The 119840-nt window shown below is 37.8% G+C and overlaps 20 protein-coding genes, 1 non-coding gene and 1 pseudogene across 33 annotated transcripts; 8 read left to right on the plus strand and 14 right to left on the minus strand.

Moving 5' to 3' along the window:
- Positions 1–10312: 10312 nt before the first annotated feature.
- On the minus strand, positions 10313–13624 carry LOC18021868 (protein CHROMATIN REMODELING 35). Its single transcript, XM_006404530.2, has 5 exons — positions 13576–13624; positions 12881–13128; positions 12591–12752; positions 12305–12460; positions 10313–12224 (listed from the first exon to the last, which is right to left on the minus strand). Exons 1-5 carry the CDS (start codon positions 13619–13621, stop codon positions 10443–10445), a joined length of 2394 nt encoding a protein of 797 aa, XP_006404593.2. The 5' UTR covers positions 13622–13624; the 3' UTR covers positions 10313–10442.
- Positions 13625–14367: 743 nt separating this feature from the next.
- Positions 14368–14921, minus strand: LOC18021869 (defensin-like protein 290). The gene is made up of 2 exons (XM_006404531.2): positions 14802–14921; positions 14368–14702 (listed from the first exon to the last, which is right to left on the minus strand). Exons 1-2 carry the CDS (start codon positions 14851–14853, stop codon positions 14428–14430), a joined length of 327 nt encoding a protein of 108 aa, XP_006404594.1. The 5' UTR covers positions 14854–14921; the 3' UTR covers positions 14368–14427.
- A 5858-nt stretch (positions 14922–20779) lies between these two features.
- Positions 20780–22016, minus strand: LOC112088172. Its single transcript, XM_024158451.1, has 2 exons — positions 21641–22016; positions 20780–21228 (listed from the first exon to the last, which is right to left on the minus strand). Exons 1-2 carry the CDS (start codon positions 22014–22016, stop codon positions 20780–20782), a joined length of 825 nt encoding a protein of 274 aa, XP_024014219.1.
- Positions 22017–28968: 6952 nt separating this feature from the next.
- Positions 28969–32758, plus strand: LOC18021870 (SUMO-activating enzyme subunit 2). The gene is made up of 11 exons (XM_006404532.2): positions 28969–29219; positions 29308–29397; positions 29906–29989; positions 30061–30279; positions 30422–30523; positions 30653–31111; positions 31197–31426; positions 31513–31606; positions 31694–31876; positions 31964–32061; positions 32196–32758. Exons 1-11 carry the CDS (start codon positions 29187–29189, stop codon positions 32482–32484), a joined length of 1881 nt encoding a protein of 626 aa, XP_006404595.1. The 5' UTR covers positions 28969–29186; the 3' UTR covers positions 32485–32758.
- Positions 32759–32863: 105 nt separating this feature from the next.
- Positions 32864–36863, minus strand: LOC18021871 (probable receptor-like protein kinase At2g21480). 4 transcript variants are annotated; one of them, XM_006404533.2, is made up of 5 exons: positions 36763–36863; positions 36361–36466; positions 36211–36278; positions 35892–35979; positions 32864–35756 (listed from the first exon to the last, which is right to left on the minus strand). In XM_006404533.2, the coding sequence occupies exons 4-5, from the start codon at positions 35927–35929 to the stop codon at positions 33188–33190; spliced, it is 2607 nt and encodes an 868-aa protein (XP_006404596.2). In that variant the 5' UTR covers positions 35930–35979; positions 36211–36278; positions 36361–36466; positions 36763–36863; the 3' UTR covers positions 32864–33187. The 4 variants fall into 4 exon arrangements, with proteins under 4 accessions (XP_006404596.2, XP_024014060.1, XP_024014062.1 ...); XM_024158292.1 differs by having other exon boundaries at positions 32864–35979; XM_024158294.1 differs by having other exon boundaries at positions 32864–35979; positions 36211–36281.
- Positions 36864–37329: 466 nt separating this feature from the next.
- On the minus strand, positions 37330–38439 carry LOC18021872 (late embryogenesis abundant protein). The gene is made up of 2 exons (XM_006404534.2): positions 38018–38439; positions 37330–37740 (listed from the first exon to the last, which is right to left on the minus strand). Exons 1-2 carry the CDS (start codon positions 38342–38344, stop codon positions 37522–37524), a joined length of 546 nt encoding a protein of 181 aa, XP_006404597.1. The 5' UTR covers positions 38345–38439; the 3' UTR covers positions 37330–37521.
- Positions 38440–39441: 1002 nt separating this feature from the next.
- Positions 39442–42224, minus strand: LOC18021873. The gene is made up of 5 exons (XM_006404536.2): positions 42093–42224; positions 41177–41542; positions 40819–40865; positions 39798–40740; positions 39442–39714 (listed from the first exon to the last, which is right to left on the minus strand). The coding sequence occupies exons 2-4, from the start codon at positions 41460–41462 to the stop codon at positions 39802–39804; spliced, it is 1272 nt and encodes a 423-aa protein (XP_006404599.1). The 5' UTR covers positions 41463–41542; positions 42093–42224; the 3' UTR covers positions 39442–39714; positions 39798–39801.
- A 7573-nt stretch (positions 42225–49797) lies between these two features.
- LOC18021874 (chaperone protein dnaJ 10) lies at positions 49798–52466 on the minus strand. Of its 2 annotated transcripts, none has more exons than XM_024158560.1 (10): positions 52179–52466; positions 51816–51904; positions 51675–51734; positions 51500–51582; positions 51244–51409; positions 51001–51130; positions 50708–50866; positions 50436–50614; positions 50230–50328; positions 49798–50090 (listed from the first exon to the last, which is right to left on the minus strand). In XM_024158560.1, exons 2-10 carry the CDS (start codon positions 51900–51902, stop codon positions 49995–49997), a joined length of 1059 nt encoding a protein of 352 aa, XP_024014328.1. In that variant the 5' UTR covers positions 51903–51904; positions 52179–52466; the 3' UTR covers positions 49798–49994. The 2 variants fall into 2 exon arrangements, with proteins under 2 accessions (XP_024014328.1, XP_006404601.1); XM_006404538.2 differs by having other exon boundaries at positions 50248–50328; positions 52179–52465.
- A 107-nt stretch (positions 52467–52573) lies between these two features.
- On the plus strand, positions 52574–54976 carry LOC112088133. 3 transcript variants are annotated; one of them, XM_024158307.1, is made up of 9 exons: positions 52574–52806; positions 53223–53321; positions 53393–53547; positions 53638–53701; positions 53779–54023; positions 54098–54371; positions 54480–54566; positions 54736–54779; positions 54874–54976. In XM_024158307.1, coding segments are annotated over exons 2-7 (789 nt in total). In that variant the 5' UTR covers positions 52574–52806; positions 53223–53272; the 3' UTR covers positions 54482–54566; positions 54736–54779; positions 54874–54976. The 3 variants fall into 3 exon arrangements, with proteins under 3 accessions (XP_024014075.1, XP_024014073.1, XP_024014074.1); XM_024158305.1 differs by having other exon boundaries at positions 54886–54976; XM_024158306.1 differs by having other exon boundaries at positions 53269–53321; positions 54886–54976.
- A 5655-nt stretch (positions 54977–60631) lies between these two features.
- Positions 60632–63379, minus strand: LOC112088173. Its single transcript, XM_024158452.1, has one exon. The coding sequence runs from the start codon at positions 63377–63379 to the stop codon at positions 60632–60634; it is 2748 nt and encodes a 915-aa protein (XP_024014220.1).
- Positions 63380–66556: 3177 nt separating this feature from the next.
- LOC18021876 (phosphatidylinositol/phosphatidylcholine transfer protein SFH8) lies at positions 66557–70248 on the plus strand. Its single transcript, XM_006404540.2, has 11 exons — positions 66557–66871; positions 67198–67613; positions 67703–67969; positions 68078–68155; positions 68264–68365; positions 68459–68508; positions 68625–68724; positions 68823–68921; positions 69001–69114; positions 69257–69386; positions 69591–70248. The coding sequence occupies exons 1-11, from the start codon at positions 66838–66840 to the stop codon at positions 70118–70120; spliced, it is 1920 nt and encodes a 639-aa protein (XP_006404603.1). The 5' UTR covers positions 66557–66837; the 3' UTR covers positions 70121–70248.
- A 163-nt stretch (positions 70249–70411) lies between these two features.
- Positions 70412–71941, plus strand: LOC18021877. Its single transcript, XM_006404541.2, has 5 exons — positions 70412–70848; positions 70941–71005; positions 71085–71145; positions 71472–71618; positions 71705–71941. Exons 1-5 carry the CDS (start codon positions 70566–70568, stop codon positions 71782–71784), a joined length of 636 nt encoding a protein of 211 aa, XP_006404604.1. The 5' UTR covers positions 70412–70565; the 3' UTR covers positions 71785–71941.
- A 35-nt stretch (positions 71942–71976) lies between these two features.
- On the minus strand, positions 71977–75627 carry LOC18021878 (phosphatidylinositol/phosphatidylcholine transfer protein SFH3). Of its 5 annotated transcripts, none has more exons than XM_024158512.1 (14): positions 75474–75627; positions 74855–74923; positions 74417–74763; positions 74069–74335; positions 73888–73965; positions 73698–73799; positions 73564–73613; positions 73373–73472; positions 73205–73294; positions 73095–73112; positions 72881–72989; positions 72407–72738; positions 72258–72329; positions 71977–72181 (listed from the first exon to the last, which is right to left on the minus strand). In XM_024158512.1, the coding sequence occupies exons 2-14, from the start codon at positions 74898–74900 to the stop codon at positions 72167–72169; spliced, it is 1626 nt and encodes a 541-aa protein (XP_024014280.1). In that variant the 5' UTR covers positions 74901–74923; positions 75474–75627; the 3' UTR covers positions 71977–72166. The 5 variants fall into 5 exon arrangements, with proteins under 5 accessions (XP_024014280.1, XP_024014281.1, XP_024014282.1 ...); XM_024158513.1 differs by having other exon boundaries at positions 75556–75584; XM_024158514.1 differs by lacking the exon at positions 75474–75627 and adding an exon at positions 75360–75454.
- A 1905-nt stretch (positions 75628–77532) lies between these two features.
- Positions 77533–80718, plus strand: LOC18021879 (eukaryotic translation initiation factor 2 subunit gamma). The gene is made up of 9 exons (XM_006404544.2): positions 77533–77642; positions 78340–78472; positions 78585–78646; positions 78764–78876; positions 78967–79069; positions 79225–79452; positions 79549–79767; positions 79845–80105; positions 80213–80718. The coding sequence occupies exons 2-9, from the start codon at positions 78364–78366 to the stop codon at positions 80513–80515; spliced, it is 1398 nt and encodes a 465-aa protein (XP_006404607.1). The 5' UTR covers positions 77533–77642; positions 78340–78363; the 3' UTR covers positions 80516–80718.
- Positions 80719–88822: 8104 nt separating this feature from the next.
- LOC18021880 (putative defensin-like protein 262) lies at positions 88823–89193 on the minus strand. The gene is made up of 2 exons (XM_006404545.1): positions 89136–89193; positions 88823–89061 (listed from the first exon to the last, which is right to left on the minus strand). Exons 1-2 carry the CDS (start codon positions 89191–89193, stop codon positions 88823–88825), a joined length of 297 nt encoding a protein of 98 aa, XP_006404608.1.
- A 2445-nt stretch (positions 89194–91638) lies between these two features.
- On the minus strand, positions 91639–91986 carry LOC18021881 (annotated as a pseudogene).
- Positions 91987–101500: 9514 nt separating this feature from the next.
- On the plus strand, positions 101501–104127 carry LOC18021882 (bifunctional dihydrofolate reductase-thymidylate synthase). 3 transcript variants are annotated; one of them, XM_024158510.1, is made up of 10 exons: positions 101501–101572; positions 101697–102104; positions 102226–102574; positions 102682–102726; positions 102842–102907; positions 103004–103059; positions 103133–103210; positions 103287–103380; positions 103532–103655; positions 103760–104073. In XM_024158510.1, the coding sequence occupies exons 2-10, from the start codon at positions 101707–101709 to the stop codon at positions 103975–103977; spliced, it is 1428 nt and encodes a 475-aa protein (XP_024014278.1). In that variant the 5' UTR covers positions 101501–101572; positions 101697–101706; the 3' UTR covers positions 103978–104073. The 3 variants fall into 3 exon arrangements, with proteins under 3 accessions (XP_024014278.1, XP_024014277.1, XP_024014279.1); XM_024158511.1 differs by having other exon boundaries at positions 101534–102104; positions 103760–103866; positions 103992–104127; XM_024158509.1 differs by having other exon boundaries at positions 101532–102104.
- A 44-nt stretch (positions 104128–104171) lies between these two features.
- Positions 104172–105376, minus strand: LOC18021883 (nucleolar protein 58). Its single transcript, XM_006404548.2, has one exon. The coding sequence runs from the start codon at positions 105192–105194 to the stop codon at positions 104397–104399; it is 798 nt and encodes a 265-aa protein (XP_006404611.1). The 5' UTR covers positions 105195–105376; the 3' UTR covers positions 104172–104396.
- Positions 105377–109883: 4507 nt separating this feature from the next.
- On the minus strand, positions 109884–109967 carry TRNAY-GUA. The gene is given in 2 exon segments: positions 109884–109919; positions 109931–109967. It is a non-coding gene; the product is annotated as a tRNA-Tyr (tRNA).
- An 815-nt stretch (positions 109968–110782) lies between these two features.
- LOC18021884 (putative defensin-like protein 12) lies at positions 110783–111162 on the plus strand. The gene is made up of 2 exons (XM_006404549.2): positions 110783–110849; positions 110948–111162. The coding sequence occupies exons 1-2, from the start codon at positions 110783–110785 to the stop codon at positions 111160–111162; spliced, it is 282 nt and encodes a 93-aa protein (XP_006404612.1).
- Positions 111163–114041: 2879 nt separating this feature from the next.
- Positions 114042–114888, plus strand: LOC112088174 (uncharacterized protein At3g43530-like). The gene is made up of 2 exons (XM_024158453.1): positions 114042–114071; positions 114247–114888. Exons 1-2 carry the CDS (start codon positions 114042–114044, stop codon positions 114886–114888), a joined length of 672 nt encoding a protein of 223 aa, XP_024014221.1.
- Positions 114889–118087: 3199 nt separating this feature from the next.
- LOC112088175 lies at positions 118088–119077 on the minus strand. The gene has a single exon (XM_024158454.1). The coding sequence runs from the start codon at positions 119075–119077 to the stop codon at positions 118088–118090; it is 990 nt and encodes a 329-aa protein (XP_024014222.1).
- Between the last annotated feature and the right edge of the window lie 763 nt (positions 119078–119840).

Consider the following 119840-nt stretch of genomic DNA (forward strand, 5'->3'; position numbering starts at 1 on the left):
TTCCTGAGCTTACTCAGAAGTATGCTGATGCGGAGGTGTCCGACTTTTCTCTTGCCAAACTCGATCTCCCGCAGATCTCGGAGGCGTCGGTGAGGCCGATGGAGATTGACCCGAATACGCAGGTTCCGCTCGGGCTTAATCAGTTCGGGAGTAACGCCGCTGCTGGAGGTGGAGACGAGCTGGTGGATGACTCGGCGGACCCGATGGAGAAAGACGGACGCGAGAACGAGCCCAAGGAGTAATCCTCCTTTTTCTTTAGCCCCTCCTCTCTCTTCGCATTTTTAGTACTTTTGTTACCTGGGAGGGTTTTAATCCGTACTTAGTTTCTTTTTTGCCTGGAGGGGGCTGAATTTGCATATGCTTTTGAGTTTGTTTTTACTTTCTGACTCAAATCATCAGTTTGCTTGATTGTCGTTTAGGACTTTGGATAAAAGGTTTAAGAAGACTCTTTTATTGGATAGTGCCGAAGTAATAACTATGTGATCTTTTTATGGAGATCGCGTCATAGTATTGAGTAGCGAGTAAAAAAGAGTAAGGTCTTAGAGATTGTGTAATGCTTACTCTCAAACTTTTTGTATACACTGTAGTTATATTCTTTGTTTCAGTAACTTTATTTTGTAAGCACTAAGTTACTCAGCGAGGAACGAGATTTATAATCATTTGAATAGATCATTTATTGATAAGTTACTGCGAATAACGGAGTCGCTGTAGTTTTATTTAATGTTTGTTAGCAAACCACGATCTATAAGTTATGAGACCATTTTGAGAGGTCGATTAAAAGCTACCTAGAGTTAGCAGCGAACAAAGCTGAGATTGTTCGGCGCAATCGACACTTAGCGGGCTATGAGCCTCGAGCTGTGAGATTGTTTGAAGAGATCAGAAAAGAAGACGTGTCGGAATAAAAGTTTTTATTCGCAAAGTTTTGATTACATACGTTTTTACAAAGTGTTTAAGTATGTAGAGACAGTGGCTGGACTCAGTGTCGAGCTGCCTACGTACCCCGTCAAGGGATTAAGCCTGAACGTAGTTCAATTATTGTCAATGCTCAGAGATGGTAACGTTTGAGGTTCATGACGTTCCATGGTATTGCCTCTGGAACTCCTGTTTTGTTGTTCGCGAGCTTGTATACGCCGCTACACACTACTTCGATGACTCTATATGGGCCTTCCCAATTTGTGCCTAGCTTGTCGGCGCCTCGCTCCTTAGTGTTGTCGAATACCTTGCGTAGCACGAGGTCGCCAATACTGAAGCTCCGGTGTTTGACTCCAGAATTGTAATAGCGAGCTGCGGCCTGCTCATAATTATGGATGCGGACTAGGGCTCGATCTCGTTGTTCTTCGATCATATCTAGCTGATCTCTTAGCATCTCTTCATTAGTTCTCCGTTGTCTGGACAAAAGGTCCGACAGATGCTTGGTATTGATGCTTCAGCCGGGATAACAGCTTCCATGTCGTAGGCTAGAGAGTAGGATGTTTCACCCGTAGCTCGATGGGGTGTAGTCCTACACGCCCAAAGTACTCCGGGGAGGTCGTCGCTCCACCGAGATTTCTTTGAATCCAACCTCATCTTGAGGTTGTTTAGAACTGTTTTATTAGCGGTTTCTGCCTGCCCGTTCCCTTGCGGGTATCGGGGTGTGGAGGATGTAAGCTTAATTTTCCAAGTGTTACAGAATCTCGCGAACTTTCTCGACGTCAAGTTCGTTCCGTTGTCCATTACGATCTCGTAGGGGAAGCTGTGTCTACAGACAATGTTTTTCCAGACAAAATTTCTGACTTCCTTTCTGGTGATCTGTTGGTATGCTATGGCCTCTATCCATTTGGTGAAATAGTCGGTTAGGACGAGTAGGAAACGGATTCTGGCGCGTCCTGAGACCACTAGTGGTCCTACTACATCCATTGACCATCTCATGAATGGGTAGGGTGCGGATATCGAGGATAGCTTTTCAGCTGGTTAATGGATCATCGGTGCGTGTCTTTGGCATTTGTCGCACTTCATGGCATAGTTTTGGCAGTTTGCGATGATAGTCGGCCAAAAATAACCTTGTCTTTTGATATGGACTGCCATAGCTCGTCCGCCGGAGTGGCTTCCGCACATTCCTTCGTGGATTTCGGCCATAATTGTCAGGGCCTCGATACCGTATACGCACAGAAGGTAGGGTTCTATCAAGCTACATTTGTATAGTTTACCCTCCATTATGCAGTATCGGGCACTTTGAGCTTTTAGCTTTCTTGCTGCCCATTTGTCGGTGGGAGCTATACCGTTCTGGATGTACTCCATAATCGGGGTCCTCCAGTCTGGTCTATCTAGGAATTCTTCGCAATCATCCAGTTCGTCTTTGGACTCTGGATGGGCGGATTGGTTTTGGAGTTGGGTAAATTGTTGACCGGAGTGTCGGGCTGACTGGTCGTATCCTCTGGTTCGGGTCTGTTGGATGGCCCGGCCTCGTCGGAGGAGGTTACCACGTTGACTGCCTTGGGAGCTAAGTCAATCCTTGGTTTTTCGATTCCTTCCACAGGAATCACCCTTTTGACCATTGGGTCGAAGGTGGATGCTATGGCTGCCAGGACATCGGCGGAGGTATTCTCCCCCGGAGAATTCTGGTTAGCTCGAATGAGCTAAACTGATTTGCTATTTGGTGAACGACGTTTATGTATGCTTCCATTCGTTCGTCTTTTGCTACGTAGTCACCGTGAAATTGGCTGGTTACGAACTGTGAATCACTGAATGCGCTTATTTCTCGGACTCCTATCCCGAGAGCCAGCCTGAGACCGGCTATGAGGGCTTCGTATTCGGCCTTATTGTTAGAAGCCTGGAATCCTAGTCGGAAAGACTGTTCGAGGACATTATTTTTTGGGGAAACAAGTTTGATTCCGACTCCAGAGCCGTGTTTTGATGACGCACCATCCACGTGGAGCGTCCACTTTTGACTGGATGATGTTGCATCGTCGGAGTCTGGGGTGAGCTCAATAACAAATTCCACTAAGACTTGGGCCTTTGCACATGTCCGGATCTTGTATTCTATGTCATACTCGCTTAGTTCGATAGTCCACTTCGCGAGCCGTCCGGATTGGCTAGGAATGTGCAATATAGTGCGAAGGGGTTGGGAGGTCATTACTATTATGGAGTGTGATTGAAAGTATGGTCGCAACTTTCTGGCAGACATTACGACTGCTATGGCTAGCTTCTCCATAGCAGGGTACCTAGTTTTGGCGTCTACTAGTGTTTTACTTACATAGTAGATTGGTTTCTGCTCGTTTTGTTCGTCGCGAACAAGTACACCGCTTACTGCGGCGGGAGATACAGCTATGTAGAGATACAACGGTTCTCCTGGCTAGTATGGGCGGTTCACTCAAGTATGCCTTGAGCTGTTTGAACGTCGTTCCGCACTCATCGTTCCATTGGAATGTTTTGTTCCCTTTTAAGAGGATAAAAGGGTAAACACTTGTCAGTTGATCTAGAAATGAAACGGTTAAGGGCTGCTATTCTCCCTGTTAACCTTTGAACTTCCCTCGTAGTTTTGGGGGACGGCATTTCGAGAAATGTTGCAATCTGTTTAGGATTTGTTTCTATTCCTCTTTCCGTTACTATGTAACCAAGGAATTCTCCGAATGGTACTCCGAACGAACATTTAGTCGAATTGACTTTCATTCCGTACTGATTTAATATTGCGAAGCATTCTTTAAGCTGTGCAACATGGTCTTCTTCTTTTGAAGATTTGACGAGCATGTCGTCGATATAGACCTCCATGGTCTTACCCAGCTGTTTGGCAAACATTTTATTGACTAGGCGCTGGTAAGTAGCTCCCGCATTCTTTAGACCGAACGGCATTACTTTGTAACAGTATGTACCGCGGTCTGTTTTGAACGCGGTCTTTTCATGGTCTTCAGGGTTCATGAGTATTTGATTGTACCCTGAGAAGGCATCCATGAACGACAGTAGTTCGTGTCCCGCTGTAGCTTCTACCAGCCGATCTATGTGAGGGAGTGGGAAGCTGTCCTTCGGGCATGCTTTGTTTAGGTCGGTGAAGTCCACACAGACTCTCTACTTCCCATTTTTCTTTTTAACAACGACCGGATTGGCTAGCCAGTCTGGGTACTTAACTTCCCTGATTGAACCGACTTTGAGTAGTCGGTCCAACTCGTCATTCACTGCTTTGGCTCGGTCTGGACCGAGCTTGCGGGCGTTTTTGTTTGACGGGTTTGAAAGTCGGGGTTGAAGTTTAGTTCGTGGGAAGTTATCTGCAAGTCAATCTCAGGCATGTCCTCTGTGGACCATGCGAAGGTTGCAATATTCTCTTTGAGGAATTTTATGAGCTCGTCGCGGACAGAACTCGAGAGTTCTGATCCGATGTTGACTAGTCGGTCGGGGTGTTTTTCGTCAATCCAGATCGGGACGACGAGATCCTTGCGTGGACCGCGAGTCGTGAGGTCGTTTCCCCGTTTTGCTCGTTGTTCGGTGAGCTCTTCTTGTTTTTATAGTTGCTACAAAGGAGATTGCTCAATCTGCTTGTGTCCGGTCATATAACACATTCTGGAAGCCCATTGGCTCCCACGGACTGTCTTGACTCCTTCAGCGGTTGGGAACTTTACGCATTGATGGTACGTGGAAGGTACTGCTCTCATGTTATAGAGCCATGGTCTCCCTAGTATGGCATTGTAGGGGGCGGAGCGGTCTACAACTTCGAAAACTGTCAGTTGTTGGACTCCGCCGGCTACTATCGGGAGTGTGATAGTGCCCATCGAATAGGTGGTTTCGCCTGCGAAACCGGTTAGCGGCGATCTGTTGCCGCAGAGTGTGTCGTCACCAAAGCCCATTTGTTTGTACGCGTTATAAAATAGCACGTCGACCAAGCTTCCGGTGTCGATCATTATCCAGGATAGCTCACACCCTCCAACATCGAGACGAACTACGAGAGCGTCGTCGTGAGGTTTTTCTAGATCGAGTGTTTCGCTTTCCAGGAAGACTACTTTGTGGTTGGGACCTTGTAGGGGGGCGCGCTCCCGCATATCGGTCTCGACCCTTCTTTGGTAGGCTTTTATTGAGTTTACCGAATTTCGGTAATATTTGGAGCCTCCGGATATAAAATTTATACGTTTAGGTCTGGGTCGCTCGAAGAGCTCCAGAACTCCCTGGAATTTGAGAAATTCCAGTCTTGCGGGCTTACGAGCTTCTAGTAGCGGATTGTCGATTTGCGGCTTTGCATCTTTTTTAGGAGCGGGCGGAGATGAGATCACAGATTTCATAGATCCTCCGCACCGAGTTATTCCCCTAAATATGAGGTCTATTCTCTTTTTAGGGCCTGGAGGGGGAGAGCTCGAATTTTCATCTGTGGGAGCTCGATCTCTTTTCTTGTTTAAAGTTTTTGAGTTTTCCGACTCCTCGTTCTTTCCTGTGGGCTCCCCCTCTTGCTCTGCGGCCTTCACGGCGAGTTTAGCCTTTTCGGCTAAGACTGTGCAGCATTCTTCTGTGGAATGTCCCTTTTTGTTATGATGGGTGCAGAATTTGCTCGCATCATAGGTGGATTTTTTCTCTTTTTCGACTCTTTTTTAGACGAACTTCCCATTGTGAAAGCGTGTATCCCTTTGCCGCCGGGCTCCTTTTTGGCTGTATTTTTGGCAGCGGCGGGGTAAGGCACTAATAAGCCTGCCTCGTACTGTTTTCGAAGGATGTTAATCTTCCTAGCCGAGCAAGCCCACGAGCAACGAGATGATGAATTGAGTTTGTTTTTACTCGAATCAGTGAGATAAATCTATGTATGATGAGAATCTCTGAAATGATCGATGAGTTGTATAACTTACTGCATCAGCTCTCTCACAAAACTTCTTGATTTCTTCCTGAAAGTACATAGCATTCGAATCAGTGAAATAAATCCTATTGAATATATATATATATATATATATATATATAAATGTATGAAAATCTATGAAATGATCGATGAGTTGTATTGTATAACTTACTGCAGCATACTTGGACTCTGCTTCCCTATTTTTTTTCCTATCAACCTTATGATTATAATGATCAAGATTATAAAGCATTGTTATTTCTGGGATCCGCCGCCGTTTTCTCTTCTTTTCCAACTTGGAGTTAGGAAAAAGCATCTCCCTCAATCCTGGTCCAGTCATTACTGCATCTGGCTTCCTGTCTATAGCCATACAACAAAATTGGATTACACTGTCGATCGTCTTAGTGGTGGTACAACCAAATTAAGAGTGTGGAGGAGGCAAACTTTAAATAAAATATAAAAAAACATATACAAAAACTAACTGCATGCTAATATGATCAAAGCACGGAATCGAACATTTCAGCTAGTAAACATACAGATCTAGTAAGTGAAATTTTGCATAATCAAACACTACATACAAGAGTTTGACTTAAAATTGCGTTACATGAGCTGTTTCACAAAACTTTGCCCGAAAATGATACAAAAGGTTATAAATAGGGTCTGAAAATCAACACTTTTCTGTCAATTAGAAAAGCATCATCATCCTCATCTCTGTTGTCAAACATATCAGGGAAAAAAACTTGCAACAAACCTAGGAAATGATATAGATCCATTTATCAAAGTGGTTAATGACTCTTATGAAATTTATAAACTAGCCTTGTTTTGAAAGCTTCACTGAAGATACCACATTAATTTGAGAACATCAAATTTAAAAAAAAAAAAAAAAGAAGGCCAGAAGAACCATTATCGAAACACAACTGATTTCGGATATAAAAAGAAAGGGACAGAAGAAGACTAACCGGGACTATGGGGGAAGAGGAGCGGTGGGGGACCCTTCCTCAGGGTCCAAGAACTCTTTTTATGTGAAGAACTTCCGCTCATTGAGTCTAGACTTCAATCTCTCTTATAGACCAATCAAGCCACACAAAACAGAAACTTTAAGTTAGAAAATGTTATTGGATGGATGCTTAAGATAAAAGGAGAACAATCGCAGAAGAAGCTTCTATTTCAAGAAAAGTTCCAAGGCTCAAAAAGCAATTACCAAAAGTTCATAATGAGTTTTCAAATCAAGAAAACAGCCATCATCAGATGGCATCTCAACTACAGATGATGCTAATAAACCCATATTCCCAGTCAAATAAACAACAATAGACCGATTGTGCCAAGGCTAGGGTTTTGTGTATATATATTTTTTGGTTTTGGATAATTATATATATATATATATATATATATATATGCTTCAACGCTAATAGCGGATCTTAATTACCTTAGCAAAAGACTGTTGTTGTTGAAGAGAACAACGGATGGCGAAGAAAACCACAGCGGACGCGGCGAGATGGGAATTGGAGAAGAGACAGAGTGAAACCTCTGTTTTTGGTTTTGGGTATGATGGTCTGGAACGAGCGGTTCGTTAGGGTCCTCTATAATTCACATGCTGTTTTTGTTGACCTAAACCGGTCCGGTTTTAGTAAATCGGTTCCAAGTTAAATCTTGATTTGGATTCGTTCTAAGCTCCAAGGATCAGCAAAAAAAAAAAGGCCAAACCGATGACCGTGTAATATGAGATTTTACTGAATCCTCTAATATCATATGATGTTAAATGGATTTACTAGATATCCGGATTGCATCAAACTCTCGAGTGTCCTTCATGAAGGCCAGCGTGTTTGGTTTGGAGTATACATTTAACCAGTACCGTGCTTAGGTTTGAAGGAGCTTAAGGCGAAATTTAAAAATGTGGCTTCTACAAAAGTGCGTTAATAAAAAAAATATGAAACATCTAGCTAGTAAAATACATCCAATATTATGAAAAAACTAGATTCAATATTTTCAGTCTATAGACAAACTATACAGTTTACTATATCAAACAAAATTTCAATATCAAAAGATCATCTATTACAAGAGTATGTACATATCTTATAAAATCTGTGTTGATTAAATTGTATTTTTTTTTAAAAAAACAAAAATATAAAATGAAATAAATTATAGAAATTATATATTAAAAATAATATACGAGAAGCAAAAAAAATAGTAATAAAAAACATAATCAAAAGAAAAATCAGATGTGAAAATTAATAATGATTAAACATAGAAGGATTCAAGCCTAACTTCACTATGTGTATAGAAAATTATTATTTGGATGGGAAACTAATAAAAGAGATACTATTTACACATATATACAATAGTTTGTTTTATAACTAAAATTTAAAATTCATACCATAAAATTTAGATATATCATAGGGAGCTTGAGGCAACCGCCTTTTTATATACAAGGTGAACACGGTTCTGCATTTAACCTCCCATATGGGAAGCGGTCGGTGGCGAACCGCCTTGTTGGAAGGCTATTGTCCCATTCCGGGTTAGACTCATCAGATGCTGCAGCAAAAACAAACTCAGAACCAAGAAAAAAAGTAGTGGCGAATCAAACATCTCATACAATCTTCTAAAACTGCAAAAAGCTGGAACCATTGAATCCCTACATCCACAAAAACAGGAGTCCACTCCATAAACAAACATGGACTAGTCATCATGTCCCAATAGTGTTCATTTCATTGACACTGTATTTGTTTAGTGTGGTGCTTAGAAGAATGACAATGTTGTTCTCCACTACACAGATCATGCAAATAAGCATTTGCCTCCATTTACTTTACAAGATATATTCTTACCATTTGGTTGGAGCTCTTCTTCTACGTCTACGTGGAAGGGATATCTGACAGTGCCATTCTCTTTATGGACTACCTCCTCTGCCATCTCAGCTATGTCAACATGATTTGTTGGTCTTTTGCGCTCAACTGGCTTCTCTACTGATGCAAATACAGCAAATTTTATCGATAAACGATAACCAAAGCCAATTTACTTAAGACTCAGAAGATACCAAACATAGGCAAGCTTATACCTTGCTTTCCTGTCTCGGGGATCAAACTGCCCTTGTCACACCCTGCCTGGGAAGTATCAGGTAAAGAGATCCCTAATACGAGAAAATATAAGAGATAGAAGATGTCAATGAATAGGTGAAGGCAGAGGTAACACTAGTAATGATTGAACCCTTAAGACTCTAAAAGCTAACCTTGAGCTTCTTTTGTACGACACTCTGGACCATGCGTGGCAAGCTTAGCTGCAATCTTAAGGCCCCCAACAGTAGAACCGTTCTTCAACTCAATGGCACGGCTAGCATCTTCTGGCAAAGCACTGCAGAGGATACTGATACTGTAAGAACCAATATCACTTGCTTTTATTTTAAAAGTTTCAAGAGGTATGTTGCTTACAACTTAACAAACCCAAAGCAACGGTGTTCGTTTGATCCTGTGAACAAGAAGAAGATGATTGATTAGCTCCTGATGGGAGAGATGAGCTCTAAGTTTCAATTGTGACACACAAATCCACTCACCTTTGCTTGTGATCATAAAGAAAATACTGACGGGACCAACGTCGCTAAAGGCCTCTTCAAGCTGGAAGAAAACAATACACAGCTACTAAGAGTTTGAAGAGATACAATTCAAAACAATCGATTTACAATTCGAATTCAACAATGCTTGTACCTGAACGTTGGTGAAGGAATGAGGCAAGCCAGAGACGCATACAGTTGCAGCAGGTTGTTGAGATTTTTCTACTCCATCTTTCCTCTCTCTCTTGTTCTTCCCCATTGACTGATTCATACCTTAGACTGGCTCTAGATTAAGAATTAGCCTTTTCACAATGTTTGAGACTGAGAGACTGAGAGAGAACACTGAAGAAATGTGGAAGTTGAAGCAAAGCTTCGAGATTTTGAAGAAAAAGATTTAAATTTTTTTGATTTCTTTCAACTTATTGGTTTTCACCCTAGTAGCCTTGACAGATGTCTTCATCCTGCGGCTTTTCGATTTGATCGAGGGTTGAAAATGAGTTTGCCCATCATGATCAGAAAAGGATGTTTTGCTTTCTTTTCCTGATCTTCCTGTACTTCTTCTTCAGCAGAGACTCACACACAGAGGCAGAGCATTTTATCTGTCAGAGAAGATGACCGTTGAGTCATCTTTGAGACTTTGACTAAGGCGTCGTGGGCCTGTGTGCTTCATCAATCTGAGTGGGCTTCTTGTTTGCTTGGCCCAACATTAATTCTCATTTTGTTGCAGCTCTATCGTTTTGACCTGAGAATGGTTTTAGCTTTGATCGTTGATGAGAAGCCCTACGCCGTTCGGACGAAGACTCAGACTGAGCTATAGAGAGGCTCAGCAGCTCTAAAATGTCGACTTATTTACAAAACCACTAAACCCAAGTCAACCGGCTATTAATCTCAGATAAACCGAACCGAATGGCACAAGCGATTTCGGTTTGGTCGGCACAGTTTTTTTTTTGTCTATTGCTTGCAGCACCAATTCGAGTCAAAATCCCGAAAGAGAGAATCCATCTTTCTCTACCATAGAAAAATATGGCGACAGAATTGAATTACAGACTGTTAAACCGATTTCACCAAAGTTTCCACTATCTGGTTCGAACCGGTTAGAATCGGTTATCAAAAGTTCCATTACCTAGTGAATAAACTCTTGATATCTTCCCTCATCTTGGCCGTCTCAAGAAAGGCATCGCCGGAGTTATCAACATCGACGGCTCTAAACCCAAAATCATCTCTTCTCGATCCAACCTTCCACTCGAACCACATCTTCGACATCATCTCTTTCCGCGAACACGTTTCGTAGTTCTCTTCCTCCGGCGAATCCGCAGCTATGAGCCTGTACGCATACACTCTCCTCTTCTGTCCTGGTCTGTAAGCTCGAGCCACGGCCTGCTGCGTCACCGATGGGTTTAGATGAACATCGAGAATCAGTACTCGCGATGCACCCACCAGCGAGATTCCTTCCCCACAGGCTTTGATCGATCCGAACAAGACTTTAGCATCTGGTGAATTGTTGAACCTCTCCATCGACAATTCTCTCTGTTCGTTGCTCGAATCGCCTGTGATCGTGAACATCTCTTTCCCCAGTCTCCAGCCTTTCATCGAGCTCATGAGTCTCTCGAGAGCCTTGATCGGAATGATGTATTGGCTAAAGACCAAGGGCTTCTCTCCTGCTGATTCGCACAGAGCTAAGAGGTTGAGGAAGAATTTCATCTTCACACCGTCTCCGACATTGATCCTCTTCAGCATCGCATCTAGCTTCCTCAGTGTGTTGTTATCAGCAAAACCCTTGTCTCCATTCGACGGGTTTTCCTCCAAGAAAGTCTTGAGCTTTGGGTGTATGTACAGAGCAGCACCAAGAGAGATCTGCTTGAACAAATCCATTCTCCTCAGACCCTTGACTTCATCTCTCTGAACTGAGCTCAGATTGAGCATGACAGTGAATTCAGTTAGCCCGAGAAGCACGCCTCGGAAATCTGCTTTGTGATAATGCAAGATATTACGGGTCATCTCCCGTAGATCATTAATCAAGCTGGCTTTGGCTTTGTCTCCATAGTCTATGCTGTTCTTCAATGTAAGTTCCACTGCAGCGAAGAAAGTCCCCTCGATACTATTCTGGTTCATCTGTTTGCCCCTCGGTATCTCTGCCTTGAAACGGGAAACAATATCCCTAGTTCCAGGACGCTTCAAGAACTTGGGACGAACAAGATTCAAAATGTTAAACACTTCCTCTACGTTGTTTTGGAACAATGTACCTGTGAGGACAACTTTTCGAGGAGTCTTGACACGAGCAAGAGAAATAAGCATGTTCGTCTCCTTATTCCTCGATGTATGACCCTCGTCAAGGATCAGCAACGTTGGCTTCTCAAGCAATATCCGCTTACAGCTTTCTGAAACGGCGTCAATGTTATCATCATCACATATGATCTTGGCAAACTGTTGGTACCCGAGAAACAAAATGCTTCTTTGTTCAACCCATTGTCTCAAAACCTGCAGTTGCTGCCTCCGTGATTCAGCTTTCACGCTGTAGAAATCAATCAGAGGAATGTTCTCGACCGCCCACTTGGTAAACTCTCTCTTCCATGACTCTATGATCCCCTTTGGTAGCACAATCAATGGTTTTGCCTGTGGATCCATAGCCATGAAGCTCTGCATAAAGCTGATGAGCAGAAATGTCTTGCCTGATCCTGGTGCATGAGCTAATATGCACCCACCTGGCTCATCCGCTGCAAGGTTATTGCATAAAAAGTTGAATCCTTCAATCTGGTGAGGCCTCATCTCATTGTCATGCCTTGGGTGGATGAACATCTTGTCTCCCAAAATGTTTGCCTGAGAAGACCGGTTTTCTGCGAATGCCCACCTCGTTTCCCCTTTTTCTTGTTCACGCATGTAAGTTCTTCTTGATCTCTTCGGCTACATTAGGACATAAAGTAGAGAGATTTGTGACAATGTCTATATATTTCCAGTCAGATTATATATCAGTGATAACTGACCTTGTTGTACACAACTTCGATTATGCTCTCGATGGGCGTCTTGATGAGTCCACAAACACGACACACTTCTCCAATATCATCCTTGTGGATGAAGGAGTGCTCACAGTCTTCGATTTGTTTGAGACTATCATTGCCTTGTGAATTCTCCACCGTTACCTAACCAATAACATAGGCAAAAATCAGCTGAAAACGCTAATAAGTTGAATCTATTTGCATATTTGAGAGAAGATGTATGCAGTTTTTGGTCTATTGTCTGTGATTCGTTGAAAATGTACAATTAAGTAACCTTAGATGATTCTTGAGCAAATGCCATCAGCCTCCACAGTTCGTCTTCTTCTTCACCAACTTCATATGGATGAGTTCCATTGTCATAATCTGTAGAAATTCTTGATGAATCCTCCTCGCTATAACCCTGAGGACCCGCGACAGTTCCTGAGCAATTTTCGCTCTTCACATCATAAAAATGCAGAATGATTTCATAAAGATTTGAACTTGGCATCAAAAAGATGGAATCAAATTTGAAACAAACATTAACTAATAATTTATATGAACATCAATTTCTGCAATGAAGCTTACAGTAATGGATTCTTGAGGCAACACATCATCGGAATCGTTGATAAGAATCCTGTCTGATTTTTTCTTCTGTCGTCTAGAACCATTCAAGACTTTCCTTTTGAGCTCACAAAGTCTCTTAATATCATTAGCAAGCCATCCGTATTTACTCTCTTCAAACCCATCAAGGAGATTCGGTAGAAAGAAAGGGTCAGCACGCTTCGCAAGTTGTGATTGGCTTATTCTCTTGTTACGCGACCTCAAAAACCAAGCTGTTTCATCAACAATCACCAGTAAAAATGAGAAGCAGAAACAAAGTGAATCACGTTATTTCTTAACATTTGCACCCAAAAATGAAGAAATTAATTTCCTCAAACAAACACGGAAAAAAGAAACGATTTTTAGGTCAAAATCTAAAAGCCAGGAGGAAAGCTACAGCGAGAAATGAACTTAAGGGAAACAAAAACCCTTATGGGTTTTTAGAATCAAATTCACAGTGAGAATCAAGAGACTCGGTTCAGCACTAGAAATCAAACAAAACACAAAATGTGAGATGTTCAAACTCCGATTTCTGCATCTGTGAACCTCCATAAACAGAGATTTGTCTTCTTATTCTTAGCCAAACCAAATTTGTATTCATTTAAAGAGCAACGACAAGGTCACAAGCAAAGAAGGGTTACAGAGTAAGAAGGAGAAGAAACGAGAGTGTAAGTACGTACGCGTATTCCTCGCCCTGGAAAATGGAGACTGTTCAGTACCCACCATGTGTAATCGCTAAACAGAGCTCCTCAGATCGAAACTAAGAACAAAAACCTTGTGAAAGACCCCAAGATGCAAGCTTTATGAATAAATCAGAGAGATTTCAAGCAACAGCGACAAAAAGATTTGCTTTTTTTTTTCTGGAAAAGTTTGAAGCTTTTTTCCTTTCCCATAACGGAAGTTAATCGGGTGGCATGGAGAGAGAGAAGAGAAGACGCTACACGGACAGTTTTGAGAGGTCAATAATAAGACAAATGAATATACATCATATCTAATTATCTATATGTATGTATAGGCTTTAAACTTGCTCTCCAGTCGAGTAATGTGTGCACTGGTGTGTGATATCTTGTCTCTACAATATCATGGCATATTTCCAAAACGTTCAAAACATATCCAACGGCTTATTAAATCCTTTGAAAAGAAACAACTTCGCTTTACAAAAATGTTAATTATATGATGTCAACAAAAACAAATAAATATGATAAAAACAAATAAAATGATAATTTTGTGATATATGATAAATTGATAATAAACTCCAAACAATAAAATATGCATGTATATACTTTTGGGACATTACCATTATAATTCAACCATGTTCAAGACATTAATAGGCTTTTTCAGCACATAATCTTAAACATTAGTTTTAAATGGGAAAGAAAATAATAATTTTGATTATTTACTAATAGTACTAATCTATGATGGTAGTAGCGTGATGATGAATATAACAATTGCATCATCGAAGATTCTGTAGGAGGGAGGAACAATAATAATGTATTATAATATTTTCTTCAATCGATTAATTAGTTTAGAGTTTAGACTGATATACAAGTACATTCTCCATGAAGACAAGAGTAATAGTAGTCTTTAGGGCATTCACGAGAATCAGGACAATCACTGTCCCTCTTGCACGGTATCGGTTTGGTCACCTCAGTCTCGGCTTCTATACACTCGCACTCTCCGAACAGACAAGTCCCATGTGGCCCGCCTAACCCTCCAAAACACTGCGAGTCACAGTCACGGTCCGTCGAGCATGGTTTATGTACCTTCTTTCCGGCCTCGGTTCCAGAGACGCTCACCAACAATATGCCTATTAATATCAAACACGTACATGTCACAGTTTAGTCGGTCTATTAAATAGATTTAATCAAAATATATAAGAGAAGTATATATATAAAGAGGAGCTAACATGAGAGATAAACGACGAAAACAATGAAGATTGCTGTTTTTGATGCTGCCATGTCTTTTGCCTGAAAATTTGGATATGAGAATTAGTTTATGGTTTAGAGTTTGTAAATAAGTTTTGATCAAGTTACATGGTTCTTTGGATGCTTTATATAATGTGTCTTGGAGCCTGATGATGATGGCAATTTAGTTAATGCATATTATGACCATTGAATAAGATCTTATATATAAAGTAACATATTTTAAGTTTGTAAATGTGAGGTATTTCAAGTTGATAAACCAAAAAAAGTTGATAAATAAATAGTATTTTACAAAAACAAAAACAAAACAAAAATATGATTTGGCCTTTTCATAATTAGAACTTAGCAGTTAAAATCACATTTACTTACAATTACTTTTATTTTTGGTCAACAGAAAATAACAAAACTATTACAATTCTTATTATAATTTGTTGACTACAATGAATCTGTAATTTAGGTAAAAAATCTAAAAATAATGAATTTTAATTAAATAAAAAGTATTTTTTTAAGTAATGAAAAGAATCAGGTTGGCATTGTCATCATGTCATAACACTACAAGAAAACATACCGAAAACCTACGGCAAATATCGTCGTTAAAGCGTAGGAAACAACCTTTTTTACCCAATTCCTACAAAATTAATAAGTTATAGGAAATCGGCCGTCAAAAATTTTGAATAATAGATAAATGGTAAGAAATTTCATACGAAAATGACCGTAGGAAATTTACTATGGACATTTTGGTATGGTAGGATTTTTCTCGTAAATTTACGACCAAATTCCTACCAAAAATAACAAAACTATTACAATTCTTATTATAATTTGTTGACTACAATGAATCTGTAATTTAGGTAAAAAATTTAAAAGTAATAAATTTTAATTAAATATAAAGTATTTTTTTAAGTAATTAAAAATTTCAGGTTGGCATTGTCATGTCATAGGAGTTCTAATCTAGTAATGTTCGTGGAAAAATGGCGATGCCAAAAAGAATCTATATGCATTGCGATTAGAAAAGTAAAACAATTGGTTAAAATAATTGGATAAAACAATATCACGTATAATTTTTTTTGTTGATACGTGATATTGTTTTATCACGTATAATCTTTTTTTGCTTTTCACCAAAAAAAAAAACTTTTTTTGCTAAAGAATATATATCACTTTATAACTTATTTGCTTAAGGTTTAAAATGTGTTTTACTATGCATGTGGAGCTAGAGATATAAAATGATGTATATTCGATAGAATAAAAAGAAAACTTTATATAACAACACACAGTTGTAGATATAATATATATATATATATATTATTTTGCGGTTAGAATATATTTAAATATGTATGGTCGCAGCAATTTTAAAATTACTTAAAAAATAATCTCAATTATCAAACGGGAAAAAATAACAATTTGATTTATTAATATTGTTAATTTATAATGGTAAAAATTGTATATAATCGGAGTTCTAATCTAGTAATGTTCGTGGAAAAATGGCAATGCCAAAAAGAATCTATATGCATTGCGATTAGAAAAGTAAAACAATTGGTTAAAACAATTGGATAAAACAATATCACGTATAACTTTTTTGCTTATACGTGATATTGTTTTATCACGTATAACCTTTTTTTGCTTTTTACCAAAAAAAAAAAACTTTTTTTGCTAAAGAATATATATCACTTTATAACTTATTTGCTTAAGGTTTAAAATGTGTTTTACTATGCATGTGGTGCTAGAGATAGAAAATGCTGTATATTCGATAGAATAAAAAGAAAACTTTATATAACAACACAGAATTGTAGATATAATATATATATATATATATTATTTTGCGGTTAGAATATATTTAAATATGTATGGTCGCAGCAATTTTAAAATTACTTAAAAATAATCTCAATAATCAAACGGGAAAAAAATAACAATTTGATTTATTAATATTGTTAATTTATAATGGTAAAAATTGCATATAATCGGAAATTTAGTAGGAGGAATAGGTGTATTATTATTTTCTTTTTGAAATCGATTAATTAGTTGAACATAAACATTTTCCATTAATACAGTGATTAAAGTGTTTAGGGCATATAAGATCACAATCTTTGTCTGTCTTGCACTCTAGCCTCTTGCAATAGCACTCTCCTTGCTTACATTCTCCTGGTCCGCCTGTTTCTCTTAAACACCATGACTCACAAAGTTCTGATGTCGAACATGGTGGAATTATACCTCCAAATGCCTCAATCCCAGAGACATTAACGAACAATAATAGGCTTATTAATCAATAGCAAACACAGTGACTTAGTCTACTAAATCGATTTAATCGATTTCTATCTATAAAGAGAAGTATATATATAAGGAGGAGCTAATTACATGAGAGATAAAGGACGAGAGCGATAAAGATTGGTGTTTTTGATGCCGCCATGTCTTTTTCCTGAAAGTTTGGGATATGAGAATTAAGTTTCTGGTTTAGAGTTTGTAAATACGTTTTGATAAAGTTTACATGGTTCTTCAGATGCTTATATAATGTGTATGGGAGCATGAAGATAGCAATTTAGTTAATGCTTAGTTTGACTTTGACCTTTGACAAAAATTCTTACAAAAAATAACATATCTATATACTTATTTATGTAGTGATTTGTTTACGTGTCGCATTCACAGCGATTTTTACAGTGTTTCGCTCACGTGTCAGTTCTAAAATAAATTTCAGCTGCAAAAAGCCATTTTTACCCCATTTACCGATTATGTGTCATTTTTGTTGGTTCTTATCTGATGATGTGTTAAAAATAACTTAAAACAAACCGTTCTAAATTATTGTAATTTAATGATTTATTTTGCTGTCAAATCAAACTGTTTCTAAAATTTTATAAAACTAAAATTTAGTAAAATTTAACAAAAAATTAAAAATCAATAAATAGAATGTCTGATGGAATGATGGTATTTGTGATGTATAGATTAGTGTATTTGATTTCAAATGTTTTAGTATAAATATGTACATAATTTCCCTCTAATTCTCTCACACCCTTTCTAAATTGTTTAACTCTTCTTACTTCTTCAAATGAGTTAGTACGGTAATTCAAATAACTACGTCTTAAATACATAGAACAGTGATCAAAATATTTTAAACTATTTAAACTAAATTATTTGGATACTAATATGTTTTATCTATATTATTATATACTATTTTCACGATCATATCTTTAAACATTAAAATGTAAGGAAATCTAATAAACAAATATACTCAATAATAGAAAGAAAAAACAAATGACTTCAAACTACTATTAGATTTTCAAACAACAAAATGAAAAATTATATCAGTCCACGCAAGACGTGAATAAATTCACTAGTTTTAATTAATAACAGTAAGGTCTTTTTAAGTTGATAAAATTATATCTTATAAGTACACACACAAAACAAAACAAAAAAAAAATCAATTTGGCTTTTTTCATAATTAAAATTTAGGCATTTAAAATTACATTTATTTATATTTATTTTTAATCATTATAAAACTTACTATCTCTAATTATAATTTGTTGACTACAAATATACATTGAATGTGCAATCAATGTAACTGTTACTGGTAATAAAATTTGTTTTTTTGGCTTTTAGATAGATAAAAAGTATTTATTTAGATAAATTGTTATTTAGTTGACTACAAATGAGGTGTAGTTTAAATAATTTTTTCAAAGTTCATGTATTTTAAAGTATTTAAATAGATTTTTTCCTAATAAGCAATTATTTGAATTATATTTAATTGTAATTTCCTTCATTAGTTATTATCAACAAAAATGCATAAATATAAATATATGTTGACGATCCTCCTTACGTAAATGAATTGCGTGCTTGCACGTGACGTCCATGATCTTTTTGCAGATACGCGCCTTCCGGGCTAAATTAGGGCATGTATTAGGCCAGACTTGGACCTCCGGCCCAATACAGCTTAAGCTTATAGCACCCGGCCTCGAATCCAAATTAGGTTCGGGAGATCCGGCACAATAAGCCACTTGTTCCCGGATTCCTTGTGTCTGACAGTATATGCCACGCTGTCAGGTGTAAGAAAGTCGGAAACTGAGTGGTCAATAAGAGGAGATGCCACATTCTCTATGTCCTAGATCTAATTAAGCTCGGTGATCCGGAAGGATAGAGATATAAGGAAGAGTGGTCTGCACAGGTACTCGGAGAGCAAGGACTACCCTCTGCATCAGCCCGGTCCCAGTATTGAGGGATCCGAGCCAGGTATGGGCAAATCGTTTAAGCGGGAACACTATTCAAATTTTTCTCCATACAACAATAGGAATATGCCATTGTCTTATCAAACTATCCATCCTTTTACAAGCCACGTGAATGGCATTTAATGCATTTCCCTTACGCATGTCAGGTAACAATGACCATTCATTGGAGCCAGGGGAATGCAGTGGTTCAGCGAAGAGCCATACCGCGTCTGAGCCGCCGACTAAACCCGTACACTGAGGATGAAAGAGACGCGCCAAGAGATGGTCTCGTCGCAGGCAGAACACGCGAAGAAAATTATGTGAGACCCTCAGAGCATGACGTAATCGCGAGATCCAGACTCAGACAAGTCGGGTCGTGGGCCGACCCACCCGCTCCACGAGTAATGGGCCAGCCCGGTTTACTAACCCGGACCAGGTAGTTCTCTATAAATACTTTATCATTTCCAACGGGAAGGAGGTTCACTCTCTCAGCCATCTCAAGTCTCACAATATCTCTCTAGATACTTGTGGTTCTTGGGCTAAGGCACTTTCCAGACTTCCGACCATATTTCCGGTCATCTCACTTTACATTACTTTTGTTCTTCTCCACGGCGGTTCCTAAACTGTGGAGTTTTCTTCCGAAACTTTTCTTCTTTCCTTTCCTTCCACTCAAAAAGCCTATTTTCTCTCCTAGACCCGAGCAGATCTCACCTTTCTCAGAGACTCTCGGTCCACCTTCCTAAACTATAGTTTTCCGATATCTTTCCGTTCTCTGACCTTCTCTTTGTAGTCATTTTGAGTTGCTTTCTGACTTGAGTGTCGGAGTGCCTTCGAAAAACACACTCCATCGTGTTTTTCAGGCCCCTGACCGGTTTTCTGTTTTTCAGGAGACTTGCCCCTACGAGAGAACAAAAAATCACTTAAACAATATACTAGTTCCTAATTCATATTATAATTGTTTGACTGCAATGAACTTTCAATATCGCCATCAAAACAAAATTTTAATAAATAAATAGTATGACCTTTGAATAAGATCTTACAAATAAAGTAATGTATTTTAAGTTTGTATAAGTGGAGTATTTTAAGTTGATAAACCAATAAAAATGATAAATAAATAGTAGTTTAAAAAAACAAAAACAAAAAAAAATACAATTTGGCCTTTTTTCATAGTTAGAATTTAGCAGTTAAAATTACATTTACTTACAATTGCTTTTATTTTAGGTCAACAAAAAATAACAAAACTATTACAATTCCTACTCCCTCCGTTTCATAAAGAGTGTCATTCTGATATTTTTCACACATATTAAGAAAATTATTAAAAGTACAACTTTGTCCCTTATTAATACTTTAAATAATTTGTTTTTATCTAATAAATACATTAAATTAATAGGGTTAAAACTGGAATATTGTTTAAAATTTTGCATTGAAAATATAAAACGACATTCTTTGTGAAACAAAAATAAAATCTTAAAACGACACTCTTTGTGAAACGGAGAGAGTATTATAATTTGTTGACTACAATGAATCTGTAATTTAGGTAAAAAATCTAAAAGTAATTAATTTCAATTAAATAAAAAGTATTTTTTTAAAGTAATGAAAAATATCAGGTTGGCATTGTCATATCATAAGAGTTCTAATCTAGTAATGTTCGTGGAAAAATGACGATCCCAAAAAGAATCCCTATGCATTGCGATTAGAAAAGTAAAACAATTGATTAAAATAATTAGGTAAAACAATATCACTTTTTTTATTTTTGTCACAACAAAATATTATAATTAGTACGAATCCGCTAAAGGCAAATTTTCAACATCTAACCAGAGAGGCACCGATGTGCTCATATAAGAGAAAACACGATTTTGAGTGCGAGCGCTTTTAGCAAGGAAGTCCGCTTGTTGATTTCTAGTTCTCGGCTCAAAAACTATGTTGACATCATGGGCGAAACCACCCAGGTCCTCGAGTTCGCACAGCTCCATTGCAAATGCGAGCCATTCTTTTGGATTAGTAACCATTTGTACTAATTCCTTGGAATCAGTAACAAAATAGTTACAATACCTATTGTGTCTATTTAGACATTTGAATGCCCAAATCAGGCTGAGGAGCTCCATGTGGAGAGGAGAAATGCCTCGACGAGTCCCTTGAAGACCCAGGAGGTCTATGGAGCCATCTTGAAGCTGTAGAATCCAACCCACCCCGTTTGTGAGACTATCTCCTTTCCAAGATCCATCTATTTTACAAATGAAAACCGGTGGATCAGTAATTACAAATATCTTCCATTGGAGGTTCAACAGGATATGTAACTTGGTTAGCTGAAAACCATGCTTCGCTTTCTCGAAGAGTGTGATCAAATGTTTCAGATGGAAGTCGGTCCTGTCCATTGTACAACTTGTCATTGCGGGTTTTCCAAATATACCAGACAATCCAAGGGAAAACTCTAATGGACTTTATTATGCTCTCCTGATTGGGAATTCTGGATAATAGGTAATCCACATTCTCGAACAGATTTAGTGACGGAAACACCTCTGTCGCTGAGGGAATTGATGAAAGGGCCCAACACTGAAGAGCTGGTGAACATAGGAATATAGTATGGTTAATCGTTTCTTCCGCCTCTCCACATCTAGGGCAACTGGGATCATTACCTAGATGTCTTATGGTTAGGCGCTCGTTCACCGCCACCGCACCTGATAGCATTTGCCATAGGAAATGACACATCTTTTTTGGTGCTTTAAGTTTCCAGATTTTCTCCTTGAGGGGGTTTAGCAAAGGTTGTTGGCAGAAGAGGGTTGTTTCTTCGTCTAGCTCTGACTGCGCTAATGTGTAGCCCGATCTTACAGAGTATGCTCCCGTTTTTGAGAGATTCCAGCAGTATCCATCTTCTTTAGGCATGTGACTAATGTGAATACTGAGTATCAACGGTATATCTCGAGGGTCTATGATATCCCGAATGAGATGAATATCCCATGTTTTTGTGTCTGGGTTAATGAGGTCCGAGACTAGTAAGTGAGGGTCATTCATTCCTGGAGCAATTTTCGGTGGCTGAGCTAATGTTTCAGGTAACCACAGATCATCCCAAACTAAAGTTTGGGTTCCCGTACCAATAGTACGACGTGCACCCTTCAGAACTAGGTTTTTTCCGCACACATACTTCTCTAGCCATATGAAGGTCTAGAGGCTTTGGGAGCTTTAAAGGGGTGTGAGTTCTTAAAGTATCTGCCTTTTAGAACTCTGGCCACTAGGGAGTTTGGGTGTTGGTCAAGGCGCCACAATTGTTTTGCCAGTAAGGCGCGATTAAACTCTTCCAAAGATCGAAATCCTAATCCTCCATCTTGTTTTGGCAAGCAGAGTTTATTCCATGCGATCCAGTGCATTCCTTTGGAATTAGAGGCTGAGCTCCACCAAAAATTAGAAATTGCTCTTGTTAGCTTTTTGCATAGCTCTTTTGGAAATAGGTAGCATGACATTTCAAATGTCGGGATAGCTAAACCTACGGACTTGATCATAATTTCCTTACCGGCTTTTGAGAGAAGTTTTGCAGTCCATCCGTTGATTCTTTGATGGAGACGGTCTCGAATATAAGCAAAGACTTGGGTCTTTGATCCTTGGAGCTGCTCTGGGAGACCCAGGTATTTGCCTGAACCTCCATCTGTCCTGATGTTCAAAATGTTTTTTAAAAGTTCCCTACTTTCAGGTGAGACTTTTTTCCGAAAAGTGATGGCTGACTTTTCAAAATTTATTCTTGACCAGATGCATTGCCACAGATTTTGAGGATATCTAGGAATGAGTTTCATTCTGTAGGATCTGCTTTACAGAAGAAAAGGCTATCGTCTGCAAATAGCAGATGAGAGATCGCAGGACTTGCCTGAGCAACTTTCAAGCCAGAGATATGGCCAGCCAACTCTGCCGCCTGAATATTAGCAATTAGGACTTCCGTACATATAATGAAGAGGTATGGCGATAAAGGGTCTCCTTGTCGTAGTCCTCTAGATGGAGTAATATGCCCCATAGGACTTCCATTTACGAGTATGGAGACTGACCGCACACACCTCATTATCCATAATACCCATTTATTATGAAATCCTTTTTAGTCAGCAGAGCTTCCAAGAAATTCTATTCTACTCTGTCATATGCTTTACTCATGTCCGTCTTTATGGCTAAAAACTCGTTCTTGCTTCTTGGATGAGTGTTCAGAGCGTGGAAAGCTTCTTGTGCTAGCAAGATATTATCTGAGATTAATCTCCCTGCAACAAATGCAGATTGTGTCTCCGATACAATTTATTGGGAGGATAGCTTTTAGCCTTTGGCACAGTACCTTGGAAATAATTTTGTAGCTGACATTGCATAGGCTAATGGGGCGAAAGTTGGCCATATCTCTAGGACGTTATGTTTTTGGTACAAGACAGATATTTGTCTCGTTTAATTTGGCCTCAAAGGTCCCTGAGACAAAGAAATCTCGTACCATCTTGATTACATGAGGTCCAGTAGTCGACCAATACTTTTGGTAAAACAAAGCTGTCATACCATCAGGACCTGGAGCTTTCCCAGGATGTATTGAGAATAGAGCATTTTTTATCTTAAGGGCGGGGGGGGGAGAGAATTCCTTACACAATCTCTCATTCATCTCAGGGGAGATGCGATTTGGCAGATTGTTAAGAGAGACTTCAATATCTGTAGTCGATGAAGATTGGAACATCTTGCTAAAGTAGTCTACCGCAATGGTTTTGAATTTTTTTGCTCATTTTGTGTCCAAACACCTCCAGAATCATTGAGTCCAATGATGCGATTTCGTGCTCTTCTTTGCTTAGTTGAGGCATGGAAGAATTTTGTGTTCCTATCTCCATCTTTCAACTAGAGATTCCGACTTTTTTGTTGCCAAAAAATCTCTTCTTCCTCATAAGCTTTTATAAGTTGGTTTTGGATTAATGAGACATCCTCTGTTGATAAATTCTCATCGGGTTGACCTTTATCTAATTTAGACTGAAGGTCTTCCAAGGTTTTAGCAGAGTTTTTTTTATCTTCTCTACGCCAGCGTGATATAGAGGATCGACACTTAGTACTTCGTTCATGGAGAGATACATTTCTTCCCTCTTCGTTTGACATCCATCCCTCTCGAATGATATCTTGAAATCATGGTTTAGAGATCCATCGTTTATCAAAACGAAAGTTCTTTTTTCCTTTGGTTTTGCATGAAGAGACGTATATGAGGACATGACGATGATCTGATCCCATGAATTTCAGATACTTGGAAGAAGATCTCAAGAATAAATTGAACCAATCCTCATTTCCCATCGCTCGATCTAGTCGGCAACGAATGAGATGTTTTTTCCTTCGTCCCACCCATGATAGACAATCTCCTGTGAAAGGAAGATCAGTCATGCCACAATTTTGTTGCATGAGACGAAAGTCAAGGAAAGAGTTTTCACTATGGATACAGCCACCCGATTTTTCATGGTTTCCATTAATCTCGTTAAAGTCACCAGTCATTAACCATGCATCATATCGAGAAGTGCTAATACGAGATAAGCGTTCCCAAACTTAGTTCCTACGGTTAATGACAGGATCGCCGTAAACAAAAGAAATAAAAACTTTATTGTCACCAATCGTAGATGATACATCGATAACTCTATTATTGGAAAATAAAACTTGAACATTAAACTCAGATAACGCAAAACAAAGCAAGACCGCCACTACGGCCGATAGGATCAACAGTAAAAAAAAATCATAACCAAGATGATACTGCAGGTCTTGGAGGAAGGCACGTTGATTATTTGTCTCCATAAGAAACATAATACCTGGAAAAATCTTTTGACAGATGTCCCGCAGGTGCCGAATTGCCAAGTAACTACCAGCTCCTTGGCAATTCCAGCTTAGGATCATTATGGCTTAGCCGGTGGTTTCTCCTTAACCACCAGCTCTTTGATTTCCTCCAAATTTTTACCCTGAGAGGGGTCCGGCTTCGAGGACGACGGATTTTCAACACACTGAGAGATGATCAAATCTGCATTCACTCTTTTCTTAGAGGGTTCTCTGAGAGTGCTTCGTTTCTTGGACAGAAACCCCTTCGTGGGACTCCTTGTGATTTTCTTCTTGACTTGTAGAGTCACATTTGAGCGTGGTCCAAGACGCCTTTTAATGGATCTGCCTCTTCTTCCACCACGTTCATCAAGGGATTCTGACGTAGTTGAAAATTTTGATGCCATCATCTCTTTCATGGGGGAGATTACCTCTTCTAGATCACAGGAGTTTGTATCCATCACTTGGCTGCCTGTGCTCACAGGAGGCTGGAAAGCTCGACATTTATCTTCTTCTTTGCGGTAAAACAATATCACTTATAACTTTGTTTTGCTAAAGAATATCACTTTATAACTTATTTGCTTAAGCTTTAAAATGTGTTTTAATATGCATGTGGAGCTAGATATTTAAAATGTTGTATATTTGATAAAATAAAAATAAAACTTTATATAATAAGACAGAGTTGGAGATATAATATATATATATATATATCATTGTGCGGTTGAAATATATTTAAATATGTATGGTCGCAGCAACTTTAAAATTACTTGCAAAATAATCTCAATAATTGACCGGGAAAAAATAACATTTTTGATTTACTAATATTGTTAATTTATGATGGTAAGAATTGCATATAATCGGAGATTGAGTAGGAAGAACAAGTGTATTATTATTTTCTTTTTAGAATCGATTAATTAGTTGAACATAAGCATTTTTCATTAATACAGTGATTAAATTGTTCAAGGTATATAAGATCACAATCTTTGTCCGTCTTGCACTCTAGCCTCTTGCAATACCACTCTCCTTGCCTACATTCTCCTTGTCCGCCTGTTTCTCTTAAACACCATGACTCACAAATTTCTGATGTCGAGCATGGTGGCTTTATACCTCCGAACACCTCAATCCCAGAGACATTCACTAATAATAATATGCCTATTAATCAATAGCAAACACAGTTTAGTTAGTCTACTAAATCGATTCAATCAATTTATATATATAAAGAGAAGTATATAAGAAGGAGCTAACATGAGAGATAAAAGACGAAAGCGATAAAAATTGGTGTTTTGATACTGCCATGTCTTTTGCCTGAAAGTTTGGGATATGAGAATTAAGTTTCTGGTTTAGAGTTTGCAAATATGTTTTGAAAAAGTTTACATGGTTCTTTCGGATGCTTATATAATGTGTATTGGAGCATGAAGATGACAATTTAGTTAATGCATAGTTTGACTTTGACCTTTGACAAAATAAGATTCTTAAAAAAAAAGTAATGTATTTTAAATTAATAACAGTAAGATATTTTAAATTAATAAAAATATATCTTATACACACACAAAAAAAAATATCAATTTGGCTTTTCTCATAGTTAAAATTTAGGCATTTAAAATTACATTTACTTACATTTATTTTTAATCGTTACAAAAATTACTATCTATTATTATAATTTGTTGACTACAAATCTAAAATGAATGTGCAATCAATGTAAATGTTACTCATTGGTAATAAAGTTTTATTTTTGAGCTTTTTAGGTAGACAAAAAGTATTTATTTGGATAAATTATTATTTAGTTGACTACACATGAATGTGTAGTTTAGATAAATTTTTTTCAAAGTTCATGTATTTTAAAGTATGTAAATAGATTTTTTCATAATAAACATATATTTGAATTAAATTTAATTGCAATTTCCTTTATTAGTTATTACCAACAAAAAATTGAATAAATATTAATTTCTAATTCATATTATAATTGTTTGACTGCAATGAATGTTTACTACCACAAATCTACGATCAAATGTAATGTACTCATTGGTAATGAAAGTTTTTTGGCAGGCTTTTTAAGTAAATCAAATCAAAAGTTATTTTTAATACTGTTAAATAAATGTAAATTTTAAATAAGAACTTGTAAAACCAGATTATATGAACACATATAATTAACAAATAGAGTATTATAATATAATTTTATCATTGTTTGGATTTCAATTATATATGCTCTTTTGATATAAAACGATAATCCAAAATGATTAATTAATCCTGCTTCTTGCTTTAAGGATTTTCCGCTTCACTCACATCTTCCAAAGAATTTCACGAACCAATAGTTCACTACGGCTTAACCCCTCAGCCTCTTGAACTACTAGCTAATAAGAGTTGATGTTGAGCCAAAAAAAAAAAAAAATGCTGAGATCGAGCAACATGATGTCATTGACCTCTAATATCGGTCAAACTCTTTTGGAAGCAAAAATAGAGGCTTACTCTTCGAGTGTTTTGCAAGGTAACCAAAAATGAATCTGATCCTCAAATAGAAGAAAAGGCTTACTCTTTATTCGTTTATATGCCTTTCCCGTTGTCTTTACTCTTACTTACTTCTTCATCACTTCTTACATGAACCTCTACCAATTCAGATCTCACGACATAGTAGAAACTACCACAAAAATCAAGATAAAAAGAAAAACTAAAGAACAGAAACTCTCTAATCACTACATATAAACGCAACGAAGCAAAGTGTCGAGAGAATTTTCTCTCTGACCAAGGAGTTGGTGGATAAATCTTTTTCAGTTAATATAACTAGAGTTGAGTCTGCGCGAACATATGTTCATATTTTTATATGTTATTTTTGAAAAATAATTTGTTTGGTAAATTTATTTTCTTGGTTGAATAATTTTTTTCTTCTATGGTTTGCATTGCGTTAACAATGCATGTGTTCTATTGTAGTTATTTTTAATAGTGTTTTCATATAACAACAAATTTATCTCTCTTCATTTTTATATTCTTATAGTTTGTTATTTTAATTTTCTGTTTTATTTCTTCTTGATTTTATACTAAAATTTCTTTTATTTTATTTAATTTGTACTAAATATACTGATTATGAATATATATATATATATATATTAAATGCATATTTTAAATATATTTTTAATGTTAAATTTTGTGTGTTTAGACTTTCATCATACTTTATTTTTAAACAGCTAATTCATCATATTTGTTTTCTTATTTTTCTTCATTTTATTATACTTTTTCTCTATCATCATATTAACATAGTTTGTTATTTTTATTTTCGAATCACAAAAATAGTTATTTATTTTATTATTTTTTTTTTCAACTTTTTTGTTTTTATATTTTCTGAAATTCCTCTTCATCAGTTTTATGTTTTTTTTCCTCTTCTTCTTTATCTTTTTTTCTTCATTTTCATCTTCCTCTTCTTCGACTTGTTTTTTTCTTTATCTTTTTTTTCTTCTTCTGATTTTGTTCTTCTCTTATTTTTACTTCATCTTCTATTTCATCTTTATCTACCTGTTTTTCTTTATATTTTGATTTTTTTTCTTCTTCCTCTTTTTTTCTCATTCTTTTTCATTGTCTTGAGTTTCATTTTCATCATTTTTTTTTTTAACTACTTCTTCTTCTTATTTTTTTCAGCTTTTACTCTACTTTTTCTTGATAACAAATAATTATTATAAATAATATGTGAATTAATTAAGTCATTATCTTTAGTATTAGTACTTTTCTTTTATTTTTAAATTATAATAATATTATAATGTATGAATTAATTGAGTCAATAATTTTAGTTTTCTTTCTATGCTGATGTGGAGACTCTAAGAGAAGAAAAAATTCTTTAATTATATATAAGATTAATGCTTATAAAAACTCGATTTTAAACCAATATACTGGAGTATTAAATAGCTTGATAAAGACAACTAAACTCTTGGTTTATATAGTGAAAGTTATAAACCAAACAACAACGTTTATATCACGGATTATTATGATTCACTGAATTGGGTCCGACCAAACAAATTACTAAATTTTTGTCGAAGAAGTTGTAACGACAAATTATACGGAGAAACATATACTAATTGATACGGTAATTTTAAGTCAACTACACTAATAAAATTCGGAAGAGGAAATTTATAAGTTTACACAAAAGCCCACGTGAGCCTTTTTTTTTTTTTTCTCCAAAAGCCCTCTCTTTCCTCCGTCACTTCTCCTTCTTCCAAATTTCCCAAATCCCTCCACATCAAAACCCTAGGAATCATAATTCGCTACTCTCGCTCTGTTACTACTACTAATTCATTTCGATTCTCTTAACATTTAGCCCGAAAAAGCTTTCATTTTTCCAATCCCACATAGCTTCGTCTTCTGCTCTGAACCGTCGCTTAGCGTATTGCTCCGTCCTGTCACATCTCCTCCATGGATACGCAGCATCAACAATCCGCCCTTAAAGTAAGCTCTGATGATACTCTTAAAGCTACTAATTTTCGGGGGTGTTTTTCTATCCAAGTCTTTTGAATTTTCCCGTGTTGTGTTTTAGGCCGCGAAAGTGCTTATGGTTGGAGCTGGTGGGATTGGCTGCGAGTTACTGAAGACTCTTGCTCTTTCTGGTTTCGAAGACATTCATATTGTAAGTTCTTCAAATTGTTTTTCCTCTTTCGGTTTCGTGAACTTTAGTATTCATACAAATTTGTGATTTTTTTCCTTTTTATTTTCTGAGATTTGAGTTACAGTCCAAAGTTCAATCCTTTAGAATCTCCCACTGTGCTTCATGATTTAATTTGGGGTTTAGGGCTTTCAAAGTTAATAATTTGACAATTTTTACATCTGTGAGCTTCTTAATTTGTATGGTTCATGAGATTACATCGAGCTCTACTGAACACCAGAAAGATTTCTAAATATTTCTCCAGGAGGACTCTGTGTTTAGCTGCCTTCGCCGATAGGTTTAGTGTTACTTCAAACACTCTGGATTGGCAATGCATAGTTTGGGATTTTTTAGATTCATGACTAACTTAGTGTTAATTCGGGTTTTACTTCTGGTTCTCTGGAGTTTTAGTTACGAAAACGAGTAGAGAAGTGATTTATAAGACTAGCTTTTATCATGTGCTGTTTAAGCTAATTACTCCCTTGTGTTACAGATTGACATGGACACAATTGAAGTCAGTAACCTGAATAGGCAATTTTTATTCCGGCGTTCACATGTTGGCCAGTCCAAGGCTAAGGTAATTTTGCTTGAGCTAAGTCCAAGGAATTTCAGTTCGTAGGAGTTAATAAATTTTTACAATATCATCAGGTTGCTAGGGATGCAGTCTTGAGATTCAGGCCTCACATTAATATAAGATCATACCATGCAAATGTGAAGAATCCCGAGTTCGATGCTGATTTTTTCAAGCAATTTGATGTTATACTAAATGGACTGGATAATTTGGACGCAAGGCGTCATGTGAATCGCCTCTGTCTTGCAGCTGATGTTCCTCTTGTAGAAAGCGGGACAACAGGCTTCTTAGGACAGGTGTGTCCTCTGGTCTTGCGGTTATTATTTTTCCAAGCAAACTCTATGAGTTAGATGTACTATAATGCTTTGCTTGAACGGTCTAACTGATAGTGTTTTTATCTATCTGACATTGTAATACTTGTCTGTATGTTCGAATCAGGTAACTGTGCACGTAAAGGGAAAGACAGAATGCTATGAGTGCCAAACCAAACCTGCTCCAAAGACATATCCTGTGTGTACAATAACCAGCACTCCAACTAAGGTATTAACATTGTATTGTTCGGTCTAATTTTTGTGAATCCTGGAACAATAGTTTTATATCTGGAATAGTCTTAGTCTAAGACGTAGTGCTTGATATTGATGTGCCAATGAATTTTGGATTGGTTAACAGTTTGTGCACTGTATCGTATGGGCAAAAGACCTGCTCTTTGCGAAGTTGTTTGGCGACAAGAATCAGGATAATGATCTTAACGTGCGATCCAACAACTCTGCAAGCTCATCCAAAGAAACAGAAGATGTATTTGAACGTGCAGAAGATGAAGATATTGAGCAGTATGGTAGAAAGATATATGATCATGTGTTTGGTTATAACATTGAAACGGCTTTGTCCAATGAGGAGACGTGGAAAAATCGTAGACGACCAAGGCCTATATACAGTAAGGAAGTCTTGCCTGAAAGCCTGACTCAACAGAATGGAAGCAGTCAGAATAGTTCTGTTACTGATGGTGATTCGATGATCTCTGTCATGCCGTCTCTTGGCCTGAAAAATCCACAGGAATTGTGGGGTCTAACTCAGAATTCTCTAGTGTTCATAGAAGCATTGAAGCTGTTCTTCGCCAAGAGAAAGAAGGTCTGTGTAGTCCTTTCTGTGAATTCCGTATATATAAATTCCGGTGTACTGATCAATTCATGGTTTTGTCTATATGCTGCCACAGGAGATAGGACACCTTACTTTTGACAAAGATGATCAGTTAGCTGTAGAATTTGTCACTGCTGCTGCAAATATCCGTGCTGAGTCTTTTGGAATTCCTTTGCACAGTCTTTTTGAAGCCAAAGGTATCGCTGGGAACATTGTTCATGCCGTTGCTACGACTAACGCCATTGTTGCTGGTTTGATTGTTATCGAAGCAATTAAAGTGCTGAAAAAGGATGTGGACAAGTACAGGTTTGTTACTTTGAAATCTTATTTCACGGTATTTCATAAGCGTCACATCTCATTTATATAATTTTTTTACCAATGTCTCTCTGTAGAATGACATATTGCTTAGAACACCCAAGCAGAAAGCTGCTTCTTATGCCAGTTCAGCCATTTGAACCTAACCCTTCTTGCTATGTCTGTTCCAAGGTATTAACATTACTTTTGTTTAGCCTTCTTTCTCATTTTTTTTCTTGCATTACCCAATTATCAGGTTTTCTCGTTTTATATTGACAGACCCCTTTAGTACTTGAGATCAATACTCAGAAATCGAAACTACGGGATCTAGTTGATAAAATTGTCAAAGCCAAGCTTGGAATGAACCTACCATTAATTATGCACGGGGCATCACTTCTTTATGAAGTTGGTGATGATCTGGATGATATTATGGTTGCAAACTACAATGCTAATCTTGAGAAGGTTCGGTCTCGGTTCTTCTACGAACTGCTCTTCAAACACGGGCTGGGATTTCGCAATTTCTCACATATGTTGGTGTTTCTGTTTCAGCATTTATCAGAACTTCCTTCTCCCGTTGTCAATGGAAGCATTCTCACTGTGGAAGATCTTCAACAAGAGCTATCTTGCAAGATTAATATCAAGCACAGGTTTTTTTCTTTTACCTTTGGAATCCTGTTTCAATATCAGAATCCTGAACATTTCCAAGTCATCAAATCACGAAAGCTTTCGTCTTCCTTGTCAAACGATTTATGCTTCCTCTGCTTGTTCTGTTGTGTCACAGGGAAGAATTTGACGAGGAAAAAGAACCTGAAGGAATGGTTCTCTCTGGATGGACACAATCTCCAGCTACCAACGGTGAGAGCGCATCAACATCAAACAATGAGAACGCCATTGATGCCACAGACAGTTCCTCTGGACCCGAGATTGTTACTAAGAAGAGAAGACTCTCCGAGACAAAGCCCGAGAATCATAAGAAAGAAGCAGAGAACGTCGAGAGTGAAGAGGATGATGATCTCGTGGAGATTGAAAATCCCATGATGGTGAGCAAGAAGAAGAAAAGAGTTGAATAGGCCTCTCTCTCTCTTTTTAAGCTCTGATCTCTAAAGCAGTCCTTTTCTTTTTTTAACCTATTTCTAACTTTCTTGAGTCATGAGAATTATGAGTATGAATTAGGGATTCTTTGATGGGGAAGAAATTACTCAGATTGTTAGATATTTTACTAAGACAGTGGTTCTTTGGAGGAGGAGGAGCTCAAGAACTCAAAAGAAAGCAATCTTTGCTTTCAGAGATTCACTTTTTTACTAACTGTAAGAGCTCCCTTGTATCTTAATTCTCGTTACCAAATTCTACAGTTTTCGTTTGGAAGAAGTCTCAACGTACTTTTCAGTTCATATATGATTTGTGGTCACACACATGTTAAGTAAAAGTAAAATCATTAGAGGAGGAATTTTATTCGACCAAAAAAAACATACACATAATATCATCAACTTGAAAATCTGTATTGTGTAACCTAAGTATCAACAACCTACAACATTGGAGGATGAGTAGATAAATGCATAGGAGTATTTAGTTACACATGCATTATCCACACCACCATAAATATACATTTCAAACACCCAAAAAGCAAAACTGACAAAAAAATAAAAACATCAAACCGAAAGAACAAAAAATATTAAAGACAAATTATACAACAAATCCGATAACCTTCTTTTCTTCTAACTCATCACCACACCGTGTTTGACAGATTCGTTTGGTGCAAAGTCTTGTGACACTTTATCTTCCGTTGAGATTAGCAAACTGAGTAAACATGGCGGTTCCAGAGTGTTCGTCCACGGCCGAGTCATCCTTGCCTTCACTCTGAGAAACCGGACGTTCACTTGCTGCTGCGGCGGTGGTGGTGGCTGTGACAGGTGGAGCCGCCACCGCAGTAGTAGCAGCAGCCACGGGCTTATCGGATTCAACCTCCTCGGCCTCAACTTTTCCCTGAGAAAAGGCTTCTTGAAGCTGAAGAGCATATTCTAAGTTCCACAACACATCTCCCATTGTTGGTCTATCAACACCGTATTCCGCTAAACACTTCTCTGCAGCCTCTGCAAACTTTTTCATGGATTCAGGATTGACAGTGCCAACGAGATGAGGATCAATGATCTTTTCGAGCAACCCTTTTTGTTTCCACTGCATAGCCCATTCAGCCAAGTTAACCTGTTCCCTAGGAAGCTGAGGATTAATGGCTGGTCTTGCACACAAAGCTTCTAGAAGAACGACACCGAAGGAGTAAACATCGGATTTGTCTGTAAGTTGTTGTCTTCTGAAGTATTCGGGGTCTAAATACCCGAAACTACCTTTCACGGCCGTACTTACATAGTTTTGTCCAAAGGCAACGTCTTTGGAGAGACCAAAGTCAGCGACTTTAGCAACCAAAGCTTCATCAAGGAGAATGTTCGTCGATTTGACGTCACGATGGATGATGCCCTGAGCTGTTCCTGTGTGTAAATAGTGAAGCCCACGTGCAGCTCCAATGCATATCTCGAGCCGTTGTTTCCATGTCAGAGGAGAAAGGTTTTTGCCGTAGAGATGGTCTCTGAAAGGGCCATTGGACATGTATTCGTAGACGAGGATCATCTCTGAGTTCTCGTCGCAGTATCCAATCAAGGAGACCAAGTGTCTATGTCTGAGCTTAGACAGCATTTGAATCTCTGTATGAAACTCAGTGATCCCTTGCTCCGACTGTGGATTCCCTCGTTTGATAGCGACTTGAGTTCCGTCGTCGATGGTTCCGATGTAAACGTTTCCGAATCCACCGACACCGATGATCTCTGATGCGTCAAAGTTCTTTGTGACTTCTTGAAGCTCTGAAAAGGAGAAATTCCTTCCGAGGCCAAGCGTGGAGTTGTACAAGTTGGATTTTTGAGAACCACCTTTGCTTGTCATGAAGGTACTGTCACCTGCGTGTATCGGAAGCAACCAAGAAGAGAAACTGTTCCTCTTCTGCCAATCTTGTGGCCTCTTCTTCCACTTGTAAACCATAGCTCCAAGGCCAATGAAAGCACCAAACATCATCACAAACCCTGCGGTTGCGACCATACCGTGCTTCCCCATGCCAGTGGTTCTGCCATCAACTCCAAACTCTCCATCAAGACTGTTCACAGAGTTGCTCATCTTCAGAACCTCGACTCCATTCAAGATGGCGTTTTTGGTGCCAGTGTCTTCTCCCAAGGGACCAATCTGGACCTGAAGCTCGGATTTCATAAGGGTCGAGTTCACCACAATGTCTTTGTAGTAAGGAGCAGAGAGATCTCCAGCTAAAGTGGACAAATCCAGCCCTGAAATAGCAGTCTTGCCGTTGACGTAAACGTTGAAGTAGAGGTCGTTGAGTGATTTGCTGACGATGTCACAGAAATGAAGACGGATAAGGTAGTGAAACGATGGGTTTGATGGGAAGCTCCACGTGACATTGAAGTTAGGATCAATGGTATGAGAATCAGCCATCTCTGCAGCTGTTGCATAAACCGTCTGAGGAGCAATCAGCGGTGTAACTCCAGGAGGATACTTGATCGTTGAAGGGTTTGTTTTGACGTCTTTAGCAAGATTCTCATCTTTCAAGTATGATTTGTCACATGTCCAGGTTCTTCCTAGTGTGTCGTTCTGAGGCGTGATCAGAGGACCACCGACATTAACCCTGTAAACCGGTTGGTACGCGTAATCAGACAGACCGGAGAAACCGTTGACAGGGAAAAGGGAAGTGGCTTGATCAGAGATGAGCTCGTCTGGAGCTGAGACGACTTCGATGGCGTTGATGAAAGCGGCGGATTCTTTCATGGGTTTGAACCTGAGGGAGAATTGAGCATCCGTCATGTTGACGAGGTACTCCTTCAAAACAACGGCTTGGTTATCATTGTTGTTGTGTGTGCTCAGCTTGAAGCTATGGAGCAAGACGTATTTCTCTGTTAAAACAGAGAAAGTTGCTTGTTGGAGATCGAACTTGTCGTTGGGGAAGGCGAAGAAATGGAGACGAACCCAATGCCAACCGGGTCGGGTCAAATGGAACTTGTAAATGGCTTCTTCACGGAAGATCCTCGCGGTTAGGTAAATGGGAGAAGGGAGTTTATCAGAAGGAGGGGCAGAGACTTGAATGTCGTCTTTGGATTCTATATACTGAACCGTCTCTGAGTCACTCTTAAAGACTCGACCTTCAGGGGTTTTGGATGACGACTTGGCTCCACAATCAATGAGAATGTCATCTGCCGGTTTGAAACCAGCGGTTGGGCCACCACCGATGGCAACCGATGAAGCTAGGCCGGTTAGGAAGAGGAGAAGGGTCAAGAGAAGAGCCATGAAGGGCCTGGAAAAAGAAGAAGAAGAAACTAAGACAGGACACAGAGGTATATTTGGTTCCTTTGTTATCTCCATCCCTCCTTCGTTGGGGGAGAGAGAAGAGAGAGAAGAATGAGGAAGAAAATGATAAGAAGAAACGAACCGAGATTGTTGGGATGCTTGTGGTTGAAGAAAGAGCATGAAGGATGAGTTGTTTATATGTGTGGCTAGATTTCTTATTATCTCTGGTTCTGCTCAAGTAAAGCTATAATTAGTGAATGTTTTATTTTTAGTAGTGAACTGTTGAATTGGCTTTAAGAGAATTTCGACATAAAGCCAATAACAAAAAAAAAAAGCAACTACAATGATTTCCCTATTTGAAGGAGAATGGAGAACTACCATGAACCAAATAGGAAACAGTCATGATTCCTTATTGAAACTAGCAGTTTATAACGACAATTAGATGAGTTAAGCATTATTACCAGCAGGGAAGACTTTTTCACTCTAAACTCAGGTGTCTACAAAGCTTGCCAGTGAACCACTGGGTCTTCTGCTGCGTCAACATTAGAGGATATGAGACAGTTTAACATTCTCCGAAAATGAAGATTAAAAGAGAGAAAATGTTTGTGTACCAATCGGCTATGTTGCATTTGTCTCAGGAATGTACAAATCCATGAGCAAGAATAGCGTAAGCATTGTAACCACAGGCCACAGCCACATAACAGAAACTTGAGAAGCCTATATGGTTGATACATCAGAATAAACGCAACAAGTCATAAGAATCCTCAGTTCCAAGTTCCACAAATATTTTAAAAAATAAAATTAAAAATCACATCTTGGAAACCAAATTCGCAAGCTTTCACACAAGATCAGCAGTTGAGAGACTTGGTAAAAATTGACACTAAATAACGAAGCAATCGAAATTCAAAAATTCAGACATACGCCAATTAGCTAACAGAAAAATTTCAAGATCGCATCTTTCGATGAATTTAGTATGCCATAACGTAACGCACGAAATTAGAAAAAAAGCCCACCGTTATCAGGAAATTTCTAACGGCAATCACTTTCAGTGGACACGAGACTTGGCTCAGGGCCATTCCCAAGGAGACGAGAAACGATGACGACGGCAAGATTTTCATATTCTGGCTAATCGGTATTTTCGATCTTAGACGCTATGAACCGGTTGATTCTCGGTTCGGTCCGATAACTAGCCACACTCCCTTCGGTTTAGATATAACCAAATGTAGTTGCTTGCTGTAGGGATTGTGATTTTGTGTTCAGACAAGATTTTCAAACCGTTTAATCAAGGTTGATTTTATTGTTTCATACAAGGTTTAAATATAACCGGCTGATTCTCGGTTCGTACAATGGAACCAGCGAATTCTCGGTTTTGGTTTGGTCGGATCACTGCAACCCACGCTAATTTAATCCATTCGGTTGACATGTATAACTGAATGAATGCAACCCTTTTTGTTAATTTTGTTTCTAATCAGCACCTATTTTAAATATAAAGTTTTTAATGGTGCAAGTATATTTAAAAGAAATTCGACTTTTCTTTTTAGTAAGTAAAAAGAGAACATTGATCAAAAACGACGCTCACATTCACACAAACTGAAAACCCATCAAATTAACTAGAAGCGAATAAAACATTTAAGTAGACGACATAATTGATATAAAAGCCCTAATGAAATTCAAGCGAGCTAGCGACTTATTCATGAAACTGAAACGACCAAACTTAACGCTGTTATATACAAAGACAATGTGAAGTGATTCGTCTAAATATATAGAGTGTTTCATGGGTGGTTGTGGTGGTTGTGGTGGCCGGGAAGTTTATCCTTGATCTTCTCAAGAAGACCCTTCTTCTCATGCGGTTGTTCAGCCGCCGCTCCAGTGGGTCCGGTGGTTGTGGCGGTGGTGGGTGTTTGGTCGTCCTTGTGCTTGCCGCTGCTGAACTTCTCTTTGATTTTCTCTTTTATTGTCTTCTTTCTCCTCCCTCCTTGTCCATCGTCCTCCTATTTCAAAATCATCATATTCTCGTTAACTTTTACGTAAATATTACATACAGATTATTGAACGTTAATGATCGAAACCTTCTACAAGATACAGAAACATTTTTACATAATCTTAGAAAATTTTCAATACAAGGGTTCTAATACATACAAAACATTTTAAAAACTCGCTTTCGATATTTAGGAAACTTTGTTCCTTTCAAAAAAATATATATATATAACTCTGTCAAATTATGCAAGAAACCAATCTCATCAATCTATACATGCATGAGAATCTCACCGAGCTAGAGCTGGATGAACTTCCGGACCGCCTAAGTTGCTCTCCAAGCGAGCCATGGTGTTGCTGCTCCGTGGCAATGGCACCAGTACCTGCTGCTGTGGCGGCAGTTGCACCGGTGACAGTTGCACCGGTGACCCCTGCCGCGGACGTTGGGTGTTCCGCAATGACGTCGCCGGTAATACTCTCTTTGTAATGAGGATGAGGAGTAGAGCTGGCGACTCCGGTTAGGTGCACCGGGTTACCGAACTCATCAGTGAGCTGTACCGGATTCCCATGTTCATCGGTTAGATGGATTGGGTTTCCTCGTTCGTCCTTCAAATCCGCCATTGTAAGCAACCCTTCTTATTATATTCCTTTTGTTTCTTCTATGCTTTTGATCGAGTGATAATATATTCTCTCAAATGCTTCTTAGAAAAGACTATACGTTTCCGGTCGAACAAGTGTGTGTATATATATTGTAACATGTTCATCTGCATGGTTATGAGACGTGCCGAGTTTATGTGAATTGTTTTGCCACGCATGGATAGGTAAGGAGTACCACGTGTTATGTGTGTGCTTTTGATACGAATACGTCACGAATCCGACATAATAATAACGTTTTTCTTTTTGATATATTCGATAGAACAACGTTATCATCTACGGTGTTTTGTACGTTATATGCATGTGGACAGATGTATTGGATTTGATCAAGGACGTGGAACCGCTACAAACATATAACTTGGTCGGTGTTCGGAGTTATAATATCTTGATGCGTTTAAGTCCAAAGGTTACAAGCTTGGTGGTGCAAAAAGCATATTAAACAAACGAACCTTGGATCATAATGCAATCTATTTGATGAATCGTTCTTCATATTATTATAATTTCTCAACAAACCATCTTTAGTATTATTACCGAGTGCAGAGAGTTTGTTTCTCCATGTCTACCATTGGTTATTTGGTCCTAGCCACATGGAAATACTATTATCCAATATAGCTTGGAAAATAGATTACATCAGATCATTGGTTAGTTTGTCGTCTTTACAAAAAAAAATAATAATAAAATAGATAGACCGAAGCTATATTCGTTGTGATTGAGTGTACTCTCCACCATTCTTGAAAATTCTCAAACAACTTGATCAGCGCTTTAGAATCGCTCTGAAATCTTATTTTTTCAACATCAAAATTGTTTAAACAGTTCTTACTACAAAGATTGTTATTATAAAATTCCCTAATTCTTTTTGTTACAATTTTTTTTGGTTATTTATTGGTTTTTATTAAGTACTGTTAGGATTGGTAATTAATTGAAACATTTGTATAGATTAATTGGACGTCTACATTGTAGTATAAAAAGATTCTATTAAAATATATTCATAAATTCAAAGAACAGTTTGTAGAAGACTAGAAGTATTAAAGCATTCGTTTCTCAAAAAGAAAAAACGGAAATGGAGAGCAAAACCCATCGATTCAATAAACCCAATGTACAGCCTCGAAAGCCAGATCCATTTTTCCTTATACATTAAAATTATTATATTTACAAGTGTGAAAATTTGGGAGTGCACAAACAAAAAAAAAGGAAAAAGAAAGAAAGTTTCTTTTTTTTTTTTTACGTCAAAGAAGAAAGATTTTGTAGAAGACTTGTGAGACATTCTATAACATACACAAAGAGATGTGTAAAGTTGGTAAGTATCCGCAACGTTGACTTCGGCCCTAGCTGCGAATCTGAAACAGGATTCAAGAATCATAAGATTTAACATATGACTTTATCATAAATGATGCTTGTAGAAAGAGAGAGAGATGCTTACAGTTTCAAACTTTGGTAAATTTGGTCCAAAAGAAGCCTTTCTTCCTTAAAGAGACGGCAGAATGGTTCTCTTTCGGGGATTTAAGACTATTGCTTCTGGACCCGAAAGAGAAGTGTCGTGCAAGAAATGGCTTTGGGGAATAACTTCTTAAGCTTGAACTCGACACCAGCTTCGGGACTTTACCTTTGTGTCCAGTACCGCTTGCTACTGCTGCTCCTGCCTTGTGGCTGTGATCAAACATGACAAAGTCATCGCTGTCCACAACCCGGTTTCTTAGTCTCTTGTTGTGTTTAGCTCTCAAATCCAAATCTGCCCTTAATGCTTTCTCCGACAGCTTGAGTGTTTTTTTCTCACCCAATGTGCAGACGGGACATGGAGGGTCGAATTTGTCAATTTCAGGTGTCATCTGTTCTAAACATTCAGAATGATAGGCATGCCCACAAGCCAGAATCGCAGCAACAGAGAGCTCGTTAGTGGCAAAGATCTTTTGGCTACTCAACAACGATTTCTGAGCCAAGGATCTAGAGCAAGCACCACAGGTTGGCTGATCATTGGACTTTCGGTTTCCTAGATGGTCTATCTTGTCACGTCGAAGCCCTAAGCATTCGTTGTCATAAGAGCAAGACTCTCTGCGAGAATAAGCCATCATTTCGGAGAAGGCTTGCATGGACCAACCGTCAGATGGCCCAGAATGAGATTCATTTCCCAGCCTCTCTTCAGTTGCTGAGCTTCTGCTCGGTGATGTAAATCCAAATATTTGACCATCTGAGACTTGCTTTGATAGACGAGCGCGTGGTGTCAACTTCAGTGTCGATGAACTTGCAAGTGGCATTGGCAAGTGGCTATGGGACGATAGTGGTGATGTCGAGAAGGATGATGGTTGAGAAGCCAATGACAGAGACCGTTTTGCAGGAGATCGATAAGAAGCAGGGTTCTGGGCGATCTACGTAAGTAAAATAGAGGTTATATTAACAGAGGATACATGGCAGATATATAGATAGCAGTGAAACGAGCTTTTTACCTGTTCAGAGACGGTGTCAATGGATGCAATTCCTGAAAAAGATTGATCTGCCACAACCAAAACGTGATGTAATAGCATGGAAAAGTCATAGTTTTAAAGGTCAAGATGGACGGATATCAATAAAAAACAAACCAAGAAGCAAACAAGAAAAACAATTTATGTCAACAAACATATCAATGTCTTCTCATGAACAGGTTCAATAGAAAAGTAGTCCTAAGTTCCAAGCGGGTCACAACAAAGGTACACATTTTTCTCTCTACTCTACAGTTTCTGACAGATTAAACAGGTTTTGCCAGTAAGCAACAAAAATTTGCTGCATAGAAATAATATATCTAAAAAGGCTGAGATTTTTTTTTACCCGAAGCAGGAGACTTGTGCCACGACAGGGTCTGGAAATTGTTCAGAGGGGAACCTTCTGATGATACAAATGCAGATTCGGATTTGACATCAGACCCATCGTTACGACTAATCCCATCAGATAACCAACTTAGAGACGTATCTTCTCCGGCCACTCGCCTTCTATTATCCCACCGAAAACTCCAATTTGGAGAATACCTCGCATTGTTTCTTTGCAAATTCTCGACTGCTGATGTATTAGGCTCTACCATTTTGTCTCGAGAAGCAACACAACAAGCATTCCCCATAACTACTAACTAAGCACCGCACAAAGACACTCCGGTTAGATCTTTTGGCGCATGAAACCACAGTAGAACACCTCAAAAACCTTTAAGAGACAAAAAATCAAATATTTCAGAAACTCAATCAGAATCACTATAAGTCCATAATAACCCAAAGGGAGTAACTAACGAAGGTTACTTGCATTCAACACCATCGATAAGAGCTACGAGAGCTTACCAATTATCTACGCAATAACTTAAACTGGCGATTTGCCATGGCGAAAAGAAAGGAAGTTCGAAGTAGCAGCCATGGAAAACTAACAACTATCAATACAAGGTTTGGGATCAAATAAGAGAGAGAATCAAATCAAACAATTTTGCTGCCCACTAGTCAGTGAACTTTTTCACGACTATCTTCACTAAGAAAAATCCAAATAAGAGAATTTTTCTCAGGACACCAAAAATAGCAATTGAATCATAGGGTCGCATAACTAACACTAACCAGATCCGAGAATATGGCCAAGTAACCAACAAGCCAGGTTGTAAATTCCAAAATAGAAACAAAAACCCTAATATCGGCACCAACACTCAAAAATCTAGAAGATTACAGTAGAAACAGCAATTGAGCAGATGTGACGAGAGTTACGAACACCGAACCTGCTCTCGGAAGTCGAAAAACGTCGCCGGAAAGATAAATCAAAGACGGCTTCACATAGGGAGAGCGAGAGAGAGCGGTGGATTTTGTGGAGTGAGAATGGAAAACGAGTAATTAGCACTTTGCTTTGTTCCTCCTTTCCTAGATAGAGAGAGAGAGAGAGCGAAAGAGACGAGTACGAGTCTTTTCTGACGGTTTTAATTAACGCCGTTATTATCCGATTGGTGTGTACCGGTTAAGGATCCCAAAACCGTACCAAATTAAAAGTTTGAGAATATGTTATGTTAAAAATTTTGTTTTAAATAAAACTAGAAATACTGTATTTCATAAAAATTTCAATGTATTAAACTCGTTCACCTGAATAAATATATTCTTTAGATGTTGGATTAGTAAATGAACCGATTGATTGGTCTTCGGTTTAATAGAACCGAAGAAACATGACGGTTTGACTTATTGCTCTGCCGACGTGACACCGTTAGTTTAAGCGGAATTAAGTGACGTACGGGGAACGGTGTCACGTCATTGTGACAAAAAAAAAGCGAATAATTGACAGTCAATATATACGAAGTGACGTCGTTAAATGGAAGTTATACATATAAAAGTAAAGTTGGGGTGCCAAATGAAAACTTAATATCTTTGGAAGGATTAAAATAGGGAATCTTTGGAACTTATCTGCATGTTATGTTATACAGTACACGCTTGGAGCTTTGTTTGGCCAACGCCAAAATATCCAAGTGAATACGACGCGAAACAAACACGCGTAATATAGTATACTTTAAGAAACAAATAAATTATAATTGTTATAACACATATCATATATGGACTCTTATACCGGCCCATTAGGCCCATCAGGGCATTGTACTTAACCTAGATTCCCTATGTACTCTATATATACATTCCAGTGATTAATAAAGTTTCTAAGTTTTCACAACATGTTATCAGCACGATAAGACTCTCTGAGCGAAAAACCCTAATAAATTCGGCCACCACCAAAACCCTAAAAGCAAGTCGAAACTTAAAAGACGCATATCTTCCAAACCGTGAGGAACCAGAAGACGATCTACATATCAAATCGAAGCCCTCGACGAGACAAATCTACTGAAAAAAGCTTGCATCTGCTCCCTCTATTATATAACCGGTCCCATCTCTCTCCAAACCTAACGTGGTAGTTTCCCATCATAGGGCTTTCTATCTATAGATTGAGCCATTACCAAGGATCTAATTCGTTCAGAACTCAGTTGACTGCTTCTATAGATAAGGCGGAGTGTCCTTGGCTCAGCATTATAGCACATAGGGCTTCGGCGCTACTACAGCGCTTCGCTAACTCGAAGCGTGAAAACCGTTTGTCGATCCAACGTCGGACGCGCCCTCACGCACACTTACAGTACACGACGATCAACCAAAAAAAACAAAAACCAGATCCGAGTTTTCCTTCTTCAACCAGCAGCTTCTCCAGTTTTGGTGATCAATCCTTGGAATTTGTAGCGGCTAACTGAGGTCTATTAGCTCCCAGTTTCATTAGCCTGTCAGAAATCCAAAGGTGGAAAAGGTATCTTCTAAAACTGAGAGCCATAGAACCTGTTGTTTAAACACTTCAAAACCCTATAAAAAAAAAAATCGATCTCTAATTGATTGAAAGTGTTTGATACTCTGATGATTGATTGATAACTTGTTGATTGATTGTTTAAATTACAAGTTTATGCATGTTCAAAGGTTTTAAACTCGTTTTATAAAACCCTAATCTACAAAAACCTAACAACCGTTTTTGGCCATGTTTATGGCATAAACCTATTCGATTTTCTTCATGTTTAATAAGCTTGTTGCAGCTTATTTGATTGTTGATTCTCTTGCTTGAAACACTTGATTGAATAAACTAAGAAAATCAACCCTAAATCCTAAGCTTGATTCACGATTTTGTAATTTTCAAAATCGTAAGTCATAATGCTTAAACCCTAGTCCTTTTCACGTGATTTCTTTGTTGTCCTTGTGAAATTATTAAAATCATCGACCACAGATCCTATAGATCTCGAAATCACATCCAAAATATGTTTTCCAAACCGTTAAAACCCTAGATAAAACCCTAATCATATTCGGCTCCCCTAGGGTTCCTCCTAAACCGCCTAAAACCGGCTAAACCTGGTTCTCATTAACCGAAATTATATTCGGCTTTAACCGATTAAATCACAGCTATTAAACCGACATCATGTTCGGGGTAACTAAAACCATACCCTTTTAAAATTTACTATTTCCGAGAAAGTTCCCTCTAATAGAAAGTTTCCTCATATAAAAACTTTCCTCATATAGAAATTTTCCCGGCATAGAAACTTTCCTCATTTAGAAAATTACCCAAATTAGAAACTTTCCAAATTTAGAAACTTTCCTAAAATATAAATATTCTCAAAATAGAAAGTTTCATCATCAGCATTCAAAATTTTCTCAAAACAATCCCTAACAAAATCAATCTCATGTTTCAGATGTCAAACATTCAGAAATGTGAATTCGAGGCCCTTCACGTCTCCGGGGATAACTACCTCGAGTGGGTCCTAGACATGCGCTTGTTCCTTGCATCGAAAGAACTCGATGCGTGTATTACCGACGGTAACACCGCATCCCGTAAGGGACAGTCTCAGGCGATATGTCACATACGCCATCATCTGGCCCCGAGCCTTAAGCAGCAATATCTCACTCTTGAGAATCCACTTGAATTGTGGCAAGCGCTGAAAAAGCGATATGACCATCAGAAAATGGTCCAGTTGCCTCAGGCAGATTTCGACTGGAAGAACCTTCGGTTCCAGGACTACAAATCCGTAGATGATTACAACAACGAACTCTTTCGTATTGTTGCCATCCGGAAACTCTGTGGCGAGGATGTGACAGATAATGATCTCCTCGAGAAAACATTATCCACATTCAGCACAGAGAATGTTGTGCTCCAACAACAATACCGTGCAATGAAACACACATTGTACGAAGACTTGTTGTCCTGTCTTCTCCTCGCTGAGAAGAATAACCAGCTGCTTATGAGGAACAGCGCTATGAGGCCCCCGGGATCGGCTCCTGTCCCAGCTTCTCGTCAAGAGTCCTACCATGTTCAACCCGATAGATCCTCAGATCACCGCCGTGGACGTGGTAATGGACGTGGTAATGGCCGAGGACATGGACGTGGAAGACGTGGACGCGGACATGGTCGTGGCAACCGACCTAACCTCAGTTATGGTCCTGGTCGTGGTCGAGGCATCACCAAGCCGACCCGCCACACCAACCCCGATCACTCTGCTTGTACCAGATGTGGGATGTTCAACCACCCAACAAAGCAATGTCGCACCCCCAAGATCCACTGCGATCTATACCAGAAGTACGGAAAAGCTCCTGCTGAAGCCAACATGACTCAGCCAGTCGATGCTGCTAACCTGGAAGGTGACGACCTCCTTGATGATGAGAACACCACAAACGAGCAGACCGACCCCATGGACTATGAAACAGCTGATCTCCTCGATTAATTCAATCATCTGAAACTCTGATACAATTTGATTTTGTTCTTTATTTTTCATTTTGGGATTTGTTTCATTTTTTTTTTCCATTTGCCTTTATTCTCAGACAATGCTTTACTTTATGATTTATCACATTTTCTGAATTCCTCAATACTGGATTCTATCTTCTATTCATAATGAAGCACACCAGCAAATGGAAACCATAGTCGTAGATAGTGGATCCAGCCACACTATCTTAAGAAACAAAAGTTACTTCATAAACCTAACCTATCAAACCGCAAATATTAGCACCATCGCGGGTCCCTCAAACCTTATCGAAGGATATGGCCATGCCTATGTGTTGCTATCAAATGGCACACAACTTGAAATACCAGATGCTCTATATTCTCCTAGTTCGAAGAGAAATCTTCTGAGCTTCAAGGATATAAGACAGAATGGTTTCCACATAGAAACCCAAGGTCAAGGGAACAAAGAATCCCTCCTAGTCACTAAAACCGTAGACGGCCATAAACAAATCCTCGAAACCATACCCGCGCTCTCTACTGGACTTTACCATGCTAAAGTCAGTATGATTGAAGCTAATACCACTCTCAAAGCCCGGTTTACTGATTATACTATTTGGCAGGACCGGCTCGGTCATCCCGGTGCAAATATGATGCGTAAACTAATTCAAAACTCTCAAGGGCATACCCTCAAAGAAAACCGAGCTTATCCTCAACACCTCATGTGCACAGCTTGTTCTCAAGGCAAATTGATCACTCGGCCTTCACCAGTTAAAATCTCTAAACAAACACTTCATTTCCTAGAAAGAATCCAGGGCGATATCTGTGGACCTATACATCCATCTTCCGGACCATTCCGGTACTTCATGGTCCTTATAGACGCATCGACCCGTTGGTCATATGTTTGTCTCTTGTCCTCTCGGAACCAAGTCTTCGCTAGGTTCTTGGCCCAAATCATAAAATTGCGGGCCCATTTCCCTGACTTCCCACTAAAGACTATCCGCCTTGACAATGCTGGTGAATTTACCTCACAAGCATTTAATGACTACTGTATGGCCATGGGGGTAACCGTGGAACATCCTGTAGCACATGTCCATACTCAAAATGGATTGGCTGAATCATTCATTAAACGCATTCAATGGATAGCTCGACCATTACTCATGAGATCAAAGCTCCCGGCCTCAGCATGGGGACATGCAGTATTACATGCTGCTGAACTCATACGCATCCGGCCATCTAGTGAACACAAATATTCCCCATCCCAACTACTCTCGGGTCATGAGCCAGACATCTCCCATCTCAAAACATTTGGGTGTTCAGTATATGTACCCATTGCTCCACCACATCGAACCAAAATGGGACCTCAAAGAAGGATGGGAATATATGTTGGTTTTGACTCTCCCACCATCATAAGATATCTCGAGCCAACCACTGGAGATCTCTTCAAGGCCAGATATGCGGATTGCCAATTCGATGAATCGGTATATCCCTCTTTAGGTGGTGAGACAAACAAGCTGGTCAAAGATCTTTCATGGAATCAAACATCATTAAATTGGCAAGATCCTCGGACTCTAGAATGTGATTCAGAGATCCAAAAGATTATTCATTATCAAAAGCTAGCTAATCAATTGCCAGATTCCTTTGCTGACCCGACCAAAGTAACCAAATCGTACATCCCAGCTTGTAATGCACCAGTACGAATAGCTGTCCCAACGGGACAGACCCAAGTTGCTACAGAGTCTGCACCACGTCTCAAACGGGGCAGACCTCTCGGTTCCAAAGATAAGAATCCCCGGAAATCAAAGAAAGGTGCAATAACCGAAACCGGGATTCCTGCAATATCAGACATAGCCGCGGCTGAGACTCAATCTAATGAACCCTCAATGGAAGTTCGGGACGCCGAATCTCCAGGTTCAGAAGATAACAATGAGATCTCCATCAATTACAATATGTCCGGAATACAATGGAATCGAAAAGAAGTCGACTTAAATGCACTCTTTGCATACAAAGTAGCACTTGATGTTGCGCTCACGCAAGAGGATCTAGAACCCACATCAATAACACAGTGTACACATCGAACAGATTGGCTAAAATGGAAAGAAGCCATAAACGTGGAGTTAAAGAGTCTCAAACTCAGAAACGTGTTCGGTCCGATCATCCGGACCCCATCACACATCAAGCCAGTGGGCCACAAATGGGTCTTTGTGCGCAAAAGGAACGAACTCGGTGAAGTCGTTCGATACAAAGCACGGCTTGTAGCACAAGGATTCTCACAGAGACCCGGAATCGATTATGAGGAGACTTATTCTCCAGTGGTGGATGCAACAACATTCCGATTCCTCATAAGTCTGGCCATAAGAGAAAATCTTGATCTGCGGTTAATGGATGTTGTAACCGCATATCTCTATGGGCCCCTGGACAACGAAATATATATGAGACTCCCAGATGGCATTGAACTAAAAGACAAAAATGCATCTCGAGATCAATACTGCATCAGGCTGAACAAATCCTTGTATGGACTGAAACAAAGTGGGCGTATGTGGTACAACCGCCTCAGCGATTACCTCATCAAAGAAGGCTACAAAAATGACCCCATCAGTCCATGCATCTTCATCAAGAAGTACTCAAACAAAGGATTTGTAATCATAGCAGTATACGTGGATGATCTAAACATCCTCGGAACATCTGGTGAGATCTCCCAAACAGTCGACTGCTTAAAAGCAGAATTCGAAATGAAAGACCTAGGCAAAACAAAGTACTGTTTGGGATTACAACTTGAGTACATCAAAGGAGGAATCCTTGTGCATCAATCGGCTTATATCGAAAAGGTACTCAAGCGATTTAATATGGACCAAGCTCACACATTGACCAGCCCAATGGTAGTTAGAAGCTTAAGTGATGACCCTCTTGGTCCCAAAAAGGATGATGAAGAAATCCTTGGTCCTGAAAAGCCATACCTCAGTGCTGTAGGAGCGTTAATGTATCTGGCTAGTCACACTAGACCAGACATATGTTTCGCCGTGAACCTCCTCGCTCGATATAGTTCATCTCCAACTCAGAGGCACTGGAACGGTATAAAACATCTCCTAAGATACCTTCGAGGTACTCAAGACTTAGGACTCTTCTATACTAACCAAAATAAAGATGGGTTAGTCGGCTTCGCCGATGCAGGATATCTATCAGATCCGCACACTGCCAAGTCTCAAACTGGCTACGTTTTTACGCATGGAGGAACAGCCATCTCTTGGAGATCAATGAAGCAGACACTCACTGCCACTTCATCAAACCATGCTGAAATCCTAGCCATTCATGAGGCTAGTAGGGAATGCGTCTGGCTGCGCTCCATGACTCAGCACATCCGCAGAGATTGTGGTATGGACGAAGACACACAGCCCACGGTGATGTATGAAGACAACGCGGCATGCATAGCTCAGCTCAAGGAAGGATATATCAAAGGAGATCGGACGAAGCACATTCTACCGAAGTTCTTCTCAACCTCAGACTGGCAGAAGGACGGCACTCTCAGCGTTCAGCAGGTCCGATCCAGTGAGAATTCAGCTGATCTCTTCACCAAATCATTGCCTACTTCAACACACCGGAAGCTCGTCAAACAGATAGGAATGTATAGACTTAGAGATCTGCAGTGATGCTACAATCAGGGGGAGTAATGTGTGTTGTACTCTTTTTCCTTCACCATGGTTTTGTCCCACTGGGTTTTTCCTGGTAAGGTTTTAATGAGGCAACATTCCCCAGCGTATTATCGAAATCCCGATTGAGTAGCTGACCCGGTTCACTCGTCCAAGGGGGAGTGTTATAACACATATCATATATGGACTCTTATACCGGCCCATTAAACCCATCAGGGCATTGTACTTAACCTAGATTCCCTATGTACTCTATATATACATTCCAGTAATTAATAAAGTTTCTAAGTTTTCACAACAGTAATAAGCACTAGTGTTCTGAACAATTATTATTTTAACCCGGCAAGCTCAATACAGAGTTTACAAGGTGTGAATCAATTTATAAATTACAACCATTACATATAAATATCAAAAACATGATGCAATCTAACAGAAACAGTGAAATTTGAGTGTTCAGTTTGGATATAATGCCTTTGTATTTTTCTTCACATCAGTCGCATACATTTTTATTTTTATTTATTTCAATTAAAAGACTCAAAAAAATTGCAACCAAAACATCAGAAACTCCGATTTAATAAGTTCGGTTGATCTATTGATGAATCATCTACACAGGACAAAAACTTTGACCTTCAAAAACAATCTCTACAAAACTGAGGAACATAATAACAAAGGACAAATCCAACTTTCAACCAATAGCAAAAGAAAAAGAAAAAATAAATTATGGTTTGTCTGTTTTCTGCTGCGTCCAATGACGGGTGATCGGAGTTTCAAGACGTCGCCTTCGAAGAACCTCCGGTGTCCAGTTTCACGGCGGATTTTTCTTGACGCAAGCTACTTCCTCTGGTGTACGGCTTCTTAGCACCCTTAAAAAGAAAAACAGATTCCCAGTCCAAAAAATTACAATGTTTTTTTCAAATTTTATATTTTGGTGCTCAAGATTCAAAGCAATAATCTTCAATCTAAAACCCAATGATCTTTTCTGTTATGTTTTGAGTTACGAACCCTTTTGTTTTTGCTCACCTGGAAGATCGTTCCAAGTTTCCTCAGTCCTGTGGCTCGTGCTCGAAGGACATCCTTCGAAACACTTGGATCTTTAAGCACCTGTGTGTTTGTGAGAGAGAGAGAGAGACAAGACAAATAACAGTTATTAATTACTTATTACTACAGAGATGTTCATGTAATGTACAAGATGAATCTTAGTATCTTACAGATTGGCAGACATGAGACAGAGTGGATTCGATGTCGAGAACATTGATTTGCCAAAGAGATTGAAGCAAAGCATCCATTTTAGCTTCAATGGCTTTCTGAATATGCTCCTCTTTGTGCTCTCCTTGGTGTTCATTTAACTTGTTCACTTCATCCTGTAACTGAAGTAACGAAACCGCACCTATACAGATCATCGAGAAACAAAAATCATCCAAAGTAATCTTCGGTTTAGAAAACCAAAAGATTCCGGTTATCTGCAGTTTCTTTTACTTACCAGAAGCAGCCATCACTTGAGATTTCATATGGTGGCCTTTGTCACGCACCCATTCAGCTAAGAACGGCACTTTCATAAATCGTTTGTCTTTCCCGATTTCTTTAGCGGCTTTTCTTGTGTAAATGTAGCCAATTGTATGCATCATCGCCTCACCGAAACCTGAACAGTCAATAGCAAAAATTATGAAAAAAAAGATCTTTTCGGTTTCTATGAAGTTTGCACCTTTCTTGTCTCTTAGGAGCCAAAAGACCTTCTTTTACAGGTAAATGAAAAATTGTGGAGGGTTTTTTTACCAGCAGAAGAAAGCCGCTTTGCCTCTTCATTTGCCCATTCGATAAATTCATCGCTTCTTCCTTCCACAAATGGTTCGAGTTTGTTTTTCAACGTAGCTGCAAGCTTGTCTTCCCTCTCCTTCTGCAGAGCCTGCACACATTTCCCACGTTTATATACATAGAGAAAAGCAAACATCTAAGGCATTAAACAGAACTATAAATATATATATATATATATATATATGTAGAGGCAAACTAATGTACCTTGATCTTGTCTTGCAGCATTTGCTTTCTGATTTCAGGCTCATATGATTCTAAATCGGCTTCGATAGATGCCAAATAAGCGAGTGCAAGCTGCCCAACGTATTCTTCAAAGACTTCGCTTCCGAATAGCATACCAAATACAGCTGCAGGATCAACCATTGCATCCCTGAAAAAGAAAAAAAATTAAAATCATTCTCAACTAAAAATGGTAGATACAGAGTTTTTTTTTTTTTTTAAAAAGAGACCAAACACTTACTGTTGAACACCTTCTTTGCCATATTTGTCATAAGCTGCTCGCTTCTCCGGATTGCTCAAAACCTGATAAGCCTCGCCTAATACCTTTTCATTACACAACCGTTCAAGAAATGTGAGAAACCCAAGAGACAGTAACAATGTGACAAAAACACCTAATCATCTCTTAATTAATTCACCTGAAAGTTTTTAGCAGCTTGAGGATCTCCAGGGTTCTTGTCTGGATGAACTTTCCTTGCCTGAATTGAAATCAAACTACATAAGGATTTGATTTGATTTGATGATAAGATAAACAAAAACTAAAAAGGAAAATGACTTACTTTTAAGTAGTAAGCCTTTTTAATCTCAGCCTCTGAAGCATCAGTTTTGACGCCTAAGATCTCATAATACTCATTCTCCTTCACCATACCTTGTGAAACCAAACACAAATCAAGACGAAGTTTTTGTAAATTCGATCGCAATTATAAGAACACGCTTGAATGGTTTAAATGTGTACGGAAATGTTTTTATGATTTATTTTCCCATTTCGGCATTTCTCTTGTGGCTAGCGGGAATAAACAACGATCATCGAAATTCCAGATCTTTCATTTAAAAACCCAGAATTAAGGATCAAAATTTGGGAAAACCAGAGTCGCGAGATCATGAATCTAGACATAAGAACAGAGCGAAAGGCAGAAACTTACTGGTCGTGCAGATTTGTAAATGGGGGCACAAATCGATCTCTCGTCGAGAAAAATTTTGGTCTTTAATAAGAAGACGAGTAAGAAGAATATATACAACGTGTAAACAAAAAAAAAAAAAAAAAGAGAAGGTTTTGGTGCTGTTTCTCTAGTTTCCTTGTAAAGAAAAGGGACAAGCATTGATTCGGTTACGAAGAAAGTCGAAACGTGTGACCGTGTCCGAACCGTACACGTGTCCGAGAATCTTCCTACTGAACCGTGTTTTTGGTTTCTGATATTACGAGGAAAATCTGATGCTTGAGCTTTTTCAATGTTTGCGCCGGCGAAGCTTCTACCAAAGGGTATATAAATCTTTTTATCAAACCGCCATCTAAACGCTAAACAGACTTAATTTGGTATAAAAAAAAAAAAGATTGGCGTTTCAGGAGAATCGAACTGGGATCTAGAGCTCTCCAAAACAGACAGAAATCACTACGCCGTAGATGCTTTTGTTGAAGCTGTATTTTTTCTTTAAAGAAGAGCATCCATCTATCTCCCCTCATCTTCTCGATCGTTGGAACCCTAGTTTCTGTGAGCGTAAACCCTAGGGACTACGATTCTACGATTCACTGAATTTTTTCGAGATTTCAAGGTAAATGAAGTCTGCGATTCTCTTTCTCACCGAAATTTTTGAAATTTGTTAGGATAACTTTGCTTATATACCTATATGAGAAACCAGAGCCTTCTAATTCATTTTGTGCTTATTGGAAAACCAGTCAGCCAAAACACAAATTTGCGCTAGAATGTTTTGATTATGTTTCACAATGACTAAAATCGGAAACCCATTGCTCTGGATCAATTTCTAATATTTTTCTTGCCAAGATTTTGTTGCAAAGTGTTCTTGATTCCGTGATTATTTGGTTAGTAACTTAAGTAACAAACTATTACTATTTTGATATCTCTTAAAACATATCTCATTGATCTAGAAATTTCTCAACGTGGTTCTAATTGTTAATAAGATGCTAATGGTGGTCAATCCTTTTGTCTTCTATCAAATGGTCATGCCAGCTTAGCTTCTTCTAAGGACTGAGAGAGTGTGTTGAATCATAAACAGGCTCATGGATATATATTTCGATGACAAATCCTCGGATCTTGCTGCAACTGCTGGTGGGTTTTATTTTATCGTTAAAGCACTATAAGATCATGAGTTTACTTTTTTTTAACTGAAATGTGGACAGCTAGGGCTGGTGCAAAGTTTAAGCCAAATCCTAGACAACGGTTGAGGAAGCAAGCCTCTGTTTCTACATCCCGAACACTCTCTACCGATGCCAGTGATACGCCTGCATTTCTTGATGATCCCATAACACAAGCTACAGAAATGTTGCTACCAGAGGTGTGAGCATTTACTTACAGTTTCTGACACTGATGTGTCTTCTTTGCTGTGACCTGGAACTAATTTTGCAATAACCTATGCTCCTCTCAGGAAGAAGAAGAACTTGTAGACATGGAAACTTTTAACATTGTACAGGAGGGCAGCAATGCAAATGGTATGTGAGAGAATGATAGCTTAAAACTGGATCTATATTGTAGTTTACTGTCTTGTAATCTCTTTCTCTGCGTCTAGGCCAACATACTGAAAAGCTCAAACCAAAGCGGAAACTCCACGGCAATGTGATTGAAGAACAGAATCACGGTGTGAACAAAGAAGCATGTGAGCCTCATCACTCTACTGAAGAGATTGTTGATTTATCAACAGGCCCTAGTGATACTGTGAATGGGGATGAGCCAAGAGATGAAGCTATCATTATGAATGCTAACTCTTATGCAGATTTACATGAAGAAATATTTCCCCAAGTTTCTCAAAAAACGGTAACAATATTTTAGATAACATTTCCACTTAGGATGTTAAGTGGCCATATATGTTATTGTAATCCTTTCCTTAGGTTCCTGAGATGGCTGCCAGAAATTCTTCTCGTGGATTGGAACACGAGGACCGGGTTGAATCTGCTAGTAGCAACACAGTTGCAGGAGAAAATGGTTGTATTGCAGAAGAACAATCTGGAAGAGAAAGAAATGTGCGCAAGTCAAGGAGAGCTGAAGCAGAGAAAAGTAGAGCTGCTCAAAAGCGGAAGAAAACCAGTGACGAACCAAATCAATGTAGCCAAGAACCTCAGAAGAAGAAGTTCAAGCATTCTACTCCTCGACAGAAGAGAACATGTAACTGCAACTTCTTACTTAAGTATCATGCTGTAACTGACTCTTTCATTGTGTTGATTTCTGTTTTGCTTTTCTCTCTCTCTCTCTTTTCATCTACCTGTGGAGAAGGAATTACTTGAAATCCCTGATGATGAAATCCGATTCTTGCCTATTAAAGACTTGCTCCGGCTTGTTGATTATAAAGAATGGTTAGAGGTAAGACACCCTCTTTTATCATTTTTGGATGACATTATCTGCATGTGTTGCTGTTACTATTCACTGGGCCTGACCTGAATGATTCAGACAAGAAATATTATATGAAGTAGATCTTATGGAACTTTCTAGCTATAGGTATTGGCATTGATATTTATTTGTTCATATGCAGAAAAAGGAAGCAAAAAGAAGAGAAGGATCTCAGACCCAAGAAAGGTACGCATTTCGTTTTTCAGCTTTTCTTGTTTGTATTTGCAAGAAAAAGTGAGAGTCACCCGATGTTTTAGATTTTTTATTTCATTTGCTTAAGTGTTTCATGCAGTACTAGCAAAGCATCTGATAACAAGTGTAGAACCGGTGAAACAGAGACTTGTGTAGCACACAATAGAATTGCAAAAACCTTTTGCCTTTTATTAGAAATCGCTTAGACAATCTATTCAAGATCTGTCTAATCAGAATTACACGACTTTGCTTAATAAGCAACTCGACACTGACCAATTCCTAATCTACCCAAGTATAACACAACAACAGTTGTGCTGCACACACTTAGAACACTCACCAAGAAACCTAATGCTCTCTCTAGTTTTCTTGTGAACTCTCTCAATAATTCTTCTAAAGTGCTAACCCAATCCCTAGGTTAGACTCCCGTATATATACCACTTTGCATTACACAGCTAGTGAATATACACTTTCCTTTTGTTGAGATCTTCTATGATTCTTCAGTATCAGATCTTCCAAATATCCTTTCATCGCAATCCTGCTTGCTCCTCACGAAATCTCCTTGAGTCGTCCAATCAGTTACTGCCACGTCACTCCCACAAAGCTCTTCTGTCCACGTCATCTTTGTGTGTCACACACCATCCAAAACTTGGATCTTACATTCTCCCCCTTTTTGTCTGAATGTGTCAATTCAAGCTCCCTGCAAGAACCATGACCAAAACAGCACGCACACAAGCAATAGCCAAGCATACACACAAATCCAAGATAAGATCAAAGCAAGGCATCGTCATTCCAAATTCATCCATAAGTTCTTTAAAAAAAACGAGGAGAAAATAAGAGTCAAACACACACATGTGGTGCCAACATAACAACCAGAAAATTCAACCTAAACAACCAACAACATCAAAACAACGATAACTCAATCACTCGTCATCATCTCCCTCTTCCTCTTCCTGCTGCTCCCCCTCAGTGTCAGATTCCATAACATGATCACATGACGAGGCCGATGTCCCATATTCTCCCCCTGCTTGAATGCACATTTAGAGAAAAAAAACGAGAAAGCAAGGACCAAGAAGGAAAATCAAGAGCACTTACCTTTGAGACGGAGCTGAATGCGGCGTATCCAACGGGCAAGTTGATCGAGATCCGCAGCCAAGGTGGGAAGAGTAGGCGGACCCTCATCCTCAGAACCTTTCCCAGCTTTCTTGTCCAAGGTGATCCGTAGAGGAAATCCTTGCATTGGTAGATCGCCACGATGTCCAAGAATGATGCGTTGAAACAACAGCATCTGATGAATGAGGTTGGGGAACATCAGCTTGAGATTCACCGACTCCGGAGTACGCGCAATAGCGACGATCTGATCATACACCAGACGGCCAAAATTGAGCTGATGACCACGAATGAGAGAGGCCACGAACTTCACTCGATCCTTTACCATCGTGGTATGGTTGGAGGAAGGAATCCAATTCCTGCAACAGAGCTTGTAGAGAACCCCATACTCTGGTTTGAGATGTTTGGACGCAAACCCTTCCCACCGATGTTTCCTTCCACCGGAGACAACCTGGACAGCCTCATCAATATTCATCTGATCCCAGTCTCCAGTCGGAGAATTCTCATCCAACAGAAACATCCGATTGATGATATCAGGCGTGAACTCATACATCTCACCACGGATGAACACCAGATTAATCCCATTACGATACTCCAAATCCGGCAAATTGGCATAGAATTCGTGAACCACAGTAGGCCGATACGGTTCAACGTCCAGAACCGTGTAGGTCATTTTCACGGCATCCAAGAGGCGGCGCACTCCGACGAGCTGAGAGTCATCCAAAGGAAGAAACTTCTGGTCATGAAACGAGCGAAGCCGGAGGGAATCATACCTCTCACGAGCGGCAGCGGAAGCAAAGTTGTCGCGAGAGTATCGAAGAGGACGAGCGAGCTCGGGTTGCATGCGGTCGCGAGCCAGCGTAGTCTCACGATTAGCGCGATAGCGAGACTCAAGATCGACATATGAGTTAGGAGGACCCTCTCGCTCATCACCAGACCCATCAAGCATCTCCTCATCACCAGATTCAGCAACGGGATTGGAGAACAAATCTGCAGGATCTTCGAAGTGCGGCGGAGGCTGAGAGGAGCGACTGGAGTCGGAGCTGCGGTCTTCGTCATCAGACACGACGACGACAGACTTGCCATGGCGTTTGCTCGTCTTCTTCTTGGCAGATTGACGGCGGAGAGCGGAGGCAAGGGTGTCATTGTCGTCAGGTTCCCGACGAGAGGCCGCAATTGCAGACTCCATCAGCTTGGAGGCTTGAGATCGTGTACGGCGAGACATAGATCGAGCTCAGAGATGGACACGGTGTGAAATTGGAGAGGATTGCGTCGCACACGGTTAGGGTTTGATGGCACACCAAACGTCAGCAAAGCATATATTCAAGCGGGAAACCGTAGCATGACCTAACACACACTCAGAGACAAGATAAGCCCGATAACAATGGGCTAGAGGCCCAAAAAAAATCCACAGAGTGATACAAACCCAAGCATGAGTAACATACAGGACATCACATAGAAACTGTGATCGAGTGACCCATGAACATCACTTAGGCAAACCAACACCTAAACACCAAAATGCAGAATTAATGCGGAAAAAAAACTCTTATTTACAGCTCACATAGGGAGAGGTGATTACCAAAGGTGGCAGATTGAAGGAAAGAAGCAAGAAATCAACTCGTGAGCAAGTGAGGCAGCCATTCCTTCAGCTGAAGTGCTTTCACCTCACTCATTCTGAGCAGGAGATGTCCCGGTGCGATCCAGACGTTTATGGCAGATGGAATGAGGTTTGTGTGGAACATGGGTATGAGATAGATGAGTCACGTGTCCACTTCGCCATCGGATTCAGGGGGTACTATGCCATGACAACAATAAGGACATTTTGACAAGACTGTGTTTAACATAGTGCATGTGCTGCGTACCCTTAGCCAAGGAGCATTCACACATCCTTTTTTTTTTTTTTTTTTTTTTTATTTCCGCAAGAGAGCATGAAGCATTAGCGGATTGTGTCCCAGTTGTTGTTACTGTCTATTCATTTGTGCTGCCATCCCTCAGTTGAGGCGCATTCACACACTACTGGAAACGACCCTTGACAGGCATAGAATTACTCCCCTTAGCACATGACACCCAGCCCATATCCATGTTCAACCATTCTTGTCAGTGATCATAACCAGACTGAAATGTGGTAGCATCTCAATCCAGTATGAGTGACGCTCATCATGGCAACGTATCATCCTTGCACACGCCCTGGATTACACACAGACCATTCCCTGACACAGAACTTACTCAACAAGAGGTGTTAACACAGACAAAACTGTACAAAAAACATACACCTTGATAATCACCTCTACAGATATGAATTTAATGTTCACAGATTCCCAACGCCTTTCTAAGATACAGAAAAGTATTGAGATCAAGAGGTTTTGTGAAGATATCCGCAAGTTGGTGCTCAGATGCTACATGCTCGATGATGACAAGTTTCTCCTCAACTAAGTCCCTGACAAAGTGATGCCTAATATCTACATGCTTGGTGCGAGAATGTTGGACAGGATTTTTCGTCAGATCTATGGCACTTTTGTTATCACAATGCACAAGAAAAGGGTCATTTTGAATACCGTAGTCAGCCAGCATTTGTCGCATCCATAAGAGTTGTGTGCAAGAGCTTCCAAGTGCAATGTATTCCGCCTCTGCTGTGGAAAGAGAGACGCAATTCTGTTTTTTACAGTGCCACGAAACCACATTGTTACCCAGAAAGAAACATCCTCCAGATGTGCTCTTCCGATCATCAAGACAACCTGTCCAATCTGCATCACAAAAGCCTGCAAGATTTGTGTTAGTCTCAGTGGTGTAAAACAAACCATAGTCCAGCGTACCTCGTACGTATTTGATGATCCGCTTGACCGCAGTCAAGTGTGACTGGCGAGGACATGCTTGGTAATGAGCACACAGACCCACGCTGAGACACATATCAGGTCGCCTAGCTGTCAGATAAAGTAGGCTTTCGATCATTGCCCTGTAGAGCTTCTCACTCACTTTCTCACCTTCTTCATCTCTTGACAGTTTGCTGGTTGTACTCATTGGAGTTTTGGCAACTTTGCAGGTCTCCATCTCGAATCTCTTGACCAGGTTCCGAGCATATGTGCTTTGAGACACAAAAATCTCATCATTGGATTGTTTAACCTGAAGGCCAAGAAAGTAGCTCAGTTCTCCAACCATGCTCATTTGAAACTCCTTTGTCATGGTTTTGACAAAGGTATCCACAAGGTCTTGGTGAGTTCCTCCAAAAATGATGTCATCAACATATATTTGAACCACCAGAAGCTCAGACCTCTCAACTTTAATGAACAGGGTGTTATCAACACTTCCCCTCAGATATCCAGCATGAAGAAGAAACTGAGTGAGTCTCTCATACCATGCCCTTGGAGTCTGTTTCAATCCATATAAGGCTCTCTTCAGCTTGTATACATGGTTTGGAAACTGTGGATCTTCGAAGCCTTTAGGTTGAGCCACATATACCTCTTCCTGCAGAATCCCATTGAGAAAGGCACTCTTCACATCCATCTGGTAGAGCTTGATTTTGAGTTTACATGCGATCCCAAAGAGTAACCGAATGGATTCAAGGCGTGCCACAGGAGCAAATGTTTCATCGAAGTCAACTCCCTCTATCTGAGAATACCCCTGAGCAACCAGTCTTGCCTTGTTTCGAATGCCATTCCCATCTTCATCAGTTTTATTTTTGAAGATCCATTTAGTACCAACTACATTCACGTGGGATGGTTTTGGAACTAGATCCCAGACATCTAGTCGAACAAACTGCTCTAACTCCTCATGACATGCAGCTACCCAGAATTCATCATTCAAGGCTTCGATCACAGTACTTGGTTCAACAAAGGAGATGAAACAAGCCAATTTTGCCAGCTCTTTGAAATCAATCTTCTTACCACGTGTGACTCTTCTCTCATCCAGGTTACCAATTAGATCGTTTGGAGAGTGATTTCTATGAACCTGAACTGGGACTTGAGGTTCGTCAGCCACCTCTACATCTTGAATCACTTCATCCTTGGTGTCCTCGATAAGGCTCTCCTCTATATGAACTTCTGAGTCACACAATGGAGCAGAGGCAATCTCATCCACAGAATAACTGCTTTTGTCATCAAAGACAACATTGATGGCATCAGAAATCATTCTGGTACGTTGATTGTAGACTCGAAAGGCTCTGCTATGTGTCGAATAACCAAGGAACATACCTACATCACTTCTGGAATCAAACTTTCCCAGATTGTCTTTGTCATTAAGTATGTAACACACACACCCAAACACATGAAAGTAGTTCACATTCGGTGTTCGACCATTCCAGATTTCATATGGAGTAGTCTTGGTCCCTGGCTTCACATAGACTCGATTGATGATGTAACATGCCGTATTAATGGCCTCAGCCCAGAATCTAGTTGGAACATTATTACCCAGCATCATGGCCCTCGCCATCTCTTGCAAAGTTCGATTCTTTCTTTCAACTACCCCATTCTGCTGTGGGGTTCTTGGGGTAGAGTATTGATGTCTGATTCCCTGGCTGTTGCAGAATTGTTCAAACAGCTCATTCTGGAACTCCCCTCCATGGTCGCTTCTAATTTGCACAATGTTCCCTTTCTCAGTTTATAGCTGAAGAGCCAAGATCTTGAAGCTATTGGTTGCTTCAGATTTTGCACGCAGAAACCTCACCCAGGTAAATCTTGAGAAGTCGTCAACCAATACAAAAATGTATCTTCTTCCTCCAATGCTCTCAGTCTGAACAGGACCCATTAGATCCATATGGATGAGTTCGAGAACTTTCTTTGACCTGATTTTTCGGAGACTGCCTTGTGTTGTACCTTAATCTGTTTCCCACGGTTGCATGCTTCACACACACTATCTCCTGGAGCACCCAGTTCTGGTATTCCTCTTATTGCCTCAGCTTTTACAAGACGACTTAGTCCATGAGTGTTCATATGACCGAGTCTCTTGTGCCACAGTTCCATGTGTGATTCTCTTGCTGAAAGACATTGATCGGACTGACTCCACATGTAACAATTATTCCCTGACCTGATGCCCAGAAGAACAATGTTTCCATTTTCATCCACTGCTTTGCAATCCACACGGGTGAAGATAACTTTAAGCCCTTCGTCACACAATTGGCTCACACTGATGAGATTTGCTTTGAGACCGCGGACATAGAAAACATTCAAGAGTTGGGGTTGATCGTCTCTCTCCAAGTTCCCTACTCCTTGTATTTTTCCTTGTCCTCCATCACCGAATGTAACATTTCCAGCTTTGACAATGCTGATTGTGTCAAACAGGTCACAATTCCCGGTCATGTGTCTTGAACATCCACTGTCAAAGTACCAAGCATCACCTACATGTCCTTGAGATGACGTGTAGGCCACATTGGCTATGTGGTTGGTTTCTTCAAACTGAATTCGTGCAAGATTGCACACAACTACAGTTGTTGCCTCCTTTGAAGCGGAATTACAAACCACTTCTGCAACCCCTTCTTCTTGAGCATGATCAAAGACAACTTCTGCAGGTATTGTTCTTGGTGACGGTGTTCCATACAGATCGCGCTTGTCAATCCACACTTTACCCCATTGCTTAGGCTCCAGATACGCAACATTTCGTCTCCATGCGCTTCTGATCTTGTTCCTGAACTTGTAGCATCTGAATTTTTTGTGCCCTGGTTTCTTGCAGAAGAAACAACATGGTTTGGTGTGTTTAGCACGTTTCACAGGAACTTGATTGGCATTCGTACCTTGATGTGCCTTCTGAGTCTGATTCGCTTGAGGATGATTCTCCTTAACCTGTACCAAGCTTTCTCCAATAGGCTCAGGTTCCACTTGGACAAGCTCACTTCGGGATGTACCTCCATGGACAAAGTTAGACATGTTTCCATATGCAGTTCCACTGTTCCCAACAGCACCTTCATATCCCAGACCCCAGTTCTTCTTGGGAGGTAAGCCCATGGAAAGGATTTGATCAAGATTCTCCGCACCTGTGTTCAACATCCTTATCTTTTTATGATTTTCAGTTAGTTGAGACTGAAGATTGATGCTCTTATCTTTTTCTAGCCTGCAAACTTCCCTCAAATTCTCGAGTTTAATTTCCAGTTCCTGATTCTTGATTTTTTCAGCCTTCAGAGCATCTAAATTGATTTTCTCATCTTTGAGATTCTCAATTTTCTCCAAGACATCCTCCACTGGATCTTTCTCCATTTCAAGGATGTTAATTTGCGCTTTCATCATTGCCTTATCCTTTATCAGCTGAAGATTATCTTTGCTCAGCTGAACCCAGTTGTCATACAGTTTTCGGTATTCAACCTTGGCATCAAACTCCACATCCTCATCGTCACTTTCTGAGTCCATGACCTGCTGAATCTCTTCCTTGTCGTCTTTGTCACCAGTCGCCACAAATGCAACAAAGTTCAGCATTTGATTTTCGTCATCTTCTTCCTCTTCACTTTCAGACTCAGACTCACCCAAAGCCACGAGTGATTTCTCTTTTGATCTGGATCCATTTGGACATTCACTTCGCATATGGCCAAAACCTCTGCATTCAGTGCACTTAAGTTCTTTCCGCTTAGTTAGTGGACATTCATTTCTGAAATGTCCATAACCTTCGCACTCATGACACTGCATCTCCTTTTTCCTACCTGTTCGATCCCCATCAGAACGGAAGTTGCGAGAGTTTCCTCTGTCTGAATCAGTTTTCTGAAACCTGGAGGACTTGTTCTGTCCTTTCTCTACCCGTTTCACCATCTTATTGAAGTTCTTAGCTAACAGACTTAGCTGCTCCTCCATCTGACTCACTCTGTCATTTTCAGTTGTAGCTGCAAATGCCAGATCTTTCTGTTTGACCTTTTCATCTGCCGTAGCTTCCAATTCTTCGGCCTTGAGCATGCCAACCAGCGTGTCAAACTTCATGTCATCTGAATCCATGGAATACTTTACCACTGTCTTCTGTGCTGCATACTTAGGTGGAAGACATCGGAGGAGCTTCTTGACAAGCTTTTTGTCTTTGTACTTTTTCCCAAGAACAAACGCTTCATTTGCAAGAGTGCTGATCTTTGTGGTGAAACTAGTGATCGACTCATCCTTTTCCATCCTGAGATTTTCGAATTGAGAAGCCAGATGATCCAGTCTCGATCGCTTCACACTCGTATCTCCCTCAAAATGATTCACCAATATATCCCATGCTTCCTTAGCAGATGAGCACCCTTGTATCAGACTGAATTCATCCAGCTCAACTGCTTCACAGATAGCATTGATGGCCTTCGAGTTGAATTTTGAAGCATTCTTCTCAACATCTGTCCATGTGTTCTTTGGTTTGGGGTAGTTCTTAGTGATTCCATCGTCGCCGACTGTAGCAATAACCGGAGCAGTCCACCCTTCTTCCACTGCAGTCCATGCATCCTCATCAATTCCTCGGATCACATGCCTCATGTGAGCTTTCCAGTGACCAAAGTTTCCAGCATCAAGACGCAGTGGTTTCCGCACAGCAATATACTTAGTAGTCTCCATTTCGTCTTAGGACCTCCACCTGTAAGAAGGCGTTAAGCCTAAAGGTGTTCCGCTCTGATACCAAATGTAGAACCGGTGAAACAGAGACTTGTGTAGCACACAATAGAATTGCAAAAACCTTTTGCCTTTTATTAGAAATCGCTTAGACAATCTATTCAAGATCTGTCTAATCAGAATTACACGACCTTGCTTAACAAGCAACTCGACACTGACCAATTCCTAATCTACCCAAGTATAACACAACAACAGTTGTGCTGCACACACTTAGAACACTCACCAAGAAACCTAATGCTCTCTCTAGTTTTCTTGTGAACTCTCTCAATAATTCTTCTAAAGTGCTAACCCAATCCCTAGGTTAGACTCCCGTATATATACCACTTTGCATTACACAGCTAGTGAATATACACTTTCCTTTTGTTGAGATCTTCTATGATTCTTCAGTATCAGATCTTCCAAATATCCTTTCATCGCAATCCTGCTTGCTCCTCACGAAATCTCCTTGAGTCGTCCAATCAGTTACTGCCACGTCACTCCCACAAAGCTCTTCTGTCCACGTCATCTTTGTGTGTCACACACCATCCAAAACTTGGATCTTACAACAAGTATTCTCAAGATGACACAGAGAACTTCGATTCAGATGAGTACAGAGAAAGTCAAGAAACTAGCAGAGTTAAGCCAGACTCTCCGGTTAATTATCAAAGCTTCATGCACAAGACTTCCAGATCACGTTGGTCAAAACAAGACACCGAACTGTTTTATGAGGTAAAAACTGATGAGCCTTTATCCCTGATGCTTCTACCAATGGAGGTTTTGCGTTTTCCGTGATACTAAGAGGATCACTGAAATATCTCTCTTAGGGAATTCGCGAGTTTGGGAGCAATCTCTCGATGTTGCAACAACTGTTTCCTAACAAGTCGCGTCAATAGATGAAGCTAAAATACAAAATGGAAGAACGAAAGCATCCATTGAATCTTAATGATGCTCTATCAAGTCGCTCCAAACGTGATATTCTCTCTCTCTACATATATCCATTGAACTTATTTTCTTTGGCAAGAAATTTAACCTGTAATGATTTATCAGATTTTGGTTTCTTTCTCCTCTGCAGATCATACTCATTACCAAAACGTGATTAAGAAGCTTCAACAAGAGGCTGCTGCACAGGAAGCTGAAGCTAAAGATGAAGATGATGAAGTCGAAACTGTGGGTGAGGGAGCCACAGAAGCAGAGGCAGAGACAAATAATGTTCCCGAGGATGTAAGTAGTTGGTACTTAACTCATTTCATCGTACACGCATTGGGTTTTCTCCAATGCAACCTGAAAAAACCGGTTTTGTTCGTGGCTTGGTTTTGGTTTTGTTTTAAGCCCGGTTTTGTTTGTGCGAAGTGGTTTGGATTACTCAGAAGCCATTCTAGAAAATGATCATTTTTATTTAAACTTTGTAGTTTTTGCAGGAAAAAAACAGAGAAAGTTGGTGATGCTGAACCTGAAGGTAAGGAATCAGACGGTGCAGAAGCCGAGAACGACCAAAGTTCCAACAGTGGAGATGATGACGATTACTGGGCTTTGTATAAGAGTGATTGTGTTTAGGATTTACTTGACAAAATCCGGTTTAAAAAAAAAAAACTTAAAATATCTATTATCCAGTTATAATCTTATTATTATTCTATTAAATTTCTCAATCTCTTTAAGTTGTTTTATTGATTTGAGTAATAATGTTGTTTTGTTGAATTTTTTCAATGATTGATTAAAATTCTACCAGACAGTACTAACCAATCATGACTCAATTGATCATTGCATCAACAAAGTCTAAAACATGGCACAATACTTTTTTAAAAGTCAATATTCTTGCTGGTTTAGATCAATCAATTAGTGAACCTTCTAATACTTTGGTTAAACTCGAAACTTTCTTGATGATTGTGAAAGCTTGCAATTAAATAATAGATTTTCCAACTACATACAATGGGAAGGCCTTTAACGACCGTTGACCCTTCCTTTAATTGCTCCGTATGTACTTGAAAATTGTATTTTGTTCCAACTACATACAATGGGATTATTCTGTGTGATCAATCCTCCGCAATCTACCACGTGTTATGCGGATCCCACTGTATGGGGGTAAGGAGTAAAATTTCACTCTGGCCCCTTATTAATGAACGATTCACAATTTCCTCCATAGCCTCTCTACCTATGCTCAATTGCTCATATAAAACGCTGTGGACAATATTAAAATCAAACACTTTTTCGTATAATTTTTTTAAAAATAATAGAATACAACTTTTCAACAGTTTTTTTCAAAAAAGATGATAGTAACTTTAGGAAAAACTTCAAAGTAAAAATGACATATCATAATTTGATGATGGACAATTAAAAAATGTTCTCTTTCATTCAAATTATCTGATAGGCCCATTATTAGCTTAAAACTCTAACAGATTTTGATTTAATATTATGTGCCGATGTTGAGAAGAATCCAAATTATAATTTTGGTATGGTTCCAATTGATCCAAATTAAGTGGGGTCATAGTGCAAAGAATATTTTTCTTCATACCCCTAATTTGTTGTCGTTTTGTCGGCTAATTATTATTTGTTTTTTCTTAAAACAAAATTACTTTAATTTCTTTTTTAATTTTTTTCTGTGTCAGTCAACCAAACCAGGTTTACGGTTTGGTTTACAGGATCTATAGTCCGTAGATCCGTTAAATTTATTACTTAAGGCTATTAATGAACGTCATATCTTTCTCGGTTGAAAACAAAATCAAATATCTCTGCACTTTCTCCTAGTTTTTATATTATTCAAACACACCCAACACAAATGCCTACTCTTTATATTTGTACTACAACTAGTTTTGGTTACAAAATTTACCTCAGTTTCTATTAAAAAATAGTTTTTGACGATATATAATATATCACATTATTATACAAAAGTGTGAAATTTTCATTTTTTTTTCTTTTTTAGTACACCATATTATGAAAATATAATCAATATAACAATGATAGTAATTTAGTATTACTTAAAAAGTTTTTAAACAAACAAACACTGGGTGAAAAAATGAAATCTTAAATTGGGGATAAAGATTGAAAGACAAAAAGTATGGGGCCCAAAATGGAAACGAATGTAACAGTTTGGGTATTCATTAATAACGGGCAAATACAACAAAAAAAATATTAAAGAAATGAAAGTAGAGGCATTTTAGGTGAGGAGAAACTGAGAAAGTCCCTAGTTCGTTCCGGATTCTAATCCATTTTTGTCTCTCAATTTGTTTATCTTCTCTCTCGTTAATTTTTTTAGCGATTTTTCTGGGGTTTCTTGTTAATGTGAGAGGTAGATAGATTCGCTGGAAAAAGGTTTTTTTCTTTTCTTTCGCTGGTGCATTGATTCGTAAATCAGCCATCTTCTCGAAGATTTGGGAGAGATCAAAGGAATCCGAAGATTTTTCGGTTTTTTTTAGCCGAAGAAATTTAAGATGTCAGGTCCACTTGATCGATTCGCAAGACCATGTAAGAGATCTGATCTGTTGTTTCCGTTTATCTTCTTTGGATCATTCGATGTTTCTGGGAAGTTTCCCCTTATTTTCTTTCTAGGGTTTACTGTAGCCTAAACTCTGAATTGGAATAAATCTGAGGATTGACATTGACAATGGGAATCAATAAATTTCGTGTCTTTTGCTTTGTCGTGTGTTAAGTTTAGGTTTTTAAAGCTGACGTAGTGATAATGTAAATTCACCTACTCTGCTGCTTTGTTCTTGTAGATTCTTCAATATTGTTTCGTTGAGCTAATGCAAATAGTTCAAACGACAGCTTATGAGTTTCATCAAATCCAACAGGTTTCACTACAGGTTTTGAGGGATTCTTGAGCAGTGATGAGAGAAAGGAACGAAAGTCAGACTTTGAGAATTCTGAGGATGAGAGGAGAACCAGGATTGGTTCTTTGAAGAAGAAAGCCATTAATGCATCTACTAAGTTCAAGCACTCTCTCAAGAAAAAGAGCGGAAGAAGAAAAAGTGATGGCCGAGTCAGTTCTGTCTCCATTGAAGATGTGCGTGATGTCGAGGAGCTACAGGCCGTTGATGCGTTTCGACAAGCATTGTTAATGGATGAGCTGCTTCCCAATAGACACGATGACTATCACATGATGCTGAGGTTCTTGAAAGCGAGGAAATTTGACATTGAGAGAGCAAAGCACATGTGGGCTGATATGATTCAGTGGAGGAAAGAATTTGGCACTGATACCATTCTTCAGGTATGCTACTTTTTAACTCAAGATTGTGTTTGCCCTTGTTTCGGATTCAACAAGTTCATGTTTTTTAATCATTATGTTTGTCTCAACAGGATTTTGATTTCGAAGAGATTAATGAAGTTTTGAAATATTACCCACACGGTTACCACGGTGTTGACAAAGAAGGCAGGCCTATATACATTGAAAGGCTGGGGAAAGTTGATCCTAACAGACTCATGCAAGTTACAAACATGGATCGGTATGTAAGGTATCATGTAAAGGAGTTTGAGAGGAGCTTTATGATCAAGTTTCCTTCCTGCACAATTGCTGCAAAGAAGCATATTGATTCGAACACAACTATTCTAGATGTTCAGGGAGTGGTAATTTCCTACAATTTCTTGATGTTATTTTTCTACTCAAAAATTTGATATCCAGGGCGTTGTGAGATGAGTTTTTTTTTGTTTCTCATGCCTTTTTGTTGTATTCAGGGATTGAAAAACTTCACAAAGTCAGCTCGGGAGCTTATCACACGATTACAAAAGATTGATGGAGACAATTATCCTGAGGTAATTTTTAGTTGGAGCTTCTAAGACATCTAATATCCTCTGTGTCTACGATATATTGAAGGATTATTCGATCATATGCTAATCTCGGCTTTGTGTTAATTTCTGCAGACTCTCCACCAAATGTTTATTATCAATGCAGGGCCTGGATTTAGGCTGCTCTGGAACACTGTTAAGAGTTTTCTAGACCCAAAAACATCTTCTAAAATTCATGTATGATAATCTAAATTATCTGGTTATATTTCTATTAGAAGAGTTGCTTTCCATAATATGGTATTCAATCTGGACTATTCCGTTGTAATGTAGGTACTCGGATACAAGTACCAGAGCAAATTGCTTGAAGTCATTGATGTCAAGTATGTAAACCGTAACTTTTTTATACTTTTTTCTCCTCTGGATTTTTGTTTGATTCTTCTGCGGAAGCTGCATGGGTTTTTGCTTATGTCCAAAACGGTTACTTTACTTTTTTCAGCGAGTTGCCTGAGTTCTTGGGAGGTACATGTACTTGCGCAGATCAAGGTGGTTGCATGCTTTCTGACAAGGGACCTTGGAAAAACCCGGAAATTGTGAAGGTCATTTGATTGACTCATCTCTTTTCTGCCTTTTACATTGTCCCAGTTTTGAAGCTGACGCAGCTGTTTATCTTCTCTTTTTTTTTTCTTTTCTTCAGATGGTGCTTCATGGGGGAGCACATCGGGCGAAGCAGGTGGTGAAAGTTTTGAACAGTGAGGGGAAAGTCATTGCTTATGCGAAACCATCATATCCATGGGTATGTAGTTATTGAATTCTAGAACTAGGCAATCTATAACTTAGCTGAGTGCTAAACTCTGACTCTGTCATAAATACAGATAAAGGGAAGTGACACTTCCACTGCGGAGTCTGGATCTGATGCCGAAGATATCGGGTCTCCAAAGGCTATAAAGAGTTTCTCTCATCTCCGGTTGACACCTGTTCGTGAAGAGGTAAACTTTTGTTTATTACCTATTACATTTCAGATTCTGGATTGTGCAGATGTTTATCTATGGCTGTTATTAGATTCCAATTGTATCTGTTATTTTGCATGCAAACAAAAATGTGGTTATTAAAAGTATTTATTCTTTGCAGGCAAAGATAGCGGGTGAAACGAGCTTGGCTGGTAGTTTTCCGGGCTATGATGAGTATGTACCAATGGTTGACAAAGCCGTTGATGCAACCTGGAAGGTGAAACCTGCCATCCAGAGAGTGGCCTCAAAAGGTTAGTTATATGCTTTTTGTAGAAGTAGGCTCCGGTTTTTTAGCACCAAATACTGGGAGGAAATCAGATTTATATTTACATTAGGATTCCTTTTCTTATTAGGATTGTTTTTGAGTTGGCTTATATATATACATGGGAAAACAGAGCTTAATGGATGCAATATCCTTGTTTGGTGAACTTAATCTAATGATCTGTCTTCTTCAGGGGCTTTAATGTCTCCCTCGGTTCCAAAGGACCCTGAAGGCATCCGAGCTCGAGTCCTAGTAATGTTCATGGCATTCGTGATGGCGGTTTTCAGATTCTTCCGCACAGTATCTTTCCGTGTGATCAAGAAACTTCCAGCAACCACTGCTTCCCAACTACAAACCGAAGGAAACGCAACAGAGCTCGGTTCTAATGGTGGAGGAGTTCAAGAGGAGTCTCGTCCTCCTTCTCCAGTACCTGATCTCACAGAAACCGAGCTCCTAACTTCTGTGATGAAGAAACTAACCGAGCTAGAGGACAAAATCGGGACCCTACAATCAAAGCCTTGTGAGATGCCTTACGAGAAAGAAGAACTGTTGAACGCAGCCGTTTGCAGAGTAGACGCACTCGAAGCAGAGCTCATAGCTACTAAGAAAGCGCTTTATGAAGCTCTAATGAGACAGGAAGAGTTGCTTGCTTACATTGATCGTCAAGAAGAAGCTCAATTCCAGAAGATGAAGAAGAAGAAGAAGCATCTTTTTTGCTTTTGAAAAGCAAAACGAAGAAGAAAAAAAAAACCTTTCTTTCTCCTTCACACCACGTCCTTAATTTGCAAGATAAAACAAAACTCTTTATCTAATTTGATGTTTAAAGCTAATTACAGAGAGAACTTTTCCTTCCGTGATAATGAGCAAGGCGTTATATATCTGTAAGTTTATTCTATAGCCATGTGAAATTTGTAAACTTGTTAATGCAGAACCAAAAAAAAGTATTTATCAAAAATTCTGTCTTTTTTTGTTTTTTTAAAAAAATCATATATCAAGATTTTGTTATCCAGATGCATTTTATGTTGGCCACAGATCCATAAAGTGATTATCTCTTGAAAGATTTGTTCTTTTTGGTTTTTTTCTGTACATCATCTTCCGTTTTCTCCGTTTTTCTTTACCTTAATGATCTACATCTAGAGTTTTTCTCTTTGTTTTTTCATAAGAAAAAATGGAGATAACATTATCCCAAATGTGCTCTCGGGTCAAGTTGTCAATATCATCATCATCATCAGTGTTCTGTTTAAACGGAAAGAGTAAGAGGAACCTAAATGGAGCTGTAGTTTCAGTCAATTGCTTGAAAGAGATTGAGCGGCTGAGTAGTATTAGCTTCAGTGCGAAAAAGAAACCGAGAACTCACGCGCCGGTGATTAGAACAACACGCGCCTCCTTGGATGAGAATCAATCCCCAACTTCCGGTGCCGGAGGAGAACGGTGGCTTCTCCAACCAGTTGGTAGAGTAAAGCATCTACAAATTTTCAACTCAAATGAGCTTTTTTCTGAGAAGTCTATGTTTGATTCAGAATGAAATATTGTAAACTTGCAGGAGATGGAGACACAAGACACATTGGTTACAAAGTGGACATGCCTGCTCCTTTCGAGATCTCTTCGGTAAGAAATTATACAAAACCCAAAAAGTTATGATTGATATGGGTTTTTACAAAAGCTCCTGAAAGTGGTTTTTGAGCAGGGCCAAGTTACTGTCGGGCGGCTACCAGAAAAGGCTGACGTAGTCATTCCCGTGGCCACCGGTATTCCTCTGTTCTTGTGTGTATTTTATACATTTGTATATCTGAGTGAATTTAGATGTATAGTTTGGTATATAGTTTTGGTTTTAGTGCAAGTTTCGAGTTGTTGTGATCAAGTATATCTTTTTTCCTTTAGGTTATGGAAAAATGTAGGATCATTCTAATCCGAATTCGGTTCTGTTTTCGGAAAGTTTGGTTTTTTAGACTGTTTATTTTTGCTTCGTACATTAAGACTTAAAGAGTAAAGTTTTGTTTCTTATTGTAGATTATTAATCCGGATTAACCACTCAAGTTGTTGTGTATTCTTTTTTTATAAAAAAAAAACGCAGTATCGGGAGTACATGCCACAATCGATACAAAAGGAGACAACCTTCTTGTAACGGACATGAACAGCACAAATGGTACATTCATTGAAGACAAACGTCTAATTCCTGGTGTTGCCTCTCCTGCCTTCCCCGGAACCCGTATCACCTTTGGTAAACGCCCAATTTTCTTTTTTGTTCATCTCTACGCAACATTAAAGATCGATAGTAATACATTCACTCTGTTATGATTTTTGCAGGAGATACAAATCTAGCCATTTTCCGTGTTTTCAAGCTCCAAGATAGTAAAGAATCCTCTGAGAAACCGGCTGCAGAGTAACAAAACCTGAAATCAATTTGCCCTGTTTTCTTTTTTTTTTTTTTTTTTGCAGAATACCCACTTGTTCTTCAACATTGTTGAGCTATGGGTACATATAATATAGATTTATCATCATTTATATATAATCAATACTTTTTACATAGTATTACAGCATTTATATTGTTTTTGTTTTAGAACGTTACAAATTAGGGGTGAATGAATGATGCATGGTAAACAAAAGCTCTCAGGATTTCAGAGGCAAACAACAAAACATTTACAAGAAAGCAAATCTCCACATTTTTATCTTCACGAATATATATCTATATATATATATTTATTTATTTTTATATGGATTTATATATAATCCAGGTTTCTTCTTAGTCTTGAGGCATCATCAAGTCTTTCAGAATCCGAAGAACTGAAAACAAAAACAAATAAAAACATAAATTTTTTAAGTCTGTGTAATCTTTAAGAAGAGTGATTGTTTGTTTTACCTTCTTCTTCTTTTTCTTCTTCTCGATGTAATCCACTATCTCTTGCTGCCTAGCCATGGCTTCGTCCAGCGTCTGATATGTTACAGAGTAAAATATCGTGTTACAGAGTAAAATAACATGTAAATCCGAAGTATAACGAGACTGGTTACCTTCTTGGTCTCAGACAACTGAAGCTCAAGCTCGTCGACGCGGCTAAGAGCAGCAGTGAGAATCTGTTCTTTCTCCGGTGAGAACGCCGGCGGCTGATTGTCCAACGACCTGCATTTCTCCTCCAGTTCCGCCATTCTCTTCACCATAGACATATACTCTTGGCTCGAAATCATCGTCGTCTGCCCTTTCTCTGCCGCCTCAGTGAGCTTCCTCGGCATGTTCTTCGTTAGCCTCACCACTGTCATTAACCCCATAACCAACGACATCACGCCACCGAATAAATAACCTTCTCCTCCTCTCCTCTCCGTTGGTTTCACGGCGGAGTATAAATCTGCGCCGGCAAAAAACACACATTATGTCATATGAACAGTGTAATGAAAAAATAACTAGTCATAATATAGATCAATTTTCAAAACCATGATAAAACTTTTGAATTGTAAAAAAGAAGAATCAATGTTTGTGTGTTATGTAACCTTCAGGCTCGGGAAAGTTTTTCTTGTGGAGATTTGTAGGCCATGTAGTATCCACACTTTTGTCAATCATAGGTGTGAATTTTGCGTTCTCTGAATCGAATTTGTTCTTCTGCAAGTTGGATTCTCAATCAATCAAACAGAACATCTAAGAAAGAGAGAGAGAGAGAGAGTATTCTAAAGAAGTAACCTTTATAGACAAAGAAAGGAAACTCACCGCAAAGGATTCACATTTCTTTGAGTTGTTGTTTCAAGCAAACAAAAATAAACTTTAGAATTTTGCTACGAATGTAAAAGGTTAAGAATTTATTGGGTTTTGGTTTATACCTTTGTTGTGTTCTCACATACTGAGATTGTCTTCTCTTCGATGTTTGACAATGTCCTCCTTGGGCACTTTCCTTCTCCGTTTTGAACCATCTGTATACAATGTAAGATTCTGTTGTTCAGTTTTCATGGTTTCGGGTTTTCGAAGATTCTCTATTATCTTACAAGTACCTTGAAGATGTCAGGATCGTTCCATGGACCTTTGTCTGAACGCATACATCCACCTTTGTCTGCACAAGTGCAGTTACCACCCAAGAACTCAGGAAGTTCACTAAACACACACAAACAGTAAAAAACAGAAGTTTTAATATTATGAATCTGTGGACAAAATTCAGAGTCATGGAGCTCCTTTTATCTCTTACTTGGAGTCGATAATCTCAAGCAGTTTGCTTTGGTATTTGTTTCCAAGAACCTATACATGAAGTTTTCCAGTTAATCGTAGGACCTTAGAGTTTTGATCTTTGGAGTGTTAAAACGAGAAAAAAAAAAACCGTACGTGAATCTTGGCAGTGGTCTTTGGGTCAAGGAAAGATTTCACAGTGCTCCACAGAAGCCTGAACCCAGAACCAGCGTTGATAATGAACATACGGTTCAGTGTCTATATGATCCATAAACACAAACGCAATCTCAGAGCTGACTTTGTTAATAGCGATAAAAAAACTAACCATTAGAAACAGCACAGTTACCTCAGGGAAGTTATCGCTATCAATCTTCTGGATACGCTGAAGAAGATCCCTTGCAGCCTTACTGAAGTTCTTCAACCCCTGGAAAAATACCAGCAAATTCACTCACTCACTCACTCAATCTATCTTTTTCTTTTTGATTTGAATACCGTAAACAAATGAAGTAGAGACTAAAAATGCATACCACGCCTTGCACATCCAAGATCGTGGTGCTCTGATCAATGTGCTTCTTGGCAGCAATGGAACAAGCCGGTAATTTGATATTGAAAGTCTTCTCAAACTCCCTCACATGGTACTTGACGTACCTATCGATCGTAGTGACTTGCATCAGTTTTGTGGCATCCACTTGGCCTAGCCTCTCTATGTAAACAGGCCTTCCGTCTTTGTCGACGCCATGGTAACCCTGAGGATAGTACTTGAGGACTTCGTCGATTTCCTTGAAGTCAAAGTCCTTTGAAAGAAAGAAAGAGACAGACTTTAATTAAGGAGAAGGAAAACGGAGAGACAAGGAAGATAATCTATTTTTTCTAACCTCCATGATTGTGTCAGCACCAAACTCTTTCCTCCAATTGATCATATCATTCCACATTTGCTTTGCTTTCTCAATATCAAACTTCCTTGCCCTCAAAAACCTCAGCATCATGTGATGATCATCGTGTTTCGAAGGAAGAAGCTCGTCTAAGATAAGAGCTTGACGGAAAGCGTCAACAGCTTGAAGCTCTTCAACATCAATGTCGTCAACGATTGAGACAGACATCACGCGGCTGTTCCTTCGAGTTCTCTTGGTGAAAGAGTGTTTGAATTTGTTCGAGGCATTGATTGCTTTCTTCTTCAGAGAACAAAGCTTTGTCTTCTTGTCATCCTCTGACCACTCATGATCTACAAAAAAAACAGGATATTTCCTGAAAGGTGTCTCCTCCATTGCAGAAAGCTTCATGAGTAATTATCTTGAACAAAATTTGTTCCTTACCTAGCTTATTGTGTCGGTCCATATGAGCAGACATTGTATCCGCCATGTTTATAGTCTGGATTTAAGGTTCTGTTGTCACATAAACACCGGTTAAAATGATCTCTGAAATACTACGAAATCCACAGAAAACCTCAGAATCCAATCTATTTCATCAAGAGATTAAAAAAAAAACAAAAACAGGTTCAGTTTTACAGGGATTTGCGTAAATAAAGCAATTGAATCCAGAGAATAGTCCATGGAAAACTATGTTAGGGTTTCTTGGCTAACAATTAATCTATGAAAGAAGAAACAAAGAAACCCATTTTGACATTTGATCAAACAGGTCTTATGCATACTCAGCAATAACATTATACAATCTACGAGAATTTCTGACAGCTAAAACATAGATTCAGAACCATCTGATAAAATCAAAAGCATCACGAAAAAAGTAAATTCCGAGAAAAAAATTGAATCAAACCCACTTTTTTATTTGATAAGAAACAGAGAATCGAAAATCGGGGAATACTTATTACGGAGGTTGGAAACAATCGGAATATTCAAACATTTAGCGATTGAGGTAGGTGAAAACAAATGAGTGTAATAAAAAGAAATATAAGATCGTTCTTGATTTGATCTTTACCTATTAAGGATCAAAGCTAAGGAAAGAGGAAAAATAAAAAAAGAGAGGTGTATATAATCTCCTCTCTCTCTCTCTCTCTTACCCGCAAATAAAGGATGGCTCCAGATTTACAACGCGAAATCTCAGAAAACAAATCTAGAAGAGAGAGAAATGAAAGCTTATTTCAGCACAAGGGTCTTGACAAAGGTTTTACCTTCTTTTGAAATCCAGAGAGAGAGAGAGAGAGAGAGTTAGCTTAATCCATTAAAAGGGGTTTTCGAAAAGGTTTGACCTTTTTCTACATTGAAATTTGTAAGAGAGAGAGAAGAAGAAGCCATTTTTATAGGAGAAGAAAGGCGCGTGCTTTGCCGTTTTTCTGGTAAGCATTTGTAATTGGAAGAGCTTTACGAATTACAAGGAAACTAAAATTCTTTTTTACAATCTCGTCAAACAAAGCTACCAATCACACATAGTTGCTCTTGTTTTCTTAAGTGATTTTTAAAATATCCACATTTAGTTTTAAAATCTTTTTTTAGTGCATACATTATTTTTCCACATTCATCTCTCTAATTACAATAGTAATTCGATTTGTTCAAATAACTTTCATCAATAACTTTATGAAGTTAATAACAGTTTAATATAGAGTACATAGAAAAAAAATTGATCTTTATTTTATTACTTGACAATTTTATTGGCATGTTTTTATAATACATTTAGTCATTTACAACAGTTATTTATTAACAATAATCTTTTATACATTTATGTATGGAATAAAATAATATATACGAATTAGACTCATAGTACTACATATTGTTTCTGAAAAGCTATAGAAAAGAAAAAAACTACTATAAAAAAAAGGAATAGCTGGTTTTCGTACTTTGAAAATTGTTAAATAATTTTTCTATTTCCGACAGTATAATTATGAACGGCATGCATGGCTTTGGCTTTCCCCAAATACAGTAAATAAAGCGAAATAATAAAATTCAGTTATCATTTATTTCTTCTTTTTTATATCAACCAGCAGTTATCATTTATTTCTTCCAGCTAAATACATTAGACATGAATTTAAATTTTGTTATATGGACCGACCGACCATCATGAATGAACACAAGCTTCCAGCTCCCATATTAATTGACTTTATAATATACACATTAATGATAAGAGATTCTAAAATAAAAGTAAAAAAGCTAGATTGGTGTACAATAATAGTTTGAGGATAAAGAAATTCTAAATTAAAAAAATAATAACCTTCATAATAACTAAAAAGCAGGTCAACCAACTAATCAAATTTAATTAATTTTACGTTTATGAAATGCATACGTTTAACTCTCATATATTACGTTTTTGAATAATGTAAGCTTAAATGTTAGCCAAATTCGAATGTAATCCAGAACATAAAGAACATAAGAATTAAGAATCGCAAGAGATCGATGGTAGGGAAATGAGCTATGTGACCAATATTTATTTTACTGGTCATTTCTTCTATTTTCCAACGCTCATAATATTTTCGATCTCCCTGGCAGAAAATTTTCAACCTCGCTTCTTTTTCATGGTGCCAAATATTTTAACCTATTCTACCATTGTGTATTTTTTTTATAACCTTTAATTAGTAATCCAAGACTATAGGAGTAGTGGAAGAACAAGTGGTCTCAAATTTTGTTGTGGAGACTATGATATGATCCAGATGAGCTATCTCCAACATGAAGAAGTGTTTCAGAATTCAGAGTAGAGACTTCAAACTAGAGTTAAACATATTAGAGTTGAAATAAGTTTTTTTTTTTTACCATAAATATACAATTTGGGTTTGTTTGTTGAAGAATTCACATAAAATGCTATTGTCGCTTCAAAAAATATCGGTCAGGAACCAAAAAAGTATTATGTAACAACTGGATTGAGGACAAAAAGAAAAACATTTCATTTCACAAACATTGAGAAAATTACCATAATTTGTCCAATAAATGGGTTTACATGTAATATAGAAAGTATGAGACTAAAACTAAAAACTCTTTGCAGGATTTGGAGGCAAAAGTTTTGACAAAGGATTTTGAGGCAAAAAATAAAAAGAATGGAAATAAAATAAAATTAAAAAGATTGCAAGAAAGGTTTCACTCTTCTCTCTTCTCCAATTTTAATCGGCGCCGCTTTCTCCTGTGGTTATCTTCGCCGTCCGTAACACCGTCCTTTGCTGCGGTAAGACTCTCGATGCTTCATCTATTCTTCTTCTTCTACCTTTTTCCGGTCGCGATTCCTTCTACCTATATGTGTGGGTACGCAAATGCGGAGGCTTAATTAACGACGGGAACGTAATAGGTCGGAGATTATTGTTTCCGATACAATAATAAAGTTGTCAAATTTTTACTGATTTTAGTGCCCCTTTCTACCAAATTGATCTAAACTGTATATTTTTGGTAGAATATCCGATTCTTGGATTAGCTTGACGATGTCCTAAGTTAACGTCTTACACCGACTAGTACGAAATTGATAGAGAATTAGATGAATCGAAGGATTCGAACTGAATAGTTAGTAATTAGCGAACTTTATGTCTCCGAGTCCGAATTCATATTATTATTTAAAGTTAGGTTACTGTTTCTATGTGTTTCGTAATTGATGTTGTATTCAGTACCTGTTGCTTTAATTTTTCCTCGTTTAGCTTGTCTTTGATGGTTCTTTCCTTTGAGAACAAAAAAAACTTGCCTTTTATCGTTGAAGCATATATAATCATCCACAAATCCTAGCCTTGGCACAATTGATCTATTGCTATTTGATGTTATTTTTTGATTGGGAATATGGTTTCTTAGTAGCTGAAGAGTTGTACTTGAGAACTGAGTAGTTGATTCGCGTTAGGGACTCTGATTGCTAGGGTTCTGATATTCCCTTTTTAAAGCAGGAGAAGAAGCTTTAATCTGTCATAATGTCTCGGAACAAGGGTTTGGCTGAGCAGGACCTTAAAAAATTAGATGTAACTGTGCTACATCCTTTGTCTCCTGAGGTCATTTCTCGCCAGGCAACTATTAATATAGGTAGCTCTTGCATTCAGACGGGCCGTTTAGTTTTCGTTAACTCTCTCCTTGTGCTCCTTGGCCTTTTAGTTTTTCGTCTTCTTAAGCTGAAGATTGTTGTATGATATCTCAGGAACCATTGGGCATGTCGCTCACGGAAAGTCGACTGTTGTGAAAGCTATTTCTGGTGTGCAGGTAATTGGCTATAACTTTTCCCTTTTTCACTCTTCGAGTAATTCGAATCTGTGCTATGTTTTGTTACTTGATCGATTGGGCACTCACATATTTGTATGATTTCCTGCTCTTGTGCAGACTGTCCGTTTTAAGAATGAACTGGAGCGTAACATTACCATTAAGCTTGGATATGCAAATGCCAAGATTTACAAATGCGAGGATGAGAAATGCCCTAGACCAATGTGCTACAAGTGCGTTCTTGCTTGCAAAAGTGTTTTTTTTTTTAATCTTCTCATATAAGGCTGTGTCGGAGCTTCTTAACCACTTATATGGTATTTTAGGGCCTATGGAAGTGGTAAGGAAGACAACCCAAATTGTGATGTCCCTGGATTTGAGAACTCCAAGATGAAACTATTGAGGCATGTCTCATTCGTGGATTGCCCGGTATGATGAGTTTTATGGTTCCCTTCATTCTTCTTAAAGCACTATTTTCAAAGGATAGTATAACCATTTCCTATGTCAATGATCCACCTGCATGCTCTTAGGCTTTGTTATTCTTGATTTCTTGTTGTTGATGATCTTGTTGTTGTATTCTTCAGGGACACGATATTCTCATGGCGACAATGCTTAACGGAGCAGCCATCATGGATGGTGCACTTCTTTTAATCGCTGCAAATGAGACCTGTCCGCAACCACAAACGTCTGAACATCTTGCTGCTGTTGAGATTATGCAACTTAAGCATATCATTATCCTCCAGAACAAGATTGATCTTATCCAAGAAAACGTTGCCATCAATCAGCACGAGGCAATTCAGAAATTTATAATGGTTTGATTTTCTTTATCTCTTGCTGCATCTGTTGGTTAAGCTATGAATAGGGCTTGGTTCTCAAATTTTCATCACATTCTCTCTGTTGACACGCAGAACACAGTGGCTGATGGTGCCCCTATCGTACCGGTCTCAGCACAATTGAAATACAACATCGATGTTGTATGTGAGTACATTGTCAAGAAGATCCCAATACCAAAAAGGAATTTTGTGTCACCACCAAATATGATAGTGATTCGGTCTTTTGATGTCAACAAACCTGGTTTTGAGGTTGATGAGATTAAAGGTGGAGTTGCAGGTGGAAGTATACTTCGGGTATGTATCTATTTCTCTGTCTCTCTTGATTGCTTAATCCAGTGTATGTAACTACGTTAATTCTTTATTATTGTTAGGGTGTATTGAAAGTGAACCAATTGATTGAAATCCGACCTGGTATTGTTGTGAAAGACGAGCGTGGCAACCCAAAATGCACTCCAATATACTCCCGCATAATCTCACTCTATGCAGAACAGAACGAGCTTCAGTTTGCTGTTCCTGGAGGTCTAATTGGAGTTGGAACAACAATGGACCCAACTCTTACTCGTGCTGATCGATTGGTTGGTCAAGTTCTTGGGGAAATAGGTTCCCTCCCTGATGTTTTTGTTGAACTCGAGGTATAATAATCACTTTGAGAGTCTTGAGTTGAGCCCAAATGTGTTCTTCTCTCCTTTGGTAAGATAAGATAAGTCGTTTTTCTTATGTAAAAAATCATTCTTTTCAGGTGAACTTCTTTCTTCTACGGCGTCTGTTGGGAGTGAGAACAAAGGGATCAGAGAAACAAGGGAAAGTGTCAAAGCTAACAAAGGGAGAGATTCTGATGCTCAACATCGGTTCCATGTCCACTGGAGCCAAAGTTGTTGGAGTTAAGAACGATCTGGCTAAGTTGCAACTGACCGCTCCGGTTTGCACCAGCAGAGGAGAGAAAGTGGCTCTAAGCCGCCGTGTGGAAAAGCATTGGCGTTTGATTGGTTGGGGTCAGATTCAAGCTGGAACCACCACTGAGGTTCCTCCTTCACCGTTCTGAGAGGTCTTGTCTTCTTTTTCATGTGGGAGGTTTTCTGGAGAGTACACGTACCTATTTGCGGATAAATTTGTTACTACTGTAGTTTACTCTTGTTTGTGTTTTGCTTTCTTAGATGATTACTAATTTTTTGTCTCATGTTTCTATAAAAAAAAATTCTCTGTTTAGTTTTATACTGGGAAATTTAGTAACATCATTCAACTTTTCCGAAACGTTTTCTTAAATGTTTTTTTGTTATCAATTAAAAATCACTACAGTCAAAAAGTCAAAAGTAAGCTAAAAGCTCCCAATTATTAGCTTAAAAAGATATACCGTAAATTTTTGTGAATTCGGGAGCATGGTAGCAATTAAACTATGAAGTATAAACTATTCAATAATGAAAATGTTGCTGCCACCTCTTCAAAATGAATGTAAATGTTTCTGTATCATTAACAAGGTAATAGAGAGAAAATGATTAAAGAGAATCCAAGACGGTGGTTGAGATAGATATGCTACGGTAACTTATATCAAAACCGGCATATATATCAGGTGCTTCTCTGAGATTTGAAAGACTATAATCAAAAAAAGAATTTGACTTATGCACAGATTTTGATCAATGTCTCTTTCTCCCTCTTATTCTCATTTCTCCTTCTCTTTTGATTTTCTTAGAACAGAAAAATCAAATCAAAAAAAGAAAATGCTTTTTATTCAAAATAAAAGAAAACTCTATATGTTCTTTTACTATCTTCAGTTTATCTTGGAGATTATTGCTCACAAATTCCTATACACATCACAAGATAGTTTATTAGTCTATTGTCATGATAACTAAAACCTCTAAGGTTTAATTTATTCTAACCACTCCATCATGATAGTGTTTACACCTAAATTCAACGAACCCCTCCCAGACTGCAATGGAGGTGTGAAAATTAGATTACTTTATAAAATAGAAAAATATATGAATAAAACATTTGGATATTTCTTCTTACATCGTTTCTGGAGCTTCATACTTATTTAATTTCCAATTCCCATCAAAAAGATGCATTTCTTTCTGTAGTAATTACTCTACATATGCCGAAAGTCTCAATTATCCCTGTTTTTAGAGTTTCCGACATGATCACTCTTGTCTTCGATAAACTACAGAAAAGATTGAATCAGAAAAAATGTCGAGTCAAAATTACTTATGAGCTTCTGTTTTTATAGTCTCAATTCATTTGAAATACCATAATCAAGAAAACAAATGGACTTATGCACAACTTTTGACCATAAGATTTTGATCAATGTCTTTTTCTCCCACTTATTCTCATTTCTCTCTCTCTCTTGATTTTACTAGAACATAAAAATCAAATCAAAAAAGAAAATGCTTTTCATTCAAAATAAAATGGTATAAATCAATTTGTAGTGTTTATCTGTTTTCTTTTAAAAATTTGCCAGTCCTTATTAATTAAATCCAGGTTAATGATACTTCTATCAATTCAGTCAAAATGTTCTTCTCTAACACTTCTAACACTTCTGCTAAGTGAGTATTGATGAAGATAAAGTCTTATACCTCTTATTCCAGTATAGCTGGAGTGAGAGGGACATAACTACTGATATGTCCTATCTGTTAGGCCCCAACGTTTCCATTTTGTTAATGTAAGTCATCAAATAATTAGATATTTTGCTAAATAAGAATGAATATTTATATTTGGATGAGGTTATATGGTAATGAAGTTTGAAATTTTAGTAATATATAATTTCTGAAATCTTGTAGTTTCAATGAGATGATTAGTTGCATTCTCCATGAAGAATAAGGTAGCCACGTAAATAACCAAAAACCAATCGTTACACTTTTCGAAACCATCTAAATCAATAAATGCATATAAATTGGTCTTCCACAAATTTATAAACTCAATGGTTCGAAGCATCTGCTTAAAATGTGTTCATGGCCAATTCTAGATTGGGAGATTTACTTGAATAACTCTAATTTTAACTAAAATTACTAGACTAACTTACAAAAAATATAGGTTATTCTAGTAAAATTATTACCCAAACTGCCCTTATAAAACAGTTATACGAAAAAAATATTACAACAATGCCATTATTAATTTATTTACACCTCAGCAAAAAAATCAAATTAATTACAGTTATGCCACAACAGGTTTCATATTTAATTATGTCTATTATGTTAAATCTATCGGTATAATAATGACAAAGTTATGAGCGTTTGGTAAAATTATTTACATTTGGTAGACTTAAAATGAAATCATAGACTTAATACCATAAGTTTATATCACGACACCACAAACTTATTCGCGATGACAAATTTTAAGGACAAATCATAGATTTTTTACGTAAAATCTATTTTCCAACACAGTAGAAATAATTTTAGTCGGTAGAGTTTTTGTCAAATGGTAAATTTAATAATTATTGGTAGATATATTTAATAAATTTACCAATAGACACGTCAAACTTATGTCAAATATGGCAGTTTTAATATTTAATACCTTAAATCTGAGACAGATTTAAGTTATTTTGACAGAGTTATGCATCCAAGTGATGATATATTTGTTCTTATGGAAGCATAGTTTTATTAACATTTAATAAGTCTATTAGTTAGCAGATTTATTTGGACATTAATTTTGTTTACTAGATTGACTTTTACGTTACGGTAGAATTATGTTTACGTTACAATAAACTTATATATATCTGTCGTTTGGTAACATATTTACAGTATTGTAGTAATGACAGACATATACTCTTACTAGATTAACCTTTTTATTGATAGAAGATTTATTTTCAGCAGACATATATATTGCAGTTATGATAGATAAATAACAACAGATTTAATTATTAGTTATGAAAGGTTTATTTTCTTTGACAGATTTAATTATGGGAATTATCCATGTCAGCATGTTTTTTTTAGCACATGCAACCGAGGATGATTTAGGGTTGCCGCACGTATTATCGAACAGAAGAGTTTAACTTTTAGAGAACGATGTCTGTATCTACCTCTTTATCCTCCTCTTAAACTAATTATCGATATTTGTAGTTTGCAGGGCCGGCCCAATGGGTTTTGCTACCTAAAGCAAAAAAACAAAAATCTTAGCCCATTATTAAAAAAGATACAAAATATACCTTTATCTATACTCGAACTTGGGTGCCACTATATTTAAATTAATGTTTTGCCACTACACTACAACAAACTTTCAGAAATTGGCGCCCTAAACTTTTATTTATTTCTTGCCGCCCTGAAGCAAGTGCTTCACCTGCTTTAGCTCAGGGCCGGCCCTGGTAGTTTGCATGATCTCTTCTTATACTCTTTTCTTCTACGATGGATCAAGTGATTCTGGTATATGGTCATTGGCGATTTGACAATTGCAGATGGCTGTTTGTTTGGGATTGACAATTGAATCGGTGCTTTTCCCAGTTCATACTCTCGTTGAGGGTACATTCTTATTGAACTTGAAGAAGCCATACCTGCAAAGATATACAAACTAACTCAGTAAATTTGCAATAATTAACACGAAGATTTACTCCAGATGAAAAACAGATGCATGTTAAAAAAATTCAATGGCGCCAAGATGCAAAACAAAATAAATCGATTAGAGTGGGAAACAACTTACCGGTAATAAACTCTTACCTGGAAATGACAAGGGCAGATTTATAGGTCACCAGGACAGTGGAGGAGTACGACTGAAAACGGATTGCTACTTCGACTGAGACAACGAGACCGGCTTACGTTTTCCAATTGGAAATCGCTTCGGCACAAAGGTGACTTAACGGCGGCTAGATTAGATGATTTTGTTTCTTTGAGAGAATTTTTTGTTTAGGAAAATAAAATCGTGACTGAGAAATTTAGAAAGAAAATATGACTGAAGGGGATTTAGGAAAGAGAATCGTATCATTTTGCACAATATTAGCATAAATTTTTTAAAATTTAAAATAACTGGATAAAAACGTTTGATGGGGGAAAGTGAATATTTTTCCTTCAAAACTTAATTAAAAATGGCAAATCTGTGATTAGTAAAACAAGTTACGGTTTAAGGGTCTTATTAGCATAAAATTAGAGTTATTCTAGTAAAAATCTGGAGAGGAAGTCAATCTAGTAATCCATGCAATGTTGTAAATGTTGATTGTTCCTCAGAAACTCTCCACTTACAAACACACCAAAACCGATCATGATATCAGTTAAACAACGTATAAACCACTCAGCAATACTAATATTTAGAAATATGATTTTTTGAGTCAAATGCTTATGTCTCCTAAATATCCTAGAAACGAAAATGTTGCTGTCATCTCTCCAAAAGTAAACATGATTGTAAATGTTTCTATCATTAACAGAGGCGTAACGGGAGAAATTGATTGAAGCAGAATCCAAGACGGTTGTTGAGAGAGATGCTGCAGTAAGTTATACATCTCATTTATCATTTCATAGATTTTCATCATTATATATATATATATATATCTATATTTTAATCACTTGATCATTTCATATTTTTTTGTATGAGCAAAGCTAAGAAGACTTAAAGCTTGCTGTTCTTGTTTAATTTCTCCCTTGTTTTTCACCCTGCGTATTTCAAGGAGGTGTAGCTTTGTTTCTTCATGGGTTTCTTGGAACTGGTGAAGAATGGCTCCCTATCATGAAGGTATCTTGGGATCCACGAGATGCATTTCAGTACAAAGTCATGCTCGCGAGACCCAGAAGATGCCGATTTTCTCAATGGAAATGATAGCAACGACACTGTATAAGTTGATTGACCAAATCACTCCTGGGAAAGTTACTATAGTTGGGTATTCCATGGGAGCAAGAATAGCATTGTATATGGCGTTGAGGTTTAGCAACAAGGTGGGTTCCTTTGTCTGAAAATTCAGTATTGTGTAGTAATGTTGATAATGGAATTTGGATGCTGTTCTATAGATCGAAGGAGTTGTTGTTGTATCGGGGAGCCCCGGACTCAAGGATCCAATGGCAAGGAATGTTCGAAGTGCAACAGATGATTCTAAAGCATGAATGCTGGTTGACCATGGACTAGAAATCTTTTTGGAGAACTGGTACAACGGAGGCTTGTGGAAAAGGTGACTTTCTTAATACAGTGTGACTTTGTGTAATTTGATGACTTTGTTATATGGACTTGAATTTCATACTCATATGAGTGAGTTTTGCAATGAGTAGTTTGAGAAGGCATCCTCATTTAGAAAAATAGTTGCAAGCCGCTTGGTACATGATGATGTCCTTAGTGTTGCAAAGCTCCTCTTGGATCTAAGAAGTGGGAGACAACCGTAAGTTCATTTATGCAACCTTTTTGCTTTCGTGGATGATGATTATCTTTGACGAAGATGATGATGTTATTTCCTTTGAAAAATAGGTCATTATGGGAAGAGCTGGAGGATTTTGATACAAATATCTCGCTTGTCTTCGCAGAGAAAGATGTCAAATTCAAGAAGATTGCTACTAGAATGTACCACAAGATGAGTAAAAGCAAGAAGAGCGAAAACAACATTATTGAGCTGGTTGAAATCCTAGAAGCTGGTCACGCTGTCCATCTCGAGAGCCCTCTGCGACTGATCCTAGATCTTAGAAAATTCTTAACAAGAGTGCGCAAAAACTCTGCATAGACTGAGCTTTCTTGGAAGCTCTTGCTAGTACTGAAAGAAACATAGCAAGCTACTGGAAATTGAATGATTGGACCTGTCTCAGGGCCTTTTAGTACTTCAATTGTATCAAATTCCAATTGTGTTGAGGGACATGTTATCAAAGGAAAGTAATAAATTGATTTGAAATTGAAATTTTCTATTGTTTGTTCCTCTCTGTCTATAAGTATAAATTACAGTGGTTTTTGAAACTTTTTAACACTGACAGAAACAGTGTCCACCATTACAGGCACAGACACATGTTCTTTTTTTAGACTTGCATTCTGGAGGACAGTACTTCTTGCAGTCATTGTCATGTTCGAAAACGCCAGTGGACTCCATTATAGGTACTACCTGCGGCAAGCAGTTACAGTTCTTCTTTCCTTCGGGACATTTGCTGCCTAGGCAACTCACGTCTTCCTCCGCCATCTCTCTTGCATTATGATAACACCGTATTTTGACCACTTTTATGGATCGTTTTGAAATACTTTTTCTATGTTTTTAATTGCTTTTAAGTACTTTTATTACGTTTTTCTAGTATTTGTAGTTCCAAGACTCTTTTCAGGTAACTTAGGGAAAAACTTAACAAAATGGATAGAAAACCAGATTTCAGCTCAGAGTCAAACCGTCAAAAGTTCACCCCTGATTGAAGGCCTTCTCACCGTCTGATCCAGCTCAAATTTGGAGACCTTAAAGATGGAAGTATCAGCTTTCCAGTGCACTTTACAGCTTGGCAATCCAACGGTTCAATCAAAAGATACGCGAAGAGCAAGATGTCCCGTAAACCAGCCGGCAAGCACTTCCACCCGCGGCCAAACACTCATTCCCCGCGGTCAGGAGCATCCCGGCCGCGGCAAACCATACATTCCCCGCGGTCACAGCACTCCCGACCGCGGCCATCAAACTCCGAGCCCAAAAGCCCATTTCTGAAGCCCACAATGATTCCCTCATTTGGAGAAACCCTAAGTGACGTCCAGAGAGGTCTTGAGCACTATAAATACATGTCTTATGAACCCTAAACGAGAGAGAACCGATCAGCCACCGAAATAATTACTTCATATTTTTATTGTTTTTGCTTTAGCTTTTAGGGAGAGAGAGATTTGTTCTCTTGAACCCTTGTTCTTTCTTTTTCAATTTCGGTTTCTATTCTACTTCTTAATACTATGTCTTTGATTTCGTTCATTATGTCTGAGTAGTTTTATTGTTGGGATTAAGGGATTTTCGATGGGGATTTATATGTTCGATGAGGATTCCATGAGCTTTTGAGCCGAATCTTAGAACTTTTTCTTCTGAATTCGTTTTTACTGCATGAGAGTAGCGTCATGAACTACAATCTGATCCAGATGCTTGGTGACACGAAAGTGTTCATCAGGTATCAGATCTAGTTTGGGAGAGGAAAACAAATATGGGAGTGGAAACCTACCTATGGGCGATTTGTGAATTAGGACGAGTCTTAAACATAATGCATCTCTTCTCTTCCAGGGCCAGAGTGGAAACCTACTGGTCAGGATTGAGAGAGATAGTTGTCTATGATCACGACAATGGCGTATTCATACGTCCGTGACTCCAGTTCGAAAATTTTAAGCTAAGATCTTATCAATTTTACTCTCTAGCAATGTTTTGAATCGTTCGTACCCCTGAGAAAACTTCCCTGAAGCCCAACGCCTTCTTCCTTATTGATTTACACCGATTTTCTTTCAAGCTTTAGTTCAATATTGTCTTTCCTTTTTAGTTCATTTTCATTTAAGCATTAGAATATCTGTTTTTATCCTTTTTAGTCATTTTCGTTAAGTTTAGTTATTACGTCATTTAATTCTCGTATTCTCTTTTAATATTTCGTTTTTTTTTACATTTTAAACACACTACCAAACCCCCACAAAACTGTTTTTTTTCTAGACTTCCTTACTTTAACTTATTTCAAAGGCTTTTTGCAGGAAAAGATCCTCATTCCCTGTGGATTCGATCCCTAAGTACTACAATCGATCAGCTGTGCACTTGCGGCTATTGATTTCAATTAGGGTAAAACTTGACACCCACAACACACCACATCACCCAAAAACGGACCTTCATATATACATCACCAAAAACTTTAATACAAAACCAAACCAAACAAATCATATAACAAAGAAGAAGACAAGCTTGAGAGACGTTTTCTCCATTGCTAATTGTAAATCTCAAGATATTTTCTTTTTTCTTTTGATTGTGCTAAGTGAGGAAGAGTAGTTGGATTGTCTTCTTTGTATAGAAGGAAGTTAACAAATATTTTGATGGAAGGATTTTACCAAGTTGAGTCGGATACTATTTGATTACATATTAATTAGTCCAACATTGACCAAAAATATAAAAAAAGTTAGTCCCAGAAGCTGGTCACACTGTCCATCTCGAGAGCCCTCTGCGACTGATCCTCGCTCTTAGAAAATTCTTAACAAGAGTGCGCAAAAATTCTGCAGAGACGGAGATTTCTCGGAAGCTCTTGTTAGCAGTGAAAGAAACATAGATAGCTGCTGGAAATCTGAGAAACGTTTTGGAACTTAAACACATTGTTTGAACATGATTGGACCTGTCTCAGGGCCTTTTAGAACTTAAATTGTATCAAATTCCAATTGTATTGAGCGGGAGCGGAGCCATGTTATCAAAGTGGGAGTAATAAATTGATTTGAATGTGTCTATTGTTTGTTCCTATCTATCTTATAAGTATAATACAGTGTTTTTTTTGAACTCCTAACACTGACAGAAACAGTGTCCACCATTACAGGCACAGACACAGGTTCTTTTCTTAGACTTGCATTCTGGAGGACAGTACTTCTTGCAATAAATGTCATGTTCGCAAACACCAGTGGACTCCATTATAGGTGCTACCCGCGGCAAACAGTTACAGTTCTTGTTTCCTTCGGGACATTTGCAGCCTAGGCAACTCACTTCTTCCTCCACCATCTCGCTTGCATCACCCAAAAACGAACCTTCACACATACAACACCACAAACTTTAATACAAATACAAACCAAAAAAATTATATAACAAAGAAGAAGCTTACAAAATGCTATGACTGTGAGGGAGAACAAGAAGACAAGCTTGAGAGACGTTTTCTCCATTGCTAAATCTCAAGATTTTTTCTTGTTTATTTTGATTGTACAAGTGATGAAGAGAAGTTAGATTGTCTTCTGTATAGAAAGAAAATTGACAAATATTGTGATGGAAGGTTTTACCAAGTGGAGTCGGATATTATTGATTACATTTTAATTAGTCCAACGTTGACCAAAAATATAAAAAAAAGTTAGTCTAACTTGAGATCTCTCTCTTTTTTCAGGAAATGATCAGTTTATAACAATTCAAGAGATTTACAGTAAATTTAAAGACGAGTTAAAGCTCATACAGTCTCAGAGAAAACTCCTAGATGAGAATTCAAAAGATAGCGAATGAAGATTCAAGGCTTGATGGTCCAATATGACAAGTTTTAAAGCTTCAAATTGGAGCGAATTTAAAGGCATTGATCAAACACTTGGTAATTAATTAAAAAAAGAGAGAGAGAGAATCAGAGAGATGGACACATAAATTGAAACAAAACATTTTTTGGGCGAGAAGCAAAAATAAGCTATTGTTCATAAAAGAAAGATTAAGCAATGTGAGTTTTTTTTCTGAAAAGTGAGTCAAATCTTTTTTTCTATTATGTATTTTTCTAGGGTTTTTGGAAGCTAGATTTGCTTCATATCTCTTTATCTCTCCCATAATATATAAACAATAATGTTATGAATATGCAGTGGCGGATCTACTTGCATTAAGGAGGTGGCAAGTACACCCACTTAAAATCTTATAGCCAATGTTATTCTCTTAAGATCCAAATTATTGACCTCATCCATATTTTCACTAAACATTTGAAGACATTGAAACCTAATAAATTAATTTCCTAATGCAATAGTCTCATTTTAAGTTTCATCTAAATCTCCAGTCTACTCATTTATTTATTTTTATAATAAAAATGAAAATTCTAAATATCTATACATAATTTGAAAGCATTTTTAGATAAGGATTTTTATATTGTATTTAATATTTTATTTCTTTCATTGAACAATATGCTTTTAGGAACAAGTCGTATCTCTTTCATTGAACAATATGTTTTTAGGAACAAGCCGTACCTCTTTCATTGAATTGTTGAACTTCCATCTGAATCTTGTCGCTCGCCATCTTTTCTTTATCCATCTTCACCAATCTATATCCATTGATCTCACCAATTAGCACTTTCTTCCTTCTGGGATTGTTAATTTGTTACTATCTCCCAATTGATTGGTATTTTGCTTTCTGAGCCCCCTAGAAACAACCTAACTTCTCAATCACGGCAGATTCCACCGACATATCCAAAGTCCAAAGATCGCAAGAAACGACTCATTTCTTTATCTCTGTCTCAACAACCTCGTTAGCGACTTTAGCCAACAATTTTCAAAGAATCGCACGCATTTTGTCTCGCTTAGAACCTCTCGTCGCCGAAATCTCCACACCACTGGTCGGTTTTGTTTCCTACCGGTACGGTGGCGTAAAGATTCCAAAAAAGCTTTGCCTCTAATTGCATTTTAAGGTTTTGTGATGGTAGAAAATTCGGTGACTCTTTCCTTTTGTAGACGAGATCACAAACAAGATACTCGGGAGCTTTTTTCAAACGTTTCATGGCATCGAGATATATACCTTATTAAGCCCATAATGTGAAGCCCATATTATATAATGATATGTTAATAATGCTATAATACTTTTATCCCACATCGAAAACTAGTGTTGTATTAACTCCACATTGTCTTGTATATAAGCACAAGTTTGTGCATCTAATGAAACCAAGTCAGATCAATATCTAAATCTACATGGTATCAGAGATATAAAATTATGAGACCTAATAGTTTTTTATTCGATATTCAAAATTCTTGTTTATCAAGTTTTTTGAAGTTCGAAAGTTATTTTTACATGATTTGTTATTCTCAGATGAGATTTAACAAAGATGGGTAGTGGAAAAAATTCATCAGTGTCCAAGAGTTTTGCCAGTGGCGGGTCTTTAAGCTTTGAAGATCAAAAAGCTGCAGCCAAAATTACTACCATTATCCTCCTTGGCCGATTGCCACATGGGGTCAGTCAATCTTTCCCAGAAATTTGGTTTTTTAGCTGCATGCAATATCGTATCATAAACCCTAGCTGGGTAGATTAGGGATTAAGATTCTCTCTGATACATGGGTATTGCATGCGGCTAAGAAACCAAATTTTTGGGAAAAAATTGACCCCATGTGGCAATCGGCCAAAGGGAATAATGTTAGTAATTTGGTTGATATAAGTGATGATTTTAAATTTACTTCCCAAAAGGATGACATCTGAGGCCACAAGAAAACATGTTTTAGGCCTTCAATACTTAATTGTATATAATAATTCCAACTGTTTTGAGTGGTGCAGAGATATTCTTTTCGAGGAGAATAGTAAACTGATTTAAACAGTTTTCTATATCTATTTGAAATCTCTTGTTCCTCTCTGTCTTATAAGTAGAAATTATTGTGGTTTCCAATTTCTTAACACTCACAGAAACAGGTTCCGAAATTACAGTTAACAATCTTGCAGCCCTTAGGACAGTATTGGATGCAGTCGTTGCCTCTACGGCAAAACGCATTGGTCTCATAAAGTGTCCATTGTAGGTGCTACTTGCGGCAAGAAGTTACCACCGAGGCAATTCACTTCTTTCACCATCTCTCTTGCATCACCCAAAGATGAACCTTTGCAAAAACACACCACAAAAACTTCAACAAAAAAAGGACCAAAGCAAAAACTATATAATAAAGAAGTCATCATAGAAGAAGCATACAAAATAATATTATTGTGAAGGAGAACAAGAAGACAAGCTTGAGAGACGTTTTCTCCATTTCTAATTTGTAACCTCAAAATCTTTTTCTTGTTTATTTGATTGTGTAAGTGATGATGACAAGAGAAATGGATTGTCTTCTTCTTTTATAGAAGAAAGTTAAACGGCAACAAATCTTTTGTTTGAAGGTTTTACCAAGTTTAGTCAGATACTATTTGATTACACATTATTGTGCGTTACCACTCCAGCTTGAGATCTCTCAATTTTTGGAAAACTTCATTAGTGGTGGATTTGTTTCTGTAGAGGGAAATAAACCAACAGTGGAGATACATTGCTTAAAATGAATACACGCGATAATGAGTATATACAACATAATATACAAATGGCTAATGCTATTGCCAAGAGAGAGATAAACATATCTTCAAATGGAACTATATTTTTCTTTAACAACAGCCAAAGAAAAGAATGAAAGAAACAGCACAAAAGCTGTGGCCAAAACTGGTATCCATTTCAAGTTGCTTGCTCTTCTCATCTCCGTGTTCATGCTACTCTTTTCTGTTTCTGGTACTGCCCTTGTTCTCTCATCCACCTGTTCAAATACCAGATAAGATTAGTACAAGAGATGCTCTGGTTTTCACATCCCATAATCATCTACATTTTGCTTCGTCCATATTCTTCCAAAGCAAAAAAACTGAATACCTGCCTGCAGACTTTCAGCAAATGCCTCGATTCCAGGACCATCTGCGTGAAAAGGCAGCTCTTTTTCTCCAGCATAAGGTCCATTTCTTTGGTACTTATTTCCCACTAAAAATTGATTCACTCTCAGTTTTTCATTTTCCTTCACCAAAGAATGTAGCTGCAAAAAGACATTGATGGTTGGCTTGTGTCCCTTTGCTTTTGTGTCCCATTGATGGTTGGCTTGTGTGTCCCTTTGCTCATACAAAACAAGGGAGAAATTAAACAAGAACAGCAAGCTACTCTCTCAGGTGAGGAGGATGCCTCCATCAAAGACTATACGGAGAAAGCTCATCAGAAGTCTTCAGAGCTCGGGTATATTAATAACACATAGAACAATCTGTCTCTCTCTCTACATTTCCTTGTAATCTCGTAAATTAACTTTGATTTATTGGCTGCAGGTTAGCTGACAAGGAGAAACCTGGTGTCTGGAAGACTTGTTCATAATTATGTATGCTTTGGATTGTTGTTTGGATTATAATGAAATAAAATAACTCGGTTGATGAATAAAAAGTCTTCTTAGAATAATACATATGTTTAGTGTTCTCGTACATTATATTGAAAGTTGCGTAAAATCAAAAATAATTTATTAAGTATATAGTTGTAATATTCAGAGTCGATTCAACCAGTTATGAGTCAGTGATATTTGGGATTGTAAAGTAAAATATAGAAAAATCATCCATAATAAGTCATAGATAGTAAAAAGATATGCAATAATGCAAAGTATAATATAGTTTAATGGATAACTAAAGTTTGAGCTTAAAATTTGACTGCAATCAACTTGAGCTGATTCCACATGGTAGTGAGTTGACTCCATGAATAAAGTTGCAAATTTAATCAATCACATAGTATTAATTTATATACATTTCAGAGCAGATAAGTTTTGTCGAGTTGTCGACCACGTGTTTTTTTAGTTGCGGATACATTTGTTACTACTGTAGTTTACTCTTGCCTGTGTTTTGCTTTAGATGATTACTAATTTTTGTCTCATGTTTTTATACTCTAAAATTTTATCTGTTTAGTTATACTGGGATATTCAATAACATCATTCAACTTTTCCGAAACGTTTTCTTAAATATTTTTATGTTATCTATTAAAAATTACTTACTGTCTGAAAATGTTGCTATCACCTATTCAAAATGAATGTAAATGTTTTGGTATCATTAACAAGGTAATAGGAAGAAAATGATTTTAAAGAGAATCCAAGACAATCGGCATATATATCAAGTACTTCTCTGAAATTTGAAAGACTATAATCAAGAAAACAGGCATAAAGTTGAAAGACTATAATCAAGAAAACTGATTGATTTATGCACAACTTTTGGACATAAGATTTTGATCAATGTCTTTTTTCTCCTACTTATTCTCATTTCTCCCTTTCTTTTGATTTTCTTGGAACGGAAAAAATCAAATCATTAAAAAAAAATGTTTTTCATTCAAAATAAAAGAAAACTCTATTTGTTATTTTACTATCTTCAGCTTATCTCAGATATCATTGCTCATAGATTCTTGTACACCTCACGAAACAGTTAATTAGTTTATTGCTTTGATAACTAAAACCTCAAAGTTTAATATTTTCTAACCACTCCCTCATGATAGTGTTTACATCTTGGATTATCTTTAATTATTTTCTCCTTATTAACTTGTTGCATATGGTTCCATGGTATAAAAGTGGATGGACGCTACCAAACCATTGGTCTATATGAGAAAGTTGATGGAACTAGAATTAGAATATTTGAATTATTAGTCTGAAAGTGAAAGGATACATACTTACATTTCTTGAATTCACTGAAGAGAAATAAAGTCAACTTTATCAGAAGAGGATATTATTGCTCATAATAACACAATGAACAATAATATCCGAGATAAGTTGAGAATTATGTAATGTATACTTGACTTCTCCAAAGTGTCTATACTGAGTCTGATGATATGATTAAGAACTTTCTGATGGTTTTGGGAGAAGGTATTCCATACCGCAAAAGATTCACATGAGTAGATCTTATCACAGACTCTAATGAATAGCTTGACGAGAGGATGGTGCCACAGAGCAACAGGATCAACATCCAAGTTACTAATGTTTTCAGGCAAAAGATCCCAGAGTTGAATTAGCTCTTTGATCACTGCAAGCCATTCCTTTCCCCCTTCTTCAAGTCTTTTGATTAGAAACTCTAGAAAGTAAGAAGAGCTCCTACTCATCTCTGAAATATCCTTCCCCAAGATTTTTGCCAGCTCTGGGAAGGTTTTGATGAAAAAGTCTTTATAAAAAGGGCTCAGAACTTCTAGGATATATACAAGTGAGGAGAAAACACGTTGTGGTAGCCTGTTAAATTAGAAGAAGGATGAATTTATAAGAACAAACTTTATTAAAAAATGTGAAACAGTGAAGAGCACAAAATGTAGTTACTTACCGATCCTGATCCGAGTCTTTACAGACAACGAGACCGCCAAAACTGAGAAGATGAGGATGTGGCAGGTGACTTAAAACTGGAAATTTTTGAGGATTCAGTGCTAATTACAGCAAACGAATGACCTGAATTGACAGGTTTGAATGTCAATAAGATGATATACAGCAATAACACGAGCGCACATCATTCAATAGATACGTGAAACAACATATTATCTGAAGTCCCCAGATCAAAATCAGATATTATTGCTCACAGTTTTTTGTACACATCACAGGACAGTTAATTAGTTTATTGCCTTGATAACTAAAACCTCAAAGTTTAATATTTTCTAGCCACTCCATCATTTAGACAAACTCCTCCAAAACTGCAATGGAGATGTAAAAATTAGATTATTTTATAAAACAGAAAACACATGAATAAAACATTTGGATATTTCTTCTTATTTTCGTCTGGAGTCTCATGCTTATTTAATTTCCAATTCTCATAAAAATATGCAATTTTTCTGTAATAATTATTCCACATAAGCCAAAAGTTTCAATTATCCCCGTTTTTAGAGCTTCTGTCATGTTTTTCTCTGTTATTATATTAACAGCGGCATGATCATTCTTGTCTTTGATAAACTGCAGAAAAGATTGAATCAGAAAAAAAAAACTTGCATACAAAAACATGAATTATATACTTCGATAAAGTTGACTTTAATTCTCTTCAGTGAATTCAAGAAATCTAAGTATGTATCAGTCCACTTTCGGACTAATAATTCAAATATCATACTTCTAGTTTCATCAACCTTCTTATATAGACTAGTGGTTTGATAGCACCCATTATGCTCAATTTTCTGAATTGCACCCTTAAACTTTTTATACCATGGAACCATGGTTTATCACTAACTGCTTAAGATTTGAATGACTATAATCAAGAAAACAAATTGACTTATGCACAACTTGTGAACATAAGATTTTGATCAATGTCTTTTTCTCCCACGTATTCTCATTTCTCCTTCTCTTTTGATTTTCCTGGAACAGAAAAATCAAATCAAAAAAGAAAATGCTTTTTATTCAAAATAAAATGGTATAAATCAATTTTTATTTTTACTATTAATATTTTTTAATATGATATTTTATATTAAATCGGATTACAAAATCAACCGAACCAATAACCCAATATGCCTGGTTTAAAGCTAACCCAAAATACAAGAGGAATTGAAGAAAACAAACAAAAACCGGAATGAAAACCGGAGATCAATCCCGAACAGCTACAGAGACTCTGCCGCTGTGAAGGAGACTCCGCCGGAAAAAGACCTCCGGACAGACAAGAGATCAGAAAACCTCCCTTGCTGAGGAGACACCCGGAGCCCGGAGAGACAAAGAGGAAGCCGGAGCTACCGTCGACATCTCAAATCCTCGACAAGGCAAGGACACCGCTCAGCTCACCAGACCACAGATGGGAAGAGAGGGAAGAGGGAAAGGCCGTAGATATGATACATACCGGGAAAATTCTGCTGCTTTGTTTATCCGCCGTCCCCAAGCAGATTCACATCCGCGAACAGCCACATCCGACAAACACCACTCGCAGGCCCACACACCAAACTCCGACCCAAGGTTTCGGCTTCGCCACACCAACGCGTCAACCCGAGCCACCAGCGCCTCCCGAGGAACCTCTCTGAAATACGTCCTCAATACCCAGATTGGAAACCCAGAAGCCGCCGCACAAAGCAGCCAAGCGCCACCGCCGAGATTTTGTCACTTCCAACTCGCACCATGAAACACCGTCGGTTGACCAAAAGGGGGGGGGGGGGGGTGGGATCTCTCACGGCGCCTGAATCACCGAAGAGACCACCAAACAAGCTCAGATCTAAGGAGATCGTCTTTTGAGTCGCCACGCGTGACTTCACGCGCCTGACCCCACGTTAAATTACTAACGCTTTTCATATAAATCAATTTTTAGTGTTTAAATGTTTTCTTTTAAAAATTTGTTAGTCATTAAATCCACGTTAACGATACTTCCATCAATTCAAGCAAAATGTTCATCTCTAACATTTCTTCTAAAGTGAGTATTGATAAAGATAAAGCCTTGTTACCTCCTATTCCAATATAATTAGAGTGAGAGGGACATAGCTTTTGACATGTTCTATCTTTTTTTTTTTCCACTACCCACTATTACATCACTATTATCCCCCGCCATTGGCTCGTTATGAATGATTTGGGAAAAGATAATGCCTTTCGCTCGAGTTCCTTTTGCTAGACTATCCGCTCGGGTATTCAAACTTCTAGGAATGTGAGAGAGAATGAAGGTCCCGAAGCTTTCTCGGAGGTTTTGGAAGACTTCCAGCTCTGATAAGAAGGATGGCCAGTCCGATGGCGATTCTGTCAAACTTACCAAGTCCAAACAATCAGACTGAAAATGCACATAAAAGATCCCTCTATCTATCAGACTCGACATAGCCCATAGGAGACTATCCAACTCGGCGTGGAGAGCCGAGAGACTTCGACGGCAGCCTTGAAGTCCAAAAACCTCACCACTCCTTTCCTCCTTTAGACTCCATCCAAGTCCACTAACCAGACTATTACCTATCCAGGATGCATCCACCTGACAAATTGGAAACCTCTGGTCATCTGGAAGAGAGGTCGGGAGCGAAGGAGTGGTGGTAGGCGACATTGCAGCCTCTTCAACGTCTTTTGGCTCGTTCGCAGTCTTCCAGCTTTCCGCTTCAATCTTGGCGTGGATCAAGGTGTTTACGGGGGAAATTTCTTTCCCGTTGAAGATCTTGTCATTCCTCGTTTTCCAAATATACCACAGGATCCAAGGATAAAAATCCTTTTTGTGGATCTGTCATGCCTATCTCTTTTGTATTCCAAAAGAGAAAACTCATATTTTGATAAATAGAAGTGCTCGGGAAGAGACCCGGAAGGGACGGAAAGTCCGATAAGCCCAGACTTGTAAGGCCGAGGGACATAAAAACAGGAGGTGGTTAATAGATTCTTCAGGGTTCCCATAGCGGAGGCACTGTTTCTCCGATCCCATATGCCTGTGGGTCAAATTTTGACAAGTAGCAATACATCCTGATAAAGTTTGCCACATCAGATGCTTCATCTTTCCAGGCGCCCGAATCTTCCAAACGTAGCTAAGAAGGGCTGTGATACTCGGTTCTGCGACAATATTCAAATTTTGAGCCAACTTCATTCTCCTAATTAACTCATAACCTTATTTAACCGAGTATATCCCCGATTTAGTATGGTCCCACGCATATCCATCAAGGGTACGGTTACGGCTGGGTCTCAGGCCAAGGATAAGGGAGACATCCTCAGGTTGGAACGGAAGTCGAAGGAGAGGCTCATCCCATTGCTTTGTATCTTGATGGATAAGATGTTAACTAACATTCCTGGTTCCTGCAAGCCGATCTGAGGGGCAGCTCTTGGGGCTCGAGTTCTTTCGTCTGGGATCCACGGCTCACTCCAGGCTATTGTGTTAAGTCCCGACCCAATTGTCTTCCTGAGTCCCATTTGGAGATACGGTTTGGCCGCCATCATACTCCTCCATCCATAAGATGGTGAGTAGATTTTTCGATCCTCTAGTGGATCCGATTGTCGGTAATATCGTCCTCTTAGCACTCATTTCAGAAGTGAAGACGGGTAATGGATGAGTCTCCATAGCTGCTTAGCGAGCAGTGCTAGGTTAAAATCATTTAGATCCCTAAATCCCAATTCTCCCATATCCTGGGGAATACAAATCTTATCCCAAGCAATCCAATGGATTCCACTGCTATTTTGTTTCGAGCTCCACCAAAAGTTAGCTATGGCACTACTCAGTTTGTCTGTCACCCCTTTCGGTAAAAGGAAGCACGACATGACATAAGTAGGGACAGCTTGAGCTACCGATTTTATCTGAACTTCCTTCCCACCCTTAGATAAAAGCCTCGCGGACCAATTATTGACCCGATTACTGAGACGGTCTTGGACGAAGGAGAACACTTTCTTCTTTGATCCGCATATTTGTTCTGGGAGTCCCAGATACATACCCATTCCTCCTTCCGTAGTTATGCCGATAGCATTTTTTATACTCCGTTTAAAGTTTTGATTTACTCTATTCCCAAACATGATGGATGACTTGCCCAGATTAAGTTGTTGTCCTGACGCCTTTCCATATGTATCAATAATCTTAAATATTTCCTTTCCTTGATGGCAATCTGCTTTACAGAAAAATAGACTATCATCAGCGAAGAGCAGATGGGAGACGGGGGGCTTGCTTGAGCTATTTTAAGCCCAGATATGCGATCTTCTTCCTCAACACCCTTGAGAAGAGAGATGAGACCTTCAGTACACATGATGAAGAGGAAAGGGGAAAGAGGGTCTCCTTGTCTCAAACCTCTGGACGGCTTAATGTTCCCTTTAGGTTCTCCGTTAATCAAGACCTGATAAGAGACCGAAGAAATGCAGGCCATCAGAAGGCTGACCCATCTCGATGAGTATCCTAATTTGGTAAGAAGAGCTTCTATGAATCTTCATTCCACTCGATCGTATGCTTTACTCATGTCTGTTTTGATTGCCATAAAGTTCTCTCTGCATTTTGTATTGGTACGAAGGGCATGAAAGTTTTCTTGTGCTAAAAGGATATTGTCAGTGATGAGTCTCCTAGCCATGAAGGCCGACTGTCTCCGAAATAAGGTTTGGCAAAGTCTTTTTGAGGCGTTTACACAGAAGCTTGGAGGGATCTTATAACTCACATTACATAAGCTAATAGGGCGGAATTCCGTCATCGATCTGGGTTTGATTGTTTTAGGGATAAGACAAATATTTGTCTGATTAAATTTGGGATCAAGAGCTCCCGATCTGAAGAAGTCTTTTACCATCTTTACTATGTCTTGGCGGAGGAAGGGCCAGAATTGTTGATAGAATTAACTTGTCATGCCATCAGGTCCTGGGGCTTTATCAGGATTAATATCAAAGAAGGCGTCTTTTATCTCTTTTTCTGACGGATCCTTCAGCAGGAGTCGATTCTCACTCTCTGAGACTTTCTCGGTGATAAACCGGAGAGAATTATCTATGTCAATGGGTAATGACGAGGAAAAAAGCTCCTGAAAATACTGCGAGGCCACCCGTGCGATTCCTCTTGCATTTTCTACCAGATGTCAGTTGCTGTCTTTTAAGGCTACAATACGGTTTCGGGCACGCCTCTGTTTTGTGAGTGCATGGAAGAATTATATATTTTTATCGCCTTCTTTCTGCCATTTTTCCCTGCTCTTTTGTTGCCAGAACATCTCCTCTTCCCTAAGGGCAGCACAGAGCTTTCTCCTAATTTCTTCAATTTCTTCAACGGTTGTATTCTCATCATCTTGAGCTGAATCTTGGTTATTTTTTAGTTCTTCTATCAGTCTTTCCGAATTAGACGGATTGGATTTCTTCCAAATGGAGATGTTTTTCCGGCATTGGGTCACCTTTTGATGAAAATCTCGACGGGATATTTCATCAAATGGGCCCCATCCAGAAACTACTGTCTCTTTGAATCCTGGTTTCCCGATCCATCTTTTGTCAAATCGGAAGGATTTCTTCTTCTTTAAGTTATCAATTTTGATCATGGCTAGAACTGGTCGATGATCTGAACCCCATAATTTCATATACTCCACAGAAGAGTGGGGGAATATAGACATCCATTCTTCATTTCCAAGAGCTCTGTCAAGGCGGCACTTAACTTTGCCTGAGCGTCTTCTTCCCACCCAGGAAAAGGAGTTTCCTTTGTAAGGGAAATCAAGCATTCCGCAATCATTTAGCATATTCCGGAATGGAATGAAGGAGCTCTCAGGTCTTCTCCTACCCCCCCCCCCTTTTTTCATGGTTCCCTGTAATTTCATTGAAATCCCCAATCATAAACCATGCTTCTTTCCTGGATAGGCTCATCCGGGTAAGACGTTCCCAAACTAGTTCTCGATTTTGTACAATCGGATCTCCGTAGATAAATGTCATAAAAAATTTGTGTCCATCCAGAAAAGTTTCAATATCAATCAAATGCTCATCCGAATAAGATATAGAAACCGAAGGTTCATCTATATTGAAAGTTGCGTAAAATCAAAAATAATTTATTAAGTATGTAGTTGTAATATTCAGAGTCGATTCAAACAGTTATGAGTCAGTGATATTTGGGATTGTATAGTAAAGTATAGAAAAATCATCCATAATGAGTCATAGATAGTAAATGATATGCAATAATGCAAAGTATAATATAGTTTAACGGATAACTAAAGTTTGAGCTTAAAATTTGACTGCAATCAACTTGAGCTGATTCCACATGGTAGTGAGTAGTGACTCCATGAATAAAGTTGCAATTTTTATCAATCAAATAGTATTAATTTATATACATTTCAGAGCAGACAAGTTTTGTGGAGTTGTCGACCACATGTTTTTTTAATATGAACCCAAGGTTCCACATTGGTAGGCTGAATGAATATTTTCATTCCCTATACGTTGACTTTTTTTAGTTTCTTCCATCGATTTCAGATTTTTTGATCCATCTCAGGTTCTTCCAAATTTCTCATAGATTTTTGTTTTTGATGTGAAAGGATCTCCCTTTATCTAATCTTGTTAGAATCCAAGACATTCTCATTCCACTGAACTTGTGTCTTCTTGAATTGGTATTTAAGTTTCAGCAAAATGGCTACTGGTGAAGCACCGTGTAACAATAAGAGGAGTTATCAGGTCGTCATTGCAGCAACTAAAGACATGGGTCTTGGTATGAATATGAAACTTCCTTGGGATTTACCAAGAGAATATCAGTTTTTCCAGGATGTAACAACTAAAACATCCGATCCCAAGAAGAGGAATGCGACTATAATGGGAAGAAAATCATGGGAAGCTACTCCTCTTGATATTCGTCCCCTTCCTGGTCGGCTCAACGTTGTTCTCACAAAATCTAGCTGTCTCAGCATTGCTACTAATGAGAATGTATTGGTGTGTAATAGCATGGAATCGGCTCTTGAACTTTTAGCCACTGAGCCCTATTCCTCGTCTATCGAGAAGGTCTTTTTCATAGGTGGCGGCGAGTTGTTAAGGTTTGCATAACTCTCTCTCAAAGTGCAGTTTCTGTTTCCACATGATAACATCTTGAGACTTTTAAAATTTTTTGAAGGCCTTAAGTTAGATCAAGATTGTGGTCTCTGTCTCTATGTACAGGCACTATATGAATGCACCAAACTGTGATGCAATCCACCTAACTGAAATCGATATAAGCGTGCCATGCGATGCATTTGCACCGAGGGTGGATACTTGTCTATACCGTCCATGGTACTCATCATTTCCAGTTGTGGAAAATGGGATTCGGTATAGCTTCAACACTTATGTCCGAAGTAAAAACCCCATTGCTGTGTCGGATTTCATTTGTTGCGAAACAGAGGATTACTCGTTCTTGCCTAAGATGGTTTTCGAGAGGCATGAGGAGTTTGGTTACTTGAATCTTGTTCAAAACATTATATCTAATGGGGACATGAATGACAATAACACTCTTTCTAAATTTGGCTGTCAGGTGAGTTGTGCTCTCTCCATCTTTGTCAATGTTTTCTTTCTTCGTTTAACATGGTTTTGTAGGTTGACCTGTGAAGTTCTTGTTTCCTGTTTTGGTTCATTATACAGATGCGTTTCAATCTGCGCAAGACTTTCCCGCTTCTCACAACCAAGGCATGACTTCTTTACCATATATCCCATACTAATATTTCTGATTTCAGTTCAAGAACACAACCTCAGTTTTTATCTGACGCTAGAGATTGATTTTGTTGGATTCATTGTCTTGCAGAAAGTTTTCTGGCTAGGCGTTGTAGAGGAAACCCTACAACTCATCAGTGGATCAACCAATCCCAAGGTAACACAAAAAGAAACCAAATCCTTGTGCTATGTTTTCTTTTGTTGATTACGAACCTAGAATGAAGCATATTATATCTCTCATAACGTTTTTCAGGAAGAGGGTACTAATCATATATGGAACAGCAACGAGGCTAACGAATATCTAGACAGGCAAGCTCATAATTTAGGATTTAGAAAGTGGGTTTACTGAAACTAGACTAACACACCAATATTTTTGTTTCAGTCTCAGAGTGAATGCCACAGAAGAAGATGGAGACCACCCGCTCTTGTTTGGACTCCACTGGAGAGACACTGATGCTAGGTTGGTGTTATCTCGTCTTTGGATTCATTGTTCGTATGTTTTGGCTTCTTTGACTCGTTTGCTTTACATTTTCCAGGAAAGAATTCAGTAAGCTCTCTGATTTTATAAACAAGATAAAGAACAATCCTCATAATCGAGGGATCATGCTTCCTTGTCAGACGTTCGCACAGGTTAGCACTCCTGTAACAACTTGTCGCATTTCCATTGTCAAGTATTCTAATGTATTAAGAGAAAAATGATGATCATCTTACAGAGAGAAATGTTGTGAACTGAAAATATTTTTGGTTTTTATTTGTTTTTTTTTTCTATCTTTATGATCAGTTCTATGTGGCCAATGGTGAACTTTCCTGTCAAATCTACCAGAGCTCAACTGAAGCAAGTCTCGTGATTCCTTTCTGTATCGCTGCATACTCTCTCTTGACATGCATCATCGCTCATGTTTGCGGTATGTATACATCAAAACCAGTTTAACATGTACATTAAATATTGAGTCCTAATGATCTGGAGTAATGACTTGAAAGCATTTTGTGCGGTTTCTTGTGCTGGCAGATCTTGTTGCTGGTGATTTCATCCATGTGATTGGAGATGCTCATGTTAATACAGCTCACATCAAGGCTATACAAAAACAGCTTCAAATTTCCCCAAAACCTTTCCCGGTCAGTACTATAACTTTGCTCATACATTCCCTATTTAATTTGGTCTCTGCCTCCTCATTTCAGGAAACAATTAATTTGACTTCTTCTATCTCTCTCTCTCTACCATCTTAACGGTTAAAAAACAGATTTTGAAAATGAATCCCGAGAAAACGAATATCGATCACTTTCAAGCCTCTGATTTGGAACTTCTGGAGATATGACCTGCTTCACAAATTTACAAAGATGGCTCTTTTAATACTCTCACTGTTGATTGTTTCTTGCTCATCATGTTTTTGGAGATATGACTAATTATTCTAACAGAAAACTTACAGAAATATATTTCATACTTTATAAGATGGAACAAAATTATACAAAGAGAAATTAAAAAAAGAAAGATAAAAGCTAAACAACAATTTATGCTCGGGCTTTGAAATATTTTTCACCCGTATATTTACAAACACACACAGATTATATATGTGAATGATATTGCATAAACTAAAGTCTTTCTTCTTCTTTTTTCCCTTGCTTTTCTTTTAATTACTACTTTACATCTAAATAATACAAAACTCTTCATCCTTTTGGTTCCTCCTCTGTCTCGCAATAAAAGACTCGATCTTGTACCGGAGTTCATCATCAGAATCAAATCCATCGGCAGGTCTCTCCGTCTCCGATCTCATCAGTCTTCCACAAGAACTCTTCTTCGAGCCCTCGAGATTCTCTGACCGACTCCTTTCGTAACTCTTCCTTGGGGTTTCCTGTTTTTGGGAAACAATTTGTTTGGGTCTCTTCACAGTTATGTCCTTCTTCTCCGTCTCCTCGCCACTGCTCTGTTTCCCACTGTTCTCAGTCTTTTTAGGTTTCTCTCTCTTATCTTCACTGCTCTGTTTTGCCCTGTTCTCCAACATGCTCTGTTTTGCTCTGCTCTGTCTCTTATCTTTGCTGCTCTGTTTTGCCTTGCTCTCTGTTTCACTCTGTTTTTCTCTGCGTATCATATCTTTCTGTAGAATCTCTTCTCTTCGTGAGCTCTCACGAACAAACTCGTCGTAAAAATCATTGCTGTTTCTCCGTGCATCTGGTTCTTGATTCACAAAGAGACCGCACTTGGCGATGATAGTGATGACTATCGCATTCCCCAAGATGAAAGCAAGGTGACGGTTAATGAGAAAACGCGTGAGACTAGAGTCTTCCAACATGATGACTAGTTGGTAGCAGAGCTTTGCTACTGTAACCATAACTACAGTTATCTCGATCACCCGATAAAACAGATCTAAGAGTATTTGAACCCGCGACTTCTTCACAACAGTCTTCATCTTTTTTGGTTTAGCCTTTTGGTTACTAAGCGAATCCATCTGCGTTGAATTTAAAAACAGTTGAATCAGAAGATCTAACGAAGATATTGTAGAGCAAAAGCGAAACTGATATTCAGTTTACGGTGGAAAGAAAAAACAGAGGAGAGTAAGAGTCTGTTTTTCTCTTTGTTTTTTATTTTATTTTTAGCTTGAGAGAATGTAGCTTTGCAATGTTGAGTATTTATAAGGGATAAAGGGTCATTGGGTGCATTTGCTTTCTTTTTCCGTTCACTAATCTTCTTTTTCAAGTGAATTAGTGTTCTTTTGTTCTTATATGCAAAAAGAGTTAATACATCTTTCACCCTTAGATCTCTTAGAACTAAAAGCCGAGCAAAATCTTAGTCTTGTGTCCTAAACTTTTCATTTTATACCATCGCTTGATTGTCCTTTTAAAATTTATATGTTAAGAATATGAGTTTAGAGATTTACTATTCATAAATTTGACAAATAATCTTTAACATATAATATCTAGATGTTTCAAACTAGTCTTGTTAGAAACATCTATTTTTGTTTTGGTTTTTGCGAACAAGAAACATCTAGTTTGAAACAAGAATTAGCTCTTTCATTAGTTAAAACTTAAAAGTAAGTTATTTGCAAGAACAAATATTGTTTCAGATGATGAGAAGCTAATGATTTTGAGCCTAACAAAGAAATACGAGGATAAGAGTATAACTATGTCATTTTAATAGGTTATTCAAAATTATGGCTCACTGTCTTAGAGTATATCAATCAAACAAGTAACATATTAACTTTGTTATAAAGTACTATTTGATCATGGAAAGTGTGCAGTTCCTAAAGGGTTTGTTAGTTAAAAAGCCATGTCTCACTTGTCAAACAATGTTATACAATCAGTGTTTATAATTATATTATTGAAATTTATGTGTTATGTGATTAACATTTTTGCAGTGAAGGTAAAAAAAAAAATCATTTAACAAGTGAGACATGGCTTTTAACTAACAAAAGTAAATCATATTATAGGTAACAATATGAAATAAATTTGGAAACAAGAAAAAGAATACTACTTGTTAGGAAATGATTGCTAGTAATAGTACCAACTTTGTCAAATTTATTAAATCATTATTATGAGTAGAAAATTTCTGTGTCGACAAATTAATTCTTTATCAAAATTTCTGAATCAACAATCTACATAGATAGATAGATGCAGATTCGATGAATGCTTGTGTATGTCTGTAGGATATTTCTCATTAAATATTAATTAATGATCACATTGTTGGTTATCAGATGGGTAAATAGCTCCATGCACTAATCTTCATTCATTAGTAATTTTTTACTCGACTCATAGAAGCCCACCATTATTTTTATATGTCCAACTAGCTTCTTTAATTTAGTCTAAATAATATCTTAAAATAATGCGTATCACCATATTAATAAACTTTGCTGTAAAAGTTTCTAGGACTTGAATGATTTGTGCCAAATTAAAATACTCCAGGATATAAAATAATACTATCATAATCGCATTGGAAGTTACTGAAATTTATTAAACCTATTTTAATTGTTTGTTCTAGAAACTCATTTTTGGGGGTTCGTAACACAAATCAACCGCATAAATCAAAATTTTCCAAATAGAAATATTAGTAATTAGCGTAAGAACACTTATCTTTTTACATTTTATGATATTTGTTTTTGTCAACTAAAATTTATAAATGACATAATGGAACTATGAAACTTTTTTCTCAACAAAAAAAAAAAACTATACAACTCAACAAAAGTTTGGTTGATGTGATGGTAGATTCTTATTTATAAACAAACTCAAATTTAATGTAGCATTAACTTATGGAATGTCTGCAAAACAATATAATATACTTTAAACAGTAGAAAACTTTAATTTAATGGTATGTAGTTTCTTAAAATTTTCATGTTTTGAAAATGTAATTTTACTGAATACATACCATTCACAACAAAATGTACAAATGATAAAACAAAAAAAATTAATAAATAATTCTTAAACCCATCACCGTTTTATTTTATAACTAGATCAAATAAAACCTTATTCATATATTTAATACTAAATATTTATTCAAATTTATTTACAACTCCTATTAATTTATTTAGCTTATGAGTTTTCTCATTTAAATGTTTTTAATTTATTTTATAATTCAGCTATTTTACTGTTTCGCTATTCAACTTACATATCAATCAAATTATAGTTTAGTTTGAATGCGATAACTTGTACATTTTATAACAATCATAACTTCATTTGTTTGGTTACTAGTTTTTTATCATTGTAAATTACATATACTGGCAACATGTCTAAGAAATCAAATATTGATTTTGATCTAAAAATTTATAGTTATTACAAGATACCGATAAATAAAAATCATTGTTTTGATTTTTGGGAATTTTCTTACAAAATCCATCATGCAGTTATAGTATTATTAATATCCAAAAGTTTATACTATTTCGTTCTTTGACTGTGATCTATCATTGTCCATCACTATTTCTCTTGATATTATATACACAGTAATGATGTAATCTCACAATGAAATGACAAATAAAAGCAAACAAACAAACATGTATATTTTAAGTCATATATTACATATATAGAAGAAACCATGATTTCTTTCTAGGAAAGAAAAAATAAATAAAAGAAACCATTACTTCTTCACTAAGAGATTGAGAGATGGCTTATACTTCTACAACTTTGTTATGTTTCTTTATGTCTTGTCTCTTTCTAAACAAAAGCATGTATATGTGGTTTCATTTCAATCTAATTTTGTTATTGGATACACTTTGAAAAAATAAAAAGCCCCACTTCTTTTTTCTTTAAAGGCATCTTCATAATTGCTCATGAGTGTTACGTGTCATTCGACTGCAATCAACATTATGCAAATTATGAAGTATATTTGTCTACATGTCCTTAGATATTGATCACACTTATCCATAAGTAGTTGACGTCTTACATTGTCAACTGGTTTAGATCCTAATTAATTTTTATAGTTCAAAACTAATTTTTAACCTGAAATTTACACCTAAACTTGACTACACCAACTAACAACCAATATGGTCGGTTAAATTGGAGAAGTGTCTATGGTTTGTTCAAGTATGTCTATGGTTTGTTCAAGTTAGACCGTATTATAAGTATCGCTACGCTCTTGCCACTAAATATCTGACGGTCATGTATTTGAGACTTTCACTATGCTCTGAAAAATTATGTGATCCTTAATTTACATAGATTAGAGTGAAACTGAATAGTTGAATATAGCACTCTTTTTTTGTTAGTCAACTATTGAATACAGCACTATTTACAGCTTGTTGGTCGTGGCGCCTCATCAATATTGTCCTTATGTATGATAAACAGTTTATCTAACTCATTCTTGTGACATGGAACTTTGGACAAAGACACATGAGCTTGTGTCCCTTGGTCAGATATTTCCTTCCCAATGTATATATGAAGGAGGTTTAGGTTTTGAGATTGTTACTAGTTAGACAGAAACGTGCGGACTTAGCTAATATGAATGTTATATTTTCGTGCGGGTTCAATTTGGATGGCCTAGATGTGAAACGGATACTCTCTAGGTCTGGTCGCTAACTGAAAATAACCAAAATCATTCTTGGTTGTTTTATAAGATTCTTAAGATTAAATAGATAAACAGAGAAGATACTTTTTTTAATGGTGGGTCCAATTCATTTAGTCTTCGGTTTAATCTCTCTCTCGACCAACCGTAACGATTTTACCTCTAATGTCCAGTATGGGATTCTAACATGTTTTGACACAGTCAAATTATCAAATTTTACGAGCTTTCCAATTTATTCATTTTAGACATTTATTTCTCATTCAAATCAACTCCATAACATTGAAATGTAAATACACTACTTTAAAGTAGTCACAGTCAAAAATTTCACATTTCTCATTCTACTAAACAATTTGATTGGAAACGTGATTGGAAAGTTGGCCGGAGCTATTTCTAAAATGAATTCCAAAAATTTATAGATATCGTTTTTGAGTTATTTGATTTATGAATTTAATATAATTATCCTTTCAGATTGAAAAATGATTGGACCTTTTGAGGCACACTGAAACTACTTTCTTTGTATGTGGGATAAATTTCTTTTAACTATAATTTGAACTTATTTTAGAGATTGTGGAGCTTTACTGCAAACACCTATACATGTATAGTTGGTGGAATTCTTGTTATATGTTAATTTAACAAATTTGTGTCCCTAGCCAAAAACAAATTTCTATACAAGTTCATTAAAATATTAATCTGACCCCTTTTCTGGTGGCAAATCTTTAAAGACCCAGAATCTAAATTTCATAATTTACATTTGGCTTTAAATATAGCGTGATATATACTTAATTCTCAAGTTGATCATATAGATTACTTTAAATTTTGTATTTATATTTTGCTTGCATTTTATAACATATATTTCCTCCCTCGCATGTGAGTGCATGCTGATTCAGTGTCACTAAGCTGGACTAATTGTTTGTTTGTTTTTTTTTTTACTTAGCTCAAAATTTGTTTTAATCTGTGTAATATATATACCGTAAACGACAAACAGTTTCAAACTTTCAATAAGAGAGAAGACAATCTGTGACACGTTACATTTCTTCGTTTATGCAGAAAGCAATCGTCCATGTAAGTGAAAATTTATTTCCGCTTTTTTTTAATACAAAAAACATTCTTCGTTTAATTCTAAAAAGGAAAATTATGACATTCTTCAAAAAAATCCGACCTGCCGGAATCGAACCAGCGACCTAAAGATTACAGCAACCACTACAGTCTTCCGCTCTACCAACTGAGCTAAGGTCGGTTTGCAAATTATTGCGGTAAACAAATTCATAACATTTACTATATTTGGGCCTATATTATTCTTAACTTATCTATTTAACTAAAGACTTGAAGCCCACCATGGGCCTAGTGAAGTTGCATCTTTTTTTTTTCAGTTAATAAAGTTTCATATCATAAATTATTAAGAATTTTTTTTAATAAAATACAAGGATACACATAAACACGTACGCAATACAAAATGCATTCAATAAGTCATTTTTACTAGGACAAGGTCGGTGAAACTTATAAATGAATTAGTTAAACAAAGTATAAATCATGAAATTTCGTAATAAAAGTGTTTCGTTTTGAACTTAAGAGAGTAATAATTTGTTATTTTTAGCGGAAGGTCTTCTCAAGAAGATTGATCCAAAGCATTCGAAACACATGCTATGCAAGACATTTTACCTTTGTGATTCCGAAACTCTATTTCTTGTTAATATATAAGGCTATATATATTGTTAATTCTCCGAGATTAAAAACACGAATGTCCGATGTTATTTAGACATCCCATTTCTTTATTTTCATGCAATTGGTTCCTTTCAATAAAAGTAAAGTCAGAAATTATTACAAAACAAATTGTTTTTTTTAATGTTTTAAATGACTCAAGAGAATAATGAATTCATTGATAAAAGAGAGATAATATTCAAAACGCAGTATAATATAAATCAGGGTTGACATAAATTCACATTGAATCACAACCACCAACTACTGTTTATCCTCTATATAATCAAGCTCTCTTGGAGTTCTCTCAATTGCCAAAAAAAAGATATATATAAAACAAAGAGTAATTGAGGAATCATGGCCAAGTCTTCTCCTGCATTTCTTGTCTTCCTCTGCCTTTCCATGCTTATCTTGTCAACCCCTGGTGAGTTCTCTAATGACTAATAATAATAATGCAATATCATTACATATTCAGGATATACAAAAGGAATAAACTAACTATATATATTCTGAAAATTGCAGAAGTGGATGCTGTTGCTAAGGTATGCATAAAAGTGTCAACCAAAACGTTGTCAACGAATTGTCAGAAAAACGACTGCGACTGCCACTTTCACAGCCACGCATGCAGCGAATGGGAAGATGGGAGCCATGGAAATTGCAAAACATACCAAATCCAGATCGTTTGCACCTGTTACGTGAAGTGTGCTGATACTTCATCTACGTCAAACGCATATTAATAATGCAACGATAAATCAATTAAGAGAATAAAAAAATATAATCAAGGAGTCGTAGCATGCGGTTTTTATGTATAAGTTCATATATCTGTTTAATTGTATTGAGATCATCTTAAATATGTGCCCCTTGTGTTGCTGATTATGAGGTTATGATTATATATACAATATATGTGATCGTACGTTATTATCCTGTGAAGTATAAAATACTACAATGTGAGTTTTGAATATATATATATATGATTTTGCGCAAATCAATTACTATTATCTCTGTAATCTTTTGAAATAGAAAATAAACTTCAAAGTTATATAACAAAAGTAGACAAGCTTTAACTGATCCATATGAATATAAAAAAACAACGTAAATATATACGTAGCATGTGCGGTGAGATAGCAGTTAGACTATTGGAGTGGCCATAGTGAGAATTCTCCAAAACGAATATTAAATGTGATAATGGAAAAAGCAATGGATGGACCGAGGTCCTAAACCTTTTTGTTAAAAAAAAAAAACAAAAAAACGAAAAAAAAAAAGAAGCAGACAACTAAAATTAGCTTAATTTACTAAAAGAAAAAATGATTTTTATTTTAATTTTCGCTATATATATTTATTTAATTTGGGGGATTTGGACCGAATTCCAAACTAATTCTGAAAGTCTGTTAGAGGCCGAGTGTAGTTTTACCAATAAAGAATGAAATCATATCGTTGAACTAAAATGAATACATTGATTTTATTTTTGCTATGTTTACTTTCGTGTATGTTATTACTAACTGGTGAATGTAGTTAGAATCATGAAGGGATCTAGGAAGATGTTAGAGTCGAGAAAGTCATCTTAGCTAGTGCCAAAGAATTTATGGGGGAAAAGATCCACTTGGTGAGAGGAGAAAGGTACCACCCACGAGGAGAGAAATAAATTAAAAGCCATACAGTACTCACTAATGAACTGAAGTACAATATTGAAAATTGGTGAAACTGAGAAGAAAGACCAGTCATGTTTACCTCAATTTTATGGCTTAAACCATAGAGAAAGAGAGACAATTGCATATGTGAACACATACTTGTACAAGGAAAACAATGTATACGTTAATAAATATCTAAGGATGTTAAAGTTCGTCAAACTAGCGGATACCAATATAAATCATGCAAATTAATTGTTTTGCAACTAAGAAATTAAAACAAGTTCACAAGATTATTGTATAGTCACTTACTTTACTCTAGTTGAGCACTATCATCATAAACGTATGTTGATTACATTAAGAATCCAATCCTCTAATCTGGTTATTTCAAAATATTTATATTCAATCAAAATCGAACAGTTTTTGGGAATCCAACCCCCTTTCATTTTAGCCAATGAGAATCTGCCATATAATAAAATCAATTAAGATAATTTATTAAAATAACATATTTTAAATATTTTTTTAAATAGAAAAAAACTAAATTCTAATTTAGAAATAGTGAACTCAAACATAATAATATTAAAGTTTATGTAGAATTATTTTTAATAAAAATATATTTTTACATAATTATTTGTTTTATTATCAAAATTTTAAATTAAAAAAAAAACTAAACCTTAAATAGGAAATAGTGAATCCAAACATAATATTCAATTTTATTTAAATTTTTTTATAATAAATATAGATATTTTACATAATTATTTGTTTTATTTTTGGAATTTCAAATCCTAATCTCTAACTCTAATCTTTAAATCCTAAATTCTAATCTTTATACTCTAAATCATAATCTATAAACCTTTAAAAATTAAAATAAAAACTAAACCCTAAATTATAATTTTTATATACATTATTTCTTTATATATATATATATATTTTTAATAAATTATTTATTTGAGTATTTAGTCTTTTAATTTTATTTTTGTATTTTTATTTTAAAATAATATTATATGGCAGATTCTCATTGGTTAAAATGAAAAAGGGTGAATGAAAGAATTTATCCCTAGAAATGAACCTAAGAATATTCCATCAACTCAAAATAGGGGGAATGGCTGGAAAACCATCGGAGATTGAAAAATAATCTCGTATGCCACCAACAAAAATTAAATTTATTATTCATTTTCTTTTTAGTGTAAAAAGCGTGGAAAATATTGTATCATCTCCCAAACTTAAAAGATTTACAATAAAACCATGGGAATACCCACCCGACCCGAAGAAAAGAGATTTTACTCGGGTTGAGTCCTGATTTATACTGAAGTAAAAACCTAAAAACTCAATTCCAAAAATTCTCCAAATTCTCGACCATTTCTTCACCGAAATCTTAGTTATTCTCGCCGGAGTCGAAGTTTTCGGCGGAAGCACATAGTTTAGTCTGGGTAGGGGCCGTAATGGCGAAGGTAAAGAAAGGGAAAGGTGGAGTCGTTTACGAATCGACGGAAACCTCCACTAGAGAAAACCTCTCCGAAGCCACCGTTGTAGAAAAGGAAGGAACAACTCCGCCTCCGGAAGTGATGGTGACCGACGCAGCTGGTATTGTTATAGGCGCCGAGGCAGGTCGAGATGGAGATGTCTCGCATGCATTAGAGGAAGATGGAGAGTCAAATTCATCCGAGGGGGTCGGTTCCGAGGAAGCAGATGGGGAAGGAGATGAAGAAGTAGAGATAAAAGAAGACGAAGAAACGGAAGAAGCCGATGACGAATAAGATGAAGAAGATGAAAAACAAGAAGAGGAAGCAGATGATGAAGAAGAGGAAGCCAACGATGAAGGAGATGAGGAGGAGGCAGAGGAAAAAGACGAGGAGGAAGCAGATGATGAAGAAGAGGAGGAAGCAGTGGAAGATGAAGAGGAGGAAGCAGTGGAAGATGAAGAGGAGGACGCAGATGATGAAGGACAGGAAGCGACAGATGGGATTGCGGCAGAAGAGGTAGGCGAGGACATGAACGATGGGGAAGAAGATGATGACCAGGTATGTACTGTATTCATGTACTCTATGGTGTGAAATGACATCCGATCTTGTTTGATTGATCCTGTAGTTTAGTATTTAGGACAACCGGAACAACAGGAACAATAAAACTGTAAATTTGGTCAATTAATATTTAGGACAACAGGGACAACTAATGGTAAATGTATTCGAATTGTAGGATCCCATTTCCTCTAGCTTGCCGATGCAACCTGAGAAGCTTTTCTTTAACCCAACCGAGTTTGGCAAAGCTTGCAAGATAGTTACTAGGTATTCTGTAACGAGTGTTGTTCAGAAGATAGAGGCAATGCCAGAAGAGGCAAAATGGTTTAAAACACACCCTCAATTCAGGCACATATTTCATATGCCCAAAGAGCGGAATCACATGAGTCAAGGTCTGTGGATGCTCCTCCTCTATACTGCTAAAACCGGGAAGGAAAGTGAGTGCTGGTTTGTTGTAAATGGTGTTCCCATCCGTTACTCATTGAGAGAACATGCACTCCTCTGTGGGTTAGACTGCCATGAGTACCCTAGAAAGTATAAGGATTTGGGATGTTGGAGCTTTGTTGAGAGACAGTTTGGAAGGAAGAAGGCAATAACAGTTAAGGATGTGGAAGAGAGGCTTGAGGCAATGGAGACCTCAGAAGATAAGAAAAAGATGGCAGTACTCTTTTTCTTAAGCAAAGTTGTCAAAGCTGGAACTAAGGCGAATGGTAACATAGAGTCCTTTTTGCTTCGAGTTGTGAATGATCTAAGGCTGTGTAAGAAATTTCCTTGGGGCGATACACGTATGATAATTGCATCAAGGAGATACAGCGTGTGATGAGGAAGCTTAGAGGGAGCGTGAAAGCGAAAGGACAATCATGCAGCTTTGGGGGTTTCATAGTTCCTTTAAAGGCATGTGTTATTAATGAGTTTTCAGGTATTTGGTATTGTGATATTGAGTTTTTGGTACTGTGATTTTCTATGTAGATTATGGCGTTCGAATGTATTCCTGAGCTTCGACGGAGATGCCGAGAAGTTGTGCCTGCAAATGGAGACTGTCCACGCATGTGGAAGGGGAAATTTTCTGAGATATGCATGAGAGGGTTTCCTTTGGAGGACATTAATGAGGCGATAGGCAATAGTAGCGAGGTAAGTGTTAGTAGTATAATTTGATGAGCAATATTATTAGATTGAGCTAGGTTGGAAGTAGTAACTAGGGTTTGATTATTTATGACAGGAAATTATTAGCATTTTGAAACCTGACTCTGAGGAAGAAGCGCTCATAGATCGCATAATGGAATGTGGATACGACGAAGGGATAAGGTTTGTTGATCCATTTGTTGAGTCTTGGACTGAGTACCTCACCGTCAAGAAGAAAAAAATATGTTGGAAACAATTGTATGACTTGGAGATTGGTTGTCGAGGTCAGGATCCGGAACATGAACCGGAGCCAGAAGCGTATAAGGGTACAACAGAAGTGGATTTGGAGAAGAGATTAGAGGATATGGAGGAGAGGCTGAAAGCTGTTGAGAAATAATTGAAAGAGAAGATGGAGTTCACTGGAACAGAAGCGGTGATCCCACCATCAGTAGTAGGAGTCCGTTCACTCACACTAGTTCCTACATCTCCACCAGAGTCAGCAGCCATCTTAGCACTATCAGCTGTAGGAGTTGGTTCACCCACAGGAGTTCGTTCACCGACGCCTCAACGAGAATCAGCAGCAATCTCACCAACACCAGCGGCGTCAGCAGCCATCTCACCAACACCAGCGGTGTCAGCAGCCATCTCACCAACACCAGCCCCGTCGACAGGCCCGCCTTTACCACCACCACAAAGACCGAAGAGGCAAGGTGCACCATCCCAGTGGAAGAAACCTCCATTTACAGAAGCAAGAAGACGGACAAAAGGTCAGAATTCTAAGATTGCCGTGGATGAAGGGAAAAAAGCAGAAGAGACGAACCAGGTAGAAACACGGGCTTCGAAGCAAACTAGAAACAAAGAGAACCAGGTGGTGACAAGGGCCTCGAAAAGACAAAAGGTTTAGTTTAGAACTTGCTTGGTAAAGACAAGTTCCATGGTTGGTACTTTTTTGAAACATCTATTTATCGCTTGGTACTTGTCTGAATGTTTGGAGTTGTTTTTTTTTTGGATTTGGATCTTGTGCCTGAATGGAACTTGTGAAAGTATTGTTTTTGTGACTTTTAGTCTTCTTTGGTTTGTTACATGGTTTGGTTTGTATTTGCATCAACCGTTTTAAAATTATAACTTCGGGGACAACATGGTTCAACTAAGACGAAGTGTTTACTAAATAAGAAAGATGGAACAACTAGGTTCAAATGAAAGATGAAAGAGTCTTACATAGAGGAATATAAGATAACTAAGACAACAAACAAGAAGATAAGAAGATAGGACAACTAGGACAACCAAATAAAACAGGAAAAAGCTTCAAGTGTCCTTGTTCTTCAAGGCCTCCTGTAGAGCCTCAATCTTCGATTCCAGCTGGTTTAGCTTTGAGACAATCACATCAAACACAGACTTTATGTCCTCTTGCGTTTCTTTTAGCAAACCAATCTCCTCTTCTATAGCGACATCCCACCACTTCTTGAAGCCACAACTTGGAACCTGAAAGACAGAAAAGCATCGGTTTTGTGCTTGTAATGGTTTAGCGAAATTATAAAGCAGAGTGACATCTTACTTCCGGGAAGTTTTTCTGTCCACAGCAACCGTAAAAGCAGTCGTAGTACTTCCGGCCTCGGTCTAGCGCAGAGTAGTCAATTAGGTTCGGCCACGGAGCAATACGAGGAGGACCGCAGTAGCAAAATTGAGGAATTCTGACCTGCTTAGGACATTCAACAATGGTTCGGACTCCTTTGACTTCCGGACCCCATCTTGTTGTCATGCCGTGATCCTTCTTCGCAAGCTTCGCAAGTGCCTTCTCCATCTCTGAAATTCACAATTACAATCATAAACCCTGATTTCTAAGGAAATCCCCAAATTTTCAATTATTATCATAAACCCTAATTTGAATCCCGAAAACTGAAATGCCAAATCAAGAATTAAAATCGCATATCGGATTACCTTTGTCTTCCAATCGCGAAGAGCTTGGGCTTCCCATCTTTTCCTTATTTTTTTTTTCTCAGTTCGTCACCAATTTGCTCTGGATTTTCTGCGGTTTTCTCTCTTCTGCTTGTGTTAAGTTAAGTCTCGGAAATGAGAAAATGAGAAAATGGGAAAATGTAGATATAGCTAATATAAAATTTGGTGGGGGATTTAAAATTTGAAAATTTTGAAAAATTTGCTTAGTGTAAGAAACATGTGCGCCGTCGATCTTGGATATGAAACACGTGCGCCGTCAATCGATGATGTAGTTGTCCAAAATTTGTTCTTAGTGTACTAATTTCCGCATAGGTGTACTTTGACGAGTTTTTGGTTTTTGTTGTTGTACCATTGCATACCTTACTATTTTGTAGTTGTCCCCGACATGTTTGAGTATTAGTGGTCATTTACAAGGCGTAGATACTATTTGTTTTTGCATAATCATTTCCAAAGTTTTTATTCATGATGAGAAACTTACATTTACCAAATTCATCCTTAAACTAGATGATATTGTTTGATGAGAAAAAAGAAAATGTATAAGGGAATTTTTTTTAGTTTGATTCGTTTTCTTTTACTTTATTATGAGTTTAGAGTTATAAGAAGACTCCAACTGCTTCAAATTTAATGATATATATTATCAAATATTTAGGATATCAAATTTAATGATATTGCTAGTAGTTGAACCACAAGGACCCAGTTGTACCTTGCAAACACAAATAACAAAAGTTGTCTGTAGTCGACCTTGTTGTCCACATAAAAACACAAAGCAAACACTAACACGGAGCAAATACTAAACCCAAAGAACTCAACAGTTGTCCGTAGTAGATCTGGTTGTCCACATAAAAACACCACATTACAAAACTCCAATACAAATAACAATAGTTGTCCATAGTGGACCTGGTTGTCCAAATAAAAACACAAAGCATTACCAAACTCAAAACCTAAGTTGAAGGACCTTCTGCCTGGGGATGTTGAGAAGACCGGAAACAAGCCTCCAAGTCCAAGTGAGGGTCGGCCTTGTTCTTTGTCCTCCGGCGACGTTCTCCGGGCCCTGGTTTCCGCTTTTCTTGATTTCTACCCACTTTTTTCTTGACATCTGGTGGTAAGACGACCAACTCTTTGATGTTGTCAAGAACACTCCAGTCAGTATGATGAGGAACAGGATAAATTGTTCGATAGTATGCCAATGCCCACGTCTCAATCAAGTAATATTTTGAGCACAAGTCATATACTATGATACTCGCTGATCTATCTTCCGTGCTCATCAGTTTCTTCGCTGCGGCTATTGTATGTTCACACGGGAACTTATCTATATCAAACCGCCTGCAGCAACAGCTTTTTGCTATCAAGTTCACCACGTAAGTTTTCCCGTCCAGTCCATTAACGCTGTATTCAAGCTCGTAGCTGTTTAGTTCCGTCACCACTAAAAGAGACGTGATTGCACATCGACTGTGTATTTCATTCTCCACAACAGGCACCACTCTCTTATTATAAAAAGGACCAGCTGAATCCTTCCTGTATCTGTTAAACCATGCAGAAACTTTAGCTACAATCGCATCGATCATATGCAATAAGGCATACTTCCTCGCAGTCACTAAACAACTATTCATAGACTCTGCCGAGTTACTGGTCTCTATGTTGTACTTATCCCCCAAGAAGCACCACCTAGCCCATTTTTCCAGGGTAACACTATTATCAAGATACTCAGCGGCTTTAGGAAACGTAACTCTGAATTCACCATACTCTCTAATGAACTCAGATTGAGTATAGATATGTGCGCAATCTCGGAATTTCTGTGCAACAAAGACTTTATTGACATTACTAACTCTATCTCTCACATTCTGCGAAATATGCCAAATACAATATCCATGATGAGCACTCGGATACACCTCAGAGACTGCCTTGATGATGCTTTGATGTCTATCACTCATAAAGACTAACTCAGGATCATCTGGAACTACAATTTTTCACTTTTCGAAAAACCACCGCCAGCTACGATTATTCTCGCCATCAATCACACCAAACGCAACCGGGTAATTGTGCCGATTAGGGTCCTGAGCTGTCGCAAACACTAACATACCACCATAGGAACCCGAGAGAAAAGTTGCGTCCACTACTAACACTTTCCTCATTACTCTAAAACCTTCAACGCAAGCACCTAAAGCAATGAATAAGTATTTGAACTTCTTCTCTGCAGTCAATTCCACACTTGTTACCGTTCCAAGATTTACCTTCTCCAACATGTGCAAATAAGGATACAACATACTATAGCTATCTTCTGGACTGCCTCGTACATAATTAAATGCGAGTTTCTTCCCCCTCAGGGCAGTGAAATAGGATACATTCATACCAATACGCCCTTGAACAACATTTATGATACTTTTAGGAACTGGGGTGTCGAGGCGACCTGGATACACATCATGCAGAACCGATGCTACCATTTCTGGTGTACCTTTCAATTTATTGCTGCTTGTACTCTGCGCAGCACGGGAACATCTGTGCATCTTTCTGTACACCATGACACTAAAACGGCTTGAATCCTTAACGCTCACAGCTCGAAGATACCACTTACAACCTTGTTTCTTCTGACGGCATTCTAGCATAAGTCTGTTTTTATCCGACTTGATAGTATTGAACGAAAAACAGTATTTATGTGCAGCTCTCTCAATCATTGTGTTGCACTGTCGCTTTAGG

Source organism: Eutrema salsugineum, unplaced genomic scaffold (genome assembly GCF_000478725.1).
Source record: "Eutrema salsugineum unplaced genomic scaffold, Eutsalg1_0 scaffold_15, whole genome shotgun sequence".
NCBI classification, from domain to species: Eukaryota; Viridiplantae; Streptophyta; class Magnoliopsida; order Brassicales; family Brassicaceae; genus Eutrema; species Eutrema salsugineum.

Bases quoted from the DNA above. Each gene is read 5' to 3' on its own strand.
- LOC112088174 (XM_024158453.1), top strand. From the start codon at position 114,042: ATGAACGATGGGGAAGAAGATGATGACCAG. The intron at 114,072-114,246 runs GTATGTACTGTA...TTCGAATTGTAG, and splicing joins GGGAAGAAGATGATGACCAG to GATCCCATTTCCTCTAGCTT.
- LOC112088173 (XM_024158452.1), bottom strand. From the start codon at position 63,379: ATGGAGACTACTAAGTATATTGCTGTGCGGAAACCACTGCGTCTTGAT.
- LOC18021870 (XM_006404532.2), top strand. From the start codon at position 29,187: ATGGATACGCAGCATCAACAATCCGCCCTTAAA. The intron at 31,112-31,196 runs GTCTGTGTAGTC...ATGCTGCCACAG, and splicing joins TCTTCGCCAAGAGAAAGAAG to GAGATAGGACACCTTACTTT. The intron at 31,427-31,512 runs GTTTGTTACTTT...GTCTCTCTGTAG, and splicing joins AAGGATGTGGACAAGTACAG to AATGACATATTGCTTAGAAC.
- LOC18021879 (XM_006404544.2), top strand. From the start codon at position 78,364: ATGTCTCGGAACAAGGGTTTGGCTGAGCAGGACCTTAAAAAATTAGAT. The intron at 78,473-78,584 runs GTAGCTCTTGCA...ATGATATCTCAG, and splicing joins CCAGGCAACTATTAATATAG to GAACCATTGGGCATGTCGCT. The intron at 80,106-80,212 runs GTATAATAATCA...CATTCTTTTCAG, and splicing joins ATGTTTTTGTTGAACTCGAG to GTGAACTTCTTTCTTCTACG.
- LOC18021878 (XM_024158512.1), bottom strand. From the start codon at position 74,900: ATGGCGGATACAATGTCTGCTCATATGGACCGACACAATAAGCTAG. The intron at 73,295-73,372 runs GTACTTGTAAGA...CATTGTATACAG, and splicing joins ACGATCCTGACATCTTCAAG to ATGGTTCAAAACGGAGAAGG. The intron at 72,739-72,880 runs GTTACATAACAC...TTGCCGGCGCAG, and splicing joins AAACTTTCCCGAGCCTGAAG to ATTTATACTCCGCCGTGAAA.
- LOC18021872 (XM_006404534.2), bottom strand. From the start codon at position 38,344: ATGGCGGATTTGAAGGACGAACGAGGAAACCCAATCCATCTAACCGAT. The intron at 37,741-38,017 runs GTGAGATTCTCA...ATTTTGAAATAG, and splicing joins GTTCATCCAGCTCTAGCTCG to GAGGACGATGGACAAGGAGG.
- LOC18021868 (XM_006404530.2), bottom strand. From the start codon at position 13,621: ATGGTGGGTACTGAACAGTCTCCATTTTCCAGGGCGAGGAATACGC. The intron at 13,129-13,575 runs GTACGTACTTAC...TTGATGAAACAG, and splicing joins TTCCAGGGCGAGGAATACGC to CTTGGTTTTTGAGGTCGCGT. The intron at 12,225-12,304 runs GTCAGTTATCAC...GTCCTAATGTAG, and splicing joins TCGAAGTTGTGTACAACAAG to CCGAAGAGATCAAGAAGAAC.
- LOC112088175 (XM_024158454.1), bottom strand. From the start codon at position 119,077: ATGAGTGATAGACATCAAAGCATCATCAAGGCAGTCTCTGAGGTGTAT.
- LOC18021877 (XM_006404541.2), top strand. From the start codon at position 70,566: ATGGAGATAACATTATCCCAAATGTGCTCTCGGGTCAAGTTGTCAATA. The intron at 70,849-70,940 runs GTAGAGTAAAGC...GTAAACTTGCAG, and splicing joins GTGGCTTCTCCAACCAGTTG to GAGATGGAGACACAAGACAC. The intron at 71,006-71,084 runs GTAAGAAATTAT...GTTTTTGAGCAG, and splicing joins CTCCTTTCGAGATCTCTTCG to GGCCAAGTTACTGTCGGGCG.
- LOC18021869 (XM_006404531.2), bottom strand. From the start codon at position 14,853: ATGGCAGCATCAAAAACAGCAATCTTCATTGTTTTCGTCGTTTATCTC. The intron at 14,703-14,801 runs GTTAGCTCCTCT...TGATATTAATAG, and splicing joins TTTCGTCGTTTATCTCTCAT to GCATATTGTTGGTGAGCGTC.
- LOC18021880 (XM_006404545.1), bottom strand. From the start codon at position 89,193: ATGGAGAAAACGTCTCTCAAGCTTGTCTTCTTGTTCTCCCTCACAGTC. The intron at 89,062-89,135 runs GTAAGCTTCTTC...GTATGTGTGAAG, and splicing joins CCTCACAGTCATAGCATTTT to GTTCGTTTTTGGGTGATGCA.
- LOC18021876 (XM_006404540.2), top strand. From the start codon at position 66,838: ATGTCAGGTCCACTTGATCGATTCGCAAGACCAT. The intron at 67,614-67,702 runs GTATGCTACTTT...TTGTCTCAACAG, and splicing joins GCACTGATACCATTCTTCAG to GATTTTGATTTCGAAGAGAT. The intron at 68,509-68,624 runs GTATGTAAACCG...TACTTTTTTCAG, and splicing joins CTTGAAGTCATTGATGTCAA to CGAGTTGCCTGAGTTCTTGG.
- LOC18021883 (XM_006404548.2), bottom strand. From the start codon at position 105,194: ATGGATTCGCTTAGTAACCAAAAGGCTAAACCAAAAAAGATGAAGACT.
- LOC18021873 (XM_006404536.2), bottom strand. From the start codon at position 41,462: ATGGGGAATGCTTGTTGTGTTGCTTCTCGAGACAAAATGGTAGAGCCT. The intron at 40,866-41,176 runs GTAAAAAAAAAT...TGGTTGTGGCAG, and splicing joins GCACAAGTCTCCTGCTTCGG to ATCAATCTTTTTCAGGAATT. The intron at 40,741-40,818 runs GTAAAAAGCTCG...TTACTTACGTAG, and splicing joins TTGACACCGTCTCTGAACAG to ATCGCCCAGAACCCTGCTTC.
- LOC112088133 (XM_024158307.1), top strand. From the start codon at position 53,273: ATGGATATATATTTCGATGACAAATCCTCGGATCTTGCTGCAACTGCT. The intron at 53,322-53,392 runs GTGGGTTTTATT...AAATGTGGACAG, and splicing joins GGATCTTGCTGCAACTGCTG to CTAGGGCTGGTGCAAAGTTT. The intron at 53,702-53,778 runs GTATGTGAGAGA...CTCTGCGTCTAG, and splicing joins GGAGGGCAGCAATGCAAATG to GCCAACATACTGAAAAGCTC.
- LOC18021874 (XM_024158560.1), bottom strand. From the start codon at position 51,902: ATGGTGAAGGAGAATGAGTATTATGAGATCTTAGGCGTCAAAACTGAT. The intron at 51,735-51,815 runs GTAAGTCATTTT...ATTTCAATTCAG, and splicing joins AAAAGGCTTACTACTTAAAA to GCAAGGAAAGTTCATCCAGA. The intron at 51,131-51,243 runs GTACATTAGTTT...AAATGTGTGCAG, and splicing joins TGCTGCAAGACAAGATCAAG to GCTCTGCAGAAGGAGAGGGA.
- LOC18021882 (XM_024158510.1), top strand. From the start codon at position 101,707: ATGGCTACTGGTGAAGCACCGTGTAACAATAAGAGGAGTTATCAGGTC. The intron at 102,105-102,225 runs GTTTGCATAACT...CTCTATGTACAG, and splicing joins GGTGGCGGCGAGTTGTTAAG to GCACTATATGAATGCACCAA. The intron at 102,727-102,841 runs GCATGACTTCTT...ATTGTCTTGCAG, and splicing joins TCCCGCTTCTCACAACCAAG to AAAGTTTTCTGGCTAGGCGT.
- LOC18021871 (XM_024158292.1), bottom strand. From the start codon at position 35,929: ATGCTCTTTCTTCAACCACAAGCATCCCAACAATCTCGGTTCGTTTCT.
- LOC112088172 (XM_024158451.1), bottom strand. From the start codon at position 22,016: ATGAATGACCCTCACTTACTAGTCTCGGACCTCATTAACCCAGACACA. The intron at 21,229-21,640 runs GTAATGATCCCA...TTTGTAAAATAG, and splicing joins CCTAACCATAAGACATCTAG to ATGGATCTTGGAAAGGAGAT.
- LOC18021884 (XM_006404549.2), top strand. From the start codon at position 110,783: ATGGCCAAGTCTTCTCCTGCATTTCTTGTCTTCCTCTGCCTTTCCATG. The intron at 110,850-110,947 runs GTGAGTTCTCTA...TGAAAATTGCAG, and splicing joins GCTTATCTTGTCAACCCCTG to AAGTGGATGCTGTTGCTAAG.